Below are 107,724 nucleotides of genomic sequence, written 5' to 3' on the forward strand. Positions count from 1 at the left end.
TAACAGTAGTGTTCTGTGGGGAATAACAGTAGTGTTCTGTGGGGAATAACAGTAGTGTTCTGTGGGGAATAACAGTAGTGTTCTGTGGGGAATAACAGTAGTGTTCTGTGGGGAATAACAGTAGTGTTCTGTGGGGAATAACAGTAGAGTTCTGTGGGGAATAACAGTAGTGTTCTGTGGGGAGTAACAGTAGAGTTCTGTGGGGAATAACAGCAGTGTTCTGTGGGGAATAACAGTAGTGTTCTGTGGGGAATAACAGTAGTGTTCTGTGGGGAATAACAGTAGTGTTCTGTGGGGAATAACAGTAGTGTTCTGTGGGGAATAACAGTAATGTTCTGTGGGGCATGACAGTAGTGTTCTGTGGGGAATAACAGTAGTGTTCTGTGGGGAATAACAGTAGTGTTCTGTGGGGAATAACAGTAGTGTTCTGTGGGGAATAACAGTAGTGTTCTGTGGGGAATAACAGTAATGTTCTGTGGGGCATGACAGTAGTGTTCTGTGGGGAATAACAGTAGTGTTCTGTGGGGAATAACAGTAGTGTTCTGTGGGGAATAACAGTAGTGTTCTGTGGGGAATAACAGTAGTGTTCTGTGGGGAATAACAATATTGTTCTGTGGGGAATAACAATATTGTTCTGTGGGGAATAACAGTAGAGTTCTGTGGGGAATAACAATATTGTTCTGTGGGGAATAACAGTAGTGTTCTGTGGGGAATAACAATATTGTTCTGTGGGGAATAACAATATTGTTCTGTGGGGAATAACAGTAGAGTTCTGTGGGGAATAACAATATTGTTCTGTGGGGAATAACAGTAGTGTTCTGTGGGGAATAACAGTAGTGTTCTGTGGGGAATAACAGTAGTGTTCTGTGGGGAATAACAGTAATGTTCTGTGGGGAATAACAGTAGTGTTCTGTGGGGAATGACAGTAGTGTTCTGTGGGGAATAACAGTAGTGTTCTGTGGGGAATAACAATATTGTTCTGTGGGGAATAACAGTAGTGTTCTGTGGGGAATAACAGTAGTGTTCTGTGGGGAATAACAGTAGTGTTCTGTGGGGAATAACAGTAGTGTTCTGTGGGGAATAACAGTAGTGTTCTGTGGGGAATAACAGTAGTGTTCTGTGGGGAATAACAGTAGTGTTCTGTGGGGAATAACAGTAGTGTTCTGTGGGGAATAACAGTAGTGTTCTGTGGGGAATAACAGTAGTGTTCTGTGGGGAATAACAGTGTTGTTCTGTGGGGAATAACAGTGTTGTTCTGTGGGGAATAACAGTAGTGTTCTGTGGGGAATAACAGTAGTGTTTCTGTGGGGAATAACAGCAGTGTTCTGTGGGGAATAACAGTAGTGGTCTGTGGGGAATAACAGTAGTGTTCTGTGGGGAATAACAGTAGTGTTCTGTGGGGAATAACAGTAGTGTTCTGTGGGGAATAACAGTAGTGTTCTGTGGGGAATGACAGTAGTGTTCTGTGGGGAATAACAGTGTTGTTCTGTGGGGAATAACAGTAGTGTTCTGTGGGGAATAACAGTAGTGTTCTGTGGGGAATAACAGTAGTGTTCTGTGGGGAATAACAGTGTTGTTCTGTGGGGAATAACAGTAGTGTTCTGTGGGGAATAACAGTAGTGTTTCTGTGGGGAATAACAGCAGTGTTCTGTGGGGAATAACAGTGTTGTTCTGTGGGGAATAAAACTAAACTATATTTATTGCCCTATGGCCCCTGGTCTAAAACAGGTGCAGTAGGATTGCCCTATGGCCCCTGGTCTAAAACAGGTGCAGTAGGACCTGTCTGTGATACTGTAGGACTACTGCACCTGTTGGACCTGGCTGTGATACTGTAGAACTACTGCACCTGTTGGACCTGGCTGTGATACTGTAGGACTACTGCACCTGTTGGACCTGGCTGTGATACTGTAGGACTACTGCACCTGTTGGACCTGGCTGTGATACTGTAGGACCACTGCACCTGTTGGACCTGGCTGTCATACTGTAGGACTACTGGACCTGTTGGACCTGGCTGTGATACTGTAGGACTACTGCACCTGTTGGACCTGGCTGTGATACTGTAGGACTACTGGACCTGTTGGACCTGGCTGTGATACTGTAGGACTACTGCACCTGTTGGACCTGGCTGTCATACTGTAGGACTACTGCACCTGTTGGACCTGGCTGTGATACTGTAGGACTACTGGACCTGTTGGACCTGGCTGTGATACTGTAGTCTTACTGTAACTGTTACGGTGCGTGAATGAGGACCTAAAAGCGAATTAACGTAAACAGAGCTTCTTTAATAACAAAACAAAACGTAGGCTCAGATGGACCGTCAGGTTCCGACAGGACAGGACAAGGTTGCAGCAAACATGACGATAGTCTGGTTCAGGCATGAACAACACAAACAAGAATCCGACAAAGACAGAAGCAGGAACAGAGAGAGATATAGAGACCTAATCAGAGGGAAAAAGGGAACAGGTGGGAAAAGGGGTGACGAGGTAGTTAGGAGGAGACAAGGCACAGCTGGGGAAAAGAGGGGAAGAAAAGGTAACCTAACAACGACCAGCAGAGGGAGACAGGGTGAAGGGAAAGGACAGAAACAAGACACAACATGACAGTACATGATAGTACCCCCCCACTCACCGAGCGCCTCCTGGCGCACTCGAGGAGGAAACCTGGCGGCAACGGAGGAAATCATCGATCAGCGCACGGTCCAGCACGTCCCGAGAGGGAACCCAACTCCTCTCCTCAGGACCGTACCCCTCCCAATCTACTAGGTACTGATGACCACGGCCCCGAGGACGCATGTCCAAAATCCTACGGACCCTGTAGATGGGTGCGCCCTCGACAAGGATGGGGGGGGGGGGGGGACGAGCGGGGGCGCGAAGAACGGGCTTGATACAGGAGACATGGAAGACCGGGTGGACGCGACGAAGGTATCGCGGAAGAAGAAGTCGAACTGCGACAGGATTAATGACCTGAGAAATACGGAACGGACCAATGAACCGCGGGGTCAACTTGCGAGAAGTGGTCTTAAGGGGAAGGTTCTGAGTGGAGAGCCAAACTCTCTGACCGCGACAATATCTAGGACTCTTAGTTCTACGCTTATTAGCAGCCCTCACAGTCTGCGCCCTATAACGGCAAAGTGCAGACCTGACCCTCTTCCAGGTGCGCTCGCAACGTTGGACAAAAGCCTGAGCGGAGGGGACGCTGGACTCGGCGAACTGAGATGAGAACAGCGGAGGCTGGTACCCGAGGCTACTCTGAAAAGGAGATAGCCCGGTCGCAGACGAAGGAAGCGAGTTGTGGGCGTATTCTGCCCAGGGGAGCTGTTCTGACCAAGACGCAGGGTTGCGAAAAGAAAGACTGCGTAAGATGCGACCAATAGTCTGATTGGCCCGTTCTGCTTGACCGTTAGACTGGGGGTGAAAGCCGGAAGAGAGACTGACGGAAGCCCCAATCAAACGGCAAAACTCCCTCCAAAATTGAGACGTGAATTGCGGACCTCTCTCCGAAACGACGTCTGACGGAAGGCCATGAATTCTGAAAACATTCTCGATGATGATTTGTGCCGTCTCTTTAGCAGAAGGAAGCTTAGCAAGGGGAATAAAATGAGCCGCCTTAGAGAACCTGTCGACAACCGTAAGAATAACAGTCTTCCCCGCTGACGAAGGCAGTCCGGTGACAAAATCTAAGGCGATGTGAGACCACGGTCGAGAGGGAATGGGAAGCGGCCTGAGACGGCCGGCAGGAGGAGAGTTACCGGACTTAGTCTGCGCGCAGACCGAACAAGCAGCCACGAAGCGACGCGTGTCATGCTCCCGGGTGGGCCACCAAAAGCGCTGGCGAATGGAAGCAAGCGTACCCCGAACGCCAGGGTGGCCGGCTAACTTGGCAGAGTGAGCCCACTGAAGAACGGCCAGACGAGTAGGAACGGGAACGAAAAGAAGGTTCCTGGGACAAGCGCGCGGCGACGGAGTTTGAGTGAGTGCTTGCTTTACCTGCCTCTCAATTCCCCAGACAGTCAACCCGACAACACGCCCCTCAGGGAGAATCACCTCGGGGTCAGTGGAGGCTACTGAAGAACTGAAGAGACGAGATAAAGCATCAGGCTTGGTGTTCTTAGAGCCCGGACGATAAGAAATCACAAACTCGAAACGAGCGAAAAACAGCGCCCAGCGCGCCTGACGCGCATTAAGTCGTTTGGCAGAACGGATGTACTCAAGGTTCCTATGGTCAGTCCAAACGACAAAAGGAACGGTCGCCCCCTCCAACCACTGTCGCCATTCGCCTAGGGCTAAGCGGATGGCGAGCAGTTCGCGGTTTCCCACATCATAGTTACGTTCCGACGGCGACAGGCGATGAGAAAAATACGCGCAAGGGTGGACCTTGTCGTCAGAGAAGGAGCGCTGTGAAAGAATGGCTCCCACGCCCACCTCTGACGCGTCAACCTCGACAATGAACTGTCTAGAGACGTCAGGTGTAACAAGGATAGGTGCGGATGTAAAACGATTCTTGAGGAGATCAAAAGCTCCCTGGGCGGAAACGGACCACTTAAAGCACGTCTTGACAGAAGTAAGGGCTGTGAGAGGGGCTGCCACCTGACCGAAATTACGGATGAAACGACGATAGAAGTTCGCGAAGCCGAGAAAGCGCTGCAACTCGACGCGTGACTTAGGGACGGGCCAATCAATGACAGCTTGGACCTTAGCGGGATCCATCTTAATGCCTTCAGCGGAAATAACAGAACCGAGAAATGTGACGGAGGAGGCATGAAAAGAGCACTTCTCAGCCTTCACAAAAAGACAATTCTCTAAAAGGCGCTGGAGGTCACGTCGAACGTGCTGAACATGAATCTGGAGTGACGGTGAAAAAATCAGGATATCGTCAAGGTAAACGAAAACAAAGATGTTCAGCATGTCTCTCAGGACATCATTGACTAATGCCTGAAAGACAGCTGGAGCGTTAGCGAGGCCGAAAGGAAGAACCCGGTATTCAAAGTGCCCTAACGGAGTGTTAAACGCCGTCTTCCACTCGTCCCCCTCCCTGATGCGCACGAGATGGTAAGCGTTACGAAGGTCCAACTTAGTGAAAAACCTGGCTCCCTGCAGGATCTCGAAGGCTGAAGACATAAGAGGAAGCGGATAACGATTCTTCACTGTTATGTCATTCAGCCCTCGATAATCTATGCAGGGGCGCAGGGACCCGTCCTTCTTCTTAACAAAAAAAAACCCCGCTCCGGCGGGAGAGGAGGAGGGGACTATGGTACCGGCGGCAAGAGCTACAGACAAATAATCTTCGAGAGCCTTACGTTCGGGAGCCGACAGAGAGTATAGTCTACCCCGGGGGGGAGTGGTTCCCGGAAGGAGATCAATACTACAATCATACGACCGGTGTGGAGGAAGAGAGGTGGCCCTGGACCGACTGAACACCGTGCGCAGATCGTGATATTCCTCCGGCACCCCTGTCAAATCACCAGGCTCCTCCTGTGAAGAAGAGACAGAGGAAACAGGAGGGATAGCAGACATTAAACATTTCACATGACAAGAGACGTTCCAGGAGAGGATAGAATTACTAGACCAATTAATGGAAGGATTATGACAAACTAGCCAGGGATGGCCCAAAACAACAGGTGTAAAAGGTGAACGAAAAATTAAAAAAGAAATGGTTTCGCTATGATTACCAGAAACAGTGAGGGTTAAAGGTAGCGTCTCACGCTGAATCCTGGGGAGAGGACTACCATCCAGGGCGAACAAGGCCGTGGACTCCCTTAACTGTCTGAGAGGAATGTCATGTTCCCGAGCCCAGGTCTCGTCCATAAAACAGCCCTCCGCCCCAGAGTCTATTAAGGCACTGCAGGAAGCTGACGAACCGGTCCAGCGTAGATGGACCGACAAGGTAGTGCAGGATCTTGAAGGAGAGACAGGAGTAGTAGCGCTCACCAGTAGCCCTCCGCTTACTGATGAGCTCTGGCTTTTACTGGACATGAAGTGACAAAATGACCAGCAGAACCGCAATAGAGACAGAGGCGGTTGGTGATTCTCCGTTCCCTCTCCTTAGTCGAGATGCGGATACCTCCCAGCTGCATAGGCTCAGCACCCGAGCCGGCAGAGGAAGATGGTAGTGATGCGGAGAGGGGGGCAACGGAGAACGCAAGCTCCTTTCCACGAGCTCGGTGACGAAGATCAACCCGTCGCTCAATGCGAATAGCGAGTTCAATCAAGGAATCCACGCTGGAAGGAACCTCCCGGGAGAGAATCTCATCCTTTACCTCTGCGCGGAGACCCTCCAGAAAACGAGCGAGCAAAGCCGGCTCGTTCCAGCCACTGGAGGCAGCAAGAGTGCGAAACTCAATAGAGTAGTCTGTTATGGATCGATTACCCTGACATAGGGAAGACAGGGCCCTGGAAGCCTCCTCCCCAAAAACAGATCGATCAAAAACCCGTATCATCTCCTCCTTAAAGTCCTGATACTGGTTAGTACACTCAGCCCTTGCCTCCCAGATTGCCGTGCCCCACTCACGAGCCCGTCCAGTAAGGAGAGATATGACGTAGGCGACACGAGCAGTGCTCCTGGAGTAAGTGTTGGGCTGGAGAGAAAACACAATATCACACTGGGTGAGGAACGAGCGGCATTCAGTGGGCTCCCCAGAGTAACACGGCGGGTTATTGATTCTGGGCTCCGGAGATTCGAAAGCCCTGGAAGTGGCCGGTGGATCGAGGCGGAGATGGTGAACCTGTTCTGTGAGGTTGGAGACTTGGGTGGCCAGGGTCTCAACGGCATGCCGAGCAGCAGACAATTCCTGCTTGTGTCTGCCTAGCATCGCTCCCTGGATCTCGACGGCTGAGTGGAGAGGATCCGAAGTCGCTGGGTCCATTCTTGGTCGGATTCTTCTGTTACGGTGCGTGAATGAGGACCCAAAAGCGAATTAACGTAAACAGAGCTTCTTTAATAACAAAACAAAACGTAGGCTCAGATGGACCGTCAGGTTCCGACAGGACAGGACAAGGTTGCAGCAAACATGACGATAGTCTGGTTCAGGCATGAACAACACAAACAAGAATCCGACAAAGACAGAAGCAGGAACAGAGAGAGATATAGAGACCTAATCAGAGGGAAAAAGGGAACAGGTGGGAAAAGGGGTGACGAGGTAGTTAGGAGGAGACAAGGCACAGCTGGGGAAAAGAGGGGAAGAAAAGGTAACCTAACAACGACCAGCAGAGGGAGACAGGGTGAAGGGAAAGGACAGAAACAAGACACAACATGACAGTACATGACAGTAACTGTTGGACCTGGCTGTGATACTGTAGGACTACTGCACCTGTTTGGACCTGGCTGTGATACTGTAGGACTACTGCACCTGTTGGACCTGGCTGTGATACTGTAGGACTACTGCACCTGTTGGACCTGGCTGTGATACTGAAGGACTACTGCACCTGTTTGGACCTGGCTGTCATACTGAAGGACTACTGCACCTGTTTGGACCTGGCTGTGATACTGTAGGACTACTGCACCTGTTGGACCTGGCTGTGATACTGTAGAACTACTGCACCTGTTGGACCTGGCTGTGATACTGTAGAACTACTTATGTTACTTTACTGGGTGAATTCAGAAAGCATTCCAAGTTCCTCCTGTGTTTGTGTTCACCATGGCAACCAGAAATGTAAATAAAGAGATGATTGCCCGAACGATAATCAGCCTCTGTGTCTGAGGATCTTTTCCCCTAAATGTAATGTTCATGTCAACCCAGGTCCATCTTTTCAAAGAAACACAATTTATTTAAATCTAGTTCCGTTTTCACCTTTTATTGCCTGGTAAATAACCAACAACCATAGATAACGAAAAGGAGAATAAGGTGAGGAATCATTCCATGTCAACTAGGCGCATCTTTTTTTTTTTTTAAGAAACACCATTTATTTCAATCTCTAGTTGAGTAAAATATGTCGTTTTGTTCCCGGTCACAAGATAATCCAGAAAAAAATGCAATAGACAGCGCCACACTCAGGCAGAAAACGGAATGTTCTATTCTAAACCAGGCTCGTCTCTTTAAAAATAAAACACCATTTATTTAACTCGTTTTCCTGGGATTCACAAGAAAATCCTAACAATTGGGGTAAAGATTGCCCCAGTCAAGGCAGAACATTGTGAATGTTCTATCATAAAGTGAGAACAATTGGTTTCCCCTGGCTGTTATATGGCTGCTAGTAAATTAATAGAAGACATTCACTGCTTTAAACCTGTATAACCATAACTAGGCAACACAGAACCACGGCGGACCCATTGGTAAAATGAGAGGCTCTTCACCATATTAAAAGGTGTCCCACTGCAACGTGCCTAGCTCCGCCCACTGGGGCGTGGCTTATGGAGCGCTCTTTGAAATAAACGCTCGTATTGTTATATATATATGGAGAGTGCTTGACTTGGTCCGGAGCTGTCCAGAGCGCCTTACCGAGACTTCTAATTTTTGGGGTTCCTCTATTAAACAAAGTAGCCTATAACCGGTCCAGATTGACACCCAGAAAATGTTAGAATTCATTACCGCAATGACCCTTCAGTGCGCGTCGTGTGTGCGGTGTGTGTGTCCGTTATCCGAAGAGAGAACCGCGACATTTCAGCAGCATATAATGATGACTGGATAGCCAATTCAAAACATAACGTGTAGCAGTTCTCTAACTGAGCATTAATGTCCCTTTAGCCGTTTGACCGGAACTGTATAGCCGAAATAAATCTGCACGGTTGGGAAAACTAGGATTAAACAGTAAAGCCATGTAATTGGGACACCGTTAAAAAATATTCCAAGAATAGCTTAATTACTAATTGACCAAAAAAACTTGCTGTGCATAGATCTCACCTGAAACATTAATATTTGAGACTTATATACAGTTGAAGTCGGAAGGATACATACACCTTAGCCAAATACATTTAAACTCAGTTTTTCATAATTCCTGACAATTAATCTGTATCAATGTTTTATGTCTGTTAGGATCATTTATTTTAATGTGAAATGTCAGAATATAATAGTAGAGGGAATTATTTATTTCAGCTCCTAGTAAAAATTCCCTGTCTTAGGTCAGTTAGGATGACCACTTTATTTTAAGATTGTGAAAGGTCAGAATAATAGTTGAGAGAATTATTTATTTCAGCTTTTATTTATTTCATCACATTCCCAGTAGGTCAGAAGTTTACATACACTCAATTAGTATTTGGAAACATTGCCATTAAATTGTTTAACTTGCGTCAAACGTTTCGGGTAGCGTTCCACAAGCTTCCCACAATACGTTGGGTGAATTTTGGCCCTTTCCTCCTGACAGAGCTGGTGTAACTGAGTCAGGTTTGTAGGCCTCTTTGCTCGCACACACTTTTTCTGTTCTGCCCACAAATTTTCTATGGGATTGAGGTCAGGGCTTTGTGATGGCCACTCCAACACCTTGACTTTGTTGTCCATTTTGTCACAACTTTGGAAGTATGCTTGGGGTCATTGTCCATTTGGAAGACCCATTTGCGACCAAGCTTTAACTTTGTGACTGATGTCTTGAGATGTTGCTTCAATATATCCACATCATTTTCCTGCTTCATGATGCCATCTATTTTGTGAAGGGAACCAGTCCCTTCTGCAGCAAAGGATCCCCACAACCTGATGCTGCCACCCCCCGTGCTTCACGGTTGGGATGGTGTTCTTCGGCTTGCAAGCCTCCCCCTTTTTCCTCCAAACATAACGATGGTGATTATGGCCAAACAGTTCTATTTCTGTTTCATCTGGCCTGAGGACATTTCTCCAAAAAGTACAATCTTTGTCCCCATGTGCAGTTGCAAACCGTAGTCTGGCTTTTTTATGGCGGTTTTGGAGCAGTGGCTTCTTCCTTGCTGAGCGGCCTTTCAGGTTATGTCGATATAGGACTCGTTTTACTGTGGATATAGATACTTTTGTACCTGTTTCCTCCAGCATCTTCACATGGTCCTTTGCTGTTGTTCTGTGATTGATTTGCACTTTTCGACACCAAAGTACATTCATCTCTAGGAGACAGAGCGGGTCTCCTTCCTGAGCGGTATGACGGCTGAGTGGTCCCATGGTGTTTATACTTGCGTAAAATTGTTTGTACAGATGAACGTGGTACCTTCAGGTGTTTGGAAATTGCTCCCAAGGATGAACCAGACTTTTGGAGGGCTACATTTATTTTCTGACGTCTTGGCTGATTTCTTTTGATTTTCCCATGATGTCAAGCAAAGAGACACTGAGTTTGAAGGTAGGCCTTGAAATACATCCACGTGTACACCTACAATTGACTCAAATGATGTCAATTAGCCTATCAGAAGCTTCTAAAGCCATGACATTTTCTGGAATTTTCCAATGTGTTTAAAGGCACAGTTAACCGTATGTAAAATTCTGACCCACTGGAATTGTGATACAGTGGAATAATCTGTCTGTAAACTGTTGTTGGAAAAATTGTGTCATGCACAAAGTAGATGTCCTAACCGACTTGCCAAAACTATAGTTTGTTAACAAGAAATGTGTGGAGTGGTTGAAAAACTAGTTTTAATGACTCCAACCTAAGTGTATTTAAACTTGTGTTGTGTGCCTCCAATCAAGTTGATTTGTGAATTTTCCTAAGAGATTGGTTTAGATAAAGAAATTTGAATTCAACACTGAGCTTCAACCAACATGCCTACAGTAGACTATCATCTATAATGTTTTGTCTTATGAATGTTAATGAATACACAGACAACCTTGTTCATTAGTGTGATGATTTTATTGGTTTGTGATGATTAAAGTTAAAACCAAGCAGCTGCAGGGATCATCTCAACAGACAGTAAAGATTCTATTTTGGAATGACTGGACAGCAGAACACCCAGAGGAACAGAATGAGAGTACAGTTCTAGAGAACACCAGCTAGAGTTCTACATTCTAGGAGAATTCCAGCCACCAGCCAGTAGTGTGCAGGATCCAGACATGACATCATGCCATGGATTTAATACCCCCTGGTGTCTAACTTTAACAAGACATGTACCTCTATTGCATCCATAGTATTACTATCTCTCTTTTATCTGGTGGAAATGGGTTACTGAGTCCTACTCAAACCAAGCATGAGACTGAGACCAGGCTTCAATCCCAGCGCTTTGTCAGCTATGTGCCATTTTAAATGTAATTTCTGATTGAACTGACTGAACTGAACATTCATTGTGTGTGTGACTGTTTGAGGTTGTGGACAGGTGTCTTTTATACTGATAACAAGTTCAAACAGGTGCCATTAATACAGGTAACGAGTGGAGGACAGAGGAGCCTCTTAAAGAAGAAGTTACAGGTCTGTGAGAGCCAGAAATCTTGCTTGTTTGTAGGTGACCAAATACTTATTTTCCACCATCATTTGCAAATAAATTCATAAAAAATCCTACAATGTGATTTTCTGGATTTTTTTCTCATTTTGTCTGTCATAGTTGAAGTGTACCTATGATGAAAATTACAGGCCTCTCGTCTTTTTAATTGGGAGAACTTGCACAATTGGTGGCTGACTAAATACTTTTTTGCCCCACTGTATATGGTAGGGTTCTCCAGGGTAGGGTAGGGTGGGGGGCTCTAGGGTAGGGTGGGGTGCTCTAGGGTAGGGTGGGGTGCTCCTGCATTTGGTCACGTTGTTGGACTCTTCAGAGAGGTGGCGGTGGTGTTGCTAAGGGTGTTGCTACGGGGCTCCAGCCTCAGTTTGATTGGTCGTTTTGGCATCAGCAAACCCTGGTTGTCAATCTCCAAAGGGATCTATAGAGAATAACAGACCGTGTTAAAACAGGTGGTGACCATGTTAAAACAGGTGGTGACCATGTTAACAGGTCCATGTTAAAACAGGTGGTGACCATCAAATCAAATCAAATCAAAATCAAATCAAATTTTATTTGTCACATACACATGGTTAGCAGATGTTAATGCGAGTGTAGCGAAATGCTTGTGCTTCTAGTTCCGACAATGCAGTAATAACAAGTAATCTAACTAACAATTCCAAAACTACTGTCTTGTACACAGTGTAAGGGGATAAAGAATATGTACATAAGGATATATGAATGAGTGATGGTACAGAGCAGCATAGGCAAGATACAGTAGATGGTATCGGGTACAGTATGTACAAATGAGATGAGTATGTAAACAAAGTGGCATAGTATAGTATAAAGTGGCTAGTGATACATGTATTACATAAGGATACCGTCGATGATATAGAGTACAGTATATACGTATGCATATGAGATGAATAATGTAGGGTAAGTAACATTTATATAAGGTAGCATTGTTTAAAGTGGCTAGTGATATATTTACATCATTTCCCATCAATTCCCATTATTAAAGTGGCTGGAGTTGAGTCAGTGTCAGTGTGTTGGCAGCAGCCACTCAGTGTTAGTGGTGGCTGTTTAACAGTCTGATGGCCTTGAGATAGAAGCTGTTTTTCAGTCTCTCGGTCCCAGCTTTGATGCACCTGTACTGACCTCGCCTTCTGGATGATAGCGGGGTGAACAGGCAGTGGCTCGGGTGGTTGATGTCCTTGATGATCTTTATGGCCTTCCTGTGACATCGGGTGGTGTAGGTGTCCTGGAGGGCAGGTAGTTTGCCCCCGGTGATGCGTTGTGCAGACCTCACTACCCTCTGGAGAGCCTTACGGTTGAGGGCGGTGCAGTTGCCATACCAGGCGGTGATACAGCCCGCCAGGATGCTCTCGATTGTGCATCTGTAGAAGTTTGTGAGTGCTTTTGGTGACAAGCCGAATTTCTTCAGCCTCCTGAGGTTGAAGAGGCGCTGCTGCGCCTTCTTCACGATGCTGTCTGTGTGAGTGGACCAATTCAGTTTGTCTGTGATGTGTATGCCGAGGAACTTAAAACTTGCTACCCTCTCCACTACTGTTCCATCGATGTGGATAGGGGGGTGTTCCCTCTGCTGTTTCCTGAAGTCCACAATCATCTCCTTAGTTTTGTTGACGTTGAGTGTGAGGTTATTTTCCTGACACCACACTCCGAGGGCCCTCACCTCCTCCCTGTAGGCCGTCTCATCGTTGTTGGTAATCAAGCCTACCACTGTTGTGTCGTCCGCAAACTTGATGATTGAGTTGGAGGCGTGCGTGGCCACGCAGTCGTGGGTGAACAGGGAGTACAGGAGAGGGCTCAGAACGCACCCTTGTGGGGCCCCAGTGTTGAGGATCAGCGGGGAGGAGATGTTGTTGCCTACCCTCACCACCTGGGGGCGGCCCGTCAGGAAGTCCAGTACCCAGTTGCACAGGGCGGGGTCGAGACCCAGGGTCTCGAGCTTGATGACGAGCTTGGAGGGTACTATGGTGTTGAATGCCGAGCTGTAGTCGATGAACAGCATTCTCACATAGGTATTCCTCTTGTCCAGATGGGTTAGGGCAGTGTGCAGTGTGGTTGAGATTGCATCGTCTGTGGACCTATTTGGGCGGTAAGCAAATTGGAGTGGGTCTAGGGTGTCAGGTAGGGTGGAGGTGATATGGTCCTTGACTAGTCTCTCAAAGCACTTCATGATGACGGATGTGAGTGCTACGGGGCGGTAGTCATTTAGCTCAGTTACCTTAGCTTTCTTGGGAACAGGAACAATGGTGGCCCTCTTGAAGCATGTGGGAACAGCAGACTGGTATAGGGATTGATTGAATATGTCCGTAAACACACCGGCCAGCTGGTCTGCGCATGCTCTGAGGGCGCGGCTGGGGATGCCATCTGGGCCTGCAGCCTTGCGAGGGTTAACACGTTTAAATGTCTTACTCACCTCGGCTGCAGTGAAGGAGAGACCGCATGTTTTCGTTGCAGGCCGTGTCAGTGGCACTGTATTGTCCTCAAAGCGGGCAAAAAAGTTATTTAGTCTGCCTGGGAGCAAGACATCCTGGTCCGTGACTGGGCTGGATTTCTTCCTGTAGTCCGTGATTGACTGTAGACCCTGCCACATGCCTCTTGTGTCTGAGCCGTTGAATTGAGATTCTACTTTGTCTCTGTACTGGCGCTTAGCTTGTTTGATAGCCTTGCGGAGGGAATAGCTGCACTGTTTGTATTCGGTCATGTTACCAGACACCTTGCCCTGATTAAAAGCAGTGGTTCGCGCTTTCAGTTTCACACAAATGCTGCCATCAATCCACGGTTTCTGGTTAGGGAATGTTTTAATCGTTGCTATGGGAACGACATCTTCAACGCACGTTCTAATGAACTCGCACACCGAATCAGCGTATTCGTCAATGTTGTTATCTGACGCAATACGAAACATCTCCCAGTCCACGTGATGGAAGCAGTCTTGGAGTGTGGAGTCAGCTTGGTCGGACCAGCGTTGGACAGACCTCAGCGTGGGAGCCTCTTGTTTTAGTTTCTGTCTGTAGGCAGGGATCAACAAAATGGAGTCGTGGTCAGCTTTTCCGAAAGGGGGGCGGGGCAGGGCCTTAAATGCGTCGCGGAAGTTAGAGTAACAATGGTCCAAGGTCTTTCCTCCCCTGGTTGCGCAATCGATATGCTGATAAAATTTGGGGAGTCTTGTTTTCAGATTAGCCTTGTTAAAATCCCCAGCTACAATGAATGCAGCCTCCGGATAAATTGTTTCCAGTTTGCAGAGAGTTAAATAAAGTTCGTTCAGAGCCATCGATGTGTCTGCTTGGGGGGGGATATATACGGCTGTGATTATAATCGAAGAGAATTCTCTTGGTAGATAATGCGGTCTACATTTGATTGTGAGGAATTCTAAATCAGGTGAACAGAAGGATTTGAGTTCCTGTATGTTTCTTTCATCACACCATGTCACGTTGGCCATGAGGCATACTCCCCTCTTCTTACCAGAAAGATGTTTGTTTCTGTCTGCGCGATGTGTGGAGACCATGTTAAACAGGTGGTGACCATGTTAAAACAGGTGGTGACCATGTTAACAGGTCCATGTTAAAACAGGCGGTGACCATGTTAAACAGGTGGTGACCATGTTAAAACAGGTGCTGACCATGTTAAAACAGGTGGTGACCATGTTAACAGGTCCATGTTAAAACAAGTCCATGTTAAAACAGGCGGTGACCATGTTAAAACATGTGGTGACCATGTTAAAACAGGTGCTGACCATGTTAAAACAGGTGGTGACCATGTTAACAGGTCCATGTTAAAACAGGCGGTGACCATGTTAACAGGTCCATGTTAAAACAGGTGGTGACCATGTTAAAACAGGTGATGACCATGTTAAAACAGGCGGTGACCATGTTAACAGGTCCATGTTAAAACAGGTCCATGTTAAAACAGGTGGTGACCATGTTAAAACAGGTGGTGACCATGTTAACAGGTCCATGTTAAAACAGGTGGTGACCATGTTAAAACAGGTGGTGACCATGTTAACAGGTCCATGTTAAAACAGGTGGTGACCATTTTAACAGGTCCATGTTAAAACAGGTGGTGACCATGTTAAAACAGGTGGTGACCATGTTAAAACAGGTGGTGACCATGTTAATAACAGGTCCATGTTAAAACAGGCGGTGACCATGTTAAAACAGGTGGTGACCATGTTAAAACAGGTGGTGACCATGTTAAAACAGGTGCTGACCATGTTAAAACAGGCGGTGACCATGTTAACAGGTCCATGTAAAAACAGGTCCATGTTAAAACAGGTGGTGACCATGTTAAAACAGGTGGTGACCATGTTAAAACAGGTGGTGACCATGTTAACAGGTACATGTTAAAACAGGCGGTGACCATGTTAAAACAGGTGATGACCATGTTAAAACAGGCGGTGACCATGTTAAAAGGTCCATGTTAAAACAGGTCCATGTAAAAACAGGTCCATGTTAAAACAGGTGGTGACCATGTTAAAACAGGTGGTGACCATGTTAACAGGTCCATGTTAAAACAGGTGGTGACCATGTTAAAACAGGTGGTGGCCATGTTAAAACAGACGGTGACCATGTTATAACAGGTCCATGTTAAAACAGGTGGTGACCATGTTAACAGGTCCATGTTAAAACAGGGTGGTGACCATGTTAAAACAGGTGGTGACCATGTTAACAGGTCCATGTTAAAACAGGAGGTGACCATGTTAAACAGGTGGTGACCATGTTAAAACAGACGGTGACCATGTTAAAACAGGTCCATGTTAAAACAGGTGGTGACCATGTTAACAGGTCCATGTTAAAACAGGGTGGTGACCATGTTAAAACAGGTCCATGTTAAAACAGGTGGTGACCATGTTAAAACAGGTGGTGACCATGTTAAAACAGGTGGTGACCATGTTAACAGGTCCATGTTAAAACAGGCGGTGACCATGTTAAAACAGGTGATGACCATGTTAAAACAGGCGGTGACCATGTTAAAAGGTCCATGTTAAAACAGGTCCATGTAAAAACAGGTCCATGTTAAAACAGGTGGTGACCATGTTAAAACAGGTGGTGACCATGTTAACAGGTCCATGTTAAAACAGGTGGTGACCATGTTAAAACAGGTGGTGACCATGTTAAAACAGACGGTGACCATGTTAACAGGTCCATGTTAAAACAGGTGGTGGCCATGTTAAAACAGACGGTGACCATGTTATAACAGGTCCATGTTAAAACAGGTGGTGACCATGTTAACAGGTCCATGTTAAAACAGGGTGGTGACCATGTTAAAACAGGTGGTGACCATGTTAACAGGTCCATGTTAAAACAGGAGGTGACCATGTTAAACAGGTGGTGACCATGTTAAAACAGACGGTGACCATGTTAAAACAGGTCCATGTTAAAACAGGTGGTGACCATGTTAACAGGTCCATGTTAAAACAGGGTGGTGACCATGTTAAAACAGGTCCATGTTAAAACAGGTGGTGACCATGTTAAAACAGGTGGTGACCATGTTAACAGGTCCATGTTAAAACAGGTGGTGACCATGTTAAAACAGGTGGTTACCATGTTAAAACAGGTGGTGACCATGCTGAAACAGATACTGATGTTTAATGATGTCATATTCTGTCTGCTCAGGTGAGCGTCTCACCTCGGTCTCGTCGCAGACGGAGAAAGTGAAACTCTGGAGGATCTCGACCATGGCCAGTTTCATCATTATCATGGCGAAGCGCATCCCGATACAGTTCCTGGGCCCCGCCCCAAATGGCATGTACGTGTACGGATCAATAGGCTCCTTGTTCTCCTTACTGAACCTGAACAGGGGGAGGGCAGACACATTACACATTGTATTGTAGTTGATTTGTGGTTGTGTTATTGTTGTACTGTGGTTGTATTAATAATAAGGTTGTGTTGTGGTTGGATTGTGGTTACGGTGCGGTCCAGTACCTCTCTGGTTTGAACTCCTCAGGGTCAGACCAGATCTCTGGGTCACGGTGGAGGGTCCACGTGGGAACCAGGACAACGCAGTCTTTGGGGATGACGATGCCGTTGATCTCCACCGTCTTCTTGGCGACCCTCTCCAGTCGCGGGGCGACGGGGTACAGTCTCAGAGACTCGTTCAACACACAGTCCAAATAGTCCATCTGCATCAGAGCTTCGTACTGGATTGGAGCCTGCACCATGGTTACATACAAATCAGAACCTCACCACATCTGTTGGAGAACACAGTATCTATTTCCTCCTGCAGTTTGGTCATGGTGTGGGGATTACCTTGTTGGGGAACACAGTATCTACCTCCTCCTGCAGTTTGGTCATGGTGTGGGGGTTACCTTGTTATGGAACACAGTATATATTTCCTCCTGCAGTTTGGTCATGGTGTGGGGGTTACCTTGTTGGGGAACACAGTATCTACCTCCTCCTGCAGTTTGGTCATGGTGTGGGGGTTACCTTGTTATGGAACACAGTATCTATTTCCTCCTGCAGTTTGGTCATGGTGTGGGGGTTACCTTGTTATGGAACACAGTATCTATTTCCTCCTGCAGTTTGGTCATGGTGTGGGGGTTACCTTATTGGGGAACACAGTATCTATCTCCTCCTGCAGTTTGGTCATGGTGTGGGGGTTACCTTATTGGGGAACACAGTATCTATCTCCTCCTGCAGTTTGGTCAAGGTTTGGGGGTTACCTTGTTGGGGAACACAGTATCTATCTCCTCCTGCAGTTTGGTCATGGTGTGGGGGTTACCTTATTGGGGAACACAGTATCTATCTCCTCCTGCAGTTTGGTCATGGTGTGGGGGTTACCTTGTTGGGGAACACCGTATCTATGTCCTCCTGCAGTTTGGTCATGGTGTGGGGGTTACCTTATTGGGGAACACAGTATCTATCTCCTCCTGCAGTTTGGTCAAGGTTTGGGGGTTACCTTGTTGGGGAACACAGTATCTATCTCCTCCTGCAGTTTGGTCATGGTGTGGGGGTTACCTTGTTGGGGAACACAGTATCTATCTCCTCCTGCAGTTTGGTCATGGTGTGGGGGTTACCTTATTGGGGAACACAGTATCTATCTCCTCCTGCAGTTTGGTCATGGTGTGGGGGTTACCTTGTTGGGGAACACCGTATCTATGTCCTCCTGCAGTTTGGTCATGGTTTGGGGGTTACCTTGTTGGGGAACACCGTATCTATCTCCTCCTGCAGTTTGGTCATGGTGTGGGGATTGGTTGCCAGGTTATAGGCCAGGAAACTCATAGTAGTGCTGCTGGTCTCGTAGCCACCGAAGATGAAGATAATGGCCTGAGACAAGATCTCATGATCAGTCAGTCCTGTGGAGGGAGGGAGAGACGGAGAGAGAATATGTAGATTACAGGTGTGTGTTTGAAACAGTAATTTACAGGTGTGTGTTTGTAACAGTAGTTTACAGGTGTGTGTTTTTAACAGTAATTTACAGGTGTGTGTTTGTAACAGGTGTGTGTTTGAAACAGTAATTTACAGGTGTGTGTTTGTAACAGTAGTTTCCAGGTGTGTGTTTGTAACAGGTGTGTTTGTAACAGCAGTTTGCAGGTGTGTGTTTGTAACAGGTGTGTGTTTGTAACAGTAGTGTACAGGTGTGTGTTTGTAACAGTAGTTTACAGGTGTGTGTTTGTAACAGTAGATTACAGGTGTGTGTTTGTAACAGTAGTTTACAGGTGTGTGTTTGAAACAGTAATTTACAGGTGTGTGTTTGTAACAGGTGTGTGTTTGTAACAGTAATTTACAGGTGTGTGTTTGTAACAGTAGTTTCCAGGTGTGTGTTTGTAACAGTAGTTTCCAGGTGTGTGTTTGTAACAGGTGTGTGTTTGTAACAGTAGTTTCCAGGTGTGTGTTTGTAACAGGTGTGTGTTTGTAACCGTAGTTTACAGGTGTGTGTTTGTAACAGGTGTGTGTTTGTAACAGTAGTTTACAGGTGTGTGTTTGTAACAGTAGTTTACAGGTGTGTGATTGTAACAGTAGTTTACAGGTGTGTGATTGTAAGAGTAGTTTACAGGTGTGTGTTTGTAACAGTAGTTTACAGGTGTGTGTTTGTAACAGTAGTTTACAGGTGTGTTGGTAACAATAGTTTCCAGGTGTATGTTTGTAACAGTAGTTTCCAGGTGTGTGTTTGTAACAGTAGTTTACAGGTGTGTTGGTAACAATAGTTTCCAGGTGTGTGTTTGTAACAGTAGTTTACAGGTGTGTGTTTGTAACAGGTGTGTGTTTGTAACAGTAGTTTACAGGTGTGTGTTTGTAACAGGTGTGTGTTTGTAACCGTAGTTTCCAGGTGTGTGTTTGTAACAGTAGTTTACAGGTGTGTGTTTGTAACAGTAATTTACAGGTGTGTGTTTGTAACAGTAGTTTACAGGTGTGTGTTTGTAACAGTAGTTTACAGGTGTGTGTTTGTAACAGTAGTTTACAGGTGTGTGTTTGTAACAGTAGTTTACAGGTGTGTGTTGGTAACAATAGTTTCCAGGTGTGTGTTTGTAACAGTAGTTTACAGGTGTGTGATTGTAACAGTAGTTTACAGGTGTGTGTTTGTAACAGTAGTTTCCAGGTGTGTGTTTGTAACAGTAGTTTACAGGTGTGTGATTGTAACAGTAGTTTACAGGTGTGTGTTTGTAACAGTAGTTTACAGGTGTGTGTTTGTAACCGTAGTTTACAGGTGTGTGTTTGTAACAGGTGTGTGTTTGTAACAGTAGTTTACAGGTGTATGTTTGTAACAGTAGTTTACAGGTGTGTGATTGTAACAGTAGTTTACAGGTGTGTGATTGTAACAGTAGTTTACAGGTGTGTGTTTGTAACAGTAGTTTCCAGGTGTGTGTTTGTAACAGTAGTTTACAGGTGTGTTGGTAACAATAGTTTCCAGGTGTGTGTTTGTAACAGTAGTTTACAGGTGTGTGTTTGTAACAGGTGTGTGTTTGTAACAGTAGTTTACAGGTGTGTGTTTGTAACCGTAGTTTACAGGTGTGTGTTTGTAACCGTAGTTTACAGGTGTGTGTTTGTAACAGTAGTTTACAGGTGTGTGTTTGTAACAGGTGTGTGTTTGTAACAGGTGTGTGTTTGTAACAGTAGTTTACAGGTGTGTATTTGTAACAGTAGTTTCCAGGTGTGTGTTTGTAACAGTAGTTTCCAGGTGTGTGTTTGTAACAGTAGTTTACAGGTGTGTGTTTGTAACAGTAGTTTCCAGGTGTGTGTTTGTAACAGTAGTTTCCAGGTGTGTGTTTGTAACAGTAGTTTCCAGGTGTGTGTTTGTAACAGTAGTTAACATGTGTGTGTTAGTAACAGTAGTTTCCAGGTGTGTGTTTGTAACAGGTGTGTGTTTGTATCAGTAGTTTCCAGGTGTGTGTTTGTAACAGTAGTTTACAGGTGTTTGTTCGGCAGGTACCTTTAGTCTGTTCCTCTCCTGTCTTTGTGTCGTTGCCTTTCTGAGAGTCGATCATCAGCTGTAAGAAATCCACCCGACTCTGCGAGCAGAATGAAATTAGGTCAAATATGTCCAATCACAGCCAACACAAACATATTCTACTGGATCTGGTCCAATCACAACCAACACAATCAGATTGTAATGGATCTGGTCCAATCACAACCAACACAATCAGATTCTAATGGATCTGGTCCAATCACAACCAACTCAATAAGATTCTAATGGATCTGGTCCATTCACAACCAACACAATCAGATTCTAATGGATCTCATCCAATAATAATCAACACAAACAGATTCTAATATGAATGAAGATCTTTGGGTCCCAGTAATAGTGTTTTTAAATTCCAACATGATATCGATTTGGACATTCCATATTGGTGGAGAATATTACAGTACAACTATAAATGTACAGATGAAAATATCAATATAACAATCAAATATAAATATAAAACATGTTTACAGTTGAGTTCCCAGTGTCACGTCCAGATTTGATCTTAGCCAGCGAGGCGTAAAAGAAGTCCAACACCGCAGTCGGGAAGAAAGAAAACTTCATCTTCTCCAAGATAGGACCAGTGAAGGGAAAAAACACTGGAGAACGAGAGGAGGGAAGGAGCAGGAGGGGAGGGAAGAAGAGAGGAAGAGAGGAGGACGGGAGAGGAGGAGAGGAGTTGAGGACGGGACAGGAGAGGAGAGGACAGGACAGGAAGGAAAGTTTTATAAAAAGGTACACATACATTCGATTATAAAGAACAACTTTGTGTCTGTGTGTATGTGCGTGTACAGTCTTACAGATTAGGAGGATCAGTGGGTTGAACAGGTTAAACTTGAACATCTTTTTGACGTTGGAGATGAAGGGGTCTGAAGGGTTGTTCAGAGAGTCAATGTCCACACTGAAGGCTGTGCTGGTGACCACGTCCATACTGTAGGGCCCAAAGAACCTGCAACACAACCACAATTACACACCACACAGCTACTGACCACACAACTACTGACCACACAACTACGGACCACAACCACAACTATGGACCACAACTACTGACCACAACCACAAAACTGCCGACCACAAAACTACTGACCACACAACTACTGACCACACAACTAAAACAAATCAAATGTATTTGTCACACAACTTGCCAGCTGCAACAGAGCCTGGACTCGAACCAGGATCTCTAGTGGCACTGTGATGCTTTAGACCACTTGGGAGGCTCCGGATGACTGGAGTCTTTGACAAGTTTTGGGGCCTTCCTCTGACAACGCCTAGTATATAGGTCCTGGATGACACTGTTGAAGTCGGAAGTTTACATACACCTCGGCCAAATACATTTAAACTCAGTTTTTCACAATTCTTGACATTTAATCTGAGTAAAATTTCCCTGTCTTGGGTCAGTTAGGATCACCACTTAATTTTAAGAATGTGAAATGTCAGAATAATAGTATAGAGAATTATTTATTTCAGCTTTATTTCATTCATCACATTCACAGTGGGTCAGAACTTTACATGCACTAAATTAGTATTTGGTAGCATTGCCTTTAAATTGTTTAACTTGGGTCAAACGTGTTGGGGTAGCCTTCCACAAGCTTCCCACAATAAGTTGGGTGAATGTTGGCCCATTCCTCCTGACAGAGCTGGTGTAACTGAGTCCGGTTTGTAGGCCTCCTTGCTCGCACACGCTTTTTCAGTTCTGCCCACACATTTTCTATATGATTGAGGTCGTGGCTTTGTCATGGCCACTCGTGTACCTTGACTTTGTTGTCCTTAAGCCATTTTGCCACAACTTTGGAAGTATGCTTGGGGTCAATGTCCGTTTGGAAGACCCATTTGCGACCAAGCTTTAACTTCCTGACTGATGTCTTGAGATGTTGCTTCAATATATCCACATAATTTTCGTGCCTCATGATGCCATCTATTTTGTGGAGTGCACCAGTCCCTCCTGCAGCAAAGCATCCCCACAACATGATGCTGGCACCCCCGTGCTTCATGGTTGGGATGGTGTTCTTCGGCTTGCAAGCCTCCCCCTTTTTCCTAACCGACTTGCCAAAACTATAGTTTGTTAACAAGAAATTTGTGGAGTGGTTGAAAAACGAGTTTTAATGACTCCTACCTAAGTGTATGTAGACTTCCGACTTCAACTGTAGGTCCTGGATGGCAGGAAGTTTGGCCCCAGTGATGTATTGGTCTGTACGCACTACCCTCAGTAGTGCCTTATGGTCAGATACTGAGAAGTTATCATACAAGGTGGTGATGCTCTCGATGGTGCAGTTGTAGAACTTTTTTGAGGATCTGGGGACCCATGCCATATCTTTTCAGTCTCCTTAGGGGGGAAAGGGCATTGTCGTGCCCTCTTCACGACTGTCTTGGTGTGTTTGGACCATGTTAGTTTGTTGGTGATGTGGACACCAAGGAATTTGAAACTCTCAACCCACTTCACTACAGCCCCGTCGATGTGAATGGGAACGTGTTCGGTCCTCCTTTTCCTGTAGTCCTGTAGATCAGCTACTTTGTCTTGCTCACATTAAGGGAGAGGTTGTTGTCTTGGCACCGCACAGCCAGGTCTCTGACTTCCTCCCTATAAGCTGTCTCATCGTTGTCACTGATCAGGCATACCACTGTTTTCTCATCAGCAAACTTAATGATGGTGTTGGAGTCGTGCTTGGCCATGCAGTCGTGGGTGAACAGGGAGTACAGGATGGGTCTAAGCACAAACCCATAAGGGGCCCCCGTGGAGAGGATCAGCGTGGCGGATGTGTTGTTACCTACCCTTACCACCTGGGGGCGGCCCATCAGGAAGTCCAGGATCTAGTTGCAGAGGGAGGTGTTTAGTCCCAGGGTTCTTGGCTTAGTGATGAGCTTTGTGGGCACTATGGTGTTGAACGTTGAGCAGTAGTCAATGAACAGCATCCTCACATAGGTGTTCCTTTTGTCCATGTGGGAAAGGGCAGTGTGGAGTGCAATCGAGATTGCATCATCTGTGGATCAGTTGGGGCGTTATGTGAATTGGAGTGGGTGTAGTGTTTCCGAGATGATGTTGTTGATGTGAGCCACGACCAGCCTTTCAAAGCACTTCATGGTTACCAACGTGAGTGCTATGGATCTGTTGGCACGGTATGCTAGTCATGTAGGCAGGTTACGTTCGTTTTCATGGGCACAGGGACTATGGCGGTCTGCTTGAAACATGTAGGCATTACAGACTCGGACAGGGAGAGGTTGAAAATGTCAGTGAAGACACTTGCCAGTTGGTCAGCACATGCTCTGATTACACATCCTGGTAATCCGTCCTGCCCTGCGGTTGCACATGTGACATGCTGGTAGATATTAGATCAAACGGATTTAAGTTAAAGTCCCACTTGGAGCGCCGCTCATGGCCTTATTTTTTAACATTTTTATTTGACCTTTAATTCACTAGGCAAGTCAGTTAAGATTACATTTTTATTTGACCTTTAACTAGGCAAGGCAGTTAAGATTACATTTTTATTTTCAATGATACTGTCCCTTATACAGCTTATCATGAGGTGCTCTACCTCAGGCCAAGAGTGTGGTCGGGGGCGTCGGGTTGTGGTGGTAAATAGATAATAAATGGCTACGATACTATAGATGTGTGGTCGGGGGCATCGGGTTGTGGTGGTAAATAGATCATAAATGGCTATTATACTATAGATGTGTGGTCGGGGGCATCGGGTTGTGGTGGTAAATAGATAATAAATGGCTACGATACTATAGAGGTGCATCGGTCGGGGGCGTCGGGTTGTGGTAGTAAATAGATAATAAATGGCTACGATACTATAAATGTGTGGTCGGGGGCATCGGGTTGTGGTGGTAAATAGATCATAAATGGCTACGATACTATAGATTTCCGGTCACGACTTGCAGACTTGTTTTTGAGTTGCTGTGCGTTTTGTTGCCAACCTGTTTTGCTACCTGACAAATTTACGGTTTTTACTTTTTAATTACCGTTTATATTTTTGTTTTTTCCTACTCAACTTTTTCACTCCGGACGCTTTATCTGGACACGATTCGTCAGGACCTCCAACAGCCGAAGCTAAGTAGTAACATTAACATGATGCCTTCTAATTGTAGTCGCTGTACTCGCCTTACGGCGAGGATAGCTGTGCTACAAGCCCAGCTTCAGACGCAATCGCTAGGCAAGGGTAATTTCAGTGTAGGAAAGGATGAAACAGCGTCTGTGCCACCAGTAAGTACAGATAGTAGTATAAATCCCCTGGCACAGTCCCCGCAGCCGGACAACTTTCTCACGGTTTCTGGAAGGAAATGCTGTAGGAACGCTCAACCGGTGTCGCTCATTCAGCCGACAGAAACTTTCAACCGGTTTTCCCCATTAAGCAGCGGGTCGGAGTCAGAGGCCGAGTCTTCTCTGGTCTCTACTCCTCCCGTTACGGGGTCTGAGACGCCGAAGCTTCCCACCATTAGCTCTGACAAATTGAAAACTCTAGTCATTGGCGACTCCATTACCCGCAGTATTAGACTTGAGAATCATCCAGCGATCATACACTGTTTACCGGGGGGCAGGGCTACCGACGTTAAGGCTAATCTGAAGATGGTGCTGGCTAAAGCTAAAACTGGCGAGTGTAGAGAGTATAGAGATATTGTTATCCACGTCGGCACCAACGATGTTAGGATGAAACAGTCAGAGATCACCAAGCGCAACATAGCTTCTGCGTGTAAATCAGCTAGAAAGATGTGTCGGCATCGAGTAATTGTCTCTGGCCCCCTCCCAGTTAGGGGGAGTGATGAGCTCTACAGCAGAGTCTCACAACTCAATCGCTGGTTGAAAACTGTTTTCTGCCCCTCCCAAAAGATAGAATTTGTAGATAATTGGCCCTCTTTCTGGGACTCGCCCACAAACAGGACCAAGCCTGACCTGCTGAGGAGTGACGGACTCCATCCTAGCTGGAGGGGTGCTCTCATTTTATCTACCAACATAGACAGGGCTCTAACTCCTCTAGCTCCACAATGAAATAGGGTGCAGGCCAGGCAGCAGGCTGTTAGCCAGCCTGCCAGCATAGTGGAGTCTGCCACTAGCACAGTCAGTGTAGTCAGCTCAGCTATCACCATTGAGACCGTGTCTGTGCCTCGACCTAGGTTGGGCAAAACTAAACATGGCGGTGTTCGCCTTAGCAATCTCACTAGGATAAAGACCACCTCCATTCCTGTCATTATTGAAAGAGATCATGATACCTCACATCTCAAAATAGGGCTACTTAATGTTAGATCCCTTACTTCAAAGGCAATTATAGTCAATGAACTAATCACTGATCATAATCTTGATGTGATTGGCCTGACTGAAACATGGCTTAAGCCTGATGAATTTACTGTGTTAAATGAGGCCTCACCTCCTGGCTACACTAGTGACCATATCCCCCGTGCATCCCGCAAAGGCGGAGGTGTTGCTAACATTTACGATAGCAAATTTCAATTTACAAAAAAAAAAATGACGTTTTCGTCTTTTGAGCTTCTAGTCATGAAATCTATGCAGCCTACTCAATCACTTTTTATAGCTACTGTTTACAGGCCTCCTGGGCCATATACAGCGTTCCTCACTGAGTTCCCTGAATTCCTATCGGACCTTGTAGTCATAGCGGATAATATTCTAATCTTTGGTGACTTTAATATTCACATGGAAAAGTCCACAGACCCACTCCAAAAGGCTTTCGGAGCCATCATCGACTCAGTGGGTTTTGTCCAACATGTCTCTGGACCCACTCACTGTCACAGTCATACGCTGGACCTAGTTTTGTCCCATGGAATAAATGTTGTGGATCTTAATGTTTTTCCTCATAATCCTGGACTATCGGACCACCATTTTATTACGTTTGCAATTGCAACAAATAATCTGCTCAGACCCCAACCAAGGATCATCAAAAGTCGTGCTATAAATTCACAGACAACACAAAGATTCCTTGATGTCCTTCCAGACTCCTTCTGCCTACCCAAGGACGCCAGAGGACAAAAATCAGTTAACCACCTAACTGAGGAACTCAACTTAACCTTGCGCAATACCCTAGATGCAGTTGCACCCCTAAAAACTAAAAACATTTCTCATAAGAAACTAGCTCCCTGGTACACAGAAAATACCCGAGCTCTGAAGCAAGCTTCCAGAAAATTGGAACGGAAATGGCGCCACACCAAACTGGAAGTCTTCCGACTAGCTTGGAAAGACAGTACTGTGCAGTACCGAAGAGCCCTTACTGCTGCTCGATCATCCTATTTTTCTAACTTAATTGAGGAAAATAAGAACAATCCGAAATTCCTTTTTGATACTGTCGCAAAGCTAACTAAAAAGCAGCATTCCCCAAGAGAGGATGACTTTCACTTTAGCAGTGATAAATTCATGAACTTCTTTGAGGAAAAGATTATGATTATTAGAAAGCAAATTACGGACTCTTCCTTAAATCTGCGTATTCCTTCAAAGCTCAGTTGTCCTGAGTCTGCACAACTCTGCCAGGACCTAGGATCAAGAGAGACACTCAAGTGTTTTAGTACTATATCTCTTGACACAATGATGAAAATAATCATGGCCTCTAAACCTTCAAGCTGCATACTGGACCCTATTCCAACTAAACTACTGAAAGAGCTGCTTCCTGTGCTTGGCCCTCCTATGTTGAACATAATAAACGGCTCTCTATCCACCGGATGTGTACCAAACTCACTAAAAGTGGCAGTAATAAAGCCTCTCTTGAAAAAGCCAAACCTTGACCCAGAAAATATAAAAAACTATCGGCCTATATCGAATCTTCCATTCCTCTCAAAAATTTTAGAAAAGGCTGTTGCGCAACAACTCACTGCCTTCCTGAAGACAAACAATGTATACGAAATGCTTCAGTCTGGTTTTAGACCCCATCATAGCACTGAGACGGCACTTGTGAAGGTGGTAAATGACATTTTAATGGCATCGGACCGAGGCTCTGCATCTGTCCTCGTGCTCCTAGACCTTAGTGCTGCTTTTGATACCATCGATCACCACATTCTTTTGGAGAGATTGGAAACCCAAATTGGTCTACACGGACAAGTTCTGGCCTGGTTTAGATCTTATCTGTCGGAAAGATATCAGTTTGTCTCTGTGAATGGTCTGTCCTCTGACAAATCAACTGTAAATTTCGGTGTTCCTCAAGGTTCCGTTTTAGGACCACTATTGTTTTCACTATATATTTTACCTCTTGGGGATGTTATTCGAAAACATAATGTTAACTTTCACTGCTATGCAGATGACACACAGCTGTACATTTCAATTAAACATGGTGAAGCCCCAAAATTGCCCTTGCTAGAAGAATGTGTTTCAGACATAAGGAAGTGGATGGCTGCAAACTTTCTACTTTTAAACTCGGACAAAACAGAGATGCTTGTTCTAGGTCCCAAGAAACAAAGAGATCTTCTGTTGAATCTGACAATTAATCTTAATGGTTGTACAGTCGTCTCAAATAAAACTGTGAAGGACCTCGGCGTTACTCTGGACCCTGATCTCTCTTTTGAAGAACATATCAAGACCATTTCAAGGACAGCTTTTTTCCATCTACGTAACATTGCAAAAATCAGGAACTTTCTGTCCAAAAATGATGCAGAAAAATTAATCCATGCTTTTGTCACTTCCAGGTTAGACTACTGCAATGCTCTACTTTCCGGCTACCCGGATAAAGCACTAAATAAACTTCAGTTAGTGCTAAATACGGCTGCTAGAATCCTGACTAGAACCAAAAAATTTGATCATATTACTCCAGTGCTAGCCTCTCTACACTGGCTTCCTGTCAAAGCAAGGGCTGATTTCAAGGTTTTACTGCTAACCTACAAAGCATTACATGGGCTTGCTCCTATCTATCTCTCTGATTTGGTCCTGCCGTACATACCTACACGTACGCTACGGTCACAAGACGCAGGCCTCCTAATTGTCCCTAGAATTTTTAAGCAAACAGCTGGAGGCAGGGCTTTCTCCTATAGAGCTCCATTTTTATGGAACGGTCTGCCTACCCATGTCAGAGACGCAAACTCGGTCTCAACCTTTACGTCTCTACTGAAGACTCATCTCTTCAGTGGGTCATATGATTGAGTGTAGTCTGGCCCAGGAGTGGGAGGGTGAACGGAAAGGCTCTGGAGCAACGAACCACCCTTGCTGTCTCTGCCTGGCCGGTTCCCCTCTTTCCACTGGGATTCTCTGCCTCTAACCCTATTACAGGGGCTGAGTCACTGGCTTTACTGGGGCTCTCTCATGCCGTCCCTGGAGGAGGTGCGTCACCTGAGTGGGTTGAGTCACTGATGTGGTCATCCTGTCTGGGTTGGCCCCCCCCCCTTAAGTTGTGCCGTGGCGGAGGTCTTTGTGGGCTATACTCAGCCTTGTCTCAGGATGGTAAGTTGGTGGTTGAAGATATCCCTCTAGTGGTGTGGGGGCTGTGCTTTGGCAAAGTGGGTGGGGTTATATCCTTCCTGTTTGGCCCTGTCCGGGGGTGTCCTCGGAGTGGGCCACAGTGTCTCCTGACCCCTCCTGTCTCAGCCTCCAGTATTTATGCTGCAGTAGTTTATGTGTCGGGGGGCTAGGGTCAGTTTGTTATATCTGGAGTACTTCTCCTGTCCTATTCGGTGTCCTGTGTGAATCTAAGTGTGCGTTCTCTAATTCTCTCCTTCTCTCTTTCTCTCTCTCGGAGGACCTGAGCCCTAGGACCATGCCCCAGGACTACCTGACATGATGACTCCTTGCTGTCCCCAGTCCACCTGGCTGTGCTGCTGCTCCAGTTTCAACTGTTCTGCCTTATTATTATTCGACCATGCTGATCATTTATGAACATTTGAACATCTTGGCCATGTTCTGTTATAATCTCCACCCGGCACAGCCAGAAGAGGACTGGCCATCCCACATATGCTCTCTCTAATTCTCTCTTTCTTTCTCTCTCTCGGAGGACCTGAGCCCTAGGACCATGCCCCAGGAATACCTGACATGATGACTCCTTGCTGTCCCCAGTCCACCTGACTGTGCTGCTGCTCCAGTTTCAACTATTCTGCCTTATTATTATTCGACCATGCTGGTCATTTATGAACATTTGAACATCTTGACCATGTTTTGTTATAATCTCCACCCGGCACAGCCAGAAGAGGACTGGCCACCCCACATAGCCTGGTTCCTCTCTAGGTTTCTTCCTAGGTTTTGGCCTTTCTAGGGAGTTTTTCCTAGCCACCGTGCTTCTTCACCTGCATTGCTTGCTGTTTGGGGTTTTAGGCTGGGTTTCTGTACAGCACTTTGAGATATCAGCTGATGTACGAAGGGCTATATAAAATAAATTTGATTGATTGATTGGTCGGGGGCATCGGGTTGTGGTGGTAAATAGATAATAAATGGCTACGATACTATTGGTCGGGGGCGTCGGGTTGTGGTGGTAAATAGAAGGCTACGATACTATTGATGAAATCTTGGTAGATAGTGTGGTCTACAGCTTATCATGAGGTGCTCTACCTCAGGCCAAGAGTGTGCAAAGCTGTTATCAAGGCAATGGGTGGCTGTGTGTGTGTGTGTGTGTGTGTGTGTGTGTGTGTGTGTATTATAATCAAGACTCAGAGTTGTAAGGTGAAAAGCCAGAGGTTAGGAATCAGGACTCACTCCTTCACTTCGATGGTCTGGTCTTTATCTGCCTGCTTCTTCATTCCATTCAGCAGGTTAGCAGAGTGCTGCTTCATGATACCAAACATCTAGAGGAGAGAGAGAGAGAGAGAGAGAGAGAGAGGTAGAGAGACAGCAGTAGAGAGCAGTAGAGAGGTAGAGAGAGAGAGAGAGAGAGGTAGAGAGACAGCAGTAGAGAGAGAGAGAGGAGAGACAGCAGTAGAGAGCAGTAGAGAGGTAGAGAGAGAGAGAGAGAGAGGTAGAGAGACAGCAGTAGAGAGGTAGAGAGAGAGGAGAGACAGCAGTAGAGAGCAGTAGAGAGGTAGAGAGACAGCAGTAGAGAGTTAGAAAGGTAGAGAGAGAGGGAGAGAGAGAGAGAGGTAGAGAGACAGCAGTAGAGAGCAGTAGAGAGGTAGAGAGAGAGATAGGTAGAGATACAGCAGTAGAGAGCAGTAGAGAGGTAGAGAGAGAGAGGTAGAGAGAGAGACAGCAGTAGAGAGCAGTAGAGAGGTAGAGAGAGAGAGAGAGGTAGAGACAGCAGTAGAGAGGTAGAGAGAGAGAGAGAGAGAGAGGTAGAGAGACAGCAGTAGAGAGCAGTAGAGAGGTAGAGAGAGAGAGAGAGAGAGGTAGAGAGACAGCAGTAGAGGTAGAGAGAGAGAGAGAGAGAGAGAGAGGTAGAGACAGCAGTAGAGAGCAGTAGAGAGGTAGAGAGAGGTAGAGAGACAGCAGTAGAGAGTTAGCGAGGTAGAGAGAGAGGGAGAGAGAGAGAGAGGTAGAGAGACAGCAGTAGAGAGCAGTAGAGAGGTAGAGAGAGAGAGAGAGGTAGAGGTAGAGATACAGCAGTAGAGAGCAGTAGAGAGGTAGAGAGAGAGAGGTAGAGAGACATCAGTAGAGAGCAGTAGAGAGAGAGACAGAGAGAGAGGTAGAGGTAGAGATACAGCAGTAGAGAGCAGTAGAGAGGTAGACAGAGAGAGAGGTAGAGAGAGAGGTAGAGAGACATCAGTAGAGAGCAGTAGAGAGGTAGACAGAGAGAGAGAGGTAGAGGTAGAGATACAGCAGTAGAGAGCAGTAGAGAGGTAGACAGAGAGAGGTAGAGGTAGAGAGACATCAGTAGAGAGCAGTAGAGAGGTAGACAGAGAGAGGTAGAGGTAGAGAGACATCAGTAGAGAGCAGTAGAGAGGTAGACAGAGAGAGAGGTAGAGAGACATCAGTAGAGAGCAGTAGAGAGGTAGACAGAGAGAGAGGTAGAGAGACAGCAGTAGAGAGCAGTAGAGAGGTAGAGAGAGAGAGAGAGAGAGGTAGAGAGACAGCAGTAGAGAGGTAGAGAGAGAGAGAGAGAGAGGTAGAGAGAGATGGAAATATATAATTAAAAACAGAGCAAACTAGATTCCAACTCCTCATGCAAATGCCCATGATTTTGGATTGAGATGTTTGACGAGCAGGTGTCCACATACTTTTGTTGATTTCGTGTATATACTGCAGACAGACCGACCGACGGATTGACTGACCGACCGACCGACTGACTGACAGACCGACCGACCGTTTGGAAATTGCTTCCAAGGATGAACCAGACTTTTGGAGGGCTACATTTATTTTCTGACGTCTTGGCTGATTTCTTTTGATTTTCCCATGATGTCAAGCAAAGAGACACTGAGTTTGAAGGAAGGCCTTGAAATACATCCACAGGTACACCACCAATTTACTCAAATGATGTCAATTAGCCTATCAGAAGCTTTCTAAAGCCATGACATCATTTTCTGGAATATTCCAAACTTAAAGGCACAGTCAACTTAGTGTGTGTAAATAATCTGTCTACAGATGCACAATCGAGAGCATCCTGTCGGGCTGTATCACCGCCTGGTACGGCAACTGCTCCGCCCACAACCGTAAGGCTCTCCAGAGGGTAGTGAGGTCTGCACAACGCATCACCGGGGGCAAACTACCTGCCCTCCAGGACACCTACACCACCCGATGTCACAGGAAGGCCATAAAGATCATCAAGGACAACAACCACCCGAGCCACTGCCTGTTCACCCCGCTATCATCCAGAAGGCGAGGTCAGTACAGGTGCATCAAAGCTGGGACCGAGAGACTGAAAAACAGCTTCTATCTCAAGGCCATCAGACTGTTAAACAGCCACCACTAACATTGAGGGGCTGCTGCCAACACACTGACTCAACTCCAGCCACTTTAATAATGGGAATTGATGGGAAATTATGTAAAATATATCACTAGCCACTTTAAACAATGCTACCTAATATAATGTTTACATACCCTACATTATTCATCTCATATGTATATGTATATACTGTACTCTATATCATCGACTGTATCCTTATGTAATATATGTATCACTAGCCACTTTAAACTATGCCACTTTGTTTACATACTCAAAAAAGAGTTTATAACAAGCTATAATGAGTTTAGAAAGAGTTTATAACAAGCTATAATGAGTTAGTTTATAACAAGCTATAATGAGTTAGTTTATAACAAGCTATAATGAGTTTAGAAAGAGTTTATAAGGAGCTATAATGAGTTAGTTTATAACAAGTTATAATGAGTTAGTAAAGAGTTTATAACAAGCTATAATGAGTTTATAACAAGCTATAATTAGTTACTAAAGAGTTTATAACAAGCTATAATGAGTTTATAAAGAGTTTATATTGAGCTATAATGAGTTAGTTTATAACAAGCTATAATGAGTTAGTTTATAACAAGCTATAATGAGTTAGTTTATAACAAGCTAGAATGAGTTAGTAAAGAGTTTATAACAAGCTATAATGAGTTTAGAAAGAGTTTATAACAAGCTATAATGAGTTAGTTTATAACAAGCTATAATGAGTTAGTTTATAACAAGCTATAATGAGTTAGTTTATAACAAGTTATAATGAGTTAGTTTATAACAAGCTATAATGAGTTAGTTTATAACAAGCTATAATGAGTTAGTTTATAACAAGCTATAATGAGTTAGTTTATAACAAGCTACAATGAGTTAGTAAAGAGTTTATAACAAGCTATAAAGAGTTTATAACAAGCTATAATTAGTTACTAAAGAGTTTATAATGAGCTATAATGAGTTAATAGTTTATAACAAGCTATGAGTTAATAGTTTATAACAAGCTATAATGAGTTAGTAAAGAGTTTATAACAAGCTATAATGAGTTAATAGTTTATAACAAGCTGTAATTAGTTAATAGTTTATAACAAGCTATAATGAGTTAATAGTTTATAACAAGCTATAATGAGTTAGTAAAGAGTTTATAACAAGCTATAAAGAGTTTATAACGAGCTATAATGAGTTAGAGAGTTTATAACAAGCTATAATGAGTTAATAGAGAGTTTATTACAAGCTAAATTGAGTTGAAGAGTTATAACAAGCTATAATGAGTTTATAACAAGTTGATAAAACATAGAAAGGGAGAGATGGAGGGATGGTTCTACCTCTTTCAGTCGTCCAGAGGTAAAGGAAGGTGAGAGGACACTGCGGATCCGTCTCCATGTATCGTCCTCGGCAATGGACACCGCGTCAAACAGCTCACCGTTCAGAATGATGTTCTTAAACAACAGTTGTATTAATGATATGATTTAATAATGATCACAGTATTTACATAATATTCACACTACTTTAAAATGTATGAATAATGAATGCCACAAATAATGAATAAATAATATCAGTCATAATGTTCGGATTATAACCATTCAGATTATTATTAGGGGTGTGTGTATGTGTGTGTATGCGTGTGCGTGTGTGTGTGTGTGTGTGTGTGTGTCTCACCCTGCGGTTGGTAAAGATGTTGTAACACTCTTTAATCAGGACAGTCTTGATCATGCTTTTGTCCATGATACACAGAACAGGCTGCCTCCCATCATAGATCCTTCACAGAGGAGAAACACACACCTGGCTTTATGGTACACAGAACAGACTGCCTCCCATCATAGATGCTTCACAGATCCTCCCGTCATAGATCCTTCACAGAGGCATTTCATTAAGTTACAGCCTTATTCTAAAATGGATTAAATAAAAATAAAAACTCATAAATCTACACACTCCCATCATAGAACCTTCACAGAGGAGAAACACACACCTGGCTTTAACCACTATATATACACCTACATGATACACAGAACAGACTTCCTCCCATCATAGAACCTTCACAGAGGAGAAACACAGACACACATTTAACCGCCTCATATAAAACTACAAAGAAAACATTCTGGTTGATATTATTACTATCATTCCTCATGGTCACATGACAGCTCCAGCAGGTGATGAATTGAAAGAGCATAGTACAGTTGTGAGTCATCCTAGTACGGTACAGCCAACTGAACTCACCCCCAGATTCTCCCGTACTTCTGAAAGCACTCTGTGTCAAAGTTATTGATGCCCTGTAGAGAGAGAGAGACAGAGAGAAAGAGAGAGAGATAGATAGAGAGAGAGAGAGAGAGAGAGAAAGAGAGAGAGAGAGAGAGAGCGAGAGAAAGAGAGAGAGAGAGAGAGAGAGAGAGAGAGAGAGAGAGCGAGAGAAAGAGAGAGAGAGAGAGAGAGAGAGAGAGAGAGAGAGAGAGAGAGAGAGAAAATAGCTGATTCATGCCCTAGGAGGTCGTGTAGGTGTGTCCTACACCTGAACAGAGAACACACCTGAAATAGGTGAGGGTTGAGGAGGGTTAGTTATTTTATATGGTCCCCAGGGTCAATAACACAACTTCTAGACTGATCATGTCTCGTATTACCTTGTATTTATCTATTGTTAAAACAACCGGCTAGTCCTCTTTTTCCTTCTCAATGCATTGTTTTACATGGGGGGAAATAACACTGTTGTTTAAAATATGAGAGAGATGTTTATTCTGAATGGGTACTAACCTTTCTATACCCCATCATTGTGCCAAAGTAAGGTAGGGGTTTGGGACCAGGGATACCCATCTTAGTGAATACACCATAGGGCCAGTACCCGTACCTGTACACATACACACACACACACACACACACACACACACACACACACACACACACACACACACACACACTGTAAATAGTAATATGTTCTAGAGAAGTCAGATTAAGTAAAATATCTGTAAATAACCAAGTGTTTCTGTATATAGCCATGTTATTCTGTACATAACAATGTATTCTGTAGATAGCCATGCAATTCTGTATATAACCATGTTATTCTGTATATAACCATGTTATTCAGTGTATAACCATGTTATTCTGTATATAGCCAGGTTATTCTGTATATAGCCATGTTATTCTGTACATAACAATGTATTCTGTAGATAGCCATGCAATTCTGTATATAACCATGTTATTCTGTATATAACCATGTTATTCAGTGTATAACCATGTTATTCTGTATATAGCCAGGTTATTCTGTATATAGCCATGTTATTCTGTACATAACAATGTATTCTGTATATAGCCATGTTATTCTGTATATAACCATGTTATTCAGTGTATAACCATGTTACTCTGTATATAGCCAGGTTATTATGTATATAGCCATGTTATTCTGTATATAACCATGTTATTCTGTATATCAAATCAAATCAAATGTATTTATATAGCCCTTCGTACATCAGCTGATATCTCAAAGTGCTGTACAGAAACCCAGCCTAAAACCCCAAACAGCAAGCAATGCAGGTGTAGAAGCACGGTGGCTAGGAAAAACTCCCTAGAAAGGCCAAAACCTAGGAAGAAACCTAGAGAGGAACCAGGCTATGTGGGGTGGCCAGTCCTCTTCTGGCTGTGCCGGGTGGAGATTATAACAGAACATGGCCAACATGTTCAAATGTTCATAGATGACCAGCATGGTCGAATAATAGTAAGGCAGAACAGTTGAAACTGGAGCAGCAGCACAGTCAGGTGGACTGGGGACAGCAAGGAGTCATCATAACCATGTTAAACTGTACATAACCATGTTATTCTGTATATAACCATGTTAATCTCTAAATAACCATCCTATTCTGTTGGAAAATGACCCGTAAGTAAGCATTTCACTATTAGTCTACATCGGTTAACATTGAGCCTTTTCCAGAACATGTGTGGCCATGATACATTTCAGGATAGTCCGCAAGATGAGTGCCCTCTTTATGTGGGTTTGGGTCATCAGACACCATTAGACATGCACCTGTCTGGGGAGTGGACATGGCTGTTTATTTTGGTAGCAGTGGTATGGTCTAATATATACTGTTTGCTATGGTTACACCTCTTGGGATTTTATCAGAACATGAGTGTTCCTTTCAGAGGAGTTAGCAGGATGACATGTACTGGTTATTTATATGGACTGTTGCTATGTTCCTACATTCACCTGTCCTAGTCGAGAACACGTCTGTATTGTTGAACTATTGCTGTGGCTCTAAAGTTTCCAAGCCCTAAAGTGAAACCAAACTAAACTTAATGCAAGACAATAAGATAACGGTGGTTAAATGCCAGATGGGATTGAGTCCTTTAGAGGAGTTACTATGGGTGTCACGTAAGGAGGACAGCTGTATAAGAAGTGTTTGCCAAGACTGGAAAAGTTGTTGTTTTCAATGAACCAGCTCGCTCGGCTTTTAATACAAGTCTTAATTACAAGTCTATTTGAACTCACAGGCTCCGGAATTTGTGAAATATTATTGACTGATTATTTCCACGACATAAACTTCGATGCATGTGACAAATAACATTTGATTTGATGTAAGTCCTTACACTAAAATGAGGGTGATGAGGAGGGCCAGGAGGGTCCAGGTCTCAGCGGAGAAGTATGGCAGAAAACTCATCATCTTTTCCCCCGTTTCGGATTCCTGCTGCTTCTGAAAACAAAGGCTCCGTTTTCTCTCAGGTTCGTTCACTTCTCCGATGTCGACTACCGACCGCTGCTCTTCTCCGTGCTCTGTTTGAGACCGTGCAGGTTGCAAGTGATTATTATATCCTGTCGGAAAAGCACCTGTGTGATGCTAGCTAGAATAAGGTTGAGCAACAGTGGAATTTGCGTTTTGCCTTCAAAATAAGAGTCCAATATTGAAACGGATGCAAACAGATACAAATCATGTAATAATGCCATATTTGGATGAGATAATGCTAAACAAGGTTGGAATGTTGTTATATGAATTAAAACAAAGACAATGAGTAGTTCATTTGACACACAAAAAAATTGTTGAAGTCCCACTGTGGCTGTATTAGAATTGCATTGAGGCAGACTTCTACTGCACTTTACAGCATTACCTCTGTATCTTGGGTCCATGAAATGTGAAGAGTTTACACAAATAATTGTGTCATAGCTCATATTGCAGGACTTTAACTGTGGGAAATCACCTCACAAGTACATAGGTAAGAATGTACATTAAAATATGAATGGTCAATAGGCACTATAGGCTGAACTGGGAGGAAATCACCTCACTATGCAGTAATGGAAGATAGTAGCTCTATGTGAACTTTGCTCTATTCTCTACACTGTGTTTATGAATGCAGAAAGTACAAGAGCTGTAAAATGTGGAAAGTGGATTAATAGTTTGTAATGGGACCTGGGTTGTGTATTTACATCCAACGGCCACACAGGGACGGTATTGGGATCTGAAAAGAAACGTGTGTGGATGACCAAGTCGTAACACTACAATTAGGCCTAGCTGAATGAAATTATAAATACAGTATGTCTTGATAACTAACACAAATCAATCTATATTGATTGTTCTCATGTATATTTGTGTGTGTTTGTGTCTTAAGTTTTGTCTTATGAATAAATACACAGACGACCTTGTTCATTAGTGTGATGATTTTATTGGTTTGTGATGATTAAAGTTAAAACCAAGCAGCTGTAGGGATCATCTCAACAGACAGTAAAGATTATATTTTGGAATGACTGGACAGCAGAACACCCAGAGGAACAGAATGAGAGTACAGTTCTAGAGAACACCAGCTAGAGTTCTACATTCTAGGAGAATTCCAGCCACCAGCCAGTAGTGTGCAGGATCCAGACATGACATCATGCCATGGATTTAATACCCCCTGGTGTCTAACTTTAACAAGACATGTACCTCTAATGCATTCATAGTATTACTATCTCTCTTTTATCTGGTGGAAATGGGTTTCTGAGTCCTACTCAAACCAAGCATGAGACTGAGACCAGCATTCAATCCCAGCGCTTTGTAAGCTATGTGCCATTTTAAAGGTCATTTCTGATTGAACTGACATATGCAACATTTATCGTGAATGCAGTTCTTATTATCATGTTATATTAAGTAGCCTATTGAATCCCAGCCTGAATATTCAGTAGCCTATAGCAGGGTCAGGATAAGGACTGAATATTCAGTAGCCTATAGCAGGGTCAGGATAAGGACCGAATATTCAGTAGCCAATAGATAGATAGATAGATAGATAGATAGATAGATAGATAGATTGAAAATTTGGCAGCACGTTCAACCGGCCTCACAACGGCAGACCACGTGTAACCACACCAGCTCAGGATCATTAGCGGGGTGAGGGGGCGTGCAGAGAAGAATTTCTGTCTGTAGTAAAGCCCTTTTGTGTGGGGAGAGAGAGAGAGAGAGAGAGAGAGAGAGAGAGGGGGGTACTGCATTCGGTCATGTTGTTGGACTTGTCAGAGAGGTGGCGGTGGTATTGCTAAGGGTGTTGATACGGGACTCCAGCCTCAGTTTGATTGGTCGTTTGGGCATCAGCAAACCCTGCTTGTCCATCTCCAATGGGATCTATAGGGAAAAACAGAACAGAACATAACCCTGGTTGTACATCTCCAACAGGACCTATAGAGAATAAGAGACCATGTAAAACCAGGTGCTGACCATGTTAAACAGGTGCTGACCATGTTAAATAGGTAGTGACCATGTTAAAACAGGTGGTGACCATGTAAAACAGGTGGTGACCATGTTAAAACAGGTCCATGTTAAAACAGGAGATCACCATGTTAAAACAGGTGGTGACCATGTTAAAACAGGAGCTGACCATGTTTAAACAGGTGGTGACCATGTTAAAACAGGTGGTGACCATGTTAAAACAGGTCCATGTTAAAAAAGGAGCTAACCATGTTAAAACAGGTGGTGACCATGTTAAAACAGGTGGTGACCATGTTAAAACAGGTGGTGACCATGTTAAAACAGATGGTGACCATTTTAAAACAGGTCCATGTTAAAACAGGTAGTGACCATGTTAAAACAGGTGGTGACCAAGTTAAAACAGGCTCTGACCATGTTAAACAAGAAATGACCATGTTAAAAAAGGTTCTGACCATGTTAAAACAGGTGGTGACCATGTTAAAACAGGTGGTGACCATGTTAAACAAGAACTGACCGTGTTCAAACAGGTTCTGACCATGTTTAAACATGTGGTGACCATGTTAAAACAGGTGGTGACCATGTTAAAACAGGTCCATGTTAAAACAGGAGCTGACCATGTTAAAACAGGTGGTGACCATGTTAAAACAGGAGCTGACCATGTTGAAACAGGTGGTGACCATGTTAAAAAACAGTTCCATGTTAAAACAGGTGGTGACCATGTACCTCTTAAGTCTACCCCTTCCTTTTTCGAACATTCTGTTAAAAATCGCGCAACTTTTCAGCGTCCTGCTACTCATGCCAGGAATATAGTATATGCATATGATTAGTATGTGTGGATAGAAAACACTCTGAAGTTTCTAAAACTGGTTAAATCACGGCTGTGACTATAACAGATCGTGTGTTTCATTGAAAAACGCAAGAAAAACTGCTCTCTGAAAGCTAAAAATAATTTCCATAAGTCACTTCCATGAGTTGTTAAAAGAGGGCAAAATTTAATATCGACCTGCATGCAATTCATACAAATTCCACACGATGTCGCCATTGTCGTCATTTTCAATTGAATTAATTGTTGGAAAATCCATCTATCTGGCATCCGTTTCTTCCAGTCTTCACCCGGATGTTGTTAATGTGGACATGGGCAGCCATTGATTTGCAAACGAGGAGCTATTGAATATACATCGCCCTGTAATCATTTTGATAGATTATAAACGTTTACTAATACCTAAAGTTGGATTACAAAAGGATTTCGAAGTGTTTTGTGAAAGTTTATCGTCGACTTTTTTAATTTTAAAAAATTACGCAGCGTTTAAAAACGATGTTTTTTTCTGAATGACACAGCTTCCATACAAAGCTATTTTGGGTATATATGGACCGATTTAAAAGAAAAAAAGACCCAATAGTGATGTTTATGGGGCATATAGGAGTGCCAAGAAAGAAGCTCGTCAAAGGTAATGAATGTTTTATATTTTATTTCTGCGTTTTGTGCTGCGTCGGATAAGCAGAGTCTTTGTTTACGTCGCATTCAGGCATTTTCAGGTGGTGCATGCTATCAGATAATACCTTCTCATGCTTTCGCCGAAAAGCATTTTAAAAATCTGACTTGTTGGCTAGGTTCACAACGAGTGTAGCTTTAATTCAATACTCTGCTTGTGAATTTTGATCAAGGTTTGAGTTGTAACGAGTACATTTAGCATTTAGCGTAGCGCATTTGCATTTCCAGGTGTCTACTTGAGACATCTGCGTCTCAAGTATAGTCAAGAAGTTAAAACAGGTCCATGTTAAAACAGGTGGTGACCATGTTAAAACAGGCCCATGTTAAAACAGGAGCTGACCATGTTAAAAAAGGTGGTGACCATGTTAAAACAGGTGGTGACCATGTTAATACAGGAGGTGACCATGTTAAAACAGGTGGTGACCATGTTAAAATAGGCGGTGACCATGTTAAAACAGGTCCATGTTAAAACAGGTGGCGACCATGTTAAAACAGGTCCATGTTAAAACAGGAGCTGACCATGTTAAAACAGGTGGTGACCATTTTAAAACAGGTAGTGACCATGTTAAAACAGGTGGTGACCATGTTAAAACAGGTCCATGTTAAAACAGGTGCTGACCATGTTAAAACAGGCGGTGACCGTGTTAAAAAAGGTGGTGACCATGTTAAAACAGGTGGTTACCATGTTAAAACAGATGGTGACCATTTTAAAACAGGTCCATGTTAAAACAGGTAGTGACCATGTTAAAACAGGTGGTGACCATGTTAAAACAGGTGGTGACCATGTTAAAACAGATGGTGACCATGTTAAAACAGGTGGTTACCATGTTAAAACAGATGGTGACCATTTTAAAACAGGTCCATGTTAAAACAGGTAGTGACCATGTTAAAACAGGTGGTGACCATGTTAAAACAGGAGGTGACCATGTTAAACAAGAACTGACCATGTTAAAACAGGAGCTGACCATGTTAAAACAGGCGGTGACCATGTTAAAACAGGTGGTGACCATGTTAAAACAGGTGGTGACCAAGTTAAAACAGGCTCTGACCATGTTAAACAAGAAATGACCATGTTAAAAAAGGTTCTGACCATGTTAAAACAGGTGGTGACCATGTTAAAACAGGTGGTGACCATGTTAAACAAGAACTGACCGTGTTCAAACAGGTTCTGACCATGTTTAAACATGTGGTGACCATGTTAAAACAGGTGGTGACCATGTTAAAACAGGTCCATGTTAAAACAGGAGCTGACCATGTTAAAACAGGTGGTGACCATGTTAAAACAGGAGCTGACCATGTTGAAACAGGTGGTGACCATGTTAAAAAACAGTTCCATGTTAAAACAGGTGGTGACCATGTACCTCTTAAGTCTACCCCTTCCTTTTTCGAACATTCTGTTAAAAATCGCGCAACTTTTCAGCGTCCTGCTACTCATGCCAGGAATATAGTATATGCATATGATTAGTATGTGTGGATAGAAAACACTCTGAAGTTTCTAAAACTGGTTAAATCACGGCTGTGACTATAACAGATCGTGTGTTTCATTGAAAAACGCAAGAAAAACTGCTCTCTGAAAGCTAAAAATAATTTCCATAAGTCACTTCCATGAGTTGTTAAAAGAGGGCAAAATTTAATATCGACCTGCATGCAATTCATACAAATTCCACACGATGTCGCCATTGTCGTCATTTTCAATTGAATTAATTGTTGGAAAATCCATCTATCTGGCATCCGTTTCTTCCAGTCTTCACCCGGATGTTGTTAATGTGGACATGGGCAGCCATTGATTTGCAAACGAGGAGCTATTGAATATACATCGCCCTGTAATCATTTTGATAGATTATAAACGTTTACTAATACCTAAAGTTGGATTACAAAAGGATTTCGAAGTGTTTTGTGAAAGTTTATCGTCGACTTTTTTAATTTTAAAAAATTACGCAGCGTTTAAAAACGATGTTTTTTTCTGAATGACACAGCTTCCATACAAAGCTATTTTGGGTATATATGGACCGATTTAAAAGAAAAAAAGACCCAATAGTGATGTTTATGGGGCATATAGGAGTGCCAAGAAAGAAGCTCGTCAAAGGTAATGAATGTTTTATATTTTATTTCTGCGTTTTGTGCTGCGTCGGATAAGCAGAGTCTTTGTTTACGTCGCATTCAGGCATTTTCAGGTGGTGCATGCTATCAGATAATACCTTCTCATGCTTTCGCCGAAAAGCATTTTAAAAATCTGACTTGTTGGCTAGGTTCACAACGAGTGTAGCTTTAATTCAATACTCTGCTTGTGAATTTTGATCAAGGTTTGAGTTGTAACGAGTACATTTAGCATTTAGCGTAGCGCATTTGCATTTCCAGGTGTCTACTTGAGACATCTGCGTCTCAAGTATAGTCAAGAAGTTAAAACAGGTCCATGTTAAAACAGGTGGTGACCATGTTAAAACAGGCCCATGTTAAAACAGGAGCTGACCATGTTAAAAAAGGTGGTGACCATGTTAAAACAGGTGGTGACCATGTTAATACAGGAGGTGACCATGTTAAAACAGGTGGTGACCATGTTAAAATAGGCGGTGACCATGTTAAAACAGGTCCATGTTAAAACAGGTGGCGACCATGTTAAAACAGGTCCATGTTAAAACAGGAGCTGACCATGTTAAAACAGGTGGTGACCATTTTAAAACAGGTAGTGACCATGTTAAAACAGGTGGTGACCATGTTAAAACAGGTCCATGTTAAAACAGGTGCTGACCATGTTAAAACAGGCGGTGACCGTGTTAAAAAAGGTGGTGACCATGTTAAAACAGGTGGTTACCATGTTAAAACAGATGGTGACCATTTTAAAACAGGTCCATGTTAAAACAGGTAGTGACCATGTTAAAACAGGTGGTGACCATGTTAAAACAGGTGGTGACCATGTTAAAACAGATGGTGACCATGTTAAAACAGGTGGTTACCATGTTAAAACAGATGGTGACCATTTTAAAACAGGTCCATGTTAAAACAGGTAGTGACCATGTTAAAACAGGTGGTGACCATGTTAAAACAGGAGGTGACCATGTTAAACAAGAACTGACCATGTTAAAACAGGAGCTGACCATGTTAAAACAGGCGGTGACCATGTTAAAACAGGTGGTGACCATGTTAAAACAGGTGGTGACCATGTTAAAACAGGTCCATGTTAAAACAGGTGGTGAACATGTTAAAACAGGTCCATGTTAAAACAGGTCCATGTTAAAACAGGTGGTGACCATGTTAAAACAGATGGTGACCATGTTAAAACAGGTGGTTACCATGTTAAAACAGATGGTGACCATTTTAAAACAGGTCCATGTTAAAACAGGTAGTGACCATGTTAAAACAGGTGGTGACCATGTTAAAACAGGAGGTGACCATGTTAAACAAGAACTGACCATGTTAAAACAGGAGCTGACCATGTTAAAACAGGCGGTGACCATGTTAAAACAGGTGGTGACCATGTTAAAACAGGTGGTGACCATGTTAAAACAGGTCCATGTTAAAACAGGTGGTGAACATGTTAAAACAGGTCCATGTTAAAACAGGTCCATGTTAAAACAGGTCCATGTTAAAACAGGTGGCGACCATGTTAAAACAGGTCCATGTTAAAACAGGAGCTGACCATGTTAAAACAGGTGGTGACCATTTTAAAACAGGTAGTGACCATGTTAAAACAGGTGGTGACCATGTTAAAACAGGTCCATGTTAAAACAGGTGCTGACCATGTTAAAACAGGCGGTGACCGTGTTAAAAAAGGTGGTGACCATGTTAAAACAGGTGGTTACCATGTTAAAACAGATGGTGACCATTTTAAAACAGGTCCATGTTAAAACAGGTAGTGACCAAGTTAAAACAGGCTCTGACCATGTTAAACAAGAAATGACCATGTTAAAAAAGGTTCTGACCATGTTAAAACAGGTGGTGACCATGTTAAAACAGGTGGTGACCATGTTAAACAAGAACTGACCGTGTTCAAACAGGTTCTGACCATGTTTAAACATGTGGTGACCATGTTAAAACAGGTGGTGACCATGTTAAAACAGGTCCATGTTAAAACAGGAGCTGACCATGTTAAAACAGGTGGTGACCATGTTAAAACAGGAGCTGACCATGTTGAAACAGGTGGTGACCATGTTAAAAAACAGTTCCATGTTAAAACAGGTGGTGACCATGTACCTCTTAAGTCTACCCCTTCCTTTTTCGAACATTCTGTTAAAAATCGCGCAACTTTTCAGCGTCCTGCTACTCATGCCAGGAATATAGTATATGCATATGATTAGTATGTGTGGATAGAAAACACTCTGAAGTTTCTAAAACTGGTTAAATCACGGCTGTGACTATAACAGATCGTGTGTTTCATTGAAAAACGCAAGAAAAACTGCTCTCTGAAAGCTAAAAATAATTTCCATAAGTCACTTCCATGAGTTGTTAAAAGAGGGCAAAATTTAATATCGACCTGCATGCAATTCATACAAATTCCACACGATGTCGCCATTGTCGTCATTTTCAATTGAATTAATTGTTGGAAAATCCATCTATCTGGCATCCGTTTCTTCCAGTCTTCACCCGGATGTTGTTAATGTGGACATGGGCAGCCATTGATTTGCAAACGAGGAGCTATTGAATATACATCGCCCTGTAATCATTTTGATAGATTATAAACGTTTACTAATACCTAAAGTTGGATTACAAAAGGATTTCGAAGTGTTTTGTGAAAGTTTATCGTCGACTTTTTTAATTTTAAAAAATTACGCAGCGTTTAAAAACGATGTTTTTTTCTGAATGACACAGCTTCCATACAAAGCTATTTTGGGTATATATGGACCGATTTAAAAGAAAAAAAGACCCAATAGTGATGTTTATGGGGCATATAGGAGTGCCAAGAAAGAAGCTCGTCAAAGGTAATGAATGTTTTATATTTTATTTCTGCGTTTTGTGCTGCGTCGGATAAGCAGAGTCTTTGTTTACGTCGCATTCAGGCATTTTCAGGTGGTGCATGCTATCAGATAATACCTTCTCATGCTTTCGCCGAAAAGCATTTTAAAAATCTGACTTGTTGGCTAGGTTCACAACGAGTGTAGCTTTAATTCAATACTCTGCTTGTGAATTTTGATCAAGGTTTGAGTTGTAACGAGTACATTTAGCATTTAGCGTAGCGCATTTGCATTTCCAGGTGTCTACTTGAGACATCTGCGTCTCAAGTATAGTCAAGAAGTTAAAACAGGTCCATGTTAAAACAGGTGGTGACCATGTTAAAACAGGCCCATGTTAAAACAGGAGCTGACCATGTTAAAAAAGGTGGTGACCATGTTAAAACAGGTGGTGACCATGTTAATACAGGAGGTGACCATGTTAAAACAGGTGGTGACCATGTTAAAATAGGCGGTGACCATGTTAAAACAGGTCCATGTTAAAACAGGTGGCGACCATGTTAAAACAGGTCCATGTTAAAACAGGAGCTGACCATGTTAAAACAGGTGGTGACCATTTTAAAACAGGTAGTGACCATGTTAAAACAGGTGGTGACCATGTTAAAACAGGTCCATGTTAAAACAGGTGCTGACCATGTTAAAACAGGCGGTGACCGTGTTAAAAAAGGTGGTGACCATGTTAAAACAGGTGGTTACCATGTTAAAACAGATGGTGACCATTTTAAAACAGGTCCATGTTAAAACAGGTAGTGACCATGTTAAAACAGGTGGTGACCATGTTAAAACAGGTGGTGACCATGTTAAAACAGATGGTGACCATGTTAAAACAGGTGGTTACCATGTTAAAACAGATGGTGACCATTTTAAAACAGGTCCATGTTAAAACAGGTAGTGACCATGTTAAAACAGGTGGTGACCATGTTAAAACAGGTGGTGACCATGTTAAAACAGATGGTGACCATGTTAAAACAGGTGGTTACCATGTTAAAACAGATGGTGACCATTTTAAAACAGGTCCATGTTAAAACAGGTAGTGACCATGTTAAAACAGGTGGTGACCATGTTAAAACAGGAGGTGACCATGTTAAACAAGAACTGACCATGTTCAAACAGGTTCTGACCACGTTTAAACAGGTGGTGACCATGTTAAAACAGGTGGTGACCATGTTAAAACAGGTGGTGACCATGTTAAAACAGGTCCATATTAAAACAGGCGGTGACCATGTTAAAACAGGCGGTGACCATGTTAAAACAGGTGGTGACCATGTTAAAACAGGTGGTGACCATGTTAAAACAGGTCCATGTTAAAACAGGTGGTGAACATGTTAAAACAGGTCCATGTTAAAACAGGTCCATGTTAAAACAGGTCCATGTTAAAACAGGTCCATGTTAAAACAGGTGGTGACCATGTTAAAACAGGTCCATGTTAAAACAGGTGGTGACCATGTTAAAACAGGTCCATGTTAAAACAGGAGCTGACCATGCTAAAACAGGTGGTGACCAGGTTAAAACAGGCGGTGACCATGTTAAAACAGGCGGTGACCATGTTAAAACAGGTGGTGACCATGTTAAAACAGGTGGTGACCATGTTAAAACAGGTCCATGTTAAAACAGGTGGTGAACATGTTAAAACAGGTCCATGTTAAAACAGGTCCATGTTAAAACAGGTCCATGTTAAAACAGGTCCATGTTAAAACAGGTGGTGACCATGTTAAAACAGGTGGTGACCATGTTAAAACAGGCGGTGACCATGTAAAACAGGTGGTGACCATGTAAAACAGGTGGTGACCATGTTATAACAGGTGGTAACCATGTTAAAACAGGTGGTGACCATGTTATAACAGGTGGTGACCATGTTAAACAGGCGGTGACCATGTTAAAACAGGTGGTGACCATGTTAAAAACAGGTGGTGACCACGTTAAAACAGTGTGACCATGTTAAAACAGGTGGTGACCATGTAAAAACAGTGTGACCTTGTTAAAACAGGTCCATGCTAAAACAAGTGGTGACCATGTTAAAACAGGTCCATGTTAAAACAGGTGGTGACCATGTTAAAACAGGTCCATGTTAAAACAGGTGCTGACCATGTTAAAACAGGCGGTGACCGTGTTAAAACAGGAGCTGACCATGTTAAAACAGGTGGTGACCATGTTAAAACAGGTGGTGACCATGTTAAAACAGATGGTGACCATTTTAAAACAGGTGGTAACAATGTTAAACAAGAACTGACCATGTAAAACAAGTACTGACCATGTTAAAACAGGTGGTGACAATGTTAAAACAGGTGGTGACCATGTTAAAACAGGTGGTGACCATGTAAAAACAGTGTGACCTTGTTAAAACAGGTGGTGACCATGTAAAAACAGTGTGACCTTGTTAAAACAGGTCCATGCTAAAACAAGTGGTGACCATGTTAAAACAGGTCCATGTTAAAACAGGTGGTGACCATGTTAAAACAGGTCCATGTTAAAACAGGTGCTGACCATGTTAAAACAGGCGGTGACCGTGTTAAAACAGGAGCTGACCATGTTAAAACAGGTGGTGACCATGTTAAAACAGGTGGTGACCATGTTAAAACAGATGGTGACCATTTTAAAACAGGTGGTAACAATGTTAAACAAGAACTGACCATGTAAAACAAGTACTGACCATGTTAAAACAGGTGGTGACAATGTTAAAACAGGTGGTGACCATGTTAAAACAGGTGGTGACCATGCTAAAACAGGTGGTGACCAGGTGAAAACAGGCGGTGACCATGTTAAAACAGGCGGTGACCATGTTAAAACAGGTCCATGTTAAAACAGGAGCTGACCATGCTAAAACAGGTGGTGACCAGGTTAAAACAGGCGGTGACCATGTTAAAACAGGCGGTGACCATGTTAAAACAGGTGGTGACCATGTTAAAACAGGTGGTGACCATGTTAAAACAGGTCCATGTTAAAACAGGTGGTGAACATGTTAAAACAGGTCCATGTTAAAACAGGTCCATGTTAAAACAGGTCCATGTTAAAACAGGTCCATGTTAAAACAGGTCCATGTTAAAACAGGTGGTGACCATGTTAAAACAGGTGGTGACCATGTTAAAACAGGCGGTGACCATGTAAAACAGGTGGTGACCATGTAAAACAGGTGGTGACCATGTTATAACAGGTGGTAACCATGTTAAAACAGGTGGTGACCATGTTATAACAGGTGGTGACCATGTTAAACAGGCGGTGACCATGTTAAAACAGGTGGTGACCATGTTAAAAACAGGTGGTGACCACGTTAAAACAGTGTGACCATGTTAAAACAGGTGGTGACCATGTAAAAACAGTGTGACCTTGTTAAAACAGGTCCATGCTAAAACAAGTGGTGACCATGTTAAAACAGGTCCATGTTAAAACAGGTGGTGACCATGTTAAAACAGGTCCATGTTAAAACAGGTGCTGACCATGTTAAAACAGGCGGTGACCGTGTTAAAACAGGAGCTGACCATGTTAAAACAGGTGGTGACCATGTTAAAACAGGTGGTGACCATGTTAAAACAGATGGTGACCATTTTAAAACAGGTGGTAACAATGTTAAACAAGAACTGACCATGTAAAACAAGTACTGACCATGTTAAAACAGGTGGTGACAATGTTAAAACAGGTGGTGACCATGTTAAAACAGGTGGTGACCATGCTAAAACAGGTGGTGACCAGGTGAAAACAGGCGGTGACCATGTTAAAACAGGCGGTGACCATGTTAAAACAGGTGGTGACCATGTAAAAACAGTGTGACCATGTTAAAACAGGTCCATGCTAAAACAAGTGTTGACCATGTTAAAACAGTGGTGACCATGTTAAAACAGGTGGTGACCATGTAAAACAGGGTCTGACCATGTTAAAACAGGTGGTGACAATGTTAAAACAGGCGGTGACCATGTTAAAACAGGTTCTGACCATGTTAAAACAGGTGGTGAACATGTTAAAATAGGAGCTGACCATCTTAAAACAGGTGGTGACCATGTTAAAACAGTGGTGACCGTGTTAAAACAGTTGGTGACTGTGCTAAAACAGGTGGTGACCATGTTAAAACAGGTGGTGACTGTGTTAAAACAGGTGGTGACCATGTTAAAACAGGTGGTGACCATGTTAAAACAGGTGGTGACCATGTTAAAACAAGTGGTGACCATGTTAAAACAGGTGGTGACCATGATAAAACAGGTCCATGCTAAAACAAGTGGTGACCATGTTAAAACAGTGGTGACAATGTTAAAACAGGTGGTGACCATGCTAAAACAGGCGGTGACTATGTTAAAACAGGTGGTGACCGTGCTAAAACAGGTGGTGACCATGTTAAAACAGGTGGTGACCATTCTAAAACAGGTGCGAACCATGTTAAAACTGGTCCATGTTAAAACAGGTGGTGACCATGTTAAAACAGGTGGTGACCATGTTAAAACAGGTCCATGTTAAAACAGGTGGTGACCATGTTAAATCAGGTCCATGTTAAAACAGGTGGTGACCATGTTAAAACAGGTGCTGAGCATGTTAAAACAGGTGTTGACCATGTTAAAAACAGGTGCTGACCATGTTAAAACAGATGGTGACCATGTTAAAACAGGTCCATGTTAAAACAGGTGGTGACCATGTTAAAACAGGTTGTGACCATGTTAAAACAGGTGCTGACCATGTTAAAACAGGTGTTGACCATGTTAAAACAGGTGCTGACCATGTTAAAACAGGTGTTGACCATGTTAAAACAGGTGCTGACCATGTTAAAACAGGTGGTGACCATGTTAAAACAGGTCCATGTTAAAACAGGTGGTGACCATGTTAAAACAGGTGGTGACCATGTTAAAACAGGTGCTGACCATGTTAAAACAGGTGTTGACCATGTTAAAACAGGTGCTGACCATGTTAAAACAGGTGTTGACCATGTTAAAACAGGTGTTGACCATGTTAAAACAGGTGCTGACCATGTTAAAACAGGTGTTGACCATGTTAAAACAGGTGCTGACCATGTTAAAACAGGTGTTGACCATGTTAAAACAGGTGCTGACCATGTTAAAACAGGTGGTGACCATGTTAAAACAGGTGTTGACCATGTTAAAACAGGTGGTGACCATGTTAAAACAGGTCCATGTTAAAACAGGTCCATGTTAAAACAGGTGGTGACCATGCTGAAACAGATACTGATGTTTGTTGATGTCATATTCTGTCTGCTCAGGTGAGCGTCTCACCTCGGTCTCGTCGCAGACGGAGAAAGTGAAACTCTGGAGGATCTCGACCATGGCCAGTTTGATCATGATCAGGGCGAAGCGCATCCCGATACAGTTCCTGGGCCCCGCCCCAAATGGCATGTACGTGTACGGATCAATAGACTCCTTGTTCTCCTTACTGAACCTGGACAGGGGGAGGGCAGACACATTACACATTGTATTGTAGTTGATTTGTGGTTGTGGTTCAGAAACATTTCACATTGTATGATGATATAATGATGCACTGTAGTTAAGTTGTAGCAAAATGTATTAATGATCTTGTGTTTGTATTGTGGTTGTATTATGGTTATGTTATGGTTGTGTTATGGTTGGATTGTGGTTACGGTGCGGTCCAGTACCTCTCTGGTTTGAACTCCTCAGGGTCGGACCAGATCTCTGGGTCACGGTGGAGCGTCCACGTGGGAACCAGGACAATGCAGTCTTTGGGGATGACGATGCCGTTGATCTCCACCGTCTTCTTGGCGACCCTCTCCAGTCGCAGCATGACAGGGTACAGTCTCAGAGACTCGTTCAACACACAGTCCAAATAGTCCATCTGCATCAGAGCTTCGTACTGGATTGGAGCCTGCACCGTGGTTACACACACATCACTACCTCACCCCATCTGACACCGGGGATACACACACACATCAGTACCTCACCACATCTGGCACCCACACAGTATCTATCTCCTCCTGCAGTTTGGTCATGGTGTGGGGGTTACCTTGTTGGAGAACACAGTATCTATCTCCTCCTGCAGTTTGGTCATGGTGTGGGGGTTACCTTGTTGGGGACCACAGTATCTACCTCCTCCTGCAGTTTGGTCATGGTGTGGGGGTTACCTTGTTGGGGAACACAGTATCAATCTCCTCCTGCAGTTTGGTCATGGTGTGGGGATTTGTTGCCAGGTTATAGGCCAGGAAACTCATAGTACTGCTGCTGGTCTCGTAGCCGGCGAAGATGAAGATCATGGCTTGAGACAAGATCTCATGATCAGTCAGTCCTGTGGAGGGAGAGAGGGAGCAGAGAGGAGGGAATAGTTTGTAACAGGTGTGTATTTGTTACAGTAGTTTATAGGTGTGTATTCGTAACAGTAGATTACAGGTGTGTGTTTGTAACAGTTGTGTGTTTGTAGCTGTAGTTTATGTGTGTGTTTGTAACAGGTGTGTGTTTGTAACATTAGTTAAATTAACAGGTGTGTGGTTGTAACACTAGTTTAAAGGTGTGTGTTTGTAGCAGGTGTGTGTTTTGTAACAGGTGTGATTTTGTAACAGTAGTTAAATTAACAGGTGTGTGTTTGTAACAGGTGTGTGTTTGTAACAGGTGTGTGTTTGTAACATTAGTTAAATTAACAGGTGTGTGGTTGTAACAGTAGTTTAAAGGTGTGTGTTTGTAACATTAGTTACATTAACAGGTTTGTGGTTGTAACAGTAGTTTAAAGGTGTGTGTTTGTGTTTGTAACAGGTGTGTAATGTTACGGTTAGACGTGCGGGGCGCCTCGACAACATCCTGTGAAATTCCAGAGCGCGAAATTCAAACTACAGTATTTTAAATATCATTCATATTCAACATTCATTAAAATACAATTGAAATACAAACTACAGTATTATAAATATCTAACATCCATTAAAATATAAGTGCAATACATCAGAATAAAGCTTAACTTCTTGTTAATCCAGCCGCTGTGTCAGATTTCAAAAAGGCTTTACGGCGAAAGCTCACCAGCATACAAATGCATGAAAGTCAGAAATAGACATGACATGAAAGTCAGAAATAGATATAATAAATGCCTTACCTTTGAAGATCTTCTTCTGTTTGCACTCCAAAAGGTCCCGGTCACATCACAAATGGTCCTTTTGTTTCATAAAGTTATTTTTTATATCCATAAAAACTCAGTTTGGCTGGCGCACTGGTCCAATCACAACCAAGACAATCAGATTCTAATGGATCTGGTCCAATCACAACCAAGACAATCAGATTCTAATGGATCTGGTCCAATCACAACCAAGACCATCAGGTTCTAATGGATCTGGTCCAATCACAACCAAGACAATCAGATTCTAATGGATCTGGTCCGATCACAACCAAGACCATCAGATTCTAATGGATCTGGTCCAGTCACAACCAAGACAATCAGGTTCTAATGGATCTGGTCCAATCACAACCAACCATCCACCGGTTTCCCTCCTTCAAAATGAATCCCAAACGTTACTAATAAACGTATCTAAACAAGTCAAACAATGTTTATAATCCAACCTTAGGTACCCTAATACGTAAAAAAAAATGATACATTTTAAGACGGAGAATCGTTATTATCTTTACCGGAGATAAACAGAAAGAACGCGCTCTCGTCCATGCGCATGGTAACACTACAGCCAAAACGGGACCCACTACTACTGTTACCTCATCTAGCCAAATTACAAAAAACAGCCTGAAACTCTTTCTAAAGACTGTTGACATCTAGTGGAAGTCCTAGGAACTGCAATCTGGGAGGATTTGGCCTTATAATAAAAGTGACAGTCCTTGAAAATAGTGGTAGAATTTGTTTGAGGGGGGAGGGGGGTTGGTTCATCCTTGGGGTTACCATTTCAGTTCTGTTATACCCACAGACATTATTTTAACAGTTGTAGAAACTTTAGAGTGTTTTTTTTTAATCCAAATCTACCAATGTTATGCATATCCCAGCTTATGGGCCTGAGTAACAGGGAGTTTACTTTGGGCTCCCTTTTCATCCGGAGGCCCCCTACCCAAGAGAGGTTAAGCTGCCCCCATAAAGGATACTTTGGATGACTACTGTTGTTTTTCTTCCGGAATCACTCTGTAAATAAACACCCAGAAGACCTTTTGCGGCTCCGCCATCTTTATATTTGATAGAGGTCAGGTTTTTCAATTTAGACTTCTAGCTCTACTCTACGTGACATTTTTGTAACAGGTGTGTGTTTGTAACAGTAGTTTACAGGTGTTTGTTTGCAACAGTAGTTAACAGGTGTTTGTTCGGCAGGTACCTTTAGTCGGTTCCCCTCCTGTCTTTGTGTCATTGTCTTTCTGAGAGTCGATCATCAGTTGTAAGAAATCCACCCGACTCTGCGAGCAGAATGAATTTAGGTCAAATATGTCCAATCACAGCCAACACAAACAGATTTTACTGGATCTGGTCCAATCCCAGCCAACACAAACAGATTCTACTGGATCTGGTCCAATAACAACCAACAGATAGTTGGTTCACCGACTACTTCACAGACAGAGTTCAGTGTGTCAAATCGGAGGGCCTGTTGTCCTTTCCTCTGGCAGTCTCTATGGGGGTACCACAGGGTTCAATTCTTTGGCCAACTCTTTTCTCTGTATATATCAACGATGTCGCTCTTGCTGCGGGTTATTCCCTGATCCACCTCTATGCAGACGACACCATTCTGTATACATCTCGCCCTTCTTTGGACACTGTGTTAACTAACCTCCAAATGAGCTTCAATGCCATACAACACTCCTTCCTTGGCCTCCAACTGCTCTTAAATGCTAGTAAAACCAAATGCATGCTTTTCAACCGTTCGCTGCCCGCACACGCCCGCCTGACTAGCATCACTACTCTGTACGGTTCCTACCTAGAATACTTGGACAATGACAAATACCAAGGTGTCTGGCTAGACTGTAAACTCTCCTTCCAGACTCAAATCAAACATCTCCAATCCAAAATCAAATCTAGAATCAGCTTCCTATTTCGCAACAAAGCCTCCTTCATTCACGCCGCCAAACTTACCCTCGTAAAACTGATTATCCTACCGATCCTCGACTTCGGTGATGCCATCTACAAAATAGCTTCCAATACTCTACTCAGCTAATTGGATGTAGTCTATCACAGTGCCATCCGTTTTGTTACCATAGCCCCTTATACCACCCACCACTTCGACCTGTATGCTCTAGTAGGCTGGCCCTCTCTACATATTCGTCGCCAGACCCACTGGTTCCAGGTTATCTATAATTCTATGCTAGGTAAAGCTCCGCCTTATCTCAGCTCACTGGTCACGATAACAACACCCACTCGATCCAGCAGGTATATCTCTTGTCATCCCCAAAGCCAACACCAACTTTGGCCGCCTTTCCTTCCAGTTCTCTGCTGCCAGTGACTGGAACGAATTGCAAAAATCGCTGAAGCTGGAGACTTACATTTTCCTCACTAACTTTAAACATCAGCAATCTGAGCAGCTAACCGATCGCTGCAGCTGTACATAGTCCATCAGTAAATAACCCACCCAATCTACCTACCTCATCCCCATCTTGTTTTTATTTTTGCACACCAGTATTTCTACTTGCACATCATCATCTGCTCATCTATCACTCCAGTGTTAATCTGCTAAATTGTAAATACTTCGCTACTGTGGCCTATTTATTGCCTTACCTCCTCACGCCATTTGCACACACTGTATATAGACTTTCTCTCTTTCTATTGTGTTATTGACTGTACACTTGTTTATTCAATATGTAACTCTGTGTTGTTTTTTGTGTCGCACTGCTTTGCTTTATCTTGGCCAGTTTGCAGTTGTAAATGAGAACTTGTTCTCAACTTTAAAAAGATGGGGAGAGGTCGCGCCATAATAAAGAGATGCTCCGCTTATTTTGACACCCAAAAAGCAAGTTCTGCAGGTTCTAGTTTTGTCTAATCTGTGGTCTAGTGCTGCAAGGAAAGACCTAGTTAAGCTGCAGCTGGTCCAGAACAGAGCGGCACGTTTTGCTCTTAATTGTAATCAGAGGGCTGATATAAATACTATGCATGCCAGTCTCTCTTGGCTAAGAGTTGAGGAGAGACTGACTGCATCACTTTTGATAAGAAACAATGTGTTAAAAATCCCAAATTGTTTGCATAGTCAACTTACACAGAGCTCTGACAAACACACTTGTCCCACCAGACATGCCACCAGGGGATCTTTTCATCGTCCCCAAATCCAGAACAAATTCAAGAAAATGTACAGAATCATATAGAGCCCTTGTTGCATGGAACTTCCTTCCATCTCATATTGCTCAAATAAACAGCAAACCTGGTTTCAAAAAAAACAGATAAAGCAACACCTCACAGCACAACGCCTCTCCCCCTATTTGACCTAGACAGTTTGTGTGTATGCATTGATATGTAGACTACGTGTGCCTTTTTTAAAATGTATGTAGTTCTGTCCTTGCCTCATAATGTTCTGTTTCCTGTGGAACCCAGGAAGAGGAAGCTGCTGCTTTTGCAAAATCTAATTGTTTTATTTAACTCAGTCAAGACCAAATTCTAATTTTCAATGACGGCCTACCAGGGAACATGGTGGGTTAACTGCCTTGTTCAGGTGGAAAAGGATCGATTTTTACCTTGTCAGCTCAGGGGACTCGATCTTGCAACCTTTCGGTTTCTAGTCCAACCCTCTAACTACTAGGCTACCTGCCTCCCCATGGGGAGCTTCATAAAATACAAAATACAAAAACATGCAAAACACAATCAGATTCTAATGGATCTGGTCCAATCACAACCAAGACAATCAGATTCTAATGGATCTGGTCCAATCACAACCAAGACCATCAGATTCTAATGGATCTGGTCCAGTCACAACCAAGACCATCAGATTCTAATGGATCTGGTGAAGTCACAACCAAGACAATCAGATTCTAATGGATCTGGTCCGATCACAACCAAGACCAACAGATTCTAATGGATCTGGTCCAGTCACAACCAAGACAATCAGATTCTAATGGATCTGGTCCAATCACAACCAAGACCATCAGATTCTAATGGATCTGGTCCAGTCACAACCAAGACAATCAGGTTCTAATGGATCTGGTCCGATCACAACCAAGACCATCAGATTCTAATGGATCTGGTCCAGTCACAACCAAGACAATCAGATTCTAATGGATCTGGTCCAATCACAACCAAGACCATCAGATTCTAATGGATCTCGTCCAATCACAACCAAGACAAACAGATTCTACTGGATCTCGTCCAATCACAACCAACACAAACAGATTCTAATATGACTGTAGATTTTTGGGTCCAAATAATAGTGTTTTTAAATTGCGACATGATATCGATATAGACATTCCATATTGGTCCCCATCACTAGTTACATTTCATAGTTATATAATAAGTAAATACAGAATATTACAGTACAAATACAAATGTACAGATGAAAATATCAATATAACAATCATATACAAATATAAATATAAAACAAGTTTACAGTTGAGTTCCCAGTGTCACGTCCAGATTTGATCTTAGCCAGCGAGGCGTAAAAGAAGTCTGTCACCGCAGCTGGGAAGAAAGAAAACTTCATCTTCTCCAAGATAGGACCTATGAAGGGAAACAAAACTGGAGAAGGAGAGGAGAGGAGTATGAGAGGAGGACGGGAGAGGAGAGGAGAATAGGAGAATAGGAGAGGAGAGGAGAATAGGAGAGGAGATGAGGAGAGGAGAGGAGTATGAGAGGAGAAAGGGAGGGGAGAGGAGAATAAGAGAGGAGATGAGGAGATGAGGAGGAGGGGAGAGGAGGGGAGGATGGGAGAAGAGGAGAGCAGGGGAGGACAGGAGAGGCGAAGAGCAGAAGTGAGGTGGAGAGGAAAGTTTTATAGAAAGGTGTACAACTGCATATGATTGAAAAGTTCAACTTTGTGTCCGTGTGTCTGTGTGTGGTCTCACCGAATAGGAGCAACAGTGGGTTGAACAGGTCGAACTTGGTCATCTTCTTGACGTTGGAGACGAAGGGGTCTGAAGGGTTGTTCAGAGAGTCAATGTCCACACTGAAAGCTGTGCTGGTGACCACATCCATACTGTAGGGCCCAAAGAACCTGCAACACAACCACAACTACTGACCACCAACCACACAACTACTGACCACACAAATACTGACCACAACTAGAGACCACAACTAGAGACCACAACTAGTCACCACCAACTACTGACCACATGTACCGGCCACACCTACTAACCACACACATAATGACCACACCTACTGACCACACACACAATGACCACAAATACTGACCACAACCACACAAATACTGACCACAACCACACAACTACTGACCACACAACTACTGACCACAACTACTGACCACACCGCGGCGGAAGGTAGCCTAGTGGTAGAGCATTGGGCCAGGAATCGAAAGGTTTCTAGATCGAATCCCCAAGATTACAAGGTAAAAATATCTTGTTTTGCCCCGGAACAAGGCAGTTAACCCACTGTTCCTAGGCTGTCATTTGTTCTTAACTGTTGAAAAAAATAAAGCTTAAATAAAAATAAACACATACTGACCCCCAACTACTGACCACAACCACACAACTGCTGACCACAACCACACAACTACTGACCACAACCACATACCTACTGACCACAACCACACAACTGCTGACCACAACCACAGAACTACTGACCACAACCACACACCTACTGACCACAACCACACAACTACTGACCACAACCACACAACTACTGACCACAACTACTGACCACATCCACTGACCACAACCACACAACTACTGACCACAACCACACAACTACAGACCACAACCACACAACTACTGACCACAACTACTGAACACAACCACACAACCACTGACCACAACCACACAACTACTGACCACCAACTACCAACCACACAACCACTGACCACACAACTACTGACCACCAACTACCAACCACACAACCACTGACCACAACTACTGACCACACAACTACTGACCACCAACTACCAACCACACAACTACTGACCACACAACTACTGACCACAACTACTGACCCCCAACTATCAACCACACAACTACTGACCACAGCTACTGACCACAACCACACAACTACTGACCACACATCAACTGACCACAACCACACAACTACTGACCACACAACTACTGACCACACAACAACTGACCACAACCACACAACTACTGACCACAACCACACGACTACTGACCACAACCACACAACTACTGACCACACAACTACTGACCACAAACACACAACTACTGAACACCAACTACCAACCACACAACTATTGACCACAACTACTGACCACACAACTACTGACCACAACTACTGACCATAACTACTGACCACCAACTACCAACCACACAACTACTGACCACAACTACTGACCACAACCACAAACACACAACTACTTACCACACAACTACTGACCACACAACTATTGACACCTACTGGGCACACAACTATTGACCACACCTACTGACCACACAACTATTGACCAAACCTACTGACCACACAACTATTGACACCTATTGACCACACAACTACTGACCACACCTACTATCCACACAACTACTGACCACCAACTACTGACCACACAACTACCGACCACACAACTACCGACCACACCTACTGACCACAACCACACAACTACTGACCACAACTACTGACAACACACCTATTGACTACAACCGCTGAACACACACCTACTGACCACAACTACACACCTACTGACCACAACCACACAACTACTGACCACACAACTACTGGCAACAACCACTGACCACAACTACTGACCACACAACTACTGACCACCAACTACTGACCACACAACTACCGACCAAACAACTACTGACCCCACAACTACTGACCACACAACTACCGACCACACAACTACTGACCACACAACTACTGATCACACAACTACTGAACACACAACCACTGACCACACAACTACTGACCACACAACTACTGACCACACAACTACTGACCACACAACTACTGACCACACAACTACTGACCACACAACCACTGACCACACAACTACTGACCACACAACTACTGACCACACAACTACTGACCACACAACTACTGACTACAACAACTGACCACACAACTACTGACCACACAACTACTGACAACAACTACTGATCACAACTACACAACTACTGACCACACAACTACTGACCACACAACTACTGACCACACAACTACTGACCACACAACTACAGACCACAACTAAATCAAATGAAATGTATTTGTCACATGCGCAGAATACGACAGGTGTAGAACCGTGAAATGCTGAATACGACAGGTGTAGAACCGTGAAATGCTTACTTACAAGCCCTTAACTGAGAAAGCAATTCAAGAAACAGAGTTAAGAAAACATTTCCTAAATAAACTAACTAAACTGACACCGCCTAGTATATAGGTCCTGGATGGCAGGAGGCTTGGCACCAGTGATGTACTAGGCCGTATGCACTGCGCTCTGTAGCTCCTTACTGTCAGATAACGAGCAGTTGCCATACCAGGCGGTGATGCAACCGGTCAGGATGCTCTCGATGGTGCAGCTGTAGAACCTTTTGAGGATCTGGGGACCCATGCCAAATCTTTTCAGTCTCCTTAGGTAAAAAAAAAAAGGCGTTGTCGTGCCCTCTTCACGACTGTCTTGGTGTGTTTGGACCATGTTAGTTTGTTGGTGATGTGGACGCCAAGGAACTTGAAACTCTCGACACACTTCACTACAGCCCCTGTCGATGTGAATGGGGGCGTGTTCAGTCCTCCTTTTCCTGTAGTCCACGATCAGCTACTTTGTCTTGCAAAACATTGAGAGGAGAGGTTGTTGTCTTGGCAACCGCACAGCCAGGTCTCTGACCTCCTCCCTATTGGCTGTCCAGGATCCAGTTGCAGAGGGAGGTGTTTAGTCCCAGGGTTCTTAACTTAGTGACGAGCTTTGTGGGCACTATGGTGTTGAACGTTGAGCTGTAAGTCAATGAACAGCATTCTCACGTAGGTGTTCCTTTTGTCCAGGTGGGAAAGGGCAGTGTGGAGTGCAATAAAGATTGCATCATCTGTGGATCAGTTGGGGCGTTATGTGAATTGGAGTGGGTGTAGTGTTTCCGAGATGATGGTGTTGATGTGAGCCACGATCAGCCTTTCAAAACACTTCATGGTTACCAACGTGAGTGCTATGGATTTGTTGGTGGTTCAATGACGTCTATATATATATATATATGTCTATAGATGTCTATAGATGAAATCTTGGTAGATAGTGTCTACAGCTTATGATGAGGTACTCTACCTCAGGCCAAGAGTGTGCAAAGCTGTTATCAAGGCAATGGGTGGCTGTGTGTGTGTGTGTGTGTGTGTGTGTGTGTGTGTGTGTGTGTGTGTGTGTGTGTGTGTGTGTGTGTGTGTGTGTGTGTGTGTGTGTGTATTATAATCAAGACTCAGAGTTGTAAGGTGAAAGCCAGAGGTTAGGAATCAGGACTCACTCCTTCACTTCGATGGTCTGGTCTTTATCTGCTTGCTTCTTCATTCCATTCAGCAGGTTAGCAGAGTGCTGCTTCATGATACCAAACATCTAGAGAGAGAGAGATAGAGAGAGGGGGAGAGAGAGAGAGAGAGAGAGAGGGGGAGAGAGAGAGAGAGAGAGAGAGAGAGAGAGAGAGAGAGAGAGAGAGAGGGGGGGGGGGTAGAGTTAGAGAGAGGTAGAGAGAGGGGTAGAGGTAGAGAGAGAGAGAGGGGTAGAGAGAGAGAGAGGTAGAGAGAGACAGAGAGAGTGGTTAGCAGAGTGCTGCCTAATGATTAGGGTGGAATGGCAATAACCCAGTTACCCAGATTTACGCCAATAACTTTCCCAGGATAAAGAACAGAGCGAAACCGGTAACTCCTCCCCTTTCCCAGGATAAATTACAGAGAGAAACAGGTAACTCCTCCCCTTTCCCAGGATAAATAACAGAGAGAAACCGGTAACTCCTCCCCTTTCCCAGGATAAAGAACAGAGCGAAACCAGTAACTCCTCCCCTTTCCCAGGATAAATAACAGAGAGAAACCGGTAACTCCTCCCCTTTCCCAGGATAAAGAACAGAGCGAAACCGATAACTCCTCCCCTTTACCAGGATAAAGAACAGAGAGAAACCGGTAACTCCTCCCTTTTCCCAGGATAAAGAACAGAGCGAAACCGGTAACTCCTCCCCTTTCCCAGGATCCAAGTCTGGTTCATCCTTGGGAGCAAATCAAAATCAAATCAAATGTATTTAAACTCCCTAGAAAGGCCAAAACCTAGGAAGAAACTTAGAGAGGAACCAGGCTATGTGGGGTGGCCAGTCCTCTTCTGGCTGTGCCGGATGGAGATTATAACAGAACATGGCCAAGATGTTCAAATGTTCATAGATGACCAGCAGGGTCAAATAATAATAATCACAGTGGTTGTCGAGGGTGCAACAGGTCAGCACCTCAGGAGTAAATATCAGTTGGCTTTTCATAGCCGATCATTCAGAGTTTCTCTACCGCTCCTGCTGTCTCTGGAGAGTTGAAAACAGCAGGTCTGGGACAGGTAGCACGTCCGGTGAACAAGTCAGGATTCCGTAGCCGCAGGCAGATCAGTTCAAACTGGAGCAGCAGCATGGCCAGGTGGACTGGAGACAGCAAGGAGTAATCAGGCCAGGTAGTCCTGAGGCATTGTCCTAGCAATTTCCAAATGTCTGAAGGTACCACGTTCATCTGTACAAACAATAGCAGCCGTCCTACCGCTCAGGAAGGAGACTCGTTCTGTCTCCTAGAGATAAACGCACTTTGGTGCAAAAAGAGCAAATTAATCCCAGAACAACAGCAAAGGACATTGTGAAGATGCTGGAGGAAACAGGTACAAAAGTATCTATATCCACAGTAAAACGAGTCCTATATCGACATAATCTGAAAGGCCGCTCAGCAAGGAAGAAGCCACTGCTGCAAAGCTGACATAAAAAAGCCTACGGTTTGCAACTGCACATGGAGAAAAATATTGTACTTTTTGGGAGAAATGTCCTCTGGTCTGATGAAACAAAAATAGAACTGTTTGGCCATAATGGCCATCGTTATGTTTGGAGGAAAAAGGGGGAGGCTTGCAAGCCGAAGAACACCATCCCACTGTGAAGCATGGGGGTGGCAGCATCATGTTGTGAGGGTGCGGGCAAGGAGGCCTACAAACCGGACTCAGTTACACCAGCTCTGTCAGGAGGAATGGGCCAAAATTCACCCAACTTATTGTGGAAAGCTTGTGGAACGCTACCCACAACATTTGACCCATGTTAAACAATTTAAAGGCAATGCTACCAAATACTAATTGAGTGTATGTAAACTTCTGACCCACTGGGAATGTGATGAAAGAAATAAAGCTGAAATAAATCATTCTCTCTACTATTATTCTGACATTTCACATTCTTAAAATTAAGTGGTGATCCTAACTGACCCAAGACAGGGAAATTTGGCTCAGTTTAAATGTATTTGTGATGTGATAAAGTTCATTACAAGCTACAATGAGTTTATATAGAATTTATAACAAGCTTTAATGAGCTGAAGAGTTTATAACAAGTTATGAGTTTATAACAAGCTATGATGAGTTTATAACAAGCTATAATGAGTTTATATAGCGTTTATAACAAGTTATGAGTTTATAACAAGCTATAATGAGTTTATAACAAGCTATAATGAGTTGAAGAGTTTATAACAAGTTCTGAGTTTATAACAAGCTATAATGAGTTTATATAGAGTTTATAACAAGCTATAATAGGTTAATGAAGAATTATAACAAGCTATAGAGTTTATTAAGAGTTTATAACAAGCTATAATGAGTTAATAAAGAGTTTATAACGAGCTATAATGAGTTAATGAAGAGTTATAACAAGCTATAATGAGTTTTTAAAGAGTTTATAACAAGCTATAATGAGTTTACAACAAGTTGATAAAACAGAAAGGTAGAGATGGAGGGATGGTTCTACCTCTTTCAGTCGTCCAGAGGTAAAGGAAGGTGAGAGGACACTGCGGATCCGTCTCCATGTATCGTCCTCGGCAACGGACACCGCGTCAAACATCTCCCCATTCAGAAATGCAAAGTTCTAAAACATGGAGGACAGTTGTATTAATCAGGGTTATTATTATTCAGTTTATGTGTGTGTGTGTGTGTGTGTGTGTGTGTGTGCGTGTGTGCGTGTGCGTGTGCGTGTGTGTGTGTGTCTCACCCTGCGGTTGGTGAAGATGTTGTAACACTCTTTAATCAGGACGGTCTTGATTATGCTTTTGTCCATGACACACAGAACAGGCTGCCTCCCATCATAGATCCTTCACAGAGGAGAAACACACCTGGCTTTAACCACTATATATATATACACACCTACATGGTACACAGAACAGACTGCCTCCCATCATAGATCACAGAGGCATTTCATCGTAACGAGGAGACTGGTCGTCATAAAGAGGCAGCGTCGTAAGCAAAACATAGAATAACAACCCACAAAACTCTCCAAGGAACATGGCTACCTAAATATGGTCCCCAATCAGAGACAACGATAAACAGCTGATTGAGAACCAATCTCGGCAACCATAGACATATAAACACCTAGACTAGATAAACCCCTGTACAATACAAAAACTCAACACACCACCCAATAATAAATAAAACAAAGAGAACTAAGGTCAGGGCGTGACACTGCCTCTCATCGTACATCTATGGCATTCTGTTAAGTTACGGCCTTATTCTACAATGGATAAATACAAAACCCTCATCGTACCTTCTCCGCTATGCAATCTGGTTTCAGAGCTGGTCACGGGTGCACCTCAGCCACGCTCAAGGTCCTAAACGGCATCATAACCGCCATCAATAAGAGACATTTACTGTGCGGCCGTATTCTTTCGAAGACTTTCGACTTTGTCAATCACAACATTCTTCTAGGCAGACTCGACAGCCTTGGTTTCTCAAATGATTGCCTCGCCTGGTTTACCAACTACTTCTCTGGTAGAGTTCAGTGTGTCAAATCGGAGGGCCTGTTGTCCGGGCCTCTGGCAGTCTCTATGGGGGTGCCACAGGGTTCAATTCTCGGGCCGACTCTCTTCTCTGTATACATCAATGATGTTACTCTTGCTGCTGGTGTGTCGCCGATCCACCTCTACGCAGACGACACCATTCTGTATACTTCTGGCCCCTCTTTGGACACTGTGTTGACTAACCTCCAGACGAGCTTCAATGCCATACAACTCTCCTTCCGTGGCCTCCAACTGCTCTTAAACGCAAGTAAAACTAAATGCATGCTATTCAATCGATCACTTCCCGCACCTGCTCGCCCGTCCAGCATCACTACTCTGGACGGCTCTGACTTAGAATACGTGGACAACTACAAATACCTGGGTGTCTGGTTAGACTGTAAACTCTCTTTCCAGACTCACATTAAGCATCTCCAATCCAAAATTAAATCTAGAATCGGCTTCCTATATCGCAATAAAGCATCCTTCACTCATGCTGCCAAACATACCCTCATAAAACTGACCATCCTACCGAACCTCGACTTTGGTGATGTCATCTATAAAATAGCCTCCAACACTCTACTCAACAAACTGGATGCAGTCTATCACAGTGCCATCCGTTTTGTCACCAAAGCCCCATACACTACCTTCCATTGCGACCTGTACGCTCTCGTTGGTTGGCCCTCACTTCATACTCGTCGCCAAACCCACTGGCTACAGGTTATCTACAAGTCTCTGCTAGGTAAAGCCCCACCTTATCTCAGCTACCTGGCCACCATAGCAGCACCCACTCGTAGCACACACTCCAGCAGGTATATCTCACTGGTCACCCCCAAAGCCAATTCCTCCTTTGGTCTACTTTCCTCCCAGTTCTCTGCTGCCCATGACTGGAACGAACTGCAAAAATCTCTGAAGCTGGAGACTCATATCTCCCTCACTAGCTTTAAGCACCAGCTGTCAGAGCAGCTCACAGATCACTGCACCTGTACATAGCCCATCTGTAAACAGCCCATCTATATACCTCATCCCCATACTGTATGTATTTATTTATTTAGTTATTTATCTAGCTCCTTTGCACCCCAGTATCTCTACTTGCACATTCATGTTCTGCCTATCTACCATTCCAGTGTTTAATTGCTATATTGTAATTACTTCGCCACCATGGCCTATTTATTTCCTTAACTTACCTCATTTGCACTCACTGTATATAGACTTTTTGTTTTATTTTGTTCTACTGTATTATTGACTGTATGTTTTGTTTATTCCATGTCTAACTCTGTGTTGTTGTATGTGTCGAATTGCTACGCTTTATCTTGGTCAGGTTGCAAATGAGAACTTGTTCTCAACTAGCCTACCTGGTTAAATAAAGGTGAAAAAAATACACCATAATGACATCACAATACACCATAATGACATCACAATACCCCATAATGACATCACAATACCCCATAACAACATCACAATACCCTATAACAACATCACAATACCCTATAACAACATCACAATACCCCATAACGAGAAACCGAAAACAGAAATACCCATCTGTGGTAAATTCCATTCATTGCACATGATTTGGAAAGGCACACACCTGTCTATATAAAGGTCCACAGTTGACAGTGCATGTCAGAGCAAAAACCAAGCCATGAGGTCGAAAGAATTGTCCGTAGAGCTCCGAGACAGGATTGTGTTGAGCCACAGATCTGGGAAACATTTCTGCAGCATTGAAGGTCCCCCAAAACACAGTGGCCTCCATCATTCTTTAATCAAATAACTACCAAGACTCTTCCTAGAGCTGGCCGCCTGTCCAAACTGAACAATCGGGGGAAAAGGGCCTGGGTCAAGGAGATAACCTGATGGTCACTCTGACAGAGCTCCAGAGTTCCTCTGTGGAGATGGGAGAACCTTCCAGGAGGACAAGCATCTCAGCAGCACTCCACCAATCAGGCCTTTATGGTAGAGTGGCCAGATAGAAGCCACTCCTCAGTAAAAGGCACATGACAGCCTGCTTGGAGTTTGTCAAAAGGTACCTAAAGACTCTCAGTGTAATGAGGTCTTTGTGTAGCCTGTGTAAAGGAGTCAGGCGCAGGACAGCAGATATGAGTAAATAAACGGAATTTACTCAAGATGGGAAAATACAATACAATAAAGCACATAACGGACCGCATAACATACAAACAATTACTCACAAACAAACATGGGGGAACAGAGGGTTAAATAATGAACAAGTAATTGGGGAATTGAAACCAGGTGTGAAAAAGACAAAGACAAAACAAATGGAAAATGAAAAGTAGATCGGCGACGGCCAGAAGGCCAGTGACGTCAACAAGGAGAGGGACCAACTTCGGAGGAAGTCGTGACACTCAGACCATGAGAAACAAGATTCTCTGGTCTGATGATGAAACCAAGATGAAACTCTTTGGCCTGAATGAAAAGTGTCACGTCTGGAGGAAACCTGGCATCATCCCTACAGTGAAGCATGGTGGTGGCAGCATCATGCTGTGGGGAGGTTTTTCAGCGGCAGGGACTGGGAGACTAGTCAGGATCGAGGGAAAGATGAACGGAGAAAAGTACTGAGATTCTTGATGAAAACCTGCTTAAGAGCGCTCAGGATCTCAGACTGGAGTGAAGGTTCACCTTCCAACAGGACAACAATCCTAAGCACACAGACAAGACAACACAGGAGTGACTTTGGGACAGTTCTCTGAATGTCATCAAGTGGCCCAGCAAGAGAGCGGATCTGCAGAGAAGAATTGGAGAAACTCCCCAAATATCGGTGTGCCAGGCTTATAGCATCATCCCCAAGAAGACGCGAGGCTGTAATCGCTGCCGAAAGTGCTTCAGCAAAGTACTGAGTAAAGGGACTGAATACTTACGTAAATGTGATATTTAATTTGTTTTGTTTTTATACATTTGCAAAACTTTAAAAAACAAACAGGTTTTGTTTTTGTCATTATGGGGTATTGTGATGTCATTATGGGGTATTGTGATGTCATAATGGGGTATTGTGTGAGTAGATTGATGAGGGGAAAAAACAATTGAATCCATTTCAGAATAAGGCTGTAATGTAACAAAACATTAGTCGGGTTGTTGTTGATATTATTAATACTACTACTACTATCATTCCTCATTATCACATGACAGCTCCAGCAGGTGATGAATTGAAAAAGCATAGTACAGTTGTGAGTCATCCTAGTACGGTACAGCCAACTGAACTCACCCCCAGATTCTCCCGTACTTCTGAAAGCACTCTGTGTCAAAGTTAGTGAAGCCCTGCAGAGAGAGAGAGAGAGAGAGAGAGAGAGAGAGAGAGAGAGAGAGAGAGAGAGAGGGAGGGAGGGAGGGAGGGAGGGAGAGAGAGAGAGAGAGAGAGAGAGAGAGAGAGAGAGAGAGAGAGAGAGAGAGAGAGAGAGAGAGAGAGAGAGAGAGAGAGAGAGAGAGAGAGAGAGGGAGAGGGAGAGGGAGAGGGAGAGGGAGAGGGAGAGAGATGGAATGAGAGCGAGCGAGAAAAAAAACATGCCCTAGGAGGTCGCGTAGGTGTGTTCTACACCTGAACAGAGAACACACCTGAAATAGGTGAGGGTTGAGGAGGGTTTGTTATTTTCTATGGTCCCCAGGGTCAATAACACAACTTCTAGACTGATCATGTCTCAAATGACCTTGTATTTATCTATTGTTAAAACAACAAACAAAGCTAGTTCTCTTTTTCCTTCTCAATACATTGTTTTACATAGGAGAACAATAACACTGTTGTTTAAAATATGAGAGAGATGTTTATTCTGAATGTGTACTAACCTTTCTATACTCCAACATTGTGCCAAAGTAAGGTAGGGGTTTGGGACCAGGGATACCCATCTTAGTGAATACACCATAGGGCCAGTACCCGTACCTGTATACATATACATATACACACACACACACACACACACACACACACACACACACACACACACACACAGTAAATAGTAATATGTTATAGAGAAGTTATATTAAGTATAGTATCCCTGTATATAACCATGTTATTCTGTATATAACCATGTTATTCTGTATATAACCATGTTATTCTGTATATAACCATGTTATTCTGTATATAACCATGTTATTCTGTATTTAACCATGTTATTTTGTATATAGCCATGTTATTCTGTATATAACCATGTTATTCTGTATATAACCATGTTATTCTGTATATAACCATGCTATTCTGTATATAACCATGTTATTCTGTATATAGCCATGTTATTCTGTATATAACCATGTTATTCTGTATCTAGCCATGTTATTCTGTATATAACCATGTTATTCTGTATTTAACCATGTTATTCTGTATATAGCCATGTTATTCTGTATAGAACCATGTTATTCTGTATATTGCCATGCTATTCTGTATCTAGCCATGTTATTCTGTATATAGCCATGTTATTCTGTATATAGCCATGTTATTCTGTATATAGCCATGTTGTTCTGTATATAGCCATGTTATTCTGTATATAGCCATGTTGTTCTGTATATATCCATGTTATTCTGCAAATAACCATGTTATCATTGTGTCACACCCTGATCTGTTTCACCTGTCCTTGTAATTTCCCCCACCTCCCTCCAGGTGTTGCTTGTTTTCCCCAGTGTATTTATCCCTGTGTTTCCTGTCTCTCTGTACCAGTGTATTTATCCCTGTGTTTCCTGTCTCTCTGTGCCAGTTCGTCTTGTATGTCCAAGTCAACAAGCGTTTTTTTCCTATTCTCCTGCTTTTGCTCTTTCTCCTTTTTCTAGTCCTCCTGATTTTGACCCATGCCTGTTTCTGGACTCTGTACCCGCCTGCCTGACCATTCTGCCTGCCTTGACCTCGAGCCTGTCTGCCACTCTGTACCTCCGGGACTCTGATCTAGTTTTGACCTTTTGCCTGTCCACGACCATTCACTTGCCTTCTCCTTTTGGATGATTAAACATCTAAGACTCCTACCATCTTCCTCCTGTGACCCCATCTAGGTCTCTTCTTGAGTTATGATACATTGTTGGAAAATGACCCGTAAGTAAGCATTTCACTATTAGTCTACACCGGTTAACATTGAGCCCTTTTCCAGAACATGTGTGGCCATGATACATTTCAGGAAGGTCTGCAAGATAAGTGCCCTCTTTATGTGGGTTTGGGTCATCAGACACCATTAGACATGCACCTGTCTGGGGAGTGGACATGGCTGTTTATTTTGGTAGCAGTGGTATGGTCTAATATATACTGTTGCTATGGTTACACCTCTTGGGATTTTACCAGAACATGAGTGTTCCTTTCAGAGGAGTTAGCAGGATGACATGTACTGGTTATTTCTATGGACTGTTGCTATGGTTACACCTCTTGGGATTTTACCAGAACATGAGTGTTCCTTTCAGAGGAGTTAGCAGGATGACATGTACTGGTTATTTATATGGACTGTTGCTATGTTCCTACATTCACCTGTCCTAGTCGAGAACATGTCTGTATTGTTGAACTATTGCTGTGGCTCTAAAGTTTCCAAGCCTTAAAGTGAAACCAAACGAAACTTAGTGCAAGGCAATAAGATAACGGTGGTTAAATGCCAGAGGTGACGAGTCATTGAGAGGAGTTACTATGGGTGTCACGTAAGGAGGACAGCTGTATAAGAAGTGTTTGCCAAGACTGGAAAAGTTGTTGTTTTCACGAACCAGCTCGGCATTTATTTTATTTGTGAAATATTATTGACTGATTATTTCCACGAGATAAACTATGATGCCTGTGACAAATAACATTTGATTTGATGTAAGTCCTTACACTACAATGAGGGTGATGAGGAGGGCCAGGAGGGTCCAGGTCTCAGCGGAGAAGTATGGCAGAAAACTCATCATCTTTCCTCCGGTTCGGCTCCCTGCTGCTTCTGAAAACAAAGGCTCCGTTTTCTCTCAGGCTCGTTCGAATTCACTTCTCCGATGGTCTGACAGATTTTGAGTTGGGTCTGCCTGGTTCTAGTGTGGTTCTTCTGTGACGCGGCAGATCTCGAATACCGACCGCTGGTCTTCTCCGTACTCTGTTTGAGACCGTGCAGGTTACAAGTTGTTATTGTATCCCTTCGGAAAAGCACCTGTGTGATGCTAGCTAGAATAAGGATGAGCCACAATGGAATTTGCAGTTCGCCTTCAAAATAAGGGTCCAATATTGAAACGGATGCAAAAATATTCAAATGGTGGATATAATGCCATATTTGGATTAGATAATGCTAAACAAGGTTGGAATGTTGTTATATGAATTAAAACAAAGACAGTAAGTAGTTCATTTGACACATAAAAAATAGTTGAAGTCCCACTGTGGCTTTATTAGAATTGCATTGGGGCAGACTTCTATTGCACTGTACAGCGTTACCTCTGGATCTTGGGTCCATGAAATGTGAAGAGATTACGCAAATAATTATGTCATAGCTCTTATTGCAGGACTAAATGTGGGAAATCCCCTCACAAGTACATAGGTAAGGCTGTACATTAAATCCATAAGGCTGGTACGATATGTCATGAACCCAAGATCCATAAGGCTGGTACGATATGTCATGAACCCAGATCCATAAGGCTGGTACCCCCTGCCATGAACCCAGACCCATAAGGCTGGTACGATATGTCATGAACCCAGACCCATAAGGCTTGTACGATATGTCATGAACCCAGGATCCATAAGGCTGGTACGATATGTCATGAACCCAAGATCCATAAGGCTGGTACGATATGTCATGAACCCAGACCCATAAGGCTGGTACGATATGTCATGAACCCAGACCCAAAAGGCTGGTACGATATGTCATGAACCCAGACCCATAAGGCTGGTACGATATGTCATGAACCCAGGATCGATAAGGCTGGTACGATATGTCATGAACCCAAGATCCATAAGGCTGGTACCGCCTGTCATGAACCCAAGATCCATAAGGCTGGTACGATATGTCATGAACCCAGACCCATAAGGCTGGTACGATATGTCATGAACCCAGGATCGATAAGGCTGGTACGATATGTCATGAACCCAAGATCCATAAGGCTGGTACCGCCTGTCATGAACCCAAGATCCATAAGGCTGGTACGATATGTCATGAACCCAGGATCCATAAGGCTGGTACGATATGTCATGAACCCAGGATCCATAAGGCTGGTACGATATGTCATGAACCCAGACCCATAAGGCTGGTACGATATGTCATGAACCCAGACCCATAAGGCTGGTACGATATGTCATGAACCCAGACCCATAAGGCTGGTACGATATGTCATGAACCCAGGATCCATAAGGCTGCATGTTGAAGGTATTTTGCATTCCTGAATACTAAACATCCACAGAGCAATTTTAACAGATTTTATTTGGTGTCAAATGAACTAATTATTGTCTTTTGTTGAATGTATTATATATGTTTAGCAACATAAAGTCCCTACAGGATTGTTGCATGATTCCACAATTTATTTCCATTTGCATCCGATTCAATGGGTAACTTTTATTTTGAAAACCGAACCACCGATTCTACTATTGTTGCTCAGGCAAATGTTGTTCACGACACACACACAATAAGGAAATTAGAGGGAGACTGTGTGAGAGGTGAAAAGCGAAGCAGGGAGGGATGGTGAATGATTCACAGAGAGAGCAGGGGCAGATTCATTACGGAAACAGTTTAACGTTTAAGAACTAAAAGGAAGCAACAGAGAAAAATGAGAGTTTCTACTGGGATAAATTCAGGTTTGTCTCTCCATGTTTCGTTACGTTTGCTTCCGTTTAAAGTCAAACTATTTCCACAATAGTTTCATGTGAAACCACACTGTTATTCTAATAATTAGTGTTATTTAGTATAGTAGAAGTTCGTCTTAAGGATCCTAAATAAGGCCATAGATTACTTTAAAAAATGTAATAAACTAGATGGCACTAGGAGTATGATGTAAGATGCGATCCTGGTGTTCCAATGAGCTGCAAGATTATCTCTGAATCAAAATGTTTTTCTTATTTACAAGAGCTGGAAAATGTGGACAGTGGATTAATAGTTTGTAATGGGACCTGGGCTGTGTATTTACATCCAACGGCCACACAGGGGCGGTATTGGGATCTGAAAAGAAACGTGTGTGGATGACCAAGTCGTAACACTACAATTAGGCCTAGCTGAATGAAATTATAAATACAGTATGTCTTGATAAATAACACAAATCAATCTATATTGATTGTTCTCATGTATATTTGTGTGTGTTTGTGTCTTAAGTTTTGTCTTATGAATAAATACACAGTCGACCTTGTTCATTAGTGTGATGATTTTATTGGTTTGTGATGATTAAAGTTAAAACCAAGCAGCTGCAGGGATCATCTCAACAGACAGTAAAGATTATATTTTGGAATGACTGGACAGCAGAACACCCAGAGGAACAGAATGAGAGTACAGTTCTAGAGAACACCAGCTAGAGTTCTACATTCTAGGAGAATTCCAGCCACCAGCCAGTAGTGTGCAGGATCCAGACATGACATCATGCCATGGATTTAATACCTCCTGGTGTCTAACTTTAACAAGACATGTACCTCTAATGCATCCATAGTATTACTATCTCTCTTTTATCTGGTGGAAATGGGTTTCTGAGTCCTACTCAAACCAAGCATGAGACTGAGACCAGGATTCAATCCCAGCGCTTTGTCAGCTATGTGCCATTTTAAAGGTCATTTCTGATTGAACTGACATATGCAACATTTATCATGAATGCAGTTCTTATTATCATATTATATTAAGTAGCCTATTGAATCCCAGCCTGAATATTCAGTAGCCTATAGCAGGGTCAGGATAAGGACTGAATATTCAGTAGCCGATCGACAGACAGACAGATAGATAGATAGATAGATAGACAGATAGATAGATAGATAGATAGATAGAAAATTTGGCAGCACGTCCAACCGGCCTCACAACGGCAGACCACATGTAACCACACCAGCTCAGGATCATTAGCGGGGTGAGGGGGCATGCGGAGAAGTATTTATGTCTGTAGTAAAGCCCTTTTGTGTGTGGGGAGAGAGAGAGAGAGAGGGAGGGGTACTACAGGGTAGAGTGCTACTGCATTCGGTCATGTTGTTGGACTTGTCAGAGACGTGGCGGTGGTATTGCTAAGGGTGTTGCTACGGGACTCCAGCCTCAGTTTGATTGGTCGTTTTGGCATCAGCAAACCCTGCTTGTCCATCTCCAATGGGATCTATAGAGAAAAACAGAACAGAACATAACCCTGGTTGTACATCTCCAACAGGATCTATAGAGAATAACAGACCATGTAAAACCAGATGCTGACCATGTTAAACAGGTGCTGACTATGTTAAAACAGGTGGTGACCATGTTAAAACAGGTCCATGTTAAAACAGGAGCTGACCATGTTAAAACAGGCGGTGACCATGTTAAAACAGGAGCTGACCATGTTAAAACAGGTTGTGACCATGTTAAAACAGGTGGTGACATTCTTAAAACAGGTGGTGACCATGTTAAAACAGGTGGTGACCATGTTAAAACAGGTGGTGACCATGTTAAAACAGGTCCATGTTAAAACAGGTGCTGACCATGTTAAAACAGGAGGTGATCATGTTAAAACAGGTCCATGTTAAAACAGGTGGTGACCATGTTAAAACAGTTGATGACCATGTTAAAAGGGGTGGTGACCATGTTAAAACAGGTGGTGATCATGTTAAAACAGGTCCATGTTACAACAAGTGGTGACCATGTTAAAACAGGTACTGACCATGTTAAAACAGGTGGTGACCATATTAAAACAGGTGCTGACCATGTTAAAACAGGTGGTGACCATGTTAAAACAGGTGGTGACCATGTTAAAACAGGTGGTGACCATGTTAAAAAAGATGGTGACCATGTTTAAACGCTCAATGACCATGTTAAACAGGTTCTGACCATGTTAAAACAGGCAGGGACCTTGTTAAAACAGGAGCTGAACATGTTAAACAAGCATTGACCATGTTAAACAAGCAGTGACCATGTTAAAACAGGTTGTGACCATGTTAAACAGGTTGTGACCATGTTAAAACAGGTCCATGTTAAAACAGGTAGTGACCATGTTAAAACAGGTTGTGACCATGTTAAACAGGTGGTGATCATGTTAAAACAGGTCCATGTTACAACAAGTGGTGACCATGTTAAAACAGGTGCTGACCATGTTAAAACAGGTGGTGACCATGTTAAAACAGGTGCTGACCATGTTAAAAAAGGTGGTGACCATGTTAAAACAGGTGGTGACCATGTTAAAAAAGATGGTGACCATGTTTAAACGCTCAATGACCATGTTAAACAGGTTCTGACCATGTTAAAACAGGCAGTGACCATGTTAAAACAGGAACTGAACATGTTAAACAAGCATTGACCATGTTAAACAAGCAGCGACCCTGTTAAAACAGGTGGTGACCATCTTAAAACAGGAGCTGACCATGTTAAAACAGGTGGTGACAATGTTAATTAAAACAGGAGCTGACCATGTTAAAACAGGTTGTGACCATGTTAAAACAGGTGGTGACCATCTTAAAACAGGTGGTGACCGTGTTAAAACAGGTGGTGACCATGTTAAAACAGGTGGTGACCATGTTAAAACAGGTGGTGACCATGTTAAAACAGGTCCATGTTAAAACAGGTGGTGACCATGTTAAAACAGTTGATGACCATGTTAACAGGGGTGGTGACCATGTTAAAACAGGTCCATGTTAAAACAGGTGGTGACCATGTTAAAACAGTTGATGACCATGTTAAAAGGGGTGGTGACCATGTTAAAACAGGTGGTGACCATGTTAAAACAGGTCCATGTTAAAACAGGCGGTGACCATGTTAAAACAGTTGATGACCATGTTAAAAGGGGTGGTGACCATGTTAAAACAGGTGCTGACCATGTTAAAACAGGTTATGACCATGTTAAAACAGGTGCTGACCATGTTAAAACAGGTGGTGACCATGTTAAAACAGGTGGTGACCATGTTAAAACAGGTGCTGACCATGTTAAAACAGGCAGTGACCATGTTAAAACAGGAGCTGACCATGTTAAACAAGCATTGACCATGTTAAACAAGCAGTGACCATGTTAAAACAGGTTGTGACCATGTTAAAACAGGTCCATGTTAAAACAGGTGGTGACCATCTTAAAACAGGTGGTGACCATGTTAAAACAGGTGGTGACCATGTTAAAACAGGTGGTGACCATGTTAAAACAGGTGGTGACCATGTTAAATCAGGTCCATGTTAAAAGAGGAGCTGACCATGTTAAAACAGGCGGTGACCATGTTAAAACAGGAGCTGACCATGTTAAAACAGGTTGTGACCATGTTAAAACAGGTGGTGACCATCTTAAAACAGGTGGTGACCATGTTAAAACAGGTGGTGACCATGTTAAAACAGGTGGTGACCATGTTAAAACAGGTCCATGTTAAAACAGGTGCTGGCCATGTTAAAACAGTCTATGACCATCTTAAAAGGGGTGGTGACCATGTTAAAACAGGTGGTGACCATGTTAAAACAGGTCCATGTTAAAACAGGTGGTGACCATGTTAAAACAGTTGATGACCATGTTAAAAGGGGTGGTGACCATGTTAAAACAGGTGGTGACCATGTTAAAACAGGTCCATGTTAAAACAGGAGCTGACCATGTCAAAACAGGCGGTGACCATGTTAAAACAGGAGCTGACCATGTTAAAACAGGTTGTGACCATGTTAAAACAGGTCCATGTTAAAACAGGTGCTGACCATGTTAAAACAGGAGGTGATCATGTTAAAACAGATCCATGTTAAAACAGGTGGTGACCATGTTAAAACAGGTGGTGACCATGTTAAAACAGGTCCATGTTAAAACTGGTGGTGACCATCTTAAAACAGGTGGTGACCATGTTAAAACAGGTGGTGACCATGTTAAAACAGGTCCAGGTTAAAACAGGTGCTGACCATGTTAAAACAGGAGGTGATCATGTTAAAACAGATCCATGTTAAAACAGGTGGTGACCATGTTAAAACAGGTCCATGTTAAAATAGGTGGTGACCATGTTAAAACAGGTCCATGTTAAAACAGGCGGTGACCATGTTAAAACAGTTGATGACCATGTTTAACAGGTTCTGACCATGTTAAAACAGGCAGTGACCATGTTAAAACAGGAGCTGACCATGTTAAACAAGCATTGACCATGTTAAACAAGCAGTGACCATGTTAAAACAGGTTGTGACCATGTTAAACAGGTTGTGACCATGTTAAAACAGGTCCATGTTAAAACAGGTAGTGACCATGTTAAAACAGGTTGTGACCATGTTAAACAGGTGGCCATGTTAAAAGGGGTGGTGACCATGTTAAAACAGGTGGTGACCATGTTAAAACAGGTCCATGTTAAAACAGGCGGTGACCATGTTAAAACAGTTGATGACCATGTTTAACAGGTTCTGACCATGTTAAAACAGGCAGTGACCATGTTAAAACAGGAGCTGACCATGTTAAACAAGCATTGACCATGTTAAACAAGCAGTGACCATGTTAAAACAGGTTGTGACCATGTTAAACAGGTTGTGACCATGTTAAAACAGGTCCATGTTAAAACAGGTAGTGACCATGTTAAAACAGGTTGTGACCATGTTAAACAGGTGGTGACCATGTTAAACAAGCAGTGACCATGTTAAAACAGGTGGTGACCATCTTAAAACAGGTGGTGACCATGTTAAAACAGGTGGTGACCATGTTAAAACAGGTGGTGACCATGTTAAAACAGGTCCATGTTAAAACAGGAGCTGACCATGTTAAAACAGGCTGTGACCATGTTAAAACAGGAGCTGACCATGTTAAAACAGGTTGTGACCATGTTAAAACAGGTGGTGACCATCTTAAAACAGGTGGTGACCATGTTAAAACAGGTGGTGACCATGTTAAAACAGGTGGTGACCATGTTAAAACAGGTCCATATTAAAACAGGTGCTGACCATGTTAAAACAGTTGATGTCCATCTTAAAAGGGGTGGTGACCATGTTAAAACAGGTGGTGACCATGTTAAAACAGGTCCATGTTAAAACGGGTAGTGACCATGTTAACTTCTTGACCATACTTGAGACGCAGACGTCTCAAGTATGCCCCTGGAAATGCAAATGCGCTACGCTAAATGCTAAATATACTCGTTACAACTCAATCTTTGATCAAAATTCACAAGCAGGGTATTGAATTAAAGCTACACTCGTTGTGAACCTAGCCAGCAAGTCAGATTTTTAAAATGCTTTTCGGCGAAAGCATCAGAAGCTATTATCTGATAGCATGCACCCCCCAAAATGCCAGCACGACACGTAAACAACAGATTTTGCGGTAGCCGGCGCTACCCAAAACGCAGAAATAAAATATAAAACATTCATTACCTTTGACGAGCTTCTTTCTTGGCACTCCTATATGCCCCATAAACATCACTATTGGGTATTTTTTTCGTTTAAATCGGTCCATATATACCCAAAATAGCTTTGTATGGAAGCTGTGTCATTCAGAAAAAAACATCGTTTTTAAACGCTGCGTAATTTTTTTAAATTAAAAAAGTCGACGATAAACTTTCACAAAACACTTCGAAATCCTTTTGTAATCCAACTTTAGGTATTAGTAAACGTTTATAATCTATCAAAATTATTACAGGGCGATGTATTTTCAATAGGTCTTCGCTTGCAAATCAATGGCTTCTAATGTCTTCATCAACTGCATCCGGGTGAAGACTGGGAAAATGGAGGTCAGATAGATGGATTTTCCAACAATTAATTCAAAATGAGGACAATGGCGCCATCGTGTGGAATTTGTATGAATTTCAGGCAGGTCAATATTAAATTCTGTTCTCTTTTAACAACTCGTGGAAGTGACTTATGGAAATTATTTTTAGCTTTCAGAGAGCAGTTTTTCTTGCGTTTTTCAACGAAACACACGATCTGTTATAGTCACAGCCGTGATTTAACCAGTTTTATAAACTTCAGAGTGTTTTCTATCCACACATACTAATCATATGCATATACTATATTCCTGGCATGAGTAGCAGGACGCTGAAAAGTTGCGCGATTTTTAACAGAATTTTCGAAAAAGGAGGGGGTAGAAGTAATTAAAACAGGTTGTGACCATGTTAAACTGGTGGTGATCATGTTAAAACAGGTCCATGTTACAACAAGTGGTGACCATGTTAAAACAGGTGCTGACCATGTTAAAACAGGTGGTGACCATGTTACAACAGGTGCTGACCATGTTAAAACAGGTGGTGACCATGTTAAAACAGGTGGTGACCATGTTAAAACAGGTGGTGACCATGTTAAAAAAGATGGTGACCATGTTTAAACGCTCAATGACCATGTTAAACAGGTTCTGACCATGTTAAAACAGGCAGTGACCATGTTAAAACAGGAGGTGGTGACCATGTTAAAACAGGTCCATGTTAAAATAGGTGGTGACCATGTTAAAACAGGTGGTGACCATGTTAAAACAGGTGGTGACCATGTTAAAAAAGATGGTGACCATGTTTAAACGCTCAATGACCATGTTAAACAGGTGCTGACCATGTTAAAACAGGTTATGACCATGTTAAAACAGGTGCTGACCATGTTAAAACAGGTGGTGACCATGTTAAAACAGGTGGTGACCATGTTAAAACAGGTGCTGACCATGTTAAAACAGGCAGTGACCATGTTAAAACAGGAGCTGACCATGTTAAACAAGCATTGACCATGTTAAACAAGCAGTGACCATGTTAAAACAGGTTGTGACCATGTTAAAACAGGTCCATGTTAAAACAGGTGGTGACCATCTTAAAACAGGTGGTGACCATGTTAAAACAGGTGGTGACCATGTTAAAACAGGTGGTGACCATGTTAAAACAGGTGGTGACCATGTTAAATCAGGTCCATGTTAAAAGAGGAGCTGACCATGTTAAAACAGGCGGTGACCATGTTAAAACAGGAGCTGACCATGTTAAAACAGGTTGTGACCATGTTAAAACAGGTGGTGACCATCTTAAAACAGGTGGTGACCATGTTAAAACAGGTGGTGACCATGTTAAAACAGGTGGTGACCATGTTAAAACAGGTCCATGTTAAAACAGGTGCTGGCCATGTTAAAACAGTCTATGACCATCTTAAAAGGGGTGGTGACCATGTTAAAACAGGTGGTGACCATGTTAAAACAGGTCCATGTTAAAACAGGTGGTGACCATGTTAAAACAGTTGATGACCATGTTAAAAGGGGTGGTGACCATGTTAAAACAGGTGGTGACCATGTTAAAACAGGTCCATGTTAAAACAGGAGCTGACCATGTCAAAACAGGCGGTGACCATGTTAAAACAGGAGCTGACCATGTTAAAACAGGTTGTGACCATGTTAAAACAGGTCCATGTTAAAACAGGTGCTGACCATGTTAAAACAGGAGGTGATCATGTTAAAACAGATCCATGTTAAAACAGGTGGTGACCATGTTAAAACAGGTGGTGACCATGTTAAAACAGGTCCATGTTAAAACTGGTGGTGACCATCTTAAAACAGGTGGTGACCATGTTAAAACAGGTGGTGACCATGTTAAAACAGGTCCAGGTTAAAACAGGTGCTGACCATGTTAAAACAGGAGGTGATCATGTTAAAACAGATCCATGTTAAAACAGGTGGTGACCATGTTAAAACAGGTCCATGTTAAAATAGGTGGTGACCATGTTAAAACAGGTCCATGTTAAAACAGGCGGTGACCATGTTAAAACAGTTGATGACCATGTTTAACAGGTTCTGACCATGTTAAAACAGGCAGTGACCATGTTAAAACAGGAGCTGACCATGTTAAACAAGCATTGACCATGTTAAACAAGCAGTGACCATGTTAAAACAGGTTGTGACCATGTTAAACAGGTTGTGACCATGTTAAAACAGGTCCATGTTAAAACAGGTAGTGACCATGTTAAAACAGGTTGTGACCATGTTAAACAGGTGGCCATGTTAAAAGGGGTGGTGACCATGTTAAAACAGGTGGTGACCATGTTAAAACAGGTCCATGTTAAAACAGGCGGTGACCATGTTAAAACAGTTGATGACCATGTTTAACAGGTTCTGACCATGTTAAAACAGGCAGTGACCATGTTAAAACAGGAGCTGACCATGTTAAACAAGCATTGACCATGTTAAACAAGCAGTGACCATGTTAAAACAGGTTGTGACCATGTTAAACAGGTTGTGACCATGTTAAAACAGGTCCATGTTAAAACAGGTAGTGACCATGTTAAAACAGGTTGTGACCATGTTAAACAGGTGGTGACCATGTTAAACAAGCAGTGACCATGTTAAAACAGGTGGTGACCATCTTAAAACAGGTGGTGACCATGTTAAAACAGGTGGTGACCATGTTAAAACAGGTGGTGACCATGTTAAAACAGGTCCATGTTAAAACAGGAGCTGACCATGTTAAAACAGGCTGTGACCATGTTAAAACAGGAGCTGACCATGTTAAAACAGGTTGTGACCATGTTAAAACAGGTGGTGACCATCTTAAAACAGGTGGTGACCATGTTAAAACAGGTGGTGACCATGTTAAAACAGGTGGTGACCATGTTAAAACAGGTCCATATTAAAACAGGTGCTGACCATGTTAAAACAGTTGATGTCCATCTTAAAAGGGGTGGTGACCATGTTAAAACAGGTGGTGACCATGTTAAAACAGGTCCATGTTAAAACGGGTAGTGACCATGTTAACTTCTTGACCATACTTGAGACGCAGACGTCTCAAGTATGCCCCTGGAAATGCAAATGCGCTACGCTAAATGCTAAATATACTCGTTACAACTCAATCTTTGATCAAAATTCACAAGCAGGGTATTGAATTAAAGCTACACTCGTTGTGAACCTAGCCAGCAAGTCAGATTTTTAAAATGCTTTTCGGCGAAAGCATCAGAAGCTATTATCTGATAGCATGCACCCCCCAAAATGCCAGCACGACACGTAAACAACAGATTTTGCGGTAGCCGGCGCTACCCAAAACGCAGAAATAAAATATAAAACATTCATTACCTTTGACGAGCTTCTTTCTTGGCACTCCTATATGCCCCATAAACATCACTATTGGGTATTTTTTTCGTTTAAATCGGTCCATATATACCCAAAATAGCTTTGTATGGAAGCTGTGTCATTCAGAAAAAAACATCGTTTTTAAACGCTGCGTAATTTTTTTAAATTAAAAAAGTCGACGATAAACTTTCACAAAACACTTCGAAATCCTTTTGTAATCCAACTTTAGGTATTAGTAAACGTTTATAATCTATCAAAATTATTACAGGGCGATGTATTTTCAATAGGTCTTCGCTTGCAAATCAATGGCTTCTAATGTCTTCATCAACTGCATCCGGGTGAAGACTGGGAAAATGGAGGTCAGATAGATGGATTTTCCAACAATTAATTCAAAATGAGGACAATGGCGCCATCGTGTGGAATTTGTATGAATTTCAGGCAGGTCAATATTAAATTCTGTTCTCTTTTAACAACTCGTGGAAGTGACTTATGGAAATTATTTTTAGCTTTCAGAGAGCAGTTTTTCTTGCGTTTTTCAACGAAACACACGATCTGTTATAGTCACAGCCGTGATTTAACCAGTTTTATAAACTTCAGAGTGTTTTCTATCCACACATACTAATCATATGCATATACTATATTCCTGGCATGAGTAGCAGGACGCTGAAAAGTTGCGCGATTTTTAACAGAATTTTCGAAAAAGGAGGGGGTAGAAGTAATTAAAACAGGTTGTGACCATGTTAAACTGGTGGTGATCATGTTAAAACAGGTCCATGTTACAACAAGTGGTGACCATGTTAAAACAGGTGCTGACCATGTTAAAACAGGTGGTGACCATGTTACAACAGGTGCTGACCATGTTAAAACAGGTGGTGACCATGTTAAAACAGGTGGTGACCATGTTAAAACAGGTGGTGACCATGTTAAAAAAGATGGTGACCATGTTTAAACGCTCAATGACCATGTTAAACAGGTTCTGACCATGTTAAAACAGGCAGTGACCATGTTAAAACAGGAGGTGGTGACCATGTTAAAACAGGTCCATGTTAAAATAGGTGGTGACCATGTTAAACAGTTGATGACCATGTTAAAAGGGGTGGTGACCATGTTAAAACAGGTGTTGACCATGTTAAAACAGGTCCATGTTAAAACAGGCGGTGACCATGTTAAAACAGTTGATGACCATGTTTAACAGGTTCTGACCATGTTAAAACAGGCAGTGACCATGTTAAAACAGGAGCTGACCATGTTAAACAAGCATTGACCATGTTAAACAAGCAGTGACCATGTGTAAACAGGTTGTGACCATGTTAAACAGGTTGTGACCATGTTAAAACAGGTCCATGTTAAAACAGGTAGTGACCATGTTAAAACAGGTTGTGACCATGTTAAACAGGTGGTGACCATGTTAAAACAGGTGGTGACCATGTTAAAACAGGTGGTGACCATGTTAAAACAGGTCCATGTTAAAACAGGAGCTGACCATGTTAAAACAGGCTGTGACCATGTTAAAACAGGAGCTGACCATGTTAAAACAGGAGCTGACCATGTTAAAACAGGTTGTGACCATGTTAAAACAGGTGGTGACCATCTTAAAACAGGTGGCGACCATCTTAAAAGGGGTGGTGACCATGTTAAAACAGGTGGTGACCATGTTAAAACAGGTCCATGTTAAAACAGTTGATGACCATGTTAAAAGGGGTGGTGACCATGTTAAAACAGGTGGTGACCATGTTAAAACAGGTCCATGTTACAACAAGTGGTGACCATGTTAAAACAGGTGCTGACCATGTTAAAACAGGTGCTGACCATGTTAAAACAGGTGGTGACCATGTTAAAAACAGGTGGTGACCATGTTAAAAAGATGGTGACCATGTTTAAACGCTCAATGACCATGTTAAACAGGTTCTGACCATGTTAAAACAGGCAGTGACCATGTTAAAACAGGCAGTGACCATGTTAAAACAGGAGCTGACCATGTTAAACAAGCATTGACCATGTTAAACAAGCAGTGACCATGTTAAAACAGGTTGTGACCATGTTAAACAGGTTGTGACCATGTTAAAATAGGTCCATGTTAAAACAGGTAGTGACCATGTTAAAACAGGTTGTGACCATGTTAAACAGGTGGTGACCATGTTAAACAAGCAGTGACCATGTTAAAACAGGTGGTGACCATGTTAAAACAGGTGGTGACCATGTTAAAACAGGTCCATGTTAAAACAGGAGCTGACCATGTTAAAACAGGCGGTGACCATGTTAAAACAGGAGCTGACCATGTTAAAACAGGTTGTGACCATGTTAAAACAGGTGGTGACATTCTGAAAACAGGTGGTGACCATGTTAAAACAGGTTGTGACCATGTTAAAACAGGTGGTGACCATGTTAAAACAGGTGGTGACCATGTTAAAACAGGTCCATGTTACAACAAGTGGTGACCATGTTAAAACAGGTGCTGACCATGTTAAAACAGGTGGTGACCATGTTAAAACAGAAGCTGATGATGTTAAACAAGCAGTGACCATGTTAAAACAGGTTGTGACCATGTTAAACAGGTTGTGACCATGTTAAACAAACAGTGACTACGTTAAAACAGGTGGTGACCATGTTAAACAAGCAGTGACCATGTTAAAACAGGTGGTGACCATGTTAAAACAGGTGCTGACCATGTTTAAACAGTCAATGACCATGTTAAAACAGGTTGTGAGCATGTTAAACAGGTTGTGACCATGTTAAAACAGGTCCATGTTAAAACAGGTTGTGACCATGTTAAAACAGGTCCATGTTAAAACAGGTGGTGACCATGTTAAAACAGGTGGTGACCATGTTAAAACAGGTGGTGACTATGTTAAAACAGGTCCATGTTAAAACAGGTGGTGACCATGTTAAAACAGGTGGTGACTATGTTAAAACAGGTCCATGTTAAAACAGGTGCTGACCATGTTAAAACAGGTGGTGACCATGTTAAAACAGGTTGTGACCATGTTAAAAAGGTTGTGACCATGTTAAAACAGGTCCATGTTAAAACAGGTCGTGACCATGTTAAAACAGGTCGTGACCATGTTAAAACAGGTGTTGACCATGTTAAACAGGCGGTGACCATGTTAAAACAGGTTGTGACCATGTTAAACAGGTGGCGACCATGTTAAAACAGGAGCTGACCATGTTAAACAAGCAGTGAGCATGTTAAAACAGGTTGTGACCATGTTAAAAAGGTTGTGACCATGTTAAACAAACAGTGACTACGTTAAAACAGGTGGTGACCATGTTAAACAAGCAGTGACCATGTTAAAACAGGTGGTGACCATGTTAAAACAGGTGCTGACCATGTTTAAACAGGCAATGACCATGTTAAAACAGGTTGTGAGCATGTTAAAACAGGTCCATGTTAAAACAGGTGGTGACCATGTTAAAACAGGTGATGACTATGTTAAAACAGGTCCATGTTAAAACAGGTGCTGACCATGTTAAAACAGGTGGTGACCATGTTAAAACAGGTTGTGACCATGTTAAACAGGTTGTTACCATGTTAAAACAGGTCCATGTTAAACAAGCAGTGACCATGTTAAAACAGGTGGTGACCATGTTAAAACAGGTTGTGACCATGTTAAAAAGGTTGTGACCATGTTAAAACAGGTCGTGACCATGTTAAAACAGGTGGTGACCATGTTAAACAGGCGGTGACCATGTTAAAACAGGTTGTGACCATGTTAAACAGGTGGCGACCATGTTAAAACAGGAGCTGACCATGTTAAACAAGCAGTGTGCATGTTAAAACAGGTTGTGACCATGTTAAAAAGGTTGTGACCATGTTAAACAAACAGTGACTACGTTAAAACAGGTGGTGACCATGTTAAACAAGCAGTGACCATGTTAAAACAGGTGGTGACCATGTTAAAACAGGTGCTGACCAAGTTTAAACAGGCAATGACCATGTTAAAACAGGTTGTGAGCATGTTAAACAGGTTGTGACCATGTTAAAACAGGTCCATGTTAAAACAGGTGGTGACCTTGTTAAAACAGGTGATGACTATGTTAAAACAGGTCCATGTTAAAACAGGTGCTGACCATGTTAAAACAGGTGGTGACCATGTTAAAACAGGTTGTGACCATGTTAAACAGGTTGTTACCATGTTAAAACAGGTCCATGTTAAAACAGGTCGTGACCATGTTAAAACAGGTCGTGACCATGTTAAAACAGGTGGTGACCATGTTAAACAGGCGGTGACCATGTTAAAACAGGTTGTGACCATGTTAAACAGGTGGCGACCATGTTAAAACAGGAGCTGACCATGTTAAACAAGCAGTGAGCATGTTAAAACAGGTTGTGACCATGTTAAAAAGGTTGTGACCATGTTAAACAAACAGTGACTACGTTAAAACAGGTGGTGACCATGTTAAACAAGCAGTGACCATGTTAAAACAGGTGGTGACCATGTTAAAACAGGTGCTGACCATGTTTAAACAGGCAATGACCATGTTAAAACAGGTTGTGAGCATGTTAAACAGGTTGTGACCATGTTAAAACAGGTCCATGTTAAAACAGGTGGTGACCATGTTAAAACAGGTGATGACTATGTTAAAACAGGTCCATGTTAAAACAGGTGCTGACCATGTTAAAACAGGTGGTGACCATGTTAAAACAGGTTGTGACCATGTTAAACAGGTTGTTACCATGTTAAAACAGGTCCATGTTAAAACAGGTCGTGACCATGTTAAAACAGGTCGTGACCATGTTAAAACAGGTGGTGACCATGTTAAACAGGCGGTGACCATGTTAAAACAGGTTGTGACCATGTTAAACAGGTGGCGACCATGTTAAAACAGGAGCTGACCATGTTAAACAAGCAGTGAGCATGTTAAAACAGGTTGTGACCATGTTAAAAAGGTTGTGACCATGTTAAACAAACAGTGACTACGTTAAAACAGGTGGTGACCATGTTAAACAAGCAGTGACCATGTTAAAACAGGTGGTGACCATGTTAAAACAGGTGCTGACCATGTTTAAACAGGCAATGACCATGTTAAAACAGGTTGTGAGCATGTTAAACAGGTTGTGACCATGTTAAAACAGGTCCATGTTAAAACAGGTGGTGACCATGTTAAAACAGGTGATGACTATGTTAAAACAGGTCCATGTTAAAACAGGTGCTGACCATGTTAAAACAGGTGGTGACCATGTTAAAACAGGTTGTGACAATGTTAAACAGGTTGTTACCATGTTAAAACAGGTCCATGTTAAAACAGGTCGTGACCATGTTAAAACAGGTGGCGACCATGTTAAAACAGGAGCTGACCATGTTAAACAAGCAGTGAGCATGTTAAAACAGGTTGTGACCATGTTAAACAGGTTGTGACCATGTTAAACAGACAGTGACTACGTTAAAACAGGTGGTGACCATGTTAAACAAGCAGTGACCATGTTAAAACAGGTGGTGACCATGTTAAAACAGGTGGTGACCATGTTAAAACAGGTCCATGTTAAAACAGGAGCTGACCATGTTAAAACAGGCGGTGACCATGTTAAAACAGGAGCTGACCATGTTAAAACAGGTCCATGTTAAAACAGGTGGTGACATTCTTAAAACAGGTGGTGACCATGTTAAAACAGGTTGTGACCATGTTAAAACAGGTGGTGACCATGTTAAAACAGGTGGTGACCATGTTAAAACAGGTCCATGTTACAACAAGTGGTGACCATGTTAAAACAGGTGCTGACCATGTTAAAACAGGTGGTGACCATGTTAAAACAGGAGCTGACGATGTTAAACAAGCAGTGACCATGTTAAAACAGGTTGTGACCATGTTAAACAGGTTGTGACCATGTTAAACAAACAGTGACTACGTTAAAACAGGTGGTGACCATGTTAAACAAGCAGTGACCATGTTAAAACAGGTGGTGACCATGTTAAAACAGGTGCTGACCATGTTTAAACAGGCAATGACCATGTTAAAACAGGTTGTGAGCATGTTAAACAGGTTGTGACCATGTTAAAACAGGTCCATGTTAAAACAGGTTGTGACCATGTTAAAACAGGTCCATGTTAAAACAGGTGGTGACCATGTTAAAACAGGTGGTGACCATGTTAAAACAGGTGGTGACTATGTTAAAACAGGTCCATGTTAAAACAGGTGGTGACCATGTTAAAACAGGTGGTGACTATGTTAAAACAGGTCCATGTTAAAACAGGTGCTGACCATGTTAAAACAGGTGGTGACCATGTTAAAACAGGTTGTGACCATGTTAAAAAGGTTGTGACCATGTTAAAACAGGTCGTGACCATGTTAAAACAGGTGGTGACCATGTTAAACAGGCGGTGACCATGTTAAAACAGGTTGTGACCATGTTAAACAGGTGGCGACCATGTTAAAACAGGAGCTGACCATGTTAAACAAGCAGTGAGCATGTTAAAACAGGTTGTGACCATGTTAAAAAGGTTGTGACCATGTTAAACAAACAGTGACTACGTTAAAACAGGTGGTGACCATGTTAAACAAGCAGTGACCATGTTAAAACAGGTGGTGACCATGTTAAAACAGGTGCTGACCATGTTTAAACAGGCAATGACCATGTTAAAACAGGTTGTGAGCATGTTAAACAGGTTGTGACCATGTTAAAACAGGTCCATGTTAAAACAGGTGGTGACCATGTTAAAACAGGTGATGACTATGTTAAAACAGGTCCATGTTAAAACAGGTGCTGACCATGTTAAAACAGGTGGTGACCATGTTAAAACAGGTTGTGACCATGTTAAACAGGTTGTTACCATGTTAAAACAGGTCCATGTTAAAACAGGTCGTGACCATGTTAAAACAGGTCGTGACCATGTTAAAACAGGTGGTGACCATGTTAAACAGGCGGTGACCATGTTAAAACAGGTTGTGACCATGTTAAACAGGTGGCGACCATGTTAAAACAGGAGCTGACCATGTTAAACAAGCAGTGAGCATGTTAAAACAGGTTGTGACCATGTTAAAAAGGTTGTGACCATGTTAAACAAACAGTGACTACGTTAAAACAGGTGGTGACCATGTTAAACAAGCAGTGACCATGTTAAAACAGGTGGTGACCATGTTAAAACAGGTGCTGACCATGTTTAAACAGGCAATGACCATGTTAAAACAGGTTGTGAGCATGTTAAACAGGTTGTGACCATGTTAAAACAGGTCCATGTTAAAACAGGTGGTGACCATGTTAAAACAGGTGATGACTATGTTAAAACAGGTCCATGTTAAAACAGGTGCTGACCATGTTAAAACAGGTGGTGACCATGTTAAAACAGGTTGTGACAATGTTAAACAGGTTGTTACCATGTTAAAACAGGTGCTGACCATGTTAAAACAGGTGGTGACCATGTTAAAACAGGTTGTGACAATGTTAAACAGGTTGTTACCATGTTAAAACAGGTCCATGTTAAAACAGGTCGTGACCATGTTAAAACAGGTGGCGACCATGTTAAAACAGGAGCTGACCATGTTAAACAAGCAGTGAGCATGTTAAAACAGGTTGTGACCATGTTAAACAGGTTGTGACCATGTTAAACAGACAGTGACTACGTTAAAACAGGTGGTGACCATGTTAAACAAGCAGTGACCATGTTAAAACAGGTGGTGACCATGTTAAAACAGGTGGTGACCATGTTAAAACAGGTCCATGTTAAAACAGGAGCTGACCATGTTAAAACAGGCGGTGACCATGTTAAAACAGGAGCTGACCATGTTAAAACAGGTCCATGTTAAAACAGGTGGTGACATTCTTAAAACAGGTGGTGACCATGTTAAAACAGGTTGTGACCATGTTAAAACAGGTGGTGACCATGTTAAAACAGGTGGTGACCATGTTAAAACAGGTCCATGTTACAACAAGTGGTGACCATGTTAAAACAGGTGCTGACCATGTTAAAACAGGTGGTGACCATGTTAAAACAGGAGCTGACGATGTTAAACAAGCAGTGACCATGTTAAAACAGGTTGTGACCATGTTAAACAGGTTGTGACCATGTTAAACAAACAGTGACTACGTTAAAACAGGTGGTGACCATGTTAAACAAGCAGTGACCATGTTAAAACAGGTGGTGACCATGTTAAAACAGGTGCTGACCATGTTTAAACAGGCAATGACCATGTTAAAACAGGTTGTGAGCATGTTAAACAGGTTGTGACCATGTTAAAACAGGTCCATGTTAAAACAGGTTGTGACCATGTTAAAACAGGTCCATGTTAAAACAGGTGGTGACCATGTTAAAACAGGTGGTGACCATGTTAAAACAGGTGGTGACTATGTTAAAACAGGTCCATGTTAAAACAGGTGGTGACCATGTTAAAACAGGTGGTGACTATGTTAAAACAGGTCCATGTTAAAACAGGTGCTGACCATGTTAAAACAGGTGGTGACCATGTTAAAACAGGTTGTGACCATGTTAAAAAGGTTGTGACCATGTTAAAACAGGTCGTGACCATGTTAAAACAGGTGGTGACCATGTTAAACAGGCGGTGACCATGTTAAAACAGGTTGTGACCATGTTAAACAGGTGGCGACCATGTTAAAACAGGAGCTGACCATGTTAAACAAGCAGTGAGCATGTTAAAACAGGTTGTGACCATGTTAAAAAGGTTGTGACCATGTTAAACAAACAGTGACTACGTTAAAACAGGTGGTGACCATGTTAAACAAGCAGTGACCATGTTAAAACAGGTGGTGACCATGTTAAAACAGGTGCTGACCATGTTTAAACAGGCAATGACCATGTTAAAACAGGTTGTGAGCATGTTAAACAGGTTGTGAGCATGTTAAAACAGGTCCATGTTAAAACAGGTGGTGACCATGTTAAAACAGGTGATGACTATGTTAAAACAGGTCCATGTTAAAACAGGTGCTGACCATGTTAAAACAGGTGGTGACCATGTTAAAACAGGTTGTGACCATGTTAAACAGGTTGTTACCATGTTAAAACAGGTCCATGTTAAAACAGGTCGTGACCATGTTAAAACAGGTCGTGACCATGTTAAAACAGGTGGTGACCATGTTAAACAGGCGGTGACCATGTTAAAACAGGTTGTGACCATGTTAAACAGGTGGCGACCATGTTAAAACAGGAGCTGACCATGTTAAACAAGCAGTGAGCATGTTAAAACAGGTTGTGACCATGTTAAAAAGGTTGTGACCATGTTAAACAAACAGTGACTACGTTAAAACAGGTGGTGACCATGTTAAACAAGCAGTGACCATGTTAAAACAGGTGGTGACCATGTTAAAACAGGTGCTGACCATGTTTAAACAGGCAATGACCATGTTAAAACAGGTTGTGAGCATGTTAAACAGGTTGTGACCATGTTAAAACAGGTCCATGTTAAAACAGGTGGTGACCATGTTAAAACAGGTGATGACTATGTTAAAACAGGTCCATGTTAAAACAGGTGCTGACCATGTTAAAACAGGTGGTGACCATGTTAAAACAGGTTGTGACAATGTTAAACAGGTTGTTACCATGTTAAAACAGGTCCATGTTAAAACAGGTCGTGACCATGTTAAAACAGGTGGCGACCATGTTAAAACAGGAGCTGACCATGTTAAACAAGCAGTGAGCATGTTAAAACAGGTTGTGACCATGTTAAACAGGTTGTGACCATGTTAAACAGACAGTGACTACGTTAAAACAGGTGGTGACCATGTTAAACAAGCAGTGACCATGTTAAAACAGGTGGTGACCATGTTAAAACAGGTGGTGACCATGTTAAAACAGGTCCATGTTAAAACAGGAGCTGACCATGTTAAAACAGGCGGTGACCATGTTAAAACAGGAGCTGACCATGTTAAAACAGGTCCATGTTAAAACAGGTGGTGACATTCTTAAAACAGGTGGTGACCATGTTAAAACAGGTTGTGACCATGTTAAAACAGGTGGTGACCATGTTAAAACAGGTGGTGACCATGTTAAAACAGGTCCATGTTACAACAAGTGGTGACCATGTTAAAACAGGTGCTGACCATGTTAAAACAGGTGGTGACCATGTTAAAACAGGAGCTGACGATGTTAAACAAGCAGTGACCATGTTAAAACAGGTTGTGACCATGTTAAACAGGTTGTGACCATGTTAAACAAACAGTGACTACGTTAAAACAGGTGGTGACCATGTTAAACAAGCAGTGACCATGTTAAAACAGGTGGTGACCATGTTAAAACAGGTGCTGACCATGTTTAAACAGGCAATGACCATGTTAAAACAGGTTGTGAGCATGTTAAACAGGTTGTGACCATGTTAAAACAGGTCCATGTTAAAACAGGTTGTGACCATGTTAAAACAGGTCCATGTTAAAACAGGTGGTGACCATGTTAAAACAGGTGGTGACCATGTTAAAACAGGTGGTGACTATGTTAAAACAGGTCCATGTTAAAACAGGTGGTGACCATGTTAAAACAGGTGGTGACTATGTTAAAACAGGTCCATGTTAAAACAGGTGCTGACCATGTTAAAACAGGTGGTGACCATGTTAAAACAGGTTGTGACCATGTTAAAAAGGTTGTGACCATGTTAAAACAGGTCGTGACCATGTTAAAACAGGTGGTGACCATGTTAAACAGGCGGTGACCATGTTAAAACAGGTTGTGACCATGTTAAACAGGTGGCGACCATGTTAAAACAGGAGCTGACCATGTTAAACAAGCAGTGAGCATGTTAAAACAGGTTGTGACCATGTTAAAAAGGTTGTGACCATGTTAAACAAACAGTGACTACGTTAAAACAGGTGGTGACCATGTTAAACAAGCAGTGACCATGTTAAAACAGGTGGTGACCATGTTAAAACAGGTGCTGACCAAGTTTAAACAGGCAATGACCATGTTAAAACAGGTTGTGAGCATGTTAAACAGGTTGTGACCATGTTAAAACAGGTCCATGTTAAAACAGGTGGTGACCATGTTAAAACAGGTGATGACTATGTTAAAACAGGTCCATGTTAAAACAGGTGCTGACCATGTTAAAACAGGTGGTGACCATGTTAAAACAGGTTGTGACCATGTTAAACAGGTTGTTACCATGTTAAAACAGGTCCATGTTAAAACAGGTCGTGACCATGTTAAAACAGGTCGTGACCATGTTAAAACAGGTGGTGACCATGTTAAACAGGCGGTGACCATGTTAAAACAGGTTGTGACCATGTTAAACAGGTGGCGACCATGTTAAAACAGGAGCTGACCATGTTAAACAAGCAGTGAGCATGTTAAAACAGGTTGTGACCATGTTAAAAAGGTTGTGACCATGTTAAACAAACAGTGACTACGTTAAAACAGGTGGTGACCATGTTAAACAAGCAGTGACCATGTTAAAACAGGTGGTGACCATGTTAAAACAGGTGCTGACCATGTTTAAACAGGCAATGACCATGTTAAAACAGGTTGTGAGCATGTTAAACAGGTTGTGACCATGTTAAAACAGGTCCATGTTAAAACAGGTGCTGACCATGTTAAAACAGGTGGTGACCATGTTAAAACAGGTTGTGACCATGTTAAACAGGTTGTTACCATGTTAAAACAGGTCCATGTTAAAACAGGTCGTGACCATGTTAAAACAGGTCGTGACCATGTTAAAACAGGTGGTGACCATGTTAAACAGGCGGTGACCATGTTAAAACAGGTTGTGACCATGTTAAACAGGTGGCGACCATGTTAAAACAGGAGCTGACCATGTTAAACAAGCAGTGAGCATGTTAAAACAGGTTGTGACCATGTTAAACAGGTTGTGACCATGTTAAACAGACAGTGACTACGTTAAAACAGGTGGTGACCATGTTAAACAAGCAGTGACCATGTTAAAACAGGTGGTGACCATGTTAAAACAGGTGCTGACCATGTTTAAACAGGCAATGACCATGTTAAAACAGGTTGTGAGCATGTTAAACAGGATGTGACCATGTTAAAACAGGTCCATGTTAAAACAGGTTGTGACCATGTTAAAACAGGTCCATGTTAAAACAGGTGGTGACCATGTTAAAACAGGTGGTGACCATGTTAAAACAGGTGGTGACTATGTTAAAACAGGTCCATGTTAAAACAGGTGGTGACCATGTTAAAACATGTGGTGACTATGTTAAAACAGGTCCATGTTAAAACAGGTGCTGACCATGTTAAAACAGGTGGTGACCATGTTAAAACAGGTGGTGACCATGTTAAAACAGGCGGTGACCATGTTAAAACAGGTGGTGACCATGTTAAAACAGGTGGTGACCATGTTAAAACAGGTCCATGTTAAAACAGGTCCATGTTAAAACAGGTGGTGACCATGTTAAAACAGGTGCTGACCATGTTAAAACAGGAGGTGATCATGTTAAAACAGGAGGTGATCATGTTAAAACAGTTGCTGACCATGCTGAAACAGATCCTGATGTTTGATGATGTCATATTCTGTCTGCTCAGGTGAGCGTCTCACCTCGGTCTCGTCACAGACGGAGAAAGTGAAACTCTGGAGGATCTCGACCATGGCCAGTTTGATCATGATCAGGGCGAAGCGCATCCCGATACAGTTCCTGGGCCCCGCCCCAAACGGCATGTACGTGTACGGATCAATAGACTCCTTGTTCTCCTTACTGAACCTGGACAGGGGGAGGGCAGACACATTACACATTGTATTGTAGTTGATTTGTGGTTGTGGTTCAGACACATTACACATTGTATTGTAGTTCATTTGTGGTTGTGCTGTGCTGTTACGTTGTAGCAAAATGTATTAATGATCTTGTGTTTGTATTGTGGTTGTGTTATGGTTATGTTATGGTTGTGTTATGGTTGTATTAAGGTTGTGTTGTGGTTGGATTGTGGTTATGTTATGGTTGTGTTATGGTTGGATTGTGGTTACGGTGCGGTCCAGTACCTCTCTGGTTTGAACTCCTCAGGGTCAGACCAGATCTCTGGGTCACGGTGGAGGGTCCACGTGGGAACCAGGACAACGCAGTCTTTGGGGATGACGATGCTGTTGATCTCCACCGTCTTCTTGGCGACCCTCTCCAGTCGCGGGGCGACGGGGTACAGTCTCAGAGACTCGTTCAACACACAGTCCAAATAGTCCATCTGCATCAGAGCTTCGTACTGGATTGAAGCCTGCACCGTTGTTACATACAAATCAGTACCTCACCCCATCTGACACCCACACAGTATCTATCTCCTCCTGCAGTTTGGTCATGGTGTGGGGGTTACCTTGTTGGGGAACACAGTATCTACCTCCTGCTGCAGTTTGGTCATGGTGTGGAGGTTACCTTGTTGGGGAACACAGTATCTATCTCCTCCTGCAGTTTGGTCATGACGTGGGGATTGGTTGCCAGGTTATAGGCCAGGAAACTCATAGTACTGCTGCTGGTCTCGTAGCCGGCGAAGATGAAGATCATGGCCTGAGACAAGATCTCATGATCAGTCAGTCCTGTGGAGGGAGGGAGAGAGGGAGAGAGAGAGAGAGAGAGAGAGAGAAAGAACGAGAGGGAACAAGATAATTGTTTCTAACAGTAGTTTACAGGTGTGTGTTTGTAACAGCTGTGTGTTTGAAAGAGGTGTGTGTTTGTAACAGTAGCTGACAGGTGTGTGTTTGTAACAGTAGTTTACAGGTGTGTGTTTGTAACAGTAGATTACAGGTGTGTGTTTTTAACAGTAGATTACAGGTGTGTGTCTGTAACAGTAGTTTACAGGTGTGTGTTTATAACAGTAGTTAACAGGTGTGTGTTTGTAACAGGTGTGTGTTTGTAACAGTAGTTTACAGGTGTGTGTTTGTAACAGTAGTTTACAGGTGTGTGTTTGTAACAGGTGTGTGTTTGTAACAATAGTTTACAGGTGTGTGTTTGTAACAGATGTGTGTTTGTAACAGGTGTGTGTTTGTAACAGTAGTTTACAGGTGTGTGTTTGTAACAGGTGTGTGTTTGTAACAGGTGTGTTTTTGTAACAGTAGTTTACAGGTGTGTGTTTGTAACAGGTGTGTGTTTGTAACAGGTGTGTGTTTGTAACAGTAGTTTACAGGTGTGTGTTTGTAACAGGTGTGTGTTTGTAACAGGTGTGTGTTTGTAACAGTAGTTTACAGGTGTGTGTTTGTAACAGTAGTTTACAGGTGTGTGTTTGTAACAGGTGTGTGTTTGTAACAGGTGTGTGTTTGTAACAGCAGTTTACAGGTGTGTTTTTGTAACAGTAGTTTACAGGTGTGTGTTTGTAACAGGTGTGTGTTTGTAACAGTAGTTTACAGGTGTTTGTTTGTAACAGGTGTGTGTTTGTAACAGGTGTACGTTTGTATCAGTAGTTTACAGGTGTGTGTTTGTAACAGTAGTTTACAGGTGTGTGTTTGTAACAGTAGTTTACAGGTGTGTGTTTGTAACAGTAGATTACAGGTGTGTGTTTGTAACAGTAGTTTACAGGTGTGTGTTTGTAAAAGTAGTTTACAGGTGTGTGTTTGTAACAGTAGATTACTGGTGTGTGTTTGTAACAGTAGTTTACAGGTGTGTGTTTGTAACAGTAGATTACAGGTGTGTGTTTGTAACAGGTGTGTGTTTGTAACAGTAGATTACAGGTGTGTGTTTGTAACAGTAGATTACAGGTGTGTGTTTGTATTCGTAGATTACAGGTGTGTGTTTGTAACAGTAGTTTACAGGTGTGTGTTTGTAACAGTAGTTTACAGGTGTGTGTTTGTAACAGGTGTGTGTTTGTAACAGCAGTTTACAGGTGTATGTTTGTAACAGGTGTGTGTTTGTAACAGTAGTTTACAGGTGTGTGTTTGTTACATTATTATACAGGTGTGTGTTTGTAACAGTAGTGTCCAGGTGTGTGTTTGTAACAGTAGTTTACAGTTGTGTGTTTGTAACAGTAGATTACAGGTGTGTGGTTGTAACAGTAGTTTACAGGAGTGTGTTTGTAAAAGTAGTTTACAGGTGTGTGCTTGTAACAGTAGATTACTGGTGTGTGTTTGTAACAGTAGTTTACAGGTGTGTGTTTGTTACATTATTATACAGGTGTGTGTTTGTAACAGTAGTGTCCAGGTGTGTATTTGTAACAGTAGTTTACAGGTGTGTGTTTGTAACAGTAGTTTACAGGTGTGTGTTTGTAACAGTAGTTTACAGGTGTTTGTTCGGCAGGTACCTTTAGTCTGTTCCTCTCCTGTCTTTGTGTCACTGCCTTTCTGAGAGTCGATCATCAGCTGTAAGAAATCCACCCGATTCTGGAAGCAGAAAGACATGAGGTCAAATCTGTCCAATCACATCCAACACAAACAGATTCCACTGTATCTGGACCAATCACAACCAACACAAACAGATTCTAATGGATCTCGTCCAATCACAACCAACACAAACAGATTCTAATATGAATGTAGATATTTGGGTCCCAAAAGTAGTCTTTTTAAATTCCAACAAGATATCGATATGGACGTTTCATATTGATGCCCATTAGTAGTTACGTAGGTTTTCCTAATCTTAATAAATAAATACAGAATATTCCAATACAAATATAAATGTATAGATGAAAATATCAACATAATCAAATATAAATATAAAACATGTTTACAGTTGAGTTCCCAGTGTCACGTCCAGATTTGATCTTAGCCAGCGAGGCGTAAAAGAAGTCTGTCACCGCAGACGGGACGAAAGAAAACTTCATCTTCTCCAAGATAGGACCAGTGAAGGGAAACACAACTGGAGAAGGAGAGGAGGGGAGGAGAAGAGGAGAGGAGGGGAGGAGGAGAGGACAGGAGAGGAGAAGAGGAGAGGAGGAGGGGAGAGGAGAAGAGGAGAGGAGTGGAGGACCAGAGAGGAGAAGAGGAGGGGAGTAGAGGTCGGGAGAGGAGAGGAGAAGAGGAGAAGAGGATGGGAGAGGAGAAGAGAGGAGAAGAGGAGAGGTGAGGAGAGGAGGGGATGATGGGAGAGGAGATGAGGAGAGGTAGAGAGGAAAGTTTTATAGAAAGGTAAACATCTTCATGTGATAAAAAATGACAACTTTGTGTCTGTGTGTGTATGTACGTATACAGTCTCACAGATTAGTAGGAACAGTGGGTTGAACAGGTCAAACTTGAGCATCTTCTTGACGTTGGAGACGAAGGGGTCTGAAGGGTTGTTCAGAGAGTCAATGTCCACACTGAAGGCTGTGCTGGTGACCACGTCCATACTGTAGGGCCCAAAGAACCTGCAACACAACCACAACTACTGACCACCAACCACACAACTACTGACCACACAACTACTGACCACACAACTACTGACAACAATGTCCACACTGAAAGCAGTGCTGGTGACCACGTCCATACTGTAGGGCCCAAAGAACCTACAACACAACCACAATTACACAACTACTGATTACACAACTACTGACCACACAACTACTGACCACACAACCACAATTACACAACTACTGACCACACAACTTACTGACCACCCAACTACTGACCACCCAACTACTGACCACAACCACACAACTACCTACCACAACAACACAACAACTGACCACAGCTACTGACCACAATTACACAACTACTGACCATACAACTAGTGACCACAACTAGAGACCACAACTAGTCACCACCAACTACTGACCACATGAACCGGCCACACCTACTAACCACACACATAATGACCACACCTACTGACCACACACACAATGACCACAAATACTGACCACACACACAATGACTACAAATACTGACCACAACCACACAGCTACTGACCACAACCACACAACTACTGACCACAAAACTACTGACCACACAACTACTGACCACATAACCACCGACCACACAACCATCGACAACACAACTACTGACCACAACTACAGACCACACAACTACCAACCACATCTACTGACCACACAACTACTGACCACACAACTACACAACTACTGACCGCAACTACTGACCACACAACAACTGATCACACAACTACTGACCACACAACTACTGAGCACAACTACTGACCACACAACTACTGACCACACCTACTAACCACAACCACACAACTACTGACCACAACACTGACCACACAACTACTGACCACACAACTACTGACCACAACCACACAACTACTGACCACACAACTATTGACCACAACTACTGACCACAATTACTGACCACAACCACACAACTACTGGCCACACAACTACTGATCACAACTACACAACTACTGACCACAACTACACAACTACTGACCACAACTACACAACTACTGACCACACAACTACTGACCACACAACTACTGACCACACAACTACTGACCACACAACTACTGACCACAACTACTGACCACACAACTACTGACCACACAACTACTGACCACACAACTACACAACTACTGACCACACAACTACTGACCACACAACTACACAACTACTGACCACACAACTACTGACCACACAACTACTGACCACACAACTACTGACCACACAACTACTGACCACACAACTACTGACCACAACTACTGACCACACAACTACTGACCACACAACTACTGACCACACAACTACACAACAACTGATCACACAACTACTGACCACACAACTACTGAGCACAACTACTGACCACACAACTACTGACCACACCTACTAACCACAACCACACAACTACTGACCACAACACTGACCACACAACTACTGACCACACAACTACTGACCACAACCACACAACTACTGACCACACAACTATTGACCACAACTACTGACCACAATTACTGACCACAACCACACAACTACTGACCACACAACTACTGATCACAACTACACAACTACTGACCACAACTACACAACTACTGACCACAACTACACAACTACTGACCACACAACTACTGACCACACAACTACTGACCACACAACTACACAACTACTGACCACACAACTACTGACCACACAACTACACAACTACTGACCACACAACTAAATGAAATCAAATGTATTTGTCACCGCCGGTGAACTGTGAAATGCCCTTAAGTTAACCAAGAATGCAGTTCAAGAACTAGAGTTAAGAAAATATTTACTAAATAAACTGAAGTAAGAAATACAGTTTAGGTGGCAATTTGATTAATTGTTCAGCAGTCTCATGGCTTGCGGCTACGACAGAGCCTGGACTCGAACCAGAATCTCAAGTGGCACAAGGTGAATTACCAGAGGTGTGTGTGTGTGTGTGTGTGTGTGTGTGTGTGTGTGTGTGTGTGTGTGTGTGTGTGTGTGTGTGTGTGTGTGTGTGTGTGTGTATTATAATCAAGACTCAGAGTTGTAAGGTGAAAAGCCAGAGGTTAGGAATCAGGACTCACTCCTTCACTTCGATGGTCTGGTCTTTATCTGCTTGCTTCTTCATTCCATTCAGCAGGTTAGCAGAGTGCTGCTTCATGATACCAAACATCTAGAGGAGAGAGAGAGAGAGAGAGGGGGGGAGAGAGAGAGAGAGAGAGAGAGAGAGAGAGAGAGAGAGAGAGAGGGTGGAGGTAGAGAGAGAGGGAGAGAGGTAGAGATAGAGAGGTGGAGAAAGAGGTAGAGAGAGAGAGAGAGATGGAAATAATTAATATAAAACAGAGCAAACTAGAATGCTATTTGGCCCTAAACAGAGACTACACAGTGGCATAACCTGGCCTGACCACTGTGACTGCCCCAAACTTAAGGATGGCTTTGACTATGTACAGACTCAGTGAGCATAGCCTTGCTATTGAGAAAGGCCGTCGTAGGCAGACCTGGCTCTCAAGAGAAGACAGGCTATGTGCTCACTGCCCACAAAATGAGGTGGAAACTGAGCTGCACTTCCTAAACTCCTGCACAATATATGACCATATTAAAGACACATATTTCCCTCAGATTACACAGATACACAAATAATTTGAAAACAAGCACGATTTTGATCTACTGTATGAAATACATCCTGCCATCACAGCAGCAAGATTTTGAGACAGAGAGAGAGAGAGAGAGAGTGAATACTTTCCGAATGCACTGTATATACTGTTTCTAGTCAAGGCTAGTTATTGCTGTATATACATTTAAACTCAGTTTTTTTCACAATTCCTGACATTTAATCCAAGTAAAAATTCCCTGTCTTAGGTCAGTTAGGATCACCACTTCATTTTAAGAATGTGAAATGTCACAATAAAAGTAGAGAGAATTATTATTATAAATTATTTTATTTCATCTTTTATTTTTATTTATTTCATACATTCCGGGTCAGAAACTATTTGGGGTCATTTGTCCATTTGGAATAGCAAGCATTAACTTTCTGATTGATGTCTTGAGATGTTGCTTCAATATATCCACATCATGTTTGTTCCTCATGGTGCCATCGATTTTGTGAAGTGCACCAGTCCCTCATGCAGCAAAGCACCCCCACAACATGATACTGCCACCCCCATGCTTCACAGTTGGGATGGTGTTCTTCAGCTTGCAAGCCTCCCCCTTTTTCCTTCAAACATAATGATGGTCATTATGGCCAAAACAGTTCTATTTTTGTTTAATCAGACCAGAGGATATTTCTCTAAAAGTACAACCTTTGTCCCCCATGTGCAGTTTCAAACCATGGTCTGGCATTTTTTGGGCCGTTTTGGAGCAGTTGCTTCTTCCTTGCTGAGCGGCCTTTCAGGTTATGTCGATTTAGCACACCTTTTACTGTGGATATAGATACTTTTGCACCTGTTTCCTCCGGCATCTTCACAAGGTCCTTTGCTGTTGTTCTAGGCTTGATTTGCACCAAATTGTGATCATCTCTAGGAGACAGAACGTGTCTCCATCCTGAGCGGTATGAAGGCTGCGTGTTTAAGTTTAACATGTTTAATTAACATGACATCATTTTCTGGAATTTTCTGTTTCAAGGCACAGTCAACTTAGTGAATGTGAAGTTCTGACCCACTGGAATTGTGGTACAGTGAATTACAAGTGAAATAATCTGTCTGTAAACAATTGTTGGAAAAATTACTTGTGTCATGCACAAAGTAGATGTCCTAACCGACTTGAGAAAACTATAGTCCGTGAACAAGACATTTGTAGATTGGTTGAAAAACTAGTTTTAACTTCACTGGGGGGCAGTATTTTGACATCCGCATGCAAAGCGAGGCCAAAGTAAACTGCCTGTTAATCAGGCACAGAAGCTAGGACAAGCATATAATTGGTAGATTTGGATAGAATACACGCTAAAGTTTCCAAAACATAATGTCTGTGAGTATAAAATAACTGATATGGCAGGTGAAAAAACCAGAGAATTTCACTGGATGTTGGTCAGCTGGGACTCCTACCATCCCACGTCCCCCAGAGATGTTCATGACTCCTACCATCCCACGTCCCCCAGAGATGTTCATGACTCCTACCATCCCACGTCCCCCAGAGATGTTCATGACTCCTACCATCCCACGTCCCCCAGAGATGTTCATGACTCCTACCATCCCACGTCCCCCAGAGATGTTCATGACTCCTACCATCCCACGTCCCCCAGAGATGTTCATGACTCCTACCATCCCACGTCCCCCAGAGATGTTCATGACTCCTACCATCCCACGTCCCCCAGAGATGTTCATGACTCCTACCATCCCACGTCCCCCAGAGATGTTCATGACTCCTACCATCCCACGTCCCCCAGAGATGTTCATGACTCCTACCATCCCACGTCCCCCAGAGATGTTCATGACTCCTACCATCCCACGTCCCCCAGAGATGTTCATGACTCCAACCATCCCACGTCCCCCAGAGATGTTCATGACTCCTACCATCCCACGTCCCCCAGAGATGTTCATGACTCCTACCATCCCACGTCCCCCAGAGATGTTCATGACTCCTACCATCCCACGTCCCCCAGAGATGTTCATGACTCCTACCATCCCACGTCCCCCAGAGATGTTCATGACTCCAACCATCCCACGTCCCCCAGAGATGTTCATGACTCCTACCATCCCACGTCCCCCAGAGATGTTCATGACTCCTACCATCCCACGTCCCCCAGAGATGTTCATGACTCCTACCATCCCACGTCCCCCAGAGATGTTCATGACTCCTACCATCCCACGTCCCCCAGAGATGTTCATGACTCCTACCATCCCACGTCCCCCAGAGATGTCCATGACTCCAACCATCCCACGTCCCCCAGAGATGTTCATGACTCCTACCATCCCACGTCCCCCAGAGATGTTCATGACTCCTACCATCCCACGTCCCCCAGAGATGTTCATGACTCCTACCATCCCACGTCCCCCAGAGATGTTCATGACTCCTACCATCCCACGTCCCCCAGAGATGTTCATGACTCCAACCATCCCACGTCCCCCAGAGATGTTCATGACTCCTACCATCCCACGTCCCCCAGAGATGTTCATGACTCCTACCATCCCACGTCCCCCAGAGATGTTCATGACTCCTACCATCCCACGTCCCCCAGAGATGTTCATGACTCCTACCATCCCACGTCCCCCAGAGATGTTCATGACTCCAACCTAAGTGCATGTAAACTTCCAACTTCAACTGTATACAATTCTATCCATGTATTCTACAGATTTGCTATATATTCTATCAACATAATGTACATAATGTCTATACGTCACATTAGGGGAGGCAGGTAACTTAGTGGTTAGGACGTTGGACTAGTAACCGGAAGGTTGCTAGATCGAATCCCCGAGCTGACAAGGTACAAATCAGTTGTTCTGCCACTAAAAACAAGACAGTTAACCCACTGTTCCTACACCGTCATTGTAAATAAGAATTTGTTCATAACTAACTTGCCTAGTTAAATAAAGGTAAAATCAATTTTAAAACTATATACTTATATATATAATTTTATACTGCAGACTTCGACGTTGCTCATCCTAATATTTCTATATTTCTTAATTCCATTATTTTACTTTTAGACTTGTGTGTATTGTTGTGTCTTGTTTGATATTACTGCACTGATGGAGCCAGGAACAGAAACATTTCACTACACCCATAACTGCTAAATATGTGTTTGTGACTAATACAATTTGATTTGATTTAGGTTTGAGTTTATAACAAGCTATAATGAGTTTATAGAGTTTATGACAAGCTATAAAGACTTAGTAAACAGTTTATAACAAGCTATAATGAGTTTATAGAGTTTATAACAAGCTATAAAGCATTTATAACAAGTTGATAAAGCAGAAAGGGAGAGATGGAGGGATGGTTCTACCTCTTTCAGTCGTCCAGAGGTAAAGGAAGGTGAGAGGACACTGCGGATCCGTCTCCATGCATCGTCCTCGGCAACGAACAACGAATCAAACATCTCGCCGTTCAGACGTAAGTTCTAAAACATGGAGGACAGTTATAATGATAACACGTGTTAATTATATGATTGAATAATGATAACCGTATTTACATAATATTCACACTACTTTAAAATGTATGAATAATGAATGCCACATTTAGAAAGTAACCAGTAACCATTAACCATTATTAGATTCATTACGGAAAACAGTTTAACGTTTAAGAACTTAAAGGAAGCACAGAGCAAAATGAGAGTTTCTACTGGGATAAACTCAGGTATGTCTCTCCATCTCCAAGGATCCTAAATAAGGCCATAGATTACATTTAAAAAATGTATTAAACTAGATGGCACTAGGAGTATGATGTAAGATGTGATCCTGTTGTTCCAATGAGCTGCAAGATTATCTCTGATTCAAAATGTTTTTCTGATTCCTTTCTTTCCTCAAAAGGTACTGAACAGACTCTGCCCTTGGAAGGGAGAGGGCTAATACTCGGATCCAGGAACCGGATGGCATGTACGTGACACATGGCATTGGTTCTGGGTCAGAACGAGAAATGTTTTTTAATTTGAGCTGATCACTGTTTGTTTAGTATCGAAATATGAAGGTGAACTTCGCTCTGTGTGAAGGAGGTGAACTTTGCTCTGTGTGAAGGAGGTGGTGAACTTTGCTCTGTGTGAAGGAGGTGAACTCTGCTCTATGTGGAGGTGGTGAACTTTGCTCTGTGTGAAGGAGGTGAACTTTGCTATGTGTGAAGGAGGTGAACTTTGCTCTGTGTGAAGGAGGTGAACTTTGCTCTTTGTGAAGGAGGTGAACTCTGCTCTATGTGGAGGTGGTGAACTTTGCTCTGTGTGAAAGAGTTGAACTTTGCGACCTGAGATTCTCTGCACTGTGTTTATAAATGCAGAAAGTACAAGAGCTGTAAAATGTGGAAAGTGGATTAATAGTTTGTAATGGGACCTGGGCTGTGTATTTACATCCAACGGCCACACAGGGATCTGAAAAGAAACGTGTGTGGATGACCAAGTCGTAACACTACAATTAGGCCTAGCTGAATGAAATTATAAATACAGTATGTCTTGATAAATAACACAAATCAATCTATATTGATTGTTCTCATGTATATTTGTTTGTGTTTGTGTCTTAAGTTTTGTCTTATGAATGTTAATGAATACACAGACGACCTTGTTCATTAGTGTGATGATTTTATTGGTTTGTGATGATTAAAGTTAAAAACCAAGCAGCTGCAGGGATCATCTCAACAGACAGTAAAGATTCTATTTTGAAATGACTGGACAGCAGAACACCCAGAGGAACAGAATGAGAGTACAGTTCTAGAGAACACCAGCTAGAGTTCTACATTCTAGGAGAATTCCAGCCACCAGCCAGTAGTGTGCAGGATCCAGACATGACATCATGCCATGGATTTAATACCCCCTGGTGTCTAACTTTAACAAGACATGTACCTCTAATGCATCCATAGTATTACTATCTCTCTTTTATCTGGTGGAAATGGGTTACTGAGTCCTACTCAAACCAAGCATGAGACTGAGACCAGCATTCAATCCCAGCGCTTTGTCAGCTATGTGCCATTTTAAAGGTAATTTCTGATTCCTACTCAAACCAAGCATGAGACTGAGACCAGGCTTCAATGACCATTTTTGAATCATATTATTTTTGAATCATATTATATTAATTAAGTAGCCTATTGAATCCCAGCCTGAATATTCAGTAGCCCATAGCAGGGTTAGGATAAGGACTGAATATTCAGTAGCCCATAGCAGGGTTAGGATAAGGACTGATTATTCAGTAACCCATAGCAGGGTTAGGATAAGGACTGAATATTCAGTAGCCCATAGCAGGGTCAGGATAAGGACTGAATATTCAGTAGCCCATAGCAGGGTCAGGATAAGGACTGAATATTCAGTAGCCCATAGCAGGGTCAGGATAAGGACTGAATATTCAGTAGCCCATAGCAGGGTCAGGATAAGGACTGAATATTCAGTAGCCCATAGCAGGGTTAGGATAAGGACTGAATATTCAGTAGCCCATAGCAGGGTCAGGATAAGGACTGAATATTCAGTAGCCCATAGCAGGGTCAGGATAAGGACTGAATATTCAGTAGCCCATAGCAGGGTCAGGATAAGGACTGAATATTCAGTAGCCCATAGCAGGGTCAGGATAAGGACTGAATATTCAGTAGCCCATAGCAGGGTCAGGATAAGGACTGAATATTCAGTAGCCCATAGCAGGGTCAGGATAAGGACTGAATATTCAGTAGCCCATAGCAGGGTCAGGATAAGGACTGAATATTCAGTAGCCCATAGCAGGGTTAGGATAAGGACTGAATATTCAGTAGCCCATAGCAGGGTCAGGATAAGGACTGAATATTCAGTAGCCCATAGCAGGGTCAGGATAAGGACTGAATATTCAGTAGCCCATAGCAGGGTCAGGATAAGGACTGAATATTCAGTAGCCCATAGCAGGGTCAGGATAAGGACTGAATATTCAGTAGCCCATAGCAGGGTCAGGATAAGGACTGAATATTCAGTAGCCCATAGCAGGGTCAGGATAAGGACTGAATATTCAGTAGCCCATAGCAGGGTCAGGATAAGGACTGAATATTCAGTAGCCCATAGCAGGGTTAGGATAAGGACTGAATATTCAGTAGCCCATAGCAGGGTCAGGATAAGGACTGAATATTCAGTAGCCCATAGCAGGGTTAGGATAAGGACTGAATATTCAGTAGCCCATAGCAGGGTCAGGATAAGGACTGAATATTCAGTAGCCCATAGCAGGGTCAGGATAAGGACTGAATATTCAGTAGCCCATAGCAGGGTCAGGATAAGGACTGAATATTCAGTAGCCCATAGCAGGGTCAGGATAAGGACTGAATATTCAGTAGCCCATAGCAGGGTTAGGATAAGGACTGAATATTCAGTAGCCCATAGCAGGGTTAGGATAAGGACTGAATATTCAGTAGCCCATAGCAGGGTCAGGATAAGGACTGAATATTCAGTAGCCCATAGCAGGGTTAGGATAAGGACTGAATATTCAGTAGCCCATAGCAGGGTCAGGATAAGGACTGAATATTCAGTAGCCCATAGCAGGGTTAGGATAAGGACTGAATATTCAGTAGCCCATAGCAGGGTTAGGATAAGGACTGAATATTCAGTAGCCCATAGCAGGGTCAGGATAAGGACTGAATATTCAGTAGCCGATAGCAGGGTTAGGATAAGGACTGAATATTCAGTAGCCCATAGCAGGGTTAGGATAAGGACTGAATATTCAGTAGCCCATAGCAGGGTTAGGATAAGGACTGAATATTCAGTAGCCCATAGCAGGGTTAGGATAAGGACTGAATATTCAGTAGCCCATAGCAGGGTCAGGATAAGGACTGAATATTCAGTAGCCCATAGCAGGGTCAGGATAAGGACTGAATATTCAGTAGCCCATAGCAGGGTTAGGATAAGGACTGAATATTCAGTAGCCCATAGCAGGGTCAGGATAAGGACTGAATATTCAGTAGCCCATAGCAGGGTTAGGATAAGGACTGAATATTCAGTAGCCCATAGCAGGGTCAGGATAAGGACTGAATATTCAGTAGCCCATAGCAGGGTTAGGATAAGGACTGAATATTCAGTAGCCCATAGCAGGGTCAGGATAAGGACTGAATATTCAGTAGCCCATAGCAGGGTTAGGATAAGGACTGAATATTCAGTAGCCCATAGCAGGGTCAGGATAAGGACTGAATATTCAGTAGCCCATAGCAGGGTCAGGATAAGGACTGAATATTCAGTAGCCCATAGCAGGGTCAGGATAAGGACTGAATATTCAGTAGCCCATAGCAGGGTCAGGATAAGGACTGAATATTCAGTAGCCCATAGCAGGGTTAGGATAAGGACTGAATATTCAGTAGCCCATAGCAGGGTTAGGATAAGGACTGAATATTCAGTAGCCCATAGCAGGGTCAGGATAAGGACTGAATATTCAGTAGCCCATAGCAGGGTTAGGATAAGGACTGAATATTCAGTAGCCCATAGCAGGGTCAGGATAAGGACTGAAT

The 107,724-nt window shown here is 42.8% G+C and overlaps 3 protein-coding genes across 4 annotated transcripts; all 3 read right to left on the minus strand.

The window, feature by feature from the left end:
• Nucleotides 1-10,714: 10,714 nt before the first annotated feature.
• Nucleotides 10,715-37,600, minus strand: LOC110514645 (cytochrome P450 3A27). Its single transcript, XM_090194747.1, has 13 exons — nt 37,008-37,600; nt 35,184-35,277; nt 34,656-34,708; nt 34,098-34,197; nt 33,764-33,877; nt 30,323-30,411; nt 21,516-21,664; nt 21,187-21,314; nt 20,686-20,764; nt 18,450-18,610; nt 17,241-17,467; nt 16,945-17,107; nt 10,715-11,734 (listed from the first exon to the last, which is right to left on the minus strand). Exons 1-13 carry the CDS (start codon nt 37,079-37,081, stop codon nt 11,609-11,611), a joined length of 1,557 nt encoding a protein of 518 aa, XP_090050873.1. The 5' UTR covers nt 37,082-37,600; the 3' UTR covers nt 10,715-11,608.
• A 455-nt stretch (nt 37,601-38,055) lies between these two features.
• LOC110514644 (cytochrome P450 3A27) lies at nt 38,056-70,906 on the minus strand. Of its 2 annotated transcripts, XM_090194745.1 has the most exons (13): nt 70,257-70,906; nt 68,270-68,363; nt 67,695-67,747; nt 63,700-63,799; nt 63,460-63,576; nt 60,973-61,061; nt 57,415-57,563; nt 56,961-57,088; nt 53,760-53,838; nt 51,597-51,757; nt 51,114-51,340; nt 50,737-50,899; nt 38,056-39,004 (listed from the first exon to the last, which is right to left on the minus strand). In XM_090194745.1, the coding sequence occupies exons 1-13, from the start codon at nt 70,328-70,330 to the stop codon at nt 38,879-38,881; spliced, it is 1,560 nt and encodes a 519-aa protein (XP_090050871.1). In that variant the 5' UTR covers nt 70,331-70,906; the 3' UTR covers nt 38,056-38,878. The 2 variants fall into 2 exon arrangements, with proteins under 2 accessions (XP_090050871.1, XP_090050872.1); XM_090194746.1 differs by lacking the exons at nt 67,695-67,747; nt 68,270-68,363 and having other exon boundaries at nt 70,257-70,569.
• A 1,830-nt stretch (nt 70,907-72,736) lies between these two features.
• Nucleotides 72,737-97,622, minus strand: LOC118940217 (cytochrome P450 3A27-like). Its single transcript, XM_090194750.1, has 7 exons — nt 97,475-97,622; nt 97,009-97,136; nt 96,586-96,664; nt 94,672-94,891; nt 94,349-94,575; nt 93,911-94,073; nt 72,737-73,672 (listed from the first exon to the last, which is right to left on the minus strand). The coding sequence occupies exons 4-7, from the start codon at nt 94,714-94,716 to the stop codon at nt 73,547-73,549; spliced, it is 561 nt and encodes a 186-aa protein (XP_090050876.1). The 5' UTR covers nt 94,717-94,891; nt 96,586-96,664; nt 97,009-97,136; nt 97,475-97,622; the 3' UTR covers nt 72,737-73,546.
• Nucleotides 97,623-107,724: the final 10,102 nt, after the last annotated feature.

This window comes from Oncorhynchus mykiss, chromosome 13, assembly GCF_057628025.1.
Source record: "Oncorhynchus mykiss isolate SJ-2025 chromosome 13, ASM5762802v1, whole genome shotgun sequence".
In the NCBI taxonomy this organism is placed as follows: Eukaryota; Metazoa; Chordata; class Actinopteri; order Salmoniformes; family Salmonidae; genus Oncorhynchus; species Oncorhynchus mykiss.

Excerpts from the sequence above, each read along its gene's own strand:
- LOC110514644 (XM_090194745.1), bottom strand. The coding sequence starts at position 70,330 with ATGATGAGTTTTCTGCCATACTTCTCCGCTGAGACCTGGACCCTCCTG. Across the intron at positions 51,758-53,759 it reads AGGAGGGGAACCGACTAAAG|GACTGACTGATCATGAGATC; the intron begins GTACCTGCCGAA and ends CTCCCTCCACAG. Across the intron at positions 39,005-50,736 it reads CCGTCTGCGACGAGACCGAG|ATCCCATTGGAGATGGACAA; the intron begins GTGAGACGCTCA and ends TTTTCCCTATAG.
- LOC118940217 (XM_090194750.1), bottom strand. The coding sequence starts at position 94,716 with ATGACCAAACTGCAGCAGGAGGTAGATACTGTGTTCCCCAACAAG. Across the intron at positions 94,576-94,671 it reads ATACTGTGTTCCCCAACAAG|GCTTCAATCCAGTACGAAGC; the intron begins GTAACCCCCACA and ends ACAACGGTGCAG. Across the intron at positions 73,673-93,910 it reads CCGTCTGTGACGAGACCGAG|ATCCCATTGGAGATGGACAA; the intron begins GTGAGACGCTCA and ends TTTTCTCTATAG.
- LOC110514645 (XM_090194747.1), bottom strand. The coding sequence starts at position 37,081 with ATGATGAGTTTTCTGCCATACTTCTCCGCTGAGACCTGGACCCTCCTG. Across the intron at positions 33,878-34,097 it reads ACATCTTTACCAACCGCAGG|AACATCATTCTGAACGGTGA; the intron begins GTGAGACACACA and ends CTGTTGTTTAAG. Across the intron at positions 11,735-16,944 it reads CCGTCTGCGACGAGACCGAG|ATCCCTTTGGAGATTGACAA; the intron begins GTGAGACGCTCA and ends TATTCTCTATAG.